General features: G+C 37.6%; 8 protein-coding genes and 1 long non-coding RNA gene across 13 annotated transcripts in view; 6 read left to right on the top strand and 3 right to left on the bottom strand.

Annotated features, from left to right (window-relative positions):
- Positions 1-31,667: 31,667 nt before the first annotated feature.
- Positions 31,668-48,625, bottom strand: nrap (nebulin-related anchoring protein). Its single transcript, XM_059532489.1, has 43 exons — positions 48,417-48,625; positions 48,113-48,207; positions 47,842-47,929; positions 46,302-46,406; positions 46,100-46,204; positions 45,875-45,979; positions 45,306-45,413; positions 45,127-45,231; positions 44,944-45,051; positions 44,751-44,858; positions 44,572-44,679; positions 43,527-43,643; positions 42,910-43,014; positions 42,672-42,779; positions 42,331-42,444; positions 42,076-42,174; positions 41,886-41,990; positions 41,671-41,778; positions 41,479-41,586; positions 41,168-41,365; positions 40,970-41,074; positions 40,697-40,795; positions 40,512-40,616; positions 40,295-40,402; positions 39,869-40,180; positions 39,656-39,760; positions 38,938-39,036; positions 38,698-38,802; positions 38,478-38,585; positions 38,285-38,398; positions 37,983-38,180; positions 37,774-37,878; positions 37,082-37,180; positions 36,890-36,994; positions 36,605-36,712; positions 36,133-36,444; positions 35,937-36,041; positions 35,721-35,819; positions 35,527-35,631; positions 34,869-34,976; positions 34,451-34,762; positions 34,074-34,226; positions 31,668-33,201 (listed from the first exon to the last, which is right to left on the bottom strand). Exons 1-43 carry the CDS (start codon positions 48,486-48,488, stop codon positions 32,854-32,856), a joined length of 5,586 nt encoding a protein of 1,861 aa, XP_059388472.1. The 5' UTR covers positions 48,489-48,625; the 3' UTR covers positions 31,668-32,853.
- A 1,231-nt stretch (positions 48,626-49,856) lies between these two features.
- On the top strand, positions 49,857-56,063 carry casp7 (caspase 7, apoptosis-related cysteine peptidase). 3 transcript variants are annotated; one of them, XM_059532486.1, is made up of 8 exons: positions 49,857-49,875; positions 50,025-50,141; positions 51,268-51,390; positions 52,796-52,944; positions 53,518-53,646; positions 54,310-54,485; positions 54,689-54,827; positions 55,697-56,063. In XM_059532486.1, exons 2-8 carry the CDS (start codon positions 50,110-50,112, stop codon positions 55,921-55,923), a joined length of 975 nt encoding a protein of 324 aa, XP_059388469.1. In that variant the 5' UTR covers positions 49,857-49,875; positions 50,025-50,109; the 3' UTR covers positions 55,924-56,063. The 3 variants fall into 3 exon arrangements, with proteins under 3 accessions (XP_059388469.1, XP_059388468.1, XP_059388470.1); XM_059532485.1 differs by lacking the exon at positions 49,857-49,875 and having other exon boundaries at positions 49,962-50,141; XM_059532487.1 differs by lacking the exons at positions 49,857-49,875; positions 50,025-50,141; positions 51,268-51,390 and adding an exon at positions 51,863-52,216.
- A 1,106-nt stretch (positions 56,064-57,169) lies between these two features.
- On the bottom strand, positions 57,170-71,924 carry si:ch211-28p3.4 (E3 ubiquitin-protein ligase TRIM21). Of its 2 annotated transcripts, XM_059532483.1 has the most exons (8): positions 71,820-71,924; positions 70,894-70,955; positions 60,109-60,391; positions 59,918-60,013; positions 59,569-59,802; positions 58,924-58,943; positions 58,481-58,623; positions 57,170-58,311 (listed from the first exon to the last, which is right to left on the bottom strand). In XM_059532483.1, exons 3-8 carry the CDS (start codon positions 60,130-60,132, stop codon positions 57,734-57,736), a joined length of 1,095 nt encoding a protein of 364 aa, XP_059388466.1. In that variant the 5' UTR covers positions 60,133-60,391; positions 70,894-70,955; positions 71,820-71,924; the 3' UTR covers positions 57,170-57,733. The 2 variants fall into 2 exon arrangements, with proteins under 2 accessions (XP_059388466.1, XP_059388467.1); XM_059532484.1 differs by lacking the exons at positions 70,894-70,955; positions 71,820-71,924 and having other exon boundaries at positions 60,109-61,184.
- Positions 65,318-72,507, top strand: LOC132121884 (pleckstrin homology domain-containing family S member 1-like). Its single transcript, XM_059531620.1, has 11 exons — positions 65,318-65,381; positions 65,464-65,558; positions 65,635-65,750; positions 69,598-69,750; positions 70,348-70,420; positions 70,629-70,796; positions 70,907-70,998; positions 71,089-71,145; positions 71,611-71,703; positions 71,849-71,981; positions 72,072-72,507. Exons 1-11 carry the CDS (start codon positions 65,375-65,377, stop codon positions 72,135-72,137), a joined length of 1,053 nt encoding a protein of 350 aa, XP_059387603.1. The 5' UTR covers positions 65,318-65,374; the 3' UTR covers positions 72,138-72,507.
- LOC132122341 (uncharacterized) lies at positions 68,637-69,291 on the top strand. Its single transcript, XR_009426360.1, has 3 exons — positions 68,637-68,744; positions 69,055-69,102; positions 69,202-69,291. It is a non-coding gene; the product is annotated as an uncharacterized LOC132122341 (long non-coding RNA).
- An 8,064-nt stretch (positions 72,508-80,571) lies between the features above and the next one.
- Positions 80,572-83,701, top strand: LOC132121883 (pleckstrin homology domain-containing family S member 1-like). Its single transcript, XM_059531619.1, has 11 exons — positions 80,572-80,813; positions 81,138-81,182; positions 81,288-81,382; positions 81,485-81,600; positions 81,678-81,830; positions 81,921-82,011; positions 82,267-82,434; positions 82,509-82,597; positions 82,715-82,768; positions 83,242-83,316; positions 83,605-83,701. Exons 2-11 carry the CDS (start codon positions 81,161-81,163, stop codon positions 83,699-83,701), a joined length of 960 nt encoding a protein of 319 aa, XP_059387602.1. The 5' UTR covers positions 80,572-80,813; positions 81,138-81,160.
- A 5,904-nt stretch (positions 83,702-89,605) lies between these two features.
- Positions 89,606-91,465, top strand: plekhs1.1 (pleckstrin homology domain containing S1, tandem duplicate 1). Its single transcript, XM_059531617.1, has 9 exons — positions 89,606-89,647; positions 89,825-89,922; positions 89,996-90,111; positions 90,196-90,348; positions 90,453-90,498; positions 90,694-90,777; positions 90,885-91,001; positions 91,100-91,170; positions 91,366-91,465. The coding sequence occupies exons 1-9, from the start codon at positions 89,626-89,628 to the stop codon at positions 91,463-91,465; spliced, it is 807 nt and encodes a 268-aa protein (XP_059387600.1). The 5' UTR covers positions 89,606-89,625.
- Positions 91,466-93,424: 1,959 nt separating this feature from the next.
- On the bottom strand, positions 93,425-101,393 carry dclre1a (DNA cross-link repair 1A (PSO2 homolog, S. cerevisiae)). 2 transcript variants are annotated; one of them, XM_059532480.1, is made up of 9 exons: positions 100,996-101,393; positions 99,198-100,553; positions 98,858-98,991; positions 98,326-98,444; positions 98,065-98,208; positions 97,804-97,949; positions 97,240-97,394; positions 95,992-96,136; positions 93,425-93,943 (listed from the first exon to the last, which is right to left on the bottom strand). In XM_059532480.1, the coding sequence occupies exons 1-9, from the start codon at positions 101,384-101,386 to the stop codon at positions 93,744-93,746; spliced, it is 2,790 nt and encodes a 929-aa protein (XP_059388463.1). In that variant the 5' UTR covers positions 101,387-101,393; the 3' UTR covers positions 93,425-93,743. The 2 variants fall into 2 exon arrangements, with proteins under 2 accessions (XP_059388463.1, XP_059388464.1); XM_059532481.1 differs by having other exon boundaries at positions 95,998-96,136.
- Positions 101,394-101,875: 482 nt separating this feature from the next.
- Positions 101,876-113,355, top strand: part of LOC132122337 (NHL repeat-containing protein 2-like) — a 16,837-nt gene continuing 5,357 nt past the window's right edge. The window contains exons 1-5 of the mRNA XM_059532482.1: positions 101,876-102,038; positions 102,417-102,569; positions 106,534-106,989; positions 107,778-107,899; positions 108,013-108,142. Coding sequence (XP_059388465.1) covers positions 101,876-102,038; positions 102,417-102,569; positions 106,534-106,989; positions 107,778-107,899; positions 108,013-108,142 — 1,024 coding nt within the window. The remainder of the gene's footprint in view (positions 102,039-102,416; positions 102,570-106,533; positions 106,990-107,777; positions 107,900-108,012; positions 108,143-113,355) is intronic.

Here is a 113,355-nt window from a genome sequence, read left to right as displayed (position 1 = left end):
AACAATACAGAAATAATATAGTACTATAATATAATGCATAATCCTTTCCATCCTGTAATTCTATAACCCAATATTAAATACCAAATACAGTATGTCCCATAAATATTCAGACAGACAGACAGACAGACAGACATATAGATAGATAGATAGATAGATAGATAGATAGATAGATAGATAGATAGATAGATAGATAGATAGATAGATAGATAGATAGATAGATACCTCCCAGCACAACGTGGCATTTACCATTTAAGATGTATGACTTTAATTTGACCTGTTCTCTCAAGAGCTTTACATTCCTTTGAAAATATGCTCCATCCCTTTCTGAAAACAGAAAGGAAGACATTCCATCAATTTTTTGTCTAGTGGAAACATCTTACGAAAACACATAAAGTGGAGATATACTACAGCAGATGAGACAGATGATGTACATGTTTACAGCATGCTCTAGGTGAAGCAAATCAGAGAGCTCTCGCAAAATCTGGCCTCAGCAGAGGGTTAAAAGCATGACATCATTGTATATTTCACTACTTTATGGTGGAAATGACATTATATCCTGTATACGTCCAAAATGAGAAAGTATCCCCATGAGTGCCACCCTCTTTAAAGTGCCTGATTAGAGTAAGCAGAATAATCATTCTTCCTTCCTTTGACTGAACCGATGTGTCCGTGGAGTCTAAATTACAGTTCCAGGTTTTTCAAACAAATTTGATGTTGTTTTGCCAAAATGTGTATTTTACAATCAGCTCTTGAGAAAGGTTCCTCATTAATTACATAATGCACACAGAACAGGAATGCCTGCCAAAGGACATGCATCACGTGATCATGAGCTTACCTTTTTATATGTGGCTATAAGTTAATAAGTCAGTTTTGCTCTTAAAGGCCAAATGCAGCATTAAAAACTTTTATAATAGCTTCTTTTTATGTATTACAGAACTATCACTTTGATGTAGAGAAAAGAGCATGTCATTGCAAATGGTTCCTGAACTGTTCAATAAACATATGATCAAAGTGTGAAAACATTGCTTTTTTTGTAGACTGTAAGCCTAGCAATCATAACCTGGAGAGAAGGACACTTTGACCACTAGACTGTCCCAGTGGGGTTACTGGGACGCTTACCAGACTGATTGTGATCCAATATGTTCCGAGTTCAAAGCAAATCTCAGGGAGAATCATCAATCAATCTTCTTTTTCTTTTTTGTTGTCTTTTGACCACCACTTTTACAGAAAATAAAAACTATGATACTTAGAAATAGAAACAATTTCTGGAAAAATTGTCTTTAAACAAATGGAATAAAAGCAAACTTATGGTAAACTAATGCACATAACAGATATCTCATAAGAATGGACAGGAGTTCTGGGGATTTTTTTTTCTATGTACTAAGTTTCTATATTTATTCTATGTTTTTTTATATATATGTATAGAATGGTTTTGCATCTACATATTTGCTTAATAGTCCTAAATAAACATGCTTTAACCATATTGCCCTTCATCAATCCAAAATGATGATGCACATTTTAGTAAATCTAGTCTCCACAGCAATCAAAGCATAACCCACACAAAATTTATAGCAAAGCCTCTGATCCGCTTCACGTCACAGAATCTAATGCCCACATTACATAATCTAATGCCTTCCCCTCTCCTCACCTCCCAAAGTATTCATATATCTGTCATTAAAACGGAACATTTAGCTAATGACTTCCAGACTGACATTGCACTCCATGAGCTAACAATGAGAGAATGCTAGATGAAGTCCTTAGAATTCCCATTTTGTCTCAGCCATTTTATGTCTTAGGCCCCAGAGAAATCTTTTTTTTATTGTTATAATATACTTTTTTTGTTTCTCTCACTTTGTTACCAATTTATTTTTTATGTTCCTTTCTGCTTGGGCAATTTACACAGTTTCCAATCTTGTAAAAGTCAGAAACGGGAATGCATGTGTGATTTAATTTTTGGGAATAATGCAAAGTGAAAGGCACCAAATGTCATGGGCTATGTGAGACAATACAATTACAAAATTTGCTCACGTTTCCCAGTTAATGATTAACCATAATGATTTTGTTACTTCTGAAGAAGAAAAAAGCAGGTTTTTCCCTCAAGGTATTATGCATTAAAGAAGTGCACTGCAGACTCATGCTAGAAATAACAGTTTGCCATATTTTCTTATGTGAAACTCTTAAAGTGGGAGAATGATTACATTTCAGAAAACAGTACAGGTTATGTATCAATATAAAATACTGAGATGTCCAATAAACAGATTGTTTCTACTGACTGTTCCCTGTTTATAATAGAAAGCACTGAATTATTTTTAAGTCTCCAGTTTCATAGTAGAAATCCCTTGTTCAAACTGTGTGACAGGCAACATCTATAAATCAGACTTATGGGTAATATTTCTTCGTCAGGAAAAGAGAGATGATGTCACTGGATCAGTCAGTAAGATAAATCTGGTTTTCTTGCTGAAGTGGAAAAGTGTGGCCTGTGGTGGTTCATTTATATTTAGACTTTTCTGAATTCTCCATTTGACTAGTAAAAGTGGCTTTAAAACACTGCCACTATGGTTAAGAAACCATGCTCTAAATTAACTCTAGATTTAAAAGGAAATTTAATTTAATCACTTGATTGATTTTCTGTGGACAGTGCCACAAGTGTAGTGTAAAAAATATAATTATGCAATCATTAGCTCCTAGGAGACATAGGTATCTGACTACTTACTAAAAGAAAGAAAAAAAGAAGTAAACTGAAATCAAGTAGTCATTGTGGCCATTCCTGCATGAAACACATTCAGAGTTTTTAGACAACCTTTTTTTTGGTGTTTGTGGTTTCCCCACATCATTTCAAGGTATTTAGGTCACTGAAATCAATTCATATTCCCTCTATTCAATTTCCTCTAGATCATTTGATAGGATTTTGTTTTTATTTTCGTCTATTTTTAAATAATCTCTCAGTAATTTTTTTCTTCTCACAGCCAATGACTATAAAGCTAAGAAACACCTTAATATCCTACCAAGCCAATATCCATTCTTGGAGAAGATATTCTAAAAATGGGTAACACTTTAGAATACTGTTCCATCATTAATAAAATAACTACACAAGAACACATGAGTAATGCAATATTAGCACTCTTACTATTAGTATCCAACAAGAAACTAATTAGTAAGTAATAGTGCTTATTTGAATGTGGTAGTTTACCATTAGCTATTTAGTTACCATTTAGTTACTAATTAGTTTTTTTGGGTAATGTTTCAGTTTTACTGTTATAAATAAGACTGTTTTTTTACATTTTTTACAACAGTGGGAGAGGCAGTCATTCCATTTTTCAAAAGTACTCGGAACAAAAGTGAGACTGACAGGCGAACCGCTGCATTATATTATTCCTTGTTTTGCTTTTTTTACCTCCTTACTGTGCATGCATTCCTGGCCTTGCCTTTGGGCTTCTAAAATACTTTCTCAAAAGTAATTTACTGGTTCAAGATTCAGCTGGTTTATAACACTTGCCCCTGGATGCTGGTGGCTTGTGTCTCAATTCTTGTGCAAACTCATGCACTCATTTCACATAAACAAAGAACATGTCTAACAACCTTTGATGAAGTCAGATATTTTTGTTTGTCAGAAATGTGGCCAGACATTTTTTCATGATAAGATCAGATTTCTGATGGTAAATGGGCTCAGTAGAAGTCATTCCGTTATCCCGGGGTTTCATTTGTCAAAGACCTCATGGAGGAATTTGAACCGGACGACCTTCAGCCAAACCTTTGATCCTTCCATACACACTTGATCTTACTTGCAATGACTGATTTAATTCAGATGAAATAAAACAAAGCTTTCCTCATGAATGACACAATATTCAACTTTCCTTGCATCCGCCCAGACCCAGAATGACCCCATTGAGCAAAAGTCTGTTTTTTTTTCTCTTTTCTTTCTGAGCTGTGGCCTTTTCCAATTGTGCTAAGCATTTATTCCTCTTCTTGGACATGGAATACATCCCTAACCTCACTCAGTGTTTGATGGGAATCCTACCCAAAACAATAACACAGGTTCATGAGAGAAATTCCCCAGGAATTGTTCCCTCCTCCCTGCAGGGACAATTTAAATTTGGTTAATTGGATCTAACCAAACCCAGATGCTACCTTTTCCTGGTAGAAGAACTCACAAATAAACCCAGCAGAGGACTGGTCTTCAAGATCCAAAATTGTTTTCTCTGTTCAGAGATTCGAAAAGCCAGGAGAATATAAACTGAGCTGCTCACGTGTACAACTCACCCCTTTCGTCTTCATTTACTCACCTTCATGTCATTCCAAAACCCATATGACATTATTTATTCTGTAGAACAAAAAAAAAGAAGACATTTCAATGTCCGTACAATGAAAGATAATGGGGTCCAAAACAACACTATAACCCACAAAAATGTAATTGTAAGGACAAAAAATGAAAATAAATAAAAAACCCTTCCTTCATGTTCCACAGAAAAACAAAATGCGGTTTATATAGACTACTTGTGTCAAGGCACTGGTCTGATCTGGATTTGTTTTTGTTGTGTTCTGGTCTGTCTGGAGCACATGGCTGTCAGTTGGTTTTTGTGTTTGACATGCTTTATTGTCTATTGTTACCCTGCCTCTCTTGTTACCTGATTATCTTGTTAGGGTTAACATCTGTTTTAGATCATTAAAGGTCACCCTTTATATGCCCCTCTTGTTTTTTGTCCTGTGCCAGTTTGAATCTCTGCTCTGCTGAGTTAACATGGCTTTTGTTGACTGTGAACCTGTTCTTAGTCTAGTCTAGCATAGTTTCCATTTGCATTTATTTGATACTTTTTGATATTAGGCATTTTCTAGTTCCATGTTTTTATGAGCTCCTGCCTTTTAGTTTTGTTTTTGTTTTTCCCCCTTTTTTGCTCCCCAGCTCCCCCACTAGTTCTGACTGCTGGACTCCCTACAGCCTGCCACCTCCCTCCCATCCCTTGCTACCCTGTGCTACCTTCTTCCCTGTCCTTCCTGTTCCATATATCTAATATCAGTCTTGTCCCACAGGTTTAGAAAATTTTCACTTCCACAGACCTGGCTGGAATCTCTCCTGGTTACCCTCTCGGACAGTGGCTTAGTTCCCGAGTTCCTGTCCCATGTTTGAAACTCAAATCTCTTATCCCTGAAACTGATTCCTCTTCCTTTACCACCCTGACAACCTATTTTCTAATTTGTTGGCATGTTCATAAGCTCTCCAGTTGTTTCTTCTGGCCTACATTCTGGCTTCCATGTGTGACTATGATGAGAAAAAAACACACAAATAGCACAATAACACTCCTTTTCTTGAGGTCTTTGAAACCAGCATAAGTGAAAAGCAGGTGAGAAGTTGGTTTACCAGGCTTTAACAGCTGATGTGTCACACCAAAAAGGGTTCCAGCACTGAGATTCAGGGAATCAAGCTCCATCTCCACATACAGATGTGAATTCAGCCTCACAGAGAGGTAGAGGAACATTCCTGTGGAGAGGCACTGGAGATGGTGAGTCATGGCTTTCACAGCCTGACGCACCCAAATGACTAGCCACGATATAGGCACGTTCAGTGGAAAATGGCTGTGTAGACTAAGAGAAAGAAATTATTTTCAATATGTTCTTGATCCTCCTGTCAGAGGTTATTGGTACAACAGATCATACATTTAAACTTGCATCAGGTGATTGATAGCATCAAGACTAAACATATAGTTAAACACAAGTTTTAATATTCCATTCGTTCTTTAGGGACCTCTTCTTCTTTAAGTACATGTCTGCTCAGGCCAAACATGAGATCAGTCTCCATTTCCCATAATCAGCACCAGCTTCCTGTGGTGATACCCAAATCTCTGCAAACCGGCATATTTTGAGTGACAGCTCACCCTCCAGGGCTCCACCACAAATAAAGGAAATCAGAGGCCCTGCTCCACGGCTTGTTCCACAAATGTGCCCCAGTGAAGCTCTTTAACACACTTAACCAAAAAGATGTGAAGGTTTGCATGAACACAATGGTGAGAGACATGCCTAAATCCCTAGCAGGATTCTTATTATCTAATGGTATATTACATTGTTGTGTTTTCTGAAACTAATTCTGTTATTCAGAAAAAGCTGCTAGGCTCTGCTGAATTCTGTGGTTTAAACATAATGTGTTAAATGAGGCTGAAAGTACTACAGTAAATGCTAATGGTAGCTGAGAGAAAAATCAAACTATGCTTAATTTTATAGTTTTATACAGGTGCATCTCAATAAATTAGAATTTTGTGGAAAAGTTCATTTATTTCAGAAATTTAAAATTCGTGTATCAAATAAATTCAATGCACACAGACTGAAGTAGTTTAAGTCTTTTGTTCTTTTAATTGTGATGATTTTGGTTCACATTTAACAAAAACCCACCAATTCACTATCTCAGAAAATTAGAATATGGTGACATGCCAATCAGCAAATCAACTCAAAACACCTGCAAAGGTTTCCTGAGCCTTCAAAATGGTCTCTCGGATTGATTCACTAGGCTACACAATCATGTGGAAGACTGCTGGTCTGACAGTTGTCCAGAAGACAATCATTGACACCCTCCACAAGGATGGTAAGCCACAAACATTCATTACCAAAGAAGCTGGCTGTTCACAGAGTGCTATATCCAAGCATGTTTACAGAAAGTTGAGTGGAAAAAAAAGTGTGGAAGAAAAAGATGTACAACCAACCAAGAAAACCACAGCCTTATAAAGATTGTCAAGCAAAATCGATTCAAGAATTTGAGTGAACTTCACAAGGAATGGACTGAGGCTGGCATCAAGGAATTTGGCTACAAATGTCATCTGCTGGTGTTGGTCCATTGTGTTTTTTGAAAAGTCACTGCACCTGTTTACCAAGAAATTTTGAAGCACTTCATACTTCCTTCTGCTGACCAGCTTTTTGAAGATGCTGATTCAATTTTCCAGCAGGATTTGGCACCTGCCCACACTGCCAAAAGCACCAAAAGTTGGTTAAATGACAATGGTGTTGGTGTGCTTGACTGGCCAGTAAACTCACCAGACCTGAACGCCATAGAGAATCCATGGGGTATTGTGCAGAGGAAAATGAGAAACAAGAGACCAAAAAATGTATATGAGCCGAAGGCAACTGTCAAAGGTACCTGGGCTTCCATACCACCTCAGCAGTGCTACAAACTGATCACCTCCATGCCACGCCGAATTGAGGCAGTAATTCAAGCAAAAGGAGCCCCTACCAAGTATTGAGTACATGTACAGTAAATTAACATACTTTCCAGAAGGCCAACAATTCACAAAAAAAATGTTTTTCTTCTTTTTTTATTATTATTATTATTGGTCTTATGAAGTATTCTAATTTCTTGAGACAGTGAATTGGTGGGTTTTTGTTAAATGTGACCCAAAGTCATCACAAAAAAAAAAAAAAAAAAAGACTTAAACTACTTCAGTCTGTGTGCACTGGGTTTCACAATTTGAGTTGAATTACTGAAATAAATTAACTTTTCCACAACATTCTAATTTATTGAAATGCACCTATATATAGATTAGTTTAATAACAATAACATTCATCTTAAATTACACTTTACATTATTTTGTGAAAGAGCAAAACCATGCCCCAAACCAGTTCACAAAACGTAAAACAAACCAAAGGTGCTGAGCCAAAACTTTCCCCAATATCTCCAATATTTTGGCCTCCCCAATAGGAAAAAATGCACAAAAAAGCATGTAAATTTGTCAAGATGTAAAAACTATTTAACAAAGAAAGAACAAAGAAAATGTATTATAATATATAATAACTTTAGCAAATCAAATTGTTTAATGTATATATATATATATATATATATATATATATATATATATATATATATATATATATACATATATATATATATATATATATATATGTATGTATGTATTCTCAACTAGATCAGTGAACATGCATGAACATAAATTTTGTGATTACATTTGATGTGGACCGTTATAATATGCGCAAATCTAATATGTTAATATTGATGTAAGCCTGCTAGTTTATATAATTGACAAAACTTGTGCAAAGTGTCATATTTGTTCAGAAATTATCTTTTAACATAATTTCTCTATTGCAAGCAGTTAACGATTCTTAACAAATCAGTCCACAATGCATAACTCTGTACCCTATTATCTGGATGTAAATGGAGGCCTAAAAATGTATGTGACCTTTGACTCTGATAAACTGTGAAAGTAAATGGAAAGATCCAGAAGTAGTTTTAGGTGCTTGTAAATTTATGATCATTCAACTTCAACAATGCTTTTGCAAAATGTGTCACAGAAATGAAGTACGACTTACATGCTACTAACGTAGTGCTTCGGGATACTGAGCCTTAACCAAAATATCTAATAAACGAACACTGAAGGACCAGCATAGAACTTTGTGAGTATCACACATTCCAATTTTTCAGAAATTTGCAGATCACATGGGCTTAGATGATACAGCCCAGGGGACAGGCCTGTAAAAAAAAATATATATATATATAAAAGAAAAAAGACTGAAGGTCTTTCCTTTTCTCATCGACGCAGTGTCTAGACTGTCTACTTTGCACTCCTAATTGAAACACGACTAGGACCTGTTGTTCTTTTTTGTGGACTGTTTAGGAGTATTAAGCCATCAACACTCTTGCAAATTTAGTATATTAGACCATCGAAGCCAGCTCAAACAGTTTCGAAAGTTTTAAGAATTTGTTCTTTGTTTCTGTTTCTCAAACTTGGCTGTGTTTGTAAATCATAAGTACAAACCATCTAAATTTATGAAGTGATTTGTATAAATACATACTGCCAAACTTATCAAAATTTTCAGCAATCTAAAGTTCTTTTGGGTATTGTTATCCTGCAAAAAACAGATTTACTGTACAAGCCTTGAAATATTATAAGCTAGAATATTCACAAATAATCAGCCTTGCAGGTCACATGCATATTTGACAGCTTTTAAAACAGACATTGCCAATACTTGATGCAGCCTACTGGCTGTCTGAAGAGTTCAGTCTTTGGGTCAAACTGCACATGTAATACTGGTTAAAACTAGCTCGGAGCACATCGTAAATCAGGGATGGTGAGAATCATCTTTTATAAGCATTTGTACATAAGAATGGGAAGCCAGATCTCACTTTACAATTCCAGTAAAAGCTAAGAAAATTCTTAGACAATGCAGGTGTCAGATCCAAGGACTGTTTGTTGTGTTTTCTTCCCTCATGTGCTCTGTTTGACCTAAGTGTGGCATGTGTTAGGCTGCAGTTTTTTTCTTATAATGGAATGACAGGCAGCTTTTAAGAAAACCGACTACGCCACTCTGACATCGCTCAGAGAATAATTGATACACCTTATCTTAAGGCACGCAAGTTAGTTGCATTAGGAAGGAGCAGAGACGTGAATATCAGGCACAATAATTCTTTATTAGCAATAAAAATCTCGTTTAAAATCAACTGGACGTGCCAGACAGAGCATGCCACCACAACTGATCATTTATGTGATCAGAGAAGGAGACATGATCGTTTTAACAAACACTCACAAGGACATACAGTAATACTGCACTCAGGAGCTTTAGCTGAGGACTCAAGAACAGGTAATACCTGGCTTCACACACACACTTTAGGGCAACTCACACCACTGCACACAAAATCCGTGCGTCTCACTGCACACCACACCCTGTGTTCAAACCATCACCAATCCACAGAAAAGGAGAAGGGGGATTCCTGGCTGGAGCCCCCAGCATCTAGCAAAAGAAACACACTCAAAACACACACACTTCCACAGTAAAGAAATAATTTCAGAATTAATATAGACAATAAATTACTGTACTAATAAACCCAAACACTCGCCTGGGACGATAGCTCCCATTAACAAATAATTTCCAAAATAAAGAAAGAAACGAAACAAAAAAAAATGTATAACATCATCATTCCAATCATAAAACACAAACCATAACTATCAATCAAGATGAACAGGCAAGGGAGAAATAGACTGTAGGACAACGGCGATTCCTCGCATTAAATAGGCCTTCTGAATCGAGTACAACAGATCTCAAACACCTAAAAAGGGGAACACAATGGTTAATACCCACGAAAGTGCTTAATGTCTCGACCCAATCAGGGAAAAGCTTACCAGACAATGACGTCAGTCAATCGCTCATAACGAGCCACTTTTAGATGGTTTGGTTTCGCTTTGATCCTGTCACGTAAACTGGCCTGGATATCTCTGAAACAAGCCGCTGATGAAATCAGTCAAGCACTAAACCGCCCACCAGGTTATTTGATCTCACTTTGATTCCGCAGTGTCGTATAAATGAGTTCACACATGCCTGCAACAAGCGTAGACAATCGCCATTGTAAAAAGCACGCAATGGCTAGCGTAACACCACACTCGAAATGCCCGCACGTGGGAATGAAAAGGGAACCACCGAGTCAACAGGAAGCAGCGTATCCTAACCGACTGAAAGAGGCTATTTATAGCCAATCGGAAATGACGTGTCCCAATACTTAAAAGGGAAATTGACGGCGAGAACCTCTAGCTTAATTTGCATAAGTGGGAAATTGACGGCGAGAACCTCTAGCTTAATTTGCTAGCTTAATTTGCATAAGTGGGCAACATAAAAAAAAGAGCATTCGGTCACATCTACCCCCGACATTTTCATCGTCGACCCGACGATGGATACTTTATTCACCCAGGATTTTTAATGCCAAGGTCGGAACAAGGCAACCACCGCACTGGATATCGGACTATCGCCTGCCCCTCCCTCGTGCCATGGTCTTCCTACAGCTCGGGGGAGGCGGTGGGGATTAGGATGGTGTCCTGCCATCAGCCTTCTTGTGCGCCTTACCCCCGTATCCTGCTCAAGAGGAGTAGGCTCTGGGGACCGCACTCTGGCCACCACCTCACCTGTGGTGGGTGCTATAACCTCTGCATTCTCTTCCTCCTCGGGGAGATTGTCTGTAACCGTGTGGTCCCCTCCGGAACCCCCTACTGGGACCTCGACCAGTGGCACTGACCTCTGCCCCCCTTGAGGAGCGTCGGGTACCACTACAAACCAGTCTCCGATCTCCTCCTCTTCCTCCGTAGATGCTATTGGTCCCCCCAAGTTACATTCAGGAGCGTTAAGCAAAGGACTCGCACCCACCCAAGGTTTTATTGCCGAGCGATGTACTCGCCTCACCTTACCCAGATTGTCCACTGGAGCAATAGAATATACCTGTTCACCCGCCTTCACGATCTGGTATACTACCGGGCCCCAGAGATCGTGTATTTTATGTCTACCCCTCACATTAAAAGCCCGAAGAAGCACCAACTGACCCTCCCGCAAAGGTTCCTCCCGGACATGCCCGTCATGCCGGACCTTGCGACGTTCCGCCGCCGTTCTTAGCTGCTCTCTCGCCCCCTCAAAAGCTACTTTGAGCCTATTCTGATGTTCCAGGACCCACCTCTGCACACAGCCAGCCTCTGGTTCCTGGACTCTCCCAAGCAGAAAATCAACTGGTAGGCGTGGCTCCTGACCAAACATCAAAAAATGCGGGGATTCCCCCGTACTCTGGTGAGGGGTACTATTATATGAAAATAGCACCTGAGGAAGGCACGACGGCCAGTCACCCTTCTGAGAGTCGGGCAGAGATCGCAACAAATCGTGTAAGGTCCTATTAAACCGCTCGCACTGTCCGTTACCAGCCGGGTGGTACGGAGTAGTGCGAGACTTCTCAACACCATACAAGTGGCAAAGCTGTTGGATGAGAACGGCCTCAAAGTTCCGACCCTGGTCTGAATGAATACGACTCGGAACACCGAGTCGACAAAACCATTCAGATACCAGAACCTGTGCCACCGTTTCAGCCCGCTGATCTCTGGTAGCCACCCCCCACGTGTATTTAGAAAATACATCCGTCATGACCATAATGTTCTCTATGCCAGACCGGGAGGGTTCCAGAACTGTAAAATCGATGGCCAGGACTTCGTTTGGCCGGGAAGCCAACAGGTGTCCCATAAAACTACTGTGTGCTGAGGGGAGGCCCTTTGCATGCTGGCACCTCTCACAATGCTGGCACCAACGGGCAATCTCAGAGGCCATATCCGGCCAATAACACCGTTGTCGAACCAGCTGGGTAGTCCGTTCCACACCCTGGTGCCCATGCTGCTGATGTAAATGCATCAGAACCTTGTCCTTCATAGCCATTGGCAATATGACCTGCAAGGATTCTTCCCCACCGTCTGAGCGTCTCACCCGACGATACATTACCCCATCCTGCTCCACCAAGCGGTCCCATTGCCGAAGCATGGTGACCACTGGTTTTACTAACTGCCTGCGTTCCCCCGATGTCGGGGGCGCTTGCCGTCGCCAGAACCGTAAAAGTTCTCCAATATGGGGGTCAGCCCTCTGACTGGAACGCATATCTCCCAAAGATGGGCCTGGGAACACTGTTACCTGGCTCACCTGGGCCACCGGTCCTGCCTGGGGTGCTTGAGCTATCTCTTCTGGGATAGCCAGCCCCGGAACTAGACTTTGAATGTCCTCCCTAGTGGGTGGATTCTGTCTAGACAAAGCATCTGCATTCCTATTGCAGCGACCCGACCTATACCTGATCTCAAAATCGAAAACAGCCAACTGGGCTGCCCAGCGCTGTTCGGTGGCCCCCAGCTTGGCTGTAAGAACGTAGCTGAGAGGGTTGTTGTCGGTGAATACCACACATCTATGGCCTAACAGGTACTCCCTAAATTTCTCCGCCATGGCCCACTTGAGCGCCAGAAACTCCAGCTTCATAGAGCTATAATTGTCCATATGGCGCTCAGTGGGCCGAAGCCCACGACTAGCATATGCTATCGGTCGTACCTTCCCTCCCTGCTCCTGGGACAATACTGCCCCCAAACCCCCATAGCTGGCATCAACCTCCAGGACGAAAGGCAAGGAGAAATCGGCATAGGCCAGCACCGGGGCCATAGACAGTCGCTGCTTCAACTCCTCAAAGCTCCGTTGACACTGTATAGACCAGGCATCGGCAAAGTCCTGCTCTGAACACCTCCGACGTTTTGGATTTGTCAGCCTTGCTACTAGCCCATGTAACGGGGCAGCTACTTTTGCAAACCCCTCCACGAACCGACGGTAGTAACTGGCAAATCCCAGGAAGGAACGCACCTCACCTGCAGTAGTGGGACAACGCCACTGGGTCACTGCCTCAATCTTACTTGGGTCTGTAGCGACCCCTTCAGACGAGACCACGTGACCCAAATACTTTACCTTCCTCTGGAAGAATGAACATTTTCCCAATTTAGCTTTTAATCCCTCCCGCTGCAGACGATTCAGGACCACCTCCATTCGAGAGAGATGTTGATCTACTGAGGCCGAAAACACAACTATATCATCGAGGTACAAAAGGAGAGACTGTCCCTGTTGATCACCAAACAGTCTTTGCATCAAACGCTGGAAGGTGCTAGGAGCGTTACACAGCCCAAAGGGCATCCTGTTCCATTCAAACAAGCCAAATGGAGTACAGAAGGCCGTTTTGTATCTATCCCCCTCCGTAACAGGCACCTGGTTGTACCCACTGGCGAGGTCCATGGTAGAAAACCATTGGGCACCCGTCAGTGAGTCCAAGGTCTCCTCGATACGAGGTAACGGAAAAGCATCCTTCCTGGTGCTCGCATTCAGACGGCGGTAGTCTACGCACAAGCGCAGACTACCATCCTTCTTTCTCACGAGCACGATAGGTGATGCATAGGGACTACTACTCTCCCTAATTATTTGTGCCTCAAGAAGCTGGTTTATGTGTGCTTTCACTACCTCATACTCGGACGGAGGTATCCGCCGATGTCGCTGCCTAATGGGAGTATGATCTACAAGGGGTATGTCATGAGAAATGAGACCTGGGCACCCAAGATCCCCCTCATAGGTGGAAAACACAGACTCATAATTCAACAGCAAGGCCCGAACTTTCGCCTGGTCTGCCATTGGCAGTACAGACAGATCAAGGGAATCAATCTGATCCCGCACCGGAGCAACTCGGGCCCGCCTGTACGCTTGCTGACACTGCCACTGGCTGAACTTCGCTAATCTCAGAAGGCAAACTCACCACATCCACATATCTTAACGCACCAATAGTAACTCGTGGATACAGAACGATATCCGTTGTACCGACATTTACTACCGGTATATATACTGTTCCTCGGACCACTCTCACCAAAGCAGGGGATGCTAACAAACCTGCTGGGAGACCTACCTCTGGAGGTTCAAATAAGACTGTCCCATTGGAATACTGGGTTGAACAGGTAGCAGCTACTAGCTTTAATGTCCCCCCGGGAATACGATTCACCTGGCGACCTCGTACCCTGACTTGACCCCTGACAGTTATGACAGGCTTAATGTCTGCCTGATGACAGTGTTGCAGTGCCTGTGAAATAAATGAAGGAGCCTGTGACACAGCCGGTAGCTCGAAGAGAGCAGAGCCATGCTGGCCAAAGAGCTCCTGGTAGCAACGGCCCAAAACATTCATCCCCAAGACCCCAGGGACTCGGCCGGCCAAACCACCAGGAGGGTCCCGGACCACCAAAACCCCACACCCCGAGAGCGACCGACCACAAAGTTCGATATCTAACTCCAGGTACCCTATATACGGAATCGACAAACCGTTCGCTGCTCGCAATTGCAACCACTGGCATGAAAGGAGTCGTTCTGGTCCCCAAGGTTTAAAATAAGTAGTAAAACAACTTTCTGTGACAGTCGTCACCATAGAGCCAGTGTCCACTAGACAAGACACAGGAACCCCTCCCATGTGGACGACGAGCTGCGGACAAGACGACACCAGACGAGCAAGTGAGTCTGGGCTAATCAGGTGACTTGAGCCCCTCCCTTCCCCGACCGAGCGGTGGCTCAACCGCTCGGTGGGTATTAGTTTTCCGGCGGCTGGCCGGATGGAGCTGGTCCCCCTCCCCGGGGTGGACCTGCCGGCATGGTAGGCTGAAACCGGGCAGCTCTACGCTCCCCCTCGCACTCCCTTGCGAAATGTCCCGGTTGATTACACCGCCTACAAATGATATGACTGAATCGCTGTACTCCACCCCCCTGTTGAGTTCTCTGAATGTGGGCTAAACTTTGAGTAAGTTGATTTAATTGTTGTTGTTGCATTTTCATCATTTCATCTTTAATTCACACAACTCAGATGACCCCCCTGGAATATTACCGCCAGGCTGCGACTGTCCATGCACCCCATATTGTATACAGTGTGCCGTTGGAACAGAATAGCTACGTCCCCTTGCGCCCCCGGGGGTCCCCTCTCGCTCCCAACGAATTGCCTCACTACGCACTTCAAGCAACGTACTATCGGGGCTACGTCGAACTAACTGTTTTAACTCACGTCTAAGTGTATTATCGCTAACATTTTCAACGAACTGATCTCGTAATAAGGCCCCAGTATTGGGCATTTCATGTGGCGCCTGTTCCTTAACCTTCTCCCATAAGCTCATCAGGGCCAGGGAGAATTCCACAAGGGTCTCCCCTTCCTGCTGTCGCCTAGAGAAAAACAGTTCCTGTAACGCTACATATGATCGCGTACAACCATACAATTCGCGCAATGCTGCGATGATTTGGTCTGGATCTCGCCGCTCTACCCCCGAACGATAACGAAGCTCTTCACGTGCCTCGCCCTCCAAATGATCGATCAAAAAGAAGGCTTGGTCAACAGTAGCCATATGACGTGCCCTCATACAAGCGCGTGCCTCCTCTAACCATTCATTAATATCAATGCCGGTCCTACCATTAAATTTTGGGCACTTATGATCCCTCGGAATAAACACAAATCGCTCGAGTGGGCCAATATCAGGAAGTGAAGAACTACCTGCTGAAGTCGGTGCCGCAATAGATGGATTACTAGCTGAAGCATTAGGGGCTGGGAGCACTGCTGATGTCCCCTGGCGCAACTGCTCATTATCAGTCCGCAGCTGGGCCACCAATGCCCGCAGCTCCTGCAATTCTTCCTCCATACCACCGGGTTACCTGAATGGGCTGAGACTAAATCCCCAAAAAAAAATAATGGCTACACCACCCGAGCACTACTGGCCGCACAGGGTCGCCGTTGTCCTATTCCTGTTCAACAAAGTAAAATGAAACAAAACAACAACACAAAATGAATATATAATTCACATCTCTGTCCCACACCAATGCTAATCCTGCCGACTACGCCACAATGTGGCATGTGTTAGGCTGCAGTTTTTTTCTTATAATGGAATGACAGGCAGCTTTTAAGAAAACCGACTACGCCACTCTGACATCGCTCAGAGAATAATTGATACACCTTATCTTAAGGCACGCAAGTTAGTTGCATTAGGAAGGAGCAGAGACGTGAATATCAGGCACAATAATTCTTTATTAGCAATAAAAATCTCGTTTAAAATCAACTGGACGTGCCAGACAGAGCATGCCACCACAACTGATCATTTATGTGATCAGAGAAGGAGACATGATCGTTTTAACAAACACTCACAAGGACATACAGTAATACTGCACTCAGGAGCTTTAGCTGAGGACTCAAGAACAGGTAATACCTGGCTTCACACACACACTTTAGGGCAACTCACACCACTGCACACAAAATCCGTGCGTCTCACTGCACACCACACCCTGTGTTCAAACCATCACCAATCCACAGAAAAGGAGAAGGGGGATTCCTGGCTGGAGCCCCCAGCATCTAGCAAAAGAAACACACTCAAAACACACACACTTCCACAGTAAAGAAATAATTTCAGAATTAATATAGACAATAAATTACTGTACTAATAAACCCAAACACTCGCCTGGGACGATAGCTCCCATTAACAAATAATTTCCAAAATAAAGAAAGAAACGAAACAAAAAAAAATGTATAACATCATCATTCCAATCATAAAACACAAACCATAACTATCAATCAAGATGAACAGGCAAGGGAGAAATAGACTGTAGGACAACGGCGATTCCTCGCATTAAATAGGCCTTCTGAATCGAGTACAACAGATCTCAAACACCTAAAAAGGGGAACACAATGGTTAATACCCACGAAAGTGCTTAATGTCTCGACCCAATCAGGGAAAAGCTTACCAGACAATGACGTCAGTCAATCGCTCATAACGAGCCACTTTTAGATGGTTTGGTTTCGCTTTGATCCTGTCACGTAAACTGGCCTGGATATCTCTGAAACAAGCCGCTGATGAAATCAGTCAAGCACTAAACCGCCCACCAGGTTATTTGATCTCACTTTGATTCCACAGTGTCGTATAAATGAGTTCACACATGCCTGCAACAAGCGTAGACAATCGCCATTGTAAAAAGCACGCAATGGCTAGCGTAACACCACACTCAAAATGCCCGCACGTGGGAATGAAAAGGGAACCACCGAGTCAACAGGAAGCAGCGTATCCTAACCGACTGAAAGAGGCTATTTATAGCCAATCGGAAATGACGTGTCCCAATACTTAAAAGGGAAATTGACGGCGAGAACCTCTAGCTTAATTTGCATAAGTGGGAAATTGACGGCGAGAACCTCTAGCTTAATTTGCTAGCTTAATTTGCATAAGTGGGCAACATAAAAAAAAGAGCATTCGGTCACATAAGCCCTATTCACACGGGATTAGTATTATCTTGGGACCTAGTATCATTTTGAAATTACCCCCCCACATCTGAATTTCGTGTGGTGGATTCGCATGGGATAAGCGAAGCCTGTGATTTTACTCCATTTTACTGAAATATCTCCCGGATGTCAAGGCTTTGAGAGTCCCGTTCTATGGTACGGTTAGATGGATTTAAAAAAAGAAACTAATATAATCTTGTGCGCTTTGTCATTTACATTTGACCAGGTTAAAATAATATCTCAAGCTTTATGCTTGATTTACTTGTAATACAATAACCTCAAAAACTTTTCAGCTTTCTCTTTCTGCAAATTTAATGGTGTAGCGATATGACAGCACCCAAAATACTCTCAAACATTACAACACAGCTCCTTTCTTCGCGAAAGATGGATAAAAAGGTGCTGCCAAATAAGACCTGGCAAATCCAGGCCAAACCACAGAGATGGCGATTCGCACGGGACTAATATTATCACAGGACCTCGGTGTTCGGTGACAAATGGGGGGAATTTTTACTTTACAAATCACAGACATGGCTGATTCGCACTTGATTAAAACCAAAGACAACCTCCGCAATTATTACAAATGACTGGAGGTCACCAGGTAATACTAATCCCGTGTGAATAGGGCTCTAGTTTCTGTCTGTCTGATTGTACAGTATCATTTGGTTTAGGTGTGTCTCATTAATTATCCTCATTTGCCAATGTATTTAGTTCTAGTCTGTTCCTGTGTTCCGTCGTCAAGTGTTAAAGTTAACGTTGTGCATGTGATTCCTGCTTGCCTTTTGTGGATACCCTCTGTGTGGATAATTAAAGACTGTTTACAGTGACCGACGAGCTATCACCTAATGGAGTGACAGAGCTGAGGATCGGCCCTGACGCCAAAGCCTGTGACCTCAGACCAGGTGTAAGAGCTGGCTACAGTGCTCGCTATGGGGGACAGCGGTATGGACAGTGAGACTGCGGAGGGAAGCTCTGTCCACTGCATCATTTCTGTGGTTGAGATGAGCTCATTGGACTGTAATTGGGATTTATATGCAGACATGGCCCCTCTTCTCCTACCTTCATCTGAACTCTCTGTCAGTCCTGGTTCAGCCATGGAGGCCATTTGTGAACCATATGCCTGCCCTGAACTAACTGTCTGCACTGAACTGTCTGCTTGTACAGAAACGACCACGGAGGTCGTTCCCCTATGGTTGGCACCCCTGGTGCTGGGAGTGGCCTTGTGGAGTGTGTGTGGGCAGCGCACACCATTGCTAAGCCCCCAAAACATCCTGAACTCCCGCCTAACCTCCCTCTCCCACCTCCTCTGTATCAGTCCTTGCCATCACTACCACCTGGCAGTTCCTCTGCTCACCCTCAGCCCACCATCTGTGCAGTGGGATCACCCCGGGTTTACCAGTCTCCATCGGCGTCGTGGCTGGATGATTCCTTGTCTCTGCCTTCATCCTCTGAGTCCTGAACTCTGCTTTGGCCCCCTTTGACCCAGCAGCTCCACCAAGGCTCCTAGCTCCCTCCTCACTTCCGTGGCCCATCAGTCCACCAACTCCGCTGGGCTCCCTCATCCTTCTGGCTCCACCTTGGTCGGTAATCGACCATCTGCCACCTTGGGACTCCACTCCTCCGGCTACACCACATCCCTCCAGCTCTGTCAGGCTACTCCCTCCCACTCCTCACCTCCGCCTTGGTCACAGGAGCCATCTGCTCTGCCTTGGACCTCCGGCTCCTCACTGTCACCCTGGCTCATCTGCTCTCCGTCTCATCCTCAGGCTCTGCCTCTGCCTCCACCTGCTCCGCCACCTTCGGTCAGCCCCCTGGAGTCGTCGACCCTTCCTCCACCATGGCTCCTCCCTCCGTCAGCTCCTCCATGGGCTGCAATCATGGCTGTGGCCTTGGTTCTTCCTGATCCCTCCAGGCTTCTCCCGGGCTCCGCTCCAATGGAACCACCACCAGTCTTGCCTGGCTGCCTTCCTGCCAACCCTTTGCCGTTCCCTTTCACCATCCCTTCTCCACTCCTTGTGTCCTCTTCCTAAGTCCCCCTCCATCCCTCCCTTTGTTGTTCCTGTAGCACGAGATCACGCCTTCTGGGAGAGGACAAACTGTCAGACCCAAGGACTGTTTGTTGTGATTTCTTCCCTTGTGTACTCTGTTTGACCTAGTTTCTGTCTCCGTCTGATTGTATCATTTGGTTCAGGTGTGTCTCGTTAATTATCCTCATTTGCCAATGTACTGTATTTTCCGGACTATAAGTCGCACTTTTTTCCCCCCGCGAGAGGGCGCTCTATGCTGCTCAGTGCTCCGGTAGCCTACACTGAAGACATAGAGCACCCCCTCGCGGCTGTAGACGGTAATGTTTTATCTTGGTTCTAAATAAATGCGACTTATAGTCCAGTGCGACTTGTATATGTTTTTTCCTCATCGTGGCTATTTTTGGAATGATGCGACTTATACTCAGGTGCTACTTATTGTCCGAAAAATATGGTATTATGTTCTAGTCTGGATAATTAAAGACTGTTTACATCATTCTTCTTTGTGTGCCTTCTGTACATCACAACCGTGACAGCAGGACTGAGGCATTAATTATTGAAAATGTATGAAAATTTTATTGTTTCTTTTTATCTCTGACGCTGTAATGTCCAAGGGGATAATCCTGGAAGAAGCATTGTGTGTTTAGCAGAATGGCATGCAGCTGTCAAAAAATGACATAGGAGAAAGTGTTGCATGTGATTGTCTGGACAAAAAAACTGTATAATTTACTGTAGTGCATGGTCTGTTTGTTCTCAGTCTTTTGATTTAAACATCAAGATGTCTGATCATAAAAAAAAACTTGGCAAGTAAAATTTTCTTAAGCTTTATCAAAACATTTCCATTTACCAATCAGTATGATCTGATTTGACTTTTTAAACATCTCTTCATTTACATTGGCTTTAGTTTTACATCTTTTCAACATTATCTTGACTGGTCAATCAGCTGAATTTCTTTAGCAATCAAACATTTAATCAAGAGCTGTGACCTAAACATATTTCACCCAAACACTTATAACAGTGATCCTAAAAATCTGGCTTGTGAGATCCACTTTCCTTCCGAGTTTAGCTCAGACCCTAATCAAACAAACCTACCTGTGATTTTCCAATGACCCTTAAGACACTGATTAGCAAGCTCAGGTGTGTTTGATTAGGGTTAGAGCTACACCCTGCAGGAAAGTGGATCTAGTGAGCCAGATTTGAGGATCACTGACTTATAACATCATCCAGTTATAATGGGCTAGTGTTTTGTTTTTGAGAGTGACAAACAATATATTTCATTTAAATAAATACATTTTAAATTAATTAAAGTTATTTTTAAAGATTAACTTTAACTGAGGGTTAGATGATGGAAAAATAATTTAATTATTTAAAAAATGGAAATTGGCACACATTTTATTGCATCATATGCATTTAAAAAAAAAATGTGTTCAGTGTAAAGCAATCCATAGTCCATAGCAGACAGTGCTAAGAGCTGGCACTGACATCTGTTTGTATTCCAGGAAGAGTTTAACATTTATTTGACTTGGCTTGCTTTTAAATTGAGCTTCCACACCAAGGGGGGGGGGGGGGGCAGCCATGCCGGCACATTCGCACACTCCAGGCAGTCCCTTCATGGTCAAAATTCTCATGCTCTCAGAGGCAACATCATCAGGCTTTTTCATGGTATTTCAGCAGAAAAACCTGTGTTTTATTCACAAAACCACAGAAGGGTTTCAGTTTTTGTAAACTTCCTCCTCAATGTCTTGACGCACTGAACAGACCTCCTGGCTTTCAAGAATGTGCCCTCAAATCAAACATAGCCGATTTCATTCAAAAATGATGTAAGCTTTGTGTGGTTAGAGGAGGAAGATTCAAGTCTCTAATTATGCTGTCTTAAGTACAGAACACTCCAAAACAGGACACAAGGATGGATTTTTTTTCCAGCTGTCTGACAGGCAGACAGGTTTAAGATGCGCAATGGAGATGCATGTTGAGCGCATGTAACTTTGCCCCAGATCCAGTGACTCAGGAAAAGCCCTGGAGAGAACTCCCAAAGCTGTGGTGAGGTCCACAAGCAGATTATGATTACTTTGACATGCTGGGAGTCCCAACCCCCTCTTGAAAAGCACTTTGTCCAGTACAGAAGAGGAAACAAGACAGCAAAACTCTGTCAGGCATTGCTGACTCAGGAGAAATTAAAGATTTTTTCTTCTACCTTGCTACCTGTAATTTTGGTTTTCTAATGGTCTACTTTATCAACTCAGCAAGTTCAAAACTTTATCCCAATATGAAGCATTATTCATAATTTAATGTTTATTTTAGCATCCAGTGATCTTGTTCGTATCTTATTTTGATGCGTTTTTGTGATTATTCCCTTTTCCTTCCCTTGGTTTGAAAGGGAATAAACCTGTCACTCAGTTACATAACTCTTACAGTATGAACATCATGTATTTCATTTTAGTTTGTGAACATGGGGGTCTACACGAACCTGTTTTAAAGCTTAACTCAGAATTAGGGTTAGGGCTAGGCCTTTAATTATACAAGGCAGTGAATTAGTGACAGAATACATCCAGATCACCCAAAAAAATATGATGGTGTCCATTATATTTACATATATAGAGAGACACATTTTCAGTTCTCATACAAAGACTGGAACAGACTTTTTAAAAATTACAAAACTCCCTCAAGGATGGACAACATGACTGAACAAGCTAAAATAAAGAGTCAGAGATGGATAATTGTTTATGCTAGAAAGGTTTAAAACTGATGAATTAATAAAGTAGCAAAAAAGTTGCAGGCACTGCTCACCAGCTTTCTGGTTTTTAAATGCACAACTGAATGGAGTACACATCTGCAAGACATTACAGTCTGCGGATATAAACAATAGGAAATGTTATCTTTCTAGTCTCAGTCTTTTAGTGTGGGAGCTTAACACAATAAATAAAAAAAAACATTAGAGTTGCTTTCCATTCTCCAGAACCTTTGGGTCAGATCATCACAAAGGATTGCTACTTATTCTGAACATGTGAGGTGATCACATAGGACTTTGTTCATCATGCCAAGCTCCGTCCAAGCAGCGCAGGAGACAGGCCTTGAGATATCATTAAGACCAAAGTCCTCGGTGGAAGCTGAGAGTTCCAGAAGCAGCCTTGGAAAGTTCCCACATTTCCTTTAAAGTATATCTTGCTTTTCTTAAATCACAACGTGATTAGTTGTCAATGAGAAGTGCCAGACTGTTGAAAGAACTCAGAATGGTTCAACACTAACATCATCCTCAGGTCGTATTTCATCAAAGAATTCTTAGCTGATTGAATGATCCAAAAACCAGCCAGCAACAGACACACTTTATCTTTGGGGTATAGACTACCTTTATTTTTTGGTGAAATGGAAAAACTGTTGACAGAAAACCTAAAGCTCCATTGATGTTCCTGATTTGTTGTGTCTCAATTGTGTTCTCTCAAGGGAAGGATAAATCTTGATGCTTGGATGATTTGAATTTTAGGAAGCTGGAGGAAAAATACAAGATGTCCCCATCCTGTTCTGCACCTGTGGAAGTGAAAGCTGTACGTCATGTTTTCCAGACAGAAATAAACTCATTTCTCTTTAGCCGACTTTAGATGCTACTTGCCAGAGGAACACACATGCACGTAATCACTCACACACTGTTCTGAAACATTTAGATGGTACAAACCAAATAAATTCCAGGCCATGTTTAGACTAGACAGTCACTTGCTTGAATCTGAATGATAAATAAATAAATAAAACACTGTTATGATGACCCAAACATATGTTAAATAAACTATATCAATATGTAAGCATTTTGGAATGCCAAAATGAAAGGTAGCTACGGTTGTTACTTAAAGAGAAATCAATCTGTTATGGGAGCTGAATGAAATCACCATTTACTGGCATCAGCACTTCGAGTCTGATTCTGCTGGGCCCCTCGAATCATCCAGAGCTGCCATTAACGCTGTTGCTGCCATAAAGTTTTCACTGCGCTTTTCCCTGCTTTCTCCCGGGCCAGTGTCTCCCTGTTTGCACACGGGAAGATTTATAGCTATTTGTTTTGTCCAACATTTTAAGATAAAAACATCTATGTATCTATCAATCACTACTGCTTCTGTGAAAGATTCCAGATGTTTTTTTTTCTTTTTTTTGGCCTTACTTTCAGGAGAAGAGAAATTTTCCATATGATATTTGGATAAAGAAAGAAGGGGGGCAAAGGAATGAGGGATACTGGAGTGTGAGAGAAAAGGACGAGAAATCATCCGCAGACGAAACCAGATGTTTTTTCTACCAGACAGAGCATCACCAGGATCACCACAGGTGTTTTCCATTTTGGCTTCCTTGAATACAGACTTATCCTACAATTAACACTAGGATAACATATCACAAACATACCGGGACACCCATCTGTCATTGCAAGCTCAGAAAAACTGAATGTTGCTAACAATACAGAACCAACGAAAGTACTGTAGGTAGCCTATTATTTGCAATGGCTGTAAATACTCCAGAGCAAACCTTCTTTCCTTACTCTTTCCATCAGTTCTGTCCACACGGTTTGCTTTTATCTTGTCAAATATAGTCCAATGGCCATTCTCCGGAATATCAATCCAATACAAAAGTAGCTGTGAATCTGTGGTCAGGAAACCCGTGTCTCAACAACTGCTATTTTAAGAGCTCTGATATGGAAACAGTGAGCAATAATGATTTTCCTCTTGAGCAATTGTGTTGTGAAATATCAAGACAACTGAAAAGCATTTGGTCCAATAAGAGCCCCCTTGATAACTCCAAATTAGTCTGTCAGTGTCTTGTGGAACTCTCGAGTCTCTCTATTGAAATCTTAGAGATAGTCTTTCTTGGTTTGGCAGTAAATAGTAAGATCTAGCCATATACACAAATAATTGTCGTAGTCCTCAGATAGCAAATTTCTATTCTTCATTTTCCAGTTTTAAGATGAAAGATTGTAAGAGAACAATGAATATCATTAACTAAAAATAGTGGCATACCTACGGAGCCCCGCACATGACATGCAAGAAAAAATAAATAAATTTTGCACACGATTTAATAATTCGTTCCCTCAATTTACTAAAACGTGCACACGATTACTATTGCGTTCCCTCGATTTACTATTGCGTTTGCTCGATTTGCTAAATCGTGCGCACGATTTAGCAAATCGAGGGAACGAATTAGTAAATCGTGCGCACAATTTATAAATCGAGTGAACGCAATAGTAAATCGAGGGAAAGCTATAGTAATCGTGTGCACGTTTTAGTACATTGAGGGAACGAATTAGTAAATCGTGCACACAATTTAGCCTTATATTTTTTCCTGCCTGTCATGTGCGGGGCTCCGTACATGCCAGCTGTGCATTTGAACAGAAAAAGTTCTTAGATAAACTTTACAGTGTAAACATAAACATTTGTTCATAAATTCAGGTTCACACAGAACAGGTTTGCATTTCATTTTTTTTTAAAAATATATATATATTTGACAGCTGCACCAAATTTCACTGTAGTCTTTCTCATTCTTCAGCTCTGTATCTCGTATAAGGGCAAATTTGTGTGAACGGTCCCTAATTTAAGTGGGTAGTGCTGTAAATAACTCCCAGCTGTCAACCATGCTGATATTATTTTCGTAAACTCCAAATAATGTTTTCTTCTAAATTAATGTCATTGCAAATGTGTTGAAGAATAACACCCAGGCAGTCAACGTACACTGAACAAAATTATAAGGGCAACACTTTTGTTTTTGCCCCCATTTTTAATGAGCTGAACTCAAAGATCTAAGACTTTTTCTATGTACAAAAAGGCCTATTTCTCTCAAACATAGTTCACAAATCTGTCTAAATCTGTGTTAGTGAGCACTTCTCCTTTGGCAAGATAATCCATCCACCTCACAGGTGTGGCATATCAAGATGCTGATTAGACAGTATAGCCCCTTTCACACTGTACGTTGGTCCTGGAAAATTGCCGGAACATTACCAGGTCGCCCTCTGTGTGAACGCAAACATGTTTGGGTTTGGATTGATTCCAGGATCGATCCCAGGTTGGGGACCTAGTAACATTGCCGGGTTCAGTCCAGTAAAGTTTAGTTCACATACAGTAAGTAGGGCCTGAACATATTGGTTGGGGGGAAAAAATGTTTGCAAGGCCCAGTAAATCGGAGATAAAGATGACGTTACGGTAAAAAGAACACTGACAGACATTTGAAACGTCAAACCCATTTTAAAAGGCTGTTTAAGTGAGCACTTGGTGCATAGTCAGTTTATTACCAGGGCAAATGAAAATGACCTACATATGCTTCAGGACTTTAAAACTTGCATATCAAAGCATTTGATTTGGCTTGGCTAGCTCTCACTATGAAGGGGATCACATCAGTCCAGAATCTGGATTTGTAATTATTGTCGTACCATGCATGGCTAAGGTGCTGGCATACCAGCCCAGGCTGAGGAGAAACTCTCTCGGTATCATTAATGAATAAAACAGAGACCGCAGCTCAGAAGAATGAAGCTAAACTGAACTGAATTCACAGAAATACAAATCCCTTGACTGATAGAATGCATGGAAATCAAAAACGCATTGCATGACATATGCCTACACATGCTAAACAGATACCTTTGTCATACTGCATACTTTCATGCTGCTCCAGAAGAACATTTGCAATTCAGATTACTGAATTATCATGTGAGGCACTGTGAGAAAATCCAATGAGTGGGATCAGCAGGATTTTCAGAGCCACTGCTTTGGGATATTTTTAAGTCTGTTCCATGACTCTCTGTCAGTCTTCCATATCTGCCTCAGTTAGACTACATGAAGTTGCCTGATCTATCCACCACAGTCACGCTGGCTATTTGGAAATAATCAGACTGAGCAAAACAACACTCTCATACGGAATATCAAGTCATCCTTGAATGGCTACAGGCAAAAGAAAAACAGGAAATATCATGATTTGAGACTTCTCAGATCAGATTTCCTGTTTGAGTAATGCAACGTGGGCAGTCCTGCTGTAACATATAGCTGGCTGCCTCGTGGTGCCAATTTATTGTGTGTAGTCTTTGGGGAAAATATGAGGGGGCTGTCAAAACACTTGAAAGCTTGTAAAAGGTCAAAGGCCATTACTGCTTTCATCCAATAGGAAAAACCTTCAAATTTAATCAAAGGGTTAAGGCTGTAAAAGTAGCACGTTGTCTGTAATAATTTACATTATTGCAGTTTATGCATGGAGTATTTCCTCTAGATTTATTGTTTTTTGCTTTTCCTTTAGCTCACTAGACCACATAAATGATCTGGTCCTACCATTTAAAATTCTCTTTCTAAATATACTGTATGCTTAGAGATAAACATATGTCTGTGTTTAAAGAAGAACTCCTCAGAATAACCCCTTATTGAAAGCGAGGGTGAGCTGGCTAATTGGCATTTTAAAGTTATGTGTAATAGCAGGGTGAGTTTGGGGCACTGACCACAGCTCTGTTTCAGAGGTACTAATCATAAACTAAGACTGAAGGGGAAAAGTAGAGCACTTTTATTAGCTGTAATAAAATATTTTCAAACAAATAGCCAAGAGCCACTTTTTCAGCCAAAGGTGTATCAGTTTTATAAGCAAATACGTCAAAACCAATTTTGTCCTCAGGATATTTCTATTAACAGATAATTGAAGGAAATCATGTTCATGATACTGCAACATATGCGCTTAGCATAACATGGTCGATATGTCAAGTGTCTGAGTATCAAATTGACATGTAAAGTGAGTATTTAAATACAAAGAAGTTTGTTCCACTTGAGATGTCTTGATAACATTGTGTGCTTGATGTTAAATCATGTTGTTGCTCGCACATAGTCTAAATATGAGCATGTTTTGGAGCCTTTTTAAAAAGCATTTGAATTTATCAAAGACACGTGGGGAACACTGTGAGGTATGAAAGGTTATGAGATGAGTAAATTGATGCAGTGTGTTCTAAGGTCCTGCTATCAGGCAATGTGTGTTCAGCTAAGGACGCCGTGTCAGGCTAATGAATATAATTCAGTCGTCTGACAGAGGCTACTGTCCAAGATGATTCTGCCGAGGAACATGCAAGGTAGCATGATGTTTCAAACATACTGCCAGTTGTGAAAGAATGCGCTGACACTGCAGCCCAAACCTAAAATCATTTTCCAGTACCATCTGTAGACAGAGGCCTTCTTCTCTGTAAATGTTTTCCTTTTCATCTCCTCTGTCTCTAGAGCTTATCCCAGGGTTGGGAGTATTAGCACCCAAATAGTCATACATTGTGGTTTACATTCATTTATGCTGCTCTGTGCTGTGCTTTTTGCTACTTTCCTGTTCCAGTCTGAATTGACAGTATGTGAGTTTGTAATGTTTTATTTAACATGAATTTTAAACTGATACATTTGCTTTGTTCACCGCAATTTCAGTAAATATGGAAACACAATTCATAATGCATTCTATCTGGCACAGGGAAAACATTTTCCAGTTTAGATCAATTTGTCCAGGAAAATAGATGACTTCTACAGATGGGATTCTGAATTGCTCCCAAAATAAACCTTAAACTTTGTGTCAGAACAAAAAGAAAGCGGTCATGACAGAAAAAGTATGTAAATGTCTGAAACACATAATATAGCGGCTTTATGGACTAAACATGAATGTATTGCGCAACAGGCAGAGTCAAATTACACTAGACTAGATAAGGGGCTCTGCATAATAAAATCATCTGGTCAGAGGAGTTCATATTACATGTAGTATATTTGTGAGCTAATCATTTTAATAAGGATACAAATTATGGCCAAGTTTTAATCTCAAGCTCTTCATGAATTTACAGCAGAGGTCTGTTTTACTGCACTGTGAGGGGATCATAAAAGCTAGCCGTTAAACAAAGGTTGTGTCAAAAGTTCGCTAGCAAAGTAATTTGGCAAATAATACGCTGGTTTTTAAATTGTCTGGTTAATTATTTGGTCATAAAACAAAGTATGTTCTCAATGACATCAACTGGAATTATAATTTTGATTACTCAAAATGTACAAAATTTTATTCTTGGATACATTTTTGTCAAAATAACCCATAAGCCAAGATCACATTAGCTAAAGCTTAGGTAAATTGCTGTCATGTCCTTTGAATGTTAATATCCATTATTACACGGCTTTGGTCTCTCACACCATCCAGCTCTCTGATACTTCCTTTTAAGCTATGGCCCTATTTTGCAAAATTTTGGCAAAATTGTACATTGTAATGGACTATTTTTTTCTTAGTAGAGGTTTTAATAAACAGTTATAAGCTAACTCAACTCAATATTTCATGTCAATGCATTAAACTTATTTGGTGCATAGTCATGTAATAAGTAGGAAAATGTGCAGTCAGCATGTCATTATCGCAAAATAAACCCCCTCATTTCATTATCCCCTACTTAATTAATATTTGCTGGTGAAGTTATACGTGACTTTATGTAGAACCTTGTACATAGCATTGAACACAGTATGGAAAAACTTACCAGTTTGGGATATCTGTTTTCCACAGCATTCTCTGCCAATTCTAATGCTTCTTATTACCTCATGAGAGAATGCAATTCACCAAACCAAGCTATAACTGGACCCCAGGGCGACTCGTAGATTTATTGAAGAAAGGCCTGGTTTTTGAGCCAAGAGAAATAACTCAGCAATTAGATTCTATTTTTTGGGGATTTTGGGAAGTGACCCCAGTAGGCAATGTGATGGGAATGAGTGGGATTACCTTGGAATGGTGAAACTTCATTCCACCTCCTACTTTGCAAGAAATAGTATCTTTAATAAAGCAGCTTTAACCAAATATGAGATTTATCAGCAAGTTTGCTGTGGAAAATGGCCGATAACTGATAACGCTCATGTGACTTGTTTGGTTTTATGGCTCCATGACGCCAGTTTCCATCTCTGCAGGATTCCACAGTGGTTCTGTGAACCTGCAATTCACAAACGGGGAGCTTGGGGATTGCGGTGAGGCAGGAGCGAAAACAGGCAGCCTTCAAATTAGCTTTAAATGTCATGTCATGGAACCATGATGCACTTTTGTGAAGTATGTTACACGTTTTATTTGTGCACATGATTAACGGCCATTAAAAAGGTTGGTTTTCCAATGGAACCGTGTCCAGTAAAAACTCATAAGAAAACCTCACTCTGCTGGGAATCCCAGAGGCCTGTCATAGAAACCGTTCTAGTGCATCCTGTTCTCATTTTCACACTTAGGTCACCCTGCCCTGGCACCCAGAGGCAAATCCCTGGCTCTTCCATGCTCTTATTTATTCTAACCCTCTTGCCAAAGACCACAGAAAAAAAAAATGTGAGAGAAAGAGAGATGTCAACAGACAAAAGGAAGCACTGGTGGATCAAGTATATAAGTTTAGTTACATCCAATTTGTGGTCTTTGATGTCTCCCATGACAGTTAAGGAGTGGTTTTGAAAATGTATTTACCATTTTACCGCACCAAATTTTTAACACAGAGAACTCATTGACTCCTGTAGTATTTTTTTTTCCATACTATGGATGTCAATGGCTACCAATTATTATTTGGATACCAACATTCTTCAAAATATCTCCTTTTTTGTTCAACAGAAGAAAAAAACTCATCCAGGTTTGGAACATGGACATGAGGGTGAGTAAACAATGAGAGAGATTTTATTTTTGTGAGAACTAGTTCAGTTCATTGCATGCATTCACTGCAAAATATTGTAGAATTTGACTGGATGAACAAAAGATCAAATTCAAATTCCTCTCTGTTATTAATGTCTAGTTATTTTGTTTGCCGAAATATGCATGGCTATATGGTTAGTAGCACTTTTTATATATTTAGCAAGGTTTTTTCCCCACAACCCTATCAGAACAGATCTGTGACCCATTTTTGGGTCGCGACCCATTAGTTTTGAAGCCTTTCTGTAAATATCACTGGTGTTGCATTACGATTTTAAAGCAGCGAGCATGTGTTCATTTTTCCATCTACGGATCTAATTCTGACAGTTTGTGCTGCAGCACAGAAGACTCAGGAATTTCCTTATTTTCCATGTGGAAAGGCAGACTCATGAAAGCCAATACTCCAGTGGAATACAACTCATTAAGTCGGGCTTTCTTCATACAAGCCATGTGGCACTCTTTAAACGGACAAGGTTCACGTCAAACTGGACAGAACTGACCGGCCACCATGTCAAGTTTTATGTGTGTCTGCTAGTGCCACACTCACTGGCTGTAGCAAATGCACAGTGTCCTGTATTTTCTTTTCAAAATGAGCTTAAAGGTACACTCAAAATTTACAACATGTGTAAACTATACTCAAAGGGCAGTGTTTCCTAAGATCTTTGGCACATTAATATTCTGTGCAAAAGCAAACTAACAACAGAGCCAAGTGTTTGAACTGGTTATATTATGAATTTAGCAATTGATCTCCATCACGAACGATCATAAACTTCTGTTTAAACTTGATCAGATCAAGGCCTTCATTTAAGAGGAACACCAGATACATCAGTGCACATTTGCCATTTTGAACTGTTCAAGGTAACGTCAAACTTTTTCAATCAGGTTTGCATTAGCAGAATTCATTCCAGCTCTGTGTACTGACTCATTCTAATCACACTTGGGCATTTGTACAGTAGTAAGCAGCAAAAGCAAAACAAATTCACTCTGAAAGGCCCAGTGAGAGCCATAAAGAAATTTGGGCGACAAGGGGGCTTATGGGACTGAGGCTGGACATGATGCCTGCACATACAGACGATTTTATTGCTACTTTGACCACAAACCCACTGACTCACAGGCCATTTTTGTCTCTATAGGAAATATGGTCACATTACTCAAAGCTTTGTCAGGCTCTACTCTTCCTCAGTAGTGAACATTAACTAAAGAAATGGCAACTTTTACTGTCATTCCTGCTTTTATATGCATGCAAAATGTGCATAAATTGCAAAAAATTGTCATAATTAGTCATCCTGTGTGTTTATCTTATCGCCGCTCTTGAAGAATAACTGTTAGAAATGTATTTAAAAACCCAGCTGTTCTAACCCTAAGAGATATACTGTATAAAAATTATCACTGTAATACAGCTTGAAGGTAAAATAAACATACATCATGCATTAACCAGAAAACTCTTTTTATTCTATATGCCAATATGCAGTGGAAATAACGAGACATATTTTTTCTGTTGAAAAGGTTTTTCCACCTAAATTCTCGTAACCAAAAGCCCAGTGCTCAGAACTCTGCTGTAAACTCGCATCAGCCTTCGCAAGTGTCCCTATGGGCTGACTATCACCAGTTCCTTCACAACAGTTGTTCAGCACCTCTGCTTTAGGCATTATGGGTCAACACTTGCATTGGAAAAGCAAGAAAATAAACATTTATTGATTTATTTCTTTAAACTGATTTTCATTATGTTCCAGCAATAGTGAAGCCCCGCTGAGCAGTTCCTCCTAACTGCTGGAAGGAATAATGTCATTTTACAGCTTTTAAAGTCATTCATCCATCCATCCACCTATCTATCTATCTATCTATCTATCTATCTATCTATCTATCTATCTATCTATCTATCTATCTATCTATGCCTGTCTGTCTGTCTGTCTGTCTGTCTGTCTGTCAAACATGTTTATTACAAGAAACTATTGACTTGACACAATAAAACTGTCTGTGACTGCCCTCTAGTGCTCAAGTTCTAGACATAATATAACTTTTATTATCATTTGTCATATTTCACATATTTACTTACAGTTCAGCTATTAAACTCTGCTAGCAGAGTCGCGGTTCTTTCTCACAAAGTGCAGCTTGATGTGCATACAATGTATCCAGTAGCTTCAATAAAACAGTTTCAGAACCACCAGAGGCAACTGTCGAATCCCCAGAGGGACAAATGAAATGTTATGAATGTAATCAGACATTTTAAAATTGATTCTGGCTTATCATGTTTCCAGCAAATAAAAAATATCCCATATCTACCGTAATAATAAAATAGCACATCTTCAAAATCACGCTCACCCCTATTCTTTACATACTCTTCTCCATACTCTGTCCATCTTCTTGTAACTATAAGCACATTCATTAAACCATAATAAAAAGTAAACCAACCACCCTTTACTGTCTGAACTTACTTTAACCACTTTCATGTTCACTTTTCACTTATAACCTTCTTCACATTCATTTTTCATGTCTTTCATCTAAATATCCTTCATTCGTGGATCAATCGAAAACACAGTCAAAGAACACCAGGATCTACATGATGTTCATGAATTAAATTTAAAAAACAAAAGTAAGGAAGACAGAAATGGCAGATTACATTGTTCCTGATTTCGCAGCAGCTTGATCTGTGATGGCCCGGTTTTCACTCATCTGACTTGCGGTGGATTCATCAGCATGAGACTGGCTCATAATGGATTGTTTCTTGGTGGACTGGTTGGTGATAGACTGACTTGTGGTTGAGTGGGAAGCAACAGACTGTGACGTGATGGATTTTGTGGTCTTGGCCTGCTTGAATGTGGTGTGAATTGTCTTCTTCCTCTTGACGTGGAGGATCTCCATAGCATCTGGATTGACTCCTGGCTGCTGGAACTCCTTTGTGGTCTCCGTCTGCTCGGTGTTGGATTGCTCTTGCTCCTGAAACTCCTGCTGTCTCTGGAGCATCTGAAATAGAAGAAAATAATGAAATGCATTATATTATAGGGGAAAGAAAATATGTTTAATTTTTAACCTTTTTTATCTCAATGAAAATGTTATAATTAGACTTTTACACTCGGATGTACAGCACAATATTGAAGAAAAGATCAGTCTGTACATTTCATTGTGACTATCAACACTACAAGTATCAATAAAAAATGTGTTTAATTAAACGTAATGTGCAGAATATCCAATATTTGTGTGTTTTTATTTTGTTAGTTTAGCTACATGCCAACACCAAACTCTACTGAAATCAGTTGTGATCAACAGTGCTATTTGTGTAACTTGTGGAGTTGCTGCCAAAGTAGAGCATTCCAAATGTTCCTGCTCGTCTCTTGTTGACTCATGTTGATTGTTTCATGTGGGTGTTACCGCAGCGGCAGCTGCAGCTCATTCCACCAGCCTACTTAATGCCCTGTCTTTCATCTCTTGTTTGTCAGATTGTTGTTTGAGATCCTCCGTGATTCTTGTCTGTGTCCCATCTGCTCAGCTACTCCTTGTGTCTTGTTCCTGTTCGGTCGTTGTTGGATTACCAGTCATATCACGGATCCCTCATCATCACCCACCCGTGCACTCAATCACCTTCTCACCAGTCTGTGCTGCCATCGAGGTCCCTGCGTCACCCACCATCAACCCAGCCTGGCCATACTTCTCTAATAAAGGATCATTTACTTGCAACTTGCTTCCTGTCCTTTATGCAATCGTGACAGTTCCATGGTGGTTAGTATGCTATCTGTAGGCTAACAAGGCAGCTAACTAGGTTATAGAACATAGCTAAAAAGTCATAATTACATGCATTGAGCTAATGTATAAGACTGCGATACAGAGTTATGTCTCACCATCAGCTGCTGATACTTGGCGATAGCCTCGTCAGTGGTTACTCCTTCAGCAAGGCCCAGTTCTGCTGCACGTCGGGCCATTTCTGCCTTAAGAGAGCCCGGTGGGGTCCAGCCCACACCTTTAATCCAGTTCAAATCGGATTTGTAGTTCACCTGCAACCACAGAGGTCAGGACCATTAAACCATGCTACATGAGGAAAAGAATCAGTAGCAACAAGCAAACCATTCCTTTTTTTGGGTGTACAGTATGTCACCAAGTCACTGCAATTTCATATTTTCACATGCAAATGGCAAAGTATTTGCCAGAGACATCAGCATACAGCGCTATCATTATAGTTTGTCATAAATAATTGAATAATCCCAAAACCAGTTCTCACATCGCTTTGCAGCTGGTATGCTTGTTTAGCATGTTTGACGTTGAGTTGATTAGGATCACAGGTATAATCATGAAGATGTTGGCGATAGTTGAGGTTGCTGAGCTGAGCCTGGCTCTTCTTAGCATGCAGGAACTCAGGCTGGTCGCCATGGATCTTAAACTGAGAGCGTGTCTCCTGGAACTGCTTCTTGTACTCGTTGTCACTCTGGAGCTTCCCTACAGCCAGTGAGTGTCTGATCTTGGGGTCATCCTCGACGCTGAGGAGGCCCACCTGCTGGCCTTTGCCTCTGACAAATTCCTCCTTGTAGCGGAACTGAGAAAGAACGGAACAACATATATTAAATTACCATTCTAAAGCTGGGTTTTACTTAAGAAAATAGTTCACAGTTTGGCAAGTAAACATTTTGATTCTGACTTACATCACTAGCGATTTCTCGAGAGGCCTTGGCTGTCTGGAAGGGAATGGCGTCTAACCTGAGGTCGTAACCTGCAGACATCACCTGCTCACCTGATTTTTTATACACTTTCTGCAAAATGAAAGGAAAAAGGGTACATAGACAATGTTAAATTATGTACACTACCATTGAAAAGTTTGGAATGTTTAATGGTTTTTTTTATGTTTTTGAAAGAAGTCTCTTAAAAATTTTTAAAAGATGTTTTCTATTTTAGTTTACTTTTTTATTTAGTTTATTGGCAAATTTTCAGCAGCCATTACTCTAGTCTTCAGTGCCACATGATCCTTAAAAAGCAGTCTAATATGCGGAGTTGGTTCTCAAATGCTCAAGAAACATTTATTATTATAAATGCCGAAAACACGTTTTTACTTCATAATATTTCTAAAGGATCATGTGACACAAGCCTGGAGTAATAGCTTCTGAAAATTCAGCTTTGCTTTCACAAAAAGAAATTATATATTTAAAATATATTGAAATATAAAACAGTTATTTTAAATTGTAATACTATTTCAAAGTATTACTGTTTTTTATTGTATTTTTCATTAAATAAATGTAGCCATAAGAGACTTCTGTAGAAACATTAAATACATCTTGCAAGAGTACCAATCAACAGCTGGCTTACATCGCTAATTTGCTGAGCGTTGATCTTTGCTCTGATGAAGTCAGGATGATCAGGAGGTAATGTGTACTTGTGCATAGAGTCAGAGTCTCCAGATTTATACATCCTCTGAAACAGGATAAAACTCTTGTTATTCACATCACCCAAAACAGCTACTGGCAACACACATTGGTATAAGAATGCTGAGTGAGGTTTACCTCACTACACTGCATGTAGCTGTTCTTTGCGTGGATGATATCGGGTGAATCAGCAACTTGAGTGAACTTCAGACTGTCAGGATGTTGACGATACTTTTTCTACAGAAGGCATTCGTTATTAGCCATAACTTTATGATTTTATTACAGTATGCTAGAAAAAGTACGACTATACATTTTTTTGGATTTCATGTTGAATTTACAGGAAGTGTGACTTACATCACTAATGAGTTCTCCAGCTTTCTTTGCAGACTCCAGCTGGGGTGCACCTACTGAGTCCCAGGCCACTCCCTTCATGAAGTTCAGATCTGATTTGTATACATTCTTTAAAAGATAAAGATGACAAGATTATGTTTAAAACCAAAACTCAAGATTAAGTTCAACCATCTTGTTAATCTTTCATAGTCTTTCTCACCTGGCTCTGCAGGTCATAAGCCTTTTTGGCCCATTGCACCTTTATATCATCAGGTAGAGCTGTGTAAGAGTGTATGTGAGTCTTGTAATCCTGGTCGCTGGCTAAAGCCTGAGCTTTCTTGGCATGAACCAGGTTCACCATGTCTAGAGGCAGCTGGTACTGGCCACTAACAGACGCAGCGTCTTTGCGATAATGCTGGTCACTCTGCAGACGGCCCATCTCTAAGCAGTGCATTAAATGCGAGTCTTCATGAACACCACGAGCTCCGATGTGCTTGCCTTTCTCCAATACATGGTTGTGCTTGTACTGGACCTACCAGGGAAAAGAGGTGAACATGTGAACTGGATGGAGGAACTGTTGGTCCCCACAAAGTTAACAGCATGATTGCTTATGAATATTAATGCTTGAGTTGATCACAGCTGTTTTTGACCATTGATGTTTATGTGTGTAAAATTAAAGAGGGTATTCTTACATCACTAGCAATGCTGGTGGAGGCTTTGGCAGCCTGGAAGGGGATATCCTTCATGGTGAGTTTATAACCCTGAGCTCTTAGTGTATGCCATGACTCCTTGTATTTTACCTGAAACAAAAGAGATCATTTTTAAACTTTTTCTCTAGCATCTTGCATGCAGGTTCATTTTAATAGCTTCTTCTTTAGAATACTTTTGAAATGAGGTATCAGGTTTAAAAAGGGGGATTTTTTATGATTGTAGCAATATCCATTAACACTAAAATAGACTTGGAAGGCTCATCTTACATCACTGAAGTTAGCAGCGTTAATCTTAGCCTGGGTGATTTCAGGTCTCTCGGCAGTAATGGTGTAGTTGTGCCTGAAGTTCTCTCCCTTTTCTTTGTACAGGCGCTAAATAACATCAGACAACAAGAGATTATAACCCCTGTTTGCTGGAAATCACAAAAAACAGAAACAATATTGCCAATGTTCTCCTACCTCATTAGTGATCTTGTTACTGGTCTTAGCATGCACAATATCTGGAGAATCCGTGACGGATGTGTGCTTGAATGAGTAGGGCAGCTGGCGATACTTTTTCTGTTAGGCAAAAGAAACATACAGTACAGTATAATAAATACATATATAATTCAAATGAAAAAAAAAATAAACACTAACATTCAAAAGATTGGAGGCTGTAAGATTTTTTAAAGCTTTTGAAAGTATCTTATGCTAATCAAGGCTGCATTTATTTTATCAAAAGTACTAAAACTGGAATATTGTGAAATATTATTGCAATTTAAAATAACTGTTTTCTATTTTAATATTTAGAAATGTAATTTATTCTTGTTATGGCAATGCTAAAATTTCAGCAGTCGTTACTCATGGTCTTCAGTGTCACATGATCCTTCAGAAAGAATTTGAATATGATGCGGGTGCTTAAGAAACATTTCTTATTATAATCAATGTTAAAAACACATTATGCCACATGCCATTTTTGTGAAAACCTTGATACATTTTCTTTCAGTAATCTCTGACTAATAGAAAGCTCAAAAGAACTGCATTTATTTTAAATTGAAATGTTTTGTAACAATGTAAAAGTCTTACCGAATCTTACTGAACCCAAACTTTTGAACAGTAATGCAGATGAAAATGCTGGATTAACGTATTAATATTTAGAAATGCATTCATACCTCGCTAATTAGATCTGTGGCTCGTTTAGATCCCTCAATCTGTAGGGCACCAGTGGCAATCCAGGCCGCACCCCGAAGGTAGTTCAGATCAGAGCGGTAGATTTTCTGTTGCAAAAATGAAATATGTTCAAGAGAATTCAACTTACAAGAGGCATTCTGTGAACAATGAGTATAAGCAATAGTAGTGCAAGTATTAATTAAGCCATTACCTCACTCTGCAGTTCATATGCTCTCTTGGCAGCCTGCACTTTGAGGTCATCAGGCAGTGTTGTATACTTGTGCAATGTAAGTCTATAGTCCTGATCGCTGACCAGAGACTGAGCCTTCTTAGCATGGAGCACATCCAACATATCCATTGGTAGATGGAACTGAGAGTGCACCTTAGAAGAGTCCATTTTGTATTTGAGCTAAGGAAATAGAAAGCTGATCAATCACTTGTGCACAACCTCTCAAACTCATTTATGTGGTACTCCAAATGCTGTTGCCTAGCTCAGTCTTCTGGAATACTCACATCACTCTGTATATTTGTGGCATGCACAGAGTGAGCAATGTTTATGTCATCCTGTAGTCCCTTTAGCCCAATCATCTTCCCTTTTGTCTTCTCAAACTGTGCCTTGTACTTTTGCTGGAGGCAAACATTTATACAGTTAGACAGACGGATAACCAAAATAAACTGGTTCATCTATTGTGTACAAAATACTCACATCACTGAGGATTTCTGAAGAAGATTTGGCTGCTTGGAATGGAATAGCATCCAAGCGCAACTTGTAGCCACCATCTCTGATCTTTCTCCAGGACTCTTTGTAGTGTGACTATATAGAAAATAATTCTACTTTTAGCAGTTTAATATGGAAATTCAATTCTTTGTCCATGTGTTTAATAGTTTCTGAAACATTAACAGCAGTGTTTGGAATGGATTCTCACCTCGCTGAGGTTCATGGCATTGATCTTAGCCTGCACATGCTCGGGAATATCTCCAATCAGTGTGTACTTGTGCATTTCATTTTCTCCTTTCTCTCTGTATAATCTCTGTCAACATGAAGATATCTCACATTCACAATCACATACATGAATAAATTCCAATCTCTTTTACTGGTTGTCATCAAAATCAGTGCATAGATTCATAGAAAGAATAATTAATGCATGTATAAAATGAAGACGTACATCAAGAACCAGTTTGCTACTGATTTTGGCCTGGACCATCTCTGGTGTATCCTCCACGCTGGTAAACTTCAGAGCACTTACATCCTGTCTGTATTTTTTCTGGAACAAACACAACACATGGCAAAGATTTATACCAACAGTCAGTGCTGGGAGATGTAGAGTGTGTTTTGAATTTATTATCTCTTGGGTGTATGGCCCCTAAGGTCTTTCATTTCAAGGACGACATGGTTCAATCATCTCACAATATCTTTAAACAGATGTGTAATTGAAATGCTAACCCCAGGCATGTGCTTCTCTGTTTTAGCTGAGTTTAAATAACAAAGCATGTGCTTATATTCTTTTAACAAGAAATGTCAGATTTCTGAAGGCATAATAGCCTAAAAATGATTTTTAGATGTAATGTAATTTAAAAAAAAAATTGTTTTCTGATGCTTGCTGAGGCAAGGGTTCTTAATAAACTATACAAAGTACTGATGAATTGAGGAAAAAGTTCTTTCCTATTCCTTCCCCCGCTAAATATAACCTATCACTTCTACTATTTGCTATGCAAACATAACATAACTTCTCTTCTAGTGGTTAAGTATGCATTTCATTTTCAGAGGGTCCTGCTGATGACCTAGAAATCTGGTGTTGTGAAGTTAGTTGATTTTAGAACTTGTTTGATGAAAAACTATGACATAAAGTGGGTATGGTTGGTCGTGTTCAGGTCGATCTGTACCTCGCTGGCTAAATCTGTAGCTTTTCTGGCCTGCTGTATATCAAGGGATCCGGTGGTTTCCCATCCCACCCCTTTCATCCAGTTTAGGTCGGAGCGATACTTTTTCTGTGAAGAAAACAACGTTTTGATGCATAATACCAAACAGTATGCATGTTTGTGTCTGTTTTACCTTTACAAGCCATTCATGCAATTGAATGCTGGGATAACTCTTACGTCACTCTGTAGGCCATAAGCTTTCTTGGCCCATTCCACCGTCATATCAGTGGGCAAGATGGTGTACTCGTGTAAGAAGGTTTTGTAATTTTTCTCAGTGGCCAGTTCCTGGGCTTTCTTGGCATCGGTGAGGTTCATCATATCGAGTGAGGCACTGTATTTGGTCTTGGTGTCCTCATACTCTTTCTTGTAGTTGAGGTCACTCTGGAGTTTGGTAGCCTTGGTTGAATGGGCCATCTGAGAATCATCTGAAACAGTCTTCACGCCAATCATCTTCCCTTTTGTCATCTCATATTCTTGCTTGTACTTCACCTAAATATATGGAATATCAGGAAAGTTAAATTAGATTATAAGTCAAAATACTTGAGTTTCCCTTGAGTGTCTATTTGTGAGTCTTGTGCATCAGTAGGGTGTTTGGTCACTCACATCACTGGCAAGATCTCTTGTTGTTTTGGCAGCGAGAATTGAAAGTGAGTCCAAGCCAAGTTCAAAACCCTTCTCCCTCTGCTCTTCCCATCTACTCTTATATGATTTCTGAAAATCACCAGTTTAAAGTGTTGATTGAAAACAGGCGGTGGGTTGTTAGTTAATGTGTAGGTTATTGGTGCAACATAAGCAACAGTTTCAAGTGATTCAGTTATACCTCACTGAGAAGCTCTGCATTAGCTTTGGCTTGCTTGAAGAGAGGCTCATCTTTGCTTATAGTGTACTGGTGCATCGTCTGTTCAGTGCCTGCTTTGTACGCCAGCTGAGTACAAGAAAAGGCCAATCAATCCCAGAAATATCCACAGAGAAGAGAAATATCCAATTGGATGGATCATATCTTACCCCACTCTGCAGCTCCTGGCTCTTCTTAGCATGTATGATGGAAGGAGTGTCTGCCACTTGTGTGAATTTCACATTGTCCACCTTCTGACGGTACTTTTTCTGTATAGAGGTGGAAAATGCACAGTTAGAGTAAATGTGTGAAATCCAGCATTGTGTTCCTGGTGAAGACCAAAGAAATCTTGGTGGTAAAGCTAGTTAAGAAGCCTAAGAAAATGCTGGTGACCAGATATGCAAGTCTAATCAGTAGGGATTCAGAATTGTGTAATGACCAACCTCACTGACTAGTTCTCCTGCTTTCTTGGCTTGTTCTACATCCAGGCAACCATCAGCCTCCCACCCGACTCCTTTCATCCAGTTCAGGTCTGATCGGTACTGGTTCTAAAAAAGCCAAATCATATATCCATATACAGTAGCATGCATAAAGCACAGCATGTGTATCATTCTACTCAGAACATGATTTCTTTTTCTTACATCACTCTGCAGTTGGTAGGCTTTCTTAGCTTGCTGCACTTTCATGTCATCAGGCAGGACGGTATAATCGTGTAACTTCTTCCTGTAGTCCAAATCACTGGCCAGGGCCTGAGCCTTCTTAGCATGACTCAGATTCACCATGTCTAGAGGCAGGTTGCACTTGGATTGAGTCACCTTAGAATCCTTTTTATAAGCAACCTATAGCAAAGAAATTTGATTGGATAATTTGTTTAGCCAAAAGATGCACGCTCATAATAACTGGAAAATATACTTTTGTTAAACTCAACCTGACTTTGGGTACTCAGGCTTACCTCACTACTAAGCTTGGCCACCTGAAGGGAGTGCATTGTTTTGGAGTCACTCACATCCATTCCAATGGCTTTTTCTTTGTTCTTTGCATATGCTTCCCTATACTTGATCTGTACAGCCCAATAAATCAAATCAATCCCAGAAAACAAATTTTAATGACGTTTACATTTAAACATTGAACATTTGATTCTTACATCACTAGCCAGGTCTCGAGAGGCTTTGGCAGCTTTGAATGTCAGTGTGTCCAGGCCGATATCACATGCTTTGGATTTGTTCTTCTCCCAGTTCTCTTTGTATTTGATCTGTGACGTGCAGGAAAACAACACTTAACAACACAGTCAACATCTGTGAACTATATATAAGGATGACAAACATGTGGCAAGGCTCTGGAATGTGAGTATAGGCTTACATCACTGGCGAGCTCTGCATTGACTTTGGCCTTTTTAAATTCTGGTGTATCTTGAGATAATGTGTACTGCGTCTTTGTCTTCTCATAGTTGGCTTTATAGTTCAGCTTGAATGAGAGGTTATATGAGAAGCTTAGACATATTACATTAAATTCACTTAAACACTCATTGACAAGGACAAATTATGCATACATTGCTGAGCTGGTGGGCATTGATTCTGGCTTGCACAATTTCAGGAGTGTCTGTAACCTGGCTGAATTTAAGCTTGTCGATATGCTGTCTGTAGTTTTTCTGTGTGGGAGAAAATAAGACATCCATTTAGATTAGCTTGCATGTTTACAAGCGTGAAGCTCATTTACAAGTCTGAGGCAGCACTTTACAAGCTATCAGGATGGCACAATTACTGATAGACAAGTTCTAAGCAGACATGAAGAATGATAGGCTTACATCTTTGAGCGGCTCCAGTTTCTTCTGTGACTGATAGGATGGAGTGATGGTGGCTGGATAGTTGTACTCACTCTGAACATGCTTCTCCTGCTCATATTCTGATTTGTAGGCTATCTGAAATCAAATGGTATTAAAGAATATGTAAACAACTCATGTATATTTAACTGAGTAACATATTTAAAATATCTTCGTATTTACTTATTTACTACAAAAGTTTCTTATTTCGAAATTGGACAGATGCTTCGTAGTTTACTTTTATTAATTCTGTTACCATATGAATTTATAAAAATGTAATATGAGCAACAAGATATATTATGTTCAGAAAATGGGTTTCGTCTTACATCACTGGCAAGCTTTCTGACATTCATGGCATGCATGGTCTTCTTATCGATGCCTCCACCCTCATAGTGCCCCTTCATGTGATTGGTGTAATTCTCCTTGTATTTATTCTGCAATCACAAACTGAGTGAATAAGCTTGCATATGACTGCACACAGGTGCCCAGCACAGCAACACATTAAATATAGAATATGCTTTCATTCTTTGTATATAGCAGTCGTATCACTGATGAGGAGCTCACATCACTGGTAAACTTGGCGATCTTTGACACATTCTTGAACTGTGGCGTCTCACAGTAGTTGATGCTGTGGCCTTTGGTGTTCTCAAGGTCCTTCTTGTATTCAACCTGTATAAGGGGAGGATGTCTCTGTCACATAGGCAATGAAGTTGTGGAATTTTAAGCCTCTGTCATTTGTGGTGAACTTCATGCACTGCATACAGAAAACCATATGCCCTTTTGACATTTGCTTGTAAATCAAGGAAGGATGAGGATGTGGTATGGCATCATAAGGCATACATTGTGACATGTAAGAGGGTGAAAATAGAACAATGATGTGGCCCCTGGGCTTGTGTGTTGTCTTTGTTTATGTCTGTGGGTGGCTGGGCTCAAGGGATGTGGAGAATGCAGGTGTGGAGATGTTATGTCTGACTAAGACGATGACAGATGAGTTCTCTGATCCTCTCTTTCTGTTTTTGCACGTGTGCATCCCAAAATGCACTCAGTAAGCCAAGTTACAAATCTTCATCTAATTAATCAATGCTGTTGCTAAATATGTTTAACGGGCAAAAGTGAATATGCCATCCATCTGTTCTTCTGCACCTGATGTAGGCAATGGACTAAGGGCATAAATCGCTCACCTCGCTCACAAGCTTGTTGATTTTGCGTGCACAGTTCAGAGTCAAGTTGTTGTCAGTGTTCAGAGTGTGGTATGCAGAAGATCCCTTCATCTTATTCAAATCCTTCTTATATTTCAGCTGCATGTTAAACATGGAGAGAGGGGGATGAGAAAGGTGATTAAACACAATACCAGAAAAAGCTCAATGCCTGATCTGTCAGTATGAATTCCTGTGACATATGAGAGAACATACACAATCAGTCATTTAGACAGTCAGTGTTTCTAAATATGTCCTTTTGATGCCTCTTGAGTGACAACATTGGACATTCTCAGTGGGAGTCATCGGAGAAAATGTACATACTGTATTTCACTGAGTGATGACAGGCCAAGGTGAGAAAACGTTAACTGGGATTATTTTGGTATTATTTATGTACTATTATAGTTTTTATTCATATTTTAAATTAGCTTGAATTTCTCTGTTTTAGTTTTCATTTTCATTTTAGTTTAATTTTTAGTACTTATATATTTCTTCTAATAATTATTTACTTTTTTCAATTAGCAAACATGCTATTAATTATTTTATTTCTAGTTAATGGTAATAAGTCTGACAGTGCTATTTTAATATCATTCAGATACTAATATAGTTTTTGGTAATATTTTGAATTACATTTTATTTTTATAGTTACTGCTTTCTTGTTCATTTTAATTAAAATTTTAGTCATTTTGTTTAGTGTTTTTCCATTTTTATCAGTTTTTGCAGTCTATAAATGTTTAGTATTTTTTATTAAATATTTTTTTTTATTTAAATTTTTGTTATTTTAGTACATCAAGTTAAACAAAACGAAAATGGAAATGTTGCATTGTTGATTAGCTGTTAAGTTTTTTTTATATTTTATTTAAATTATAATTTATTGTATTTCAAGTAACAAAAATGTTTAGTTTAAGTTTTAGTTAACTATGATAACCCTGAACCCTGATTGGGACAGAACTGGTGTAATTCCTACTGTGAAAAGTGAAAAATCTAGAACAACAGACGACTTAAGCAGTGAGGATGCGCTGATACTCACATCACTGGCTATGTCATGGGCTTTCTTGGCCATCTGGTATCCAGGGGTAATCATAGCAGGGAAGCTGCCCTTGCCCTTTTGCTGTTCATATTCCTCAGTATAGGCATGCTAAAGGAATTAGAGACATTCAGTATAACCATATGTGAGGACATATATGCGCAAAAGAACACATGTGTCACCTGACTGAAGTGCTCTGCATTCTCTCTGGCCAAAGTAATCTCTGCAGAACCAGCATCAGTGCTTGCCTTGCCCTTAATCTCCTGCTCGTATTTCTGTTGATATTTCACCTGTAACAAAAACAACACATTAGTATACAACTGGCATGCACATGCAGCTGGCATTCACAAGTGATTTACACATTTGGACACTTACTTTGCTGGCCATCTCGCCTGCTTTTTTAGCCACCTGGTATCCGGGAGTGAAGTGGGCAGGAAAACTGCCTTTGCCCTTCTGCTGTTCATATTCCTCAGCGTAGACATACTGTTTTTATAGAAGGAGATGCCAAATTAAGATATTATTCGGCCTTAAAGAAGTTTTATGATTCTATTCACTTACATCACTGACAATCTTCCCTTGATTTTTAGCTAGAAGTACATCAGGAGTATCCGCCACAGCGGTGTATTTTGACACTCGTTCTTCGTGGCCTTTTTTATACTCCACCTGAATAAAAAAAGAAAGGATTATTCAACTTTTTGAGAAAGAAACTGAACTCTTTGAACCTAAACTTTACTTACATTGCTAGCCAGTGTATTGGCTTTCTTTGCCATTTCGTATCCTGGCGTGATCATAGCTGGGAAACTGCCCTTTCCTTTAGACTGCTCGTATTCCTCTGTGTATTTCACCTTAGAATCAGCATATAACAAAACAGATGAGAAACAAATGTGTGAAATGACTAATCACATAAACAGGGGTAAGAGGAAGGCCTCCAGATGACTGTGTGACCATATGTCCTGGACAGTCCTAGCTGGGAATTTGTAACTGGCTAAAATGTCCGGGAATTGGCTTTTGGTTAAGATTGGTTGCTTGCAAACTACTGGTCAAACTACTTTTCAGTCATTACCTTCAGCAAGGATGAAAACAATAGGAAAACAAAGGCAAAAACCTGGACATTTTAAGCAATTTTTAAATAAAAATAGGACGTATGGCTTCCATATCTAGCTTCAGTGGCCAGTGTATGAAAAGTTTGAGAAAATTAACCACAAAATCTATCTGATTGTAATACAAGAAGACTTATAAAGATGATTGGAATTTTAAAACCATGTATGTCATTTCAGTCTCTAAGGTCACTTTTGGAAATCCTTACATCACTGGCCAATGAGACTCCAGTCTTGGCATGTAACATCTCAGGTGTGTCGGCTACAGAGGTAAACTGCGTCACACGTGCCTCATGGCCTCGTTTATATTCCACCTGCAGCCCAAATTACCACTCTTTGTAATTCATCATCATAATTTATCCAATTATAGGTGCAGCAAAAAAGCAATAGCCTCATTTTTTATTTTCCCATTGAGTCTGAATCTGATAACTCACATCGCTAATGGTCTTCTGTGCCTGGGTCACACGTACAATTTCCTGGCTGGTAACGCTGCCCGAATAAAATGACTGTTGGCCCACAAATTCAGTTTGGTAACCTTGCTGCTTTTAGAAAGATTAAAAAATGGCCATATGTTAAAAAAATAGCCCGCAGCTAAAACATAATGGATTTATGGTACTACTTTCTTTAACTACTCACCTGACTGGCAAGCTGGCTGGCCTTACGAGCTTGCTCGATTTCTTTTGATCTCATGTCATAGTTGAAAGTGGACATGAAGCGCTCCCCTTCTTCTCTATATTTATTCTAGAAACCAGAGAGATAGAAGAGAAATGTAAGTGTGCTTCCTATTAGCACAATAAATGTGCTAATGATTAATTCTGAAATCATCTTTCTGTAATTCCTGATGTATGAAGAATGATGGAATTTCACATACTGTAAAAAGTCATATTCAGAGACATGCAACATCAGTGATGCTAGTGAGTGCTGTTATTCCACACTGTCTTCATGTAATATTTCAGGGAAGAAATGAAATTAGACATGTGAAATGTAACTGTGGTGTTCTGCATTCTGTCTGTCTGCATGAAGGCCCCTCTAGAGCCCACTGACAGACAGGGGCAGCTGGGATCCCACAGAGAGAGATTCAGAGAAGCAGAGAGAGGGAAAGGAAGCAGGAAAGGAAGAGAGGTGGGCCATGTTCATGAGGTATAAATTTAAACAGCAAATACATAAAGAAGGCCAGAGTAGAGTATCATGTCACACCACAGAAATAACTGGAGAGATGCAATTCTCATTCCAAACCTGTAGAGTCACCAGGGCCTTTGAGCTCTCCTAAAAACAGACCTTATAATATATACTGACCCAGCTCATATAATATATAGTGGGTATTACCAGCAAAATAACCCATGTTCAGTTCTTTTTGATTGTAAATCAGTTAGCAATATCCAGACAGTAAATACATTGAACACCACTAGTTTAGTACCAGGCTGCCTAAAAAGTCTTACTGCAAAGATTCCTTGAATCTGGAAGATTTTGAAAAGAATGTATATAATTTCTTTATATAAAAAAAAATTCTGTACACTTTCAAATGAGTTTATGAGCTCAAATATTTAAACAAAACTATTTTTAAAGTCTCCATGAGTAAACTAACATGATACTTTGAACTAAGTAAGCAAGCAAGATAGATAAGTTAAACTCAGATCTTAAATATATATATATATATATATATATATATATATATATATATATATATATATATATATATATATATATATATTGAAACAGTTCATTTTGCTATAGTGATCAGCTGACTGTACATTATGCCTTACCCAATATTCATTATATTCTATAAAAAAAAATGTATTATATTATATATGTATTTATTTGGTAAGAAGCCATGTACTTAAAGTGGTGTAATGTACAGTCAACTGGACATTATCTCATAATAACTTACCCTGGAGGAGTTTATTTTCCAGTAAGGATCAGCAGACTGTACATTACACCTTTCTTAATATTCATTATATACTATATAAGAAAACACTTCAGATTAACAGCATTACCTTAGAACTTCACACTTGAACATACTACATCAAATAATTTTACAGAAAACCAAATTATGACTTGAATTTTTATACAGGTATTGTTTTTTATAGCCTCAGCCTAAGATGTACTTAGTTCATTTACTATAGTACTGTACTTTGTCAGATGTACAGTAAATCTGTAAAGTAAAAAAAAACCTCACCTCACTGGCTGCTTCAGATTGCTTCTTGGCATTGATGTTGACAGGGGTCTCATAAACACTTGTGAAAGTGTTGTTTTTTGGATTATGCCTATTAGATATAGTATAAAAGAAAAAATAAACATTTTGATGCATTTAATGGTCAAACTATGCAGTAAATTCAAATTATGCCTTTAGTAATAAAGCAATAGTAAATAATGCTGATTTATTAAAACACAAAGTCTTAATTTTTACAAAAAATTATATTCAAGCAAAAAATTACTCCAAAACTTACACTTGGCAGTACGGCCTTTTCTGATAGCTGACAAAATTATTGGCAGTCAGAACCATCTTACAGACCTCACAATGAAAACATGCTTTGTGCCAGTTCTGAAAGAGAATAGAGACACTTACATGCAGAATGAGAAAATGTGCATTTTAAAAATAACTGAATCAAATTCCTTCTCCTGAAATCTGTCTTTCTTACATCATAGAAAACATGGTTAAACTTAACCGAAAGATACATTGATGCTTTATGATTATCTATGTACTATCATGTTAATATGTAAGATATTTGAGACATGTGCCGTTATACTTACCTGACCAATAAGATTGAGCTTCTCCACTGGGTACACCACAAACCCACACCTGGCACACTTTTGAACATTCATAATTTTAGCAAATTAAGCCAGCAACTCCAGAGAAAAATAAAAACAACTTGTACAAATAGTCAGAACTGGAAAGCAAGGCGTCCCAGACGGTCCCTTGTCCCCACTTCTCTCTCAGTCTCTGTAAACTTAGATCTGTTCTCTGACTGAGACCCTGTCTAGTTCCACCCCTGTTTAGCTGTTGCCGGTCAGCTGACTGGTTGACCAGCTGTCAGTTACTTTAAAGGGGAGAGATGTCACTGAATTGTGATCATGGTGTTGTTCACTTTGAGTACATTAGTCAGAGCATTCAGACGTGCTCTAAATAGGTGAATGAAGTCACGGCTGGATCGTTACATGCTTTCTGAAATGCTTTACTTTCTACAGTATATGCTGTCATGACTTTCCATCATTTTCAAAATTAAGATTTTATTATTCACGCTGTTATAAACTACATAATGTTTAGATACAGTCATTCTCAAAATATGGTGGCAGTCATGTCCACTGATATTCAGTCATTCAGAATATTTAATTTAAAATAACAGTACAGAAAACCCTGTATAAAAGGCATCCTTCTATAATTTAATAAATTAAATATTAAATGTCTGACTCTACATCATTTTACACATTTCTAAACAATTATAGTTTTACATCATTTTTTGGTTTGTTCATTTTTCCTATGTTATACATTACTGCAAAGCAAAACAAGGTAAATAATGTAAAAAAGTATTAAAATAATGATAAAATAATAATGAAGTTTGTTCTTTTATCTCATCGTTTGTGTTATTATTATTATTTTTTTATTCTACAAAAAGTTCAAGATATAAAGTCAGAGGAAGACGAGGCTGTTCAAATAGCCACATGGTTATTATTTTTCCATCACATTAAATTGAAAAGTAAATTAAGACCTTTTTATTTCAATGGCAGTAATATGTTTATTTTAGTCTGGTTAATGATGTTGGTTTTAATGCAGTTGACAGCATTTTATTCATGTTTTTTTTTTTTTTTACAAATTTGCCGTATTTGTGAAATAAAATAAAATAAAATAAACAGTCAAGTTGCTCTATATATCTATGAATATCCTATCTATATCATATAATAGTCTTATAAGGCTAATAATGCCAAGATGTTAATAAAAATTTAGCCACTGCTGTTATGGAAAATAAGAATAATTTAACATAAGCCAGTAACAAACATTATATACACAATATAACAGTTAAAAAGATAACATATGAAAACATTGTTGTATTATCAACAATGTACATGAACACAAATGTACATAATAATAATAATATACCAAAAAGTACATTATTTAATTTTTGTATGGGCCTAACACACATTCTTCTTATTCCTTCTCTTATTATTATTTGCAATCAAATACATTTAAATAATACAGTTGGATAAATAAATGGTGTTTATTTCTGACTAATATCACGTTTCATATCAATATTCTACTCTATTCTACTCTATTGTATTCTATTCTAGTGTTGGATTAATGAACAGGTAGTTTGCGCATTGGTTTTCAACAGCTCTAAATTGACTCTGTTTCTTTAAATACAGGAGACACTCCGGCTGGAGGAAATGGAAGAGGAGTTGGAAAGTAGTTTCGTTTTCTCAGTCTAGTAACATTGGACTTGAAAGAACAATGAACAAACCAGAGGCTGATCCGACAAAAATGTAAGTTTTGATAGAAAAGATATAGTAATGTTGTGAAAACATCTATATTTGCTGAACTGAATCATCGTTTGGCTACTATAACTGTAAGTAACAAACCTTGCGTTGCATTGCTAACATTATTTAATCTTATACTATTATTAAAGTGTGCTAATTAAGAAAAACATGTAATACCTTACGAAACATTAACCATGGTTTTATTATTGTAAATGTGTAATAACCACGTTTTTTGGCGTTCTGATTATCATTTGTATTCAGATTTACTACAAATAACATGGTTAAACTACGGTTAGTGTAGCAAAACCATGGGTAATGTATGGTTACCATGGTTTAACTATTGAAACCATTGGTTTTATTTGTAGTAAAACCATGTTTAATTTTATTAAGGGAAGGGAAGTTGACCTACAGTAGGAAAGTTTAAGGGGGACCTTTACACTTCCTCCAAAAACACCTCAGCTGTAAACACACTGGATGTTAAATACCTTAAACTATATTAGCATCAATAATTGCTAATGTAATTGTGTATTTAATGTTACCACTGACAAGTTGTCTTCAGGCAAGTGGGGTAAGCGTTCAATCTCTCTTTCTTCCTGCTGTAGGCTACACTTCATGCCATAAACTGTAACTTTTCTTCATCAGTTCTAACAGCTTTTCTACATGAATACAGATATTGTATTTCTCCCCAAGCCATAAGAAAACGAAGCAATTAAATAAACACCCAGTAGAGACAACATCATAAAGTGAAAGTAAAAGTTAGTTTATGGAGGTAATTTACGCAGATCTGTTTTAAAGGAACTATATGAAAGTGGAAAGGGCGACTCTTTAAAAAAAAATTGCCTCGGAAACACAGGTACACAGCTATTTTCACTACTGTAAAATCACAGTGCAGTCTAATAATATGGGTTTTCCTACAAACTGTTCTTTCATTTGAATTCCATATTTTGATTCCAATAAGAGACACTAAGTAACCACAGTATCAGTGTCAGTAAGGAGAGGATGGGGTAGCATGTCAAGATAATTATCATTTAGAAAACAGATTTTTTTTTCCTCTCTGTCAAGAATTTCCAGTATGGTTACTCAGCTTTGTTTTCTCCTTACGCAACAGTAACAGTGTTAATTCTTGCTCCAGAATGGATAAAGAAACCCTCACCACTGAGAGTGAAGAGACGATGGAAGACCAAGAGAACTATGGAGAAGGAGACACAGTAGATGCAAAGCCTGACCGCAAAGGGAGATTTTTGCTTTTTGGCAGGTGAGACTATTTCTTAAAACTTAATTCATCTATCCATCAGTCTGTCCATTCATTTATGCAATGATATCAACCACAACTATTGACCCAACCTGTTATTCAGGTGAGAACAAAAAAAAAAATTTTCTTGTTACAATCATTCAGTGAATTATTTAGTAGTTTTTTAGTTAATTATTTATAATTTACAGTAGTAGTTGTTGTAAGTACAGCTTCAGCAGATGTTAAAATCCATGTCATACACTAGGTGGCGCCACAGTCCTCTTTTTAAATGACAAGGCCAACAAGCTGCAACGCTTGCATCACATGTAGGATATTTGAATGTGCTTGAATGTTTTTTGAGATGTCCAGAATACTTTTTCACATCTCTTCAGTATGAATCCACCTGCATATTTATAATCATACTAGTTTCTCTGCAATTAAAAACCAATTAAGTTATGTTAAGATATTGTACATTTGGTGACATTTTATTTGGAACTTTTGAGTGTGTGTGCTCTGCAACAGTCCTAATATGTAAGTGTGATAGTGTGTTTGTCAGTAGAGGTGTGCTCTTGTCCTGCGTGACCCTGGTTGAGGGGTTTGAATAGGCCTTTGGAAAGCTCTGGGGGGTGGTGTGTGTGCTGACTCAGGTAGTGTGCGCCGCCCCAGACCAGCGGAGCCACCACTCTTTATAGAGTATAGAGCATGTCGGGATCCTAGCACACATCAACATCAAACCACAAGGGAATAATCCACCCAAAAGAGCCTAAAATCTGGGAAAGATTCAGCAGATCTAGAGGGAAGAGCAACACGTTTCAATGCAGAGTGGCGTAGCATTTAAAGAAGAGCCCAGGTAGGAGAGCGCTCTGATGGGATAGGAGGTAGTAAGGGGTAGTTGGGGGGGTTGCTGCCCCACATCACATGGGACACCTGTGATTCGCTCCACTGTTTATGTGTGTGAGAGAGAGTGTATAGGCAGGAACCCATTGTTGTGGTTGGGTAACGTGATGACTAGGCTCTTCTGGAATACTGGCATATTGTACATCCAGTGGCCACTGTGGCCTACTAATCTGGACAGATCGTTTGGAACTTTCACAATGGGGATATGAGACTTCTGTGAGAATTTTCCCTCAGGCATGTGGAATATTATGTTTGGAACACCGTGAAGTTTTCGAGCAAGTGATATTATGATCAATAAGGGGATTTTAATTGTCTTCATGACACCGAATATCCCGGTTAGCTGCCATTTCTGATTCTCTGACTGGCATGGGTTGTATTTTGTTTGAGGTTTGATTGTTCTTCTACTTACAGATGAGCTTATTTATTATTTTGTCTCTTAGAACACACTATGTTCTTATAAATCTATTAGGGGATGTACATGATGGATGAAGGTCTCTAATAGATTGGTTGACTGTCTGTCTCTGTCTCTCAGTAAAAATAAGGATGGCAGTTTGCAGGAAAAAGAGCAATCTTCTGAAAGCCATTACAGGATTGTTTCACCAACATTCCAGTATAAGATGAGCCACCAGCGAGTTGGCAAGTGCATCATCATCAACAACAAGAACTTTGATGAAAAAACAGGTGAGTCTTCATCTCCATGTCATGCTATGTTGACGAATTAATACTGATTTAGCACACCCAGAACAAACGGTTGTATTTATTGTTACTTGTAGTTTATTAGGGAAATAATATAAAAAATTGTATTAAACAATGTTTGGTTATATATTATAAACCCAAACTATTTTTATCAGCTTCTACCTAGTAGTTTTGGTCTAATTGATTATTGGAATTAAAGAATTATTATATTGGAATATAAAAGAATATCCATCATTCATTTTAATGAAAACATTGTTTTAATGACTAAGAATTTGTGATCTGTATGCAGGATAAATCAGATTTGCTCATCTATGATGTAATAGTAAAAAACAACAACAAAACGTATAAAAATGTGTCAAAATAAGATATTTAGAACAAAATAAAACCTGTATATATGTGACTTATATTCACCATAGTTTCTGGAAAAACAACACAGACACTAATGTGACTGCTGTCATAAGTTTTATGAAAAATACAACTTGAATGTGGAGTCATTTAGAGTTATTAGGTTGATGCTTTGTCAAACTAAAGCTGCTCACTTTGTGGTCTGTGTTTAAGGGATGAATGTACGCTGTGGCACAGATCGCGATGCTGAAGAGCTGTCCAAGTGCTTTAAAAACTTGGGCTTTGAAGTTTTCATCTACGATGACCAGACCTGCAGGAACATGGAGCGGCTACTTAAACGAGGTGAGTGGCCAAAATATGTATCTGTACCCCAGATCATCAAAGTGTTTTGAAATTAGGCTCACAAAACTCTGCTGGGAAGTTTTATGAAACATATTAAATGAAAACACGCCAGTGTCATATATCAGTAAATGCCAGAAAAACAAAAATTCTAAAACGGTGTCATGGAACTTTTGTGGAATGTGGTTGGGCTGCCTGAGTTCTGGAAGATTGCATCATAACATGTTGTTTTGAAAGTTGTTCTGTTCTAAAACAAGTGAACTACCTAGCTGTCCACTGACTATATAGGCGTCTGCTTTTTACTGCAATATAACCACTTTCAGTGTATTTAAGACTCGACTTGTATAAGGCATTACGTGTGTTGCTCAGCTAACTGCATCACAAGCATACATTATTAGCATGAAAATACACAAATATTGGCTAACATTATTATTTTAATGGCACCAATAAAATCTTTTTAGCTATCCTTTTCAATATTGAATTAAATCAAATGTCTATTACTTACGTCTCTCTGTTGCCCTCTACTGTTAATTGCCCAAATTACTTGCATGTTATTAAAAGTGTAAAGTCTTTGCAAACCCAGTTTATCCACAACTAAGATAACTAAAATTGATGAAGAAAGTTATTTTTTTCTTCTCTCACTTATTTTGTCTGTACGTGTTTCAGTTTCAGAAGAGGACCACAGCGACAGCTCCTGCTTCGCCTGCATCTTGCTGAGCCACGGCGAGGAGGGCATGATTTATGGCACGGACGGAGCAATGCCCATCAGGAGCATGACCTCGCTCTTCAAAGGAGACATGTGCAAGAGCCTCGTGGGCAAGCCCAAGCTTTTTTTCATCCAGGTAAGAGGAGCAGGGCCACAGGAGGATTGGGGGAGGAGAGAGGATGATGAGGAAGAAGTGATGGAGGAGAAAATGGAGCACCTACATACAACGGTGTCTATTGTTTTAATGCTATTTCGGTCGCACCATACACTGAGTTGCCATGCCTTATTTGAAGTGCATTTTAAGTGGATATTGACATGGTCGTGTGTCTTTACTGGCAGGCTTGTCGGGGTTCCGAGTTTGATGATGGTGTACAAACAGACTCAGGACCGCCCAATGACACGATAGAGACAGATGCCAATCCAAGACACAAGATTCCGGTAGAGGCAGACTTCCTGTTTGCTTATTCAACTGTGCCAGGTATTTTCTTACTCTTAATTACAGAATGTGGAATGCAGGAAATTTAATCTCAAAGAGTCCCACGGAAAACACACTGTCATCGTCTAGAGCTGCATGCAATAAACATACAGCATTCCTTATAGTCCAATTCATGACTCAAGTTCTTAACAAGTTTTTTTTAAGTGAGTAAAAAACATACAGTAGCTTGAACAGTCTAGTCTCATTCATGTAGATATGACTTTTATGATTAATTGAAAAAGAATCACAAACTCAATGTATATATTACTTATAAATTACGGTTCAAAAGTTTAGGGTCAGTAAGCTTTTAGTTTTTTGCTTATTCTATCTTAACTCTGAAAATCTTACGTCTTTATACCGTATCCCAAAGTTCAGTTTTTTTCCCCAACATGGGATAAAGCCTTCTACACGATTTTAGCAATCCTATAAGATCATAAAGAAAATCTTACTGAAAAAAATCTTCTTTATACTATATACTATAATAACAGTTTTATAAAAAATCCAATTTAACTTTTTCAGTTGGTGTCTACTTAACAGTTTTTGTATTGTTATATTGATTATTGTATCCGTCAATTAGCAATTTAACTGCATGGTTTGGGCCCTATTATTAATTTTTTCTATTAATATTTTTGTAATGTACAGTACCAAGTTCACAGTTTCACTAGGTGAAGGAAAATGTATATCACATGCAAGCAAAATGGACATTAAAACTGAAATACCCAGATGAATCAGATTTTAATCCATTTAAATCCAATCAAGAGGTTGTGAATCAGAAAACCTGTATAGATATGCAGCCCTGAGTTAAAATATTGTGACATCACGTGACACACGGTTGTACAGTAATGAACATTCTTACACATTTGTTCTCATAGGTTACTACTCCTGGAGGAATCCGGGCCGAGGCTCCTGGTTTGTCCAGGCCCTCTGTAACATTCTTAATGAGTTTGGCAAGCAACTTGAGATCATGCAGATCCTCACTCGGGTCAACTACATGGTGGCCACCAACTTCGAGTCCTGGTCAGAGGACCCCCGTTATAGCGAGAAGAAACAGATACCTTGTGTGGTGTCCATGTTGACTAAAGAGCTCTACTTCAACTGATCTGAGCAGACCATCTTCACATGCTCTGCTCCATCTGCCTTTTCACAGCACGCACAAGGACATTTAATTTTTTTATCTTTTAACAGTAAATATTAACCACATTTTTTGTCATTGATCTGCCATAAGGAAGGAAACCTCAGTCTAATACTTGAGCAAAATATTTTTACATAAATGTAAGCAGCATTTTTAAGCGGTGCACATTTCGGGATAGCAGGCAGGAAAGACACATGACATGTACACTGACTGACTTCACTCGACCATGCGGTCACAACATTTGTGTGCGAATGCAACTTTTTATGTTACGCTGGACATATGGACACCAAAATGGTCTTCTTTTGTGCTGCTTCCTGTTCAGATCCACAACTTTTTCAGTGAATGTTCTTCAACTTTCTCAGAGTATTCCGGGGAATAGTGATGTCACTTTATCCCCTGGCAGTGTCAAATATCCATGTTGCTTTGCCAACTTTGAAAGTTCTCTGCCACTTTTACTTTACTAGATAAAAAATATCTGTAAAAAAAATAATAATAATAATTGAAAAAAGACATCTAATACCATACAAAACCTTTGCTATTGTTCTGTTATATTTATAGTACTAGCAATTCAAGCATAAATTCTAAGCACATAAATGGCCATCTGTAGCAAGTTTTGTTTGGTTTGGTTATTCCAGAATGCTCTTCAGAGGAGGTCAAAGAAAGGGCATGAATGGAAATGGAGTGGCAAATAGTGAAGTAATGCTGACACGTGCACGGTTTTAAAAGCTTTTCATTCGTGCTGATCGCTGGTTAGTTAGCGTTCACTGGAAAACTGAAATCAGATCAGCATTCATCCTGTGTATTTTGAGCACATTTTAGTAGCTTCATAAAGTATTTACTGATGTTTTGTACTGAATCTGTCTATAATCCACAGAGGCAGCTATTGTTTTACTGGTAACCATTTTAACCATTTATCACCCAACTGACCTAATGTGCTGTTTCAAGCTTAATGGAGGCTTCTGATGCTTTCAGAGCTAGTTGTCTTTGGTTTCATCCAACAGTTTTTCATTTTCCTTATGTTCTTTCTTATTGTTCGTCCAGATCACACACTTGAATCTGCCAGCCTGTGAACCATCTGACCACCTCAAATTAAAGAAAAGCTTTTCTTTATGCATGGATTACTAATGAAGTGCTCCAACTATACTGTAGGAAGTGCTAGCTCCACTTTTGTTTTTAAATTTAAATGCTTTACTGTGATAATAGAAATGTTTTTTTGCACAGATGCCCTGAAAAAATGGTTAAGATTGTGAAAACATTACATCGTATAAAGTGGGGCTGATTTTTGTTCAAATGACTTTAATTCAAATGAATGCCTTTGTAAGCCTTTTTTTAGTGTATTAAAAGACTTTATTGAAATCTGCCTTTTTTCAAAGCATTTACAGACTACTGTCAGAAGTTTAGGTTTGTTAAGATTTTAAATTGTTTTTGAAAACTACAATTTACAAAACGTTGATTTATTTGTAATTAATCCCTATGTTGGTAAAGCTTTCAGTAGATATTAGTGTCCAATGTCCCTTTTAGAAATCATTATAGTATGCTGATTTGATGCTGAAGGAATATTTCTTACTATTATTATCAATGTTGAAAAAAGTTGTGCTGCTTAATATTTCATGAAAACCATGGCATATTTATTCAGGACTAGAAAAGAAAACAGAATTCTTTTTTTACACAAGAAAAATCTTGTGTAACATTATGAATATCTTTTCTGTCACTTTTAATCAATTTAATGCATCCTTACTGAATAAATGAATTAGACCCCAACCCTCGTTGGTTTCCATTACAAGAATGGGGTGGATTTCGAAGCATCGCATATAAGCAGTGGTTTCCTGTTGGTCTCCTGGTTGTCGTGACCAGGACAGACAGCCTGGTAGAGTGAGTCTGTGAAGGTTCCTGCACAAAAACTGTACAGGGGCGTCATGGTGTCAGCCCCCAAAAAGCAAACCAAACCTCCTTCTGAGCTGGAGAATATGCCAATGCGCTGAAAAGTTATCCCATTTACATGGGTAAGCTTTTGGGGAACGCCATTGTGCCAGGCCGTGTAGTCACCATTGAAATATTCAATGCACCAGGACGTCGGGCCCCGGCCCAACCAGCAGTCCTCCTCTCGACCCTTCCTAGAGATGTTGGGGTATGTGAGCCCTAGTTCCCAGTATGTCTTACCAGTAACCTGAACCTCCCAGTAGTTGCGAACATCTGTGAAGCCCTTCCTGCTAATCACATTCAGGGTGTTGTCAAATCGAGAGGTGTTTTCAGAAACGTCCTGCCAGGTATCAGTGTAAGTGACTGAGTCACCCTCAGGGGAAATAATAAGCTTTGGGTGAGCAGAGTCAGGATCCAGAACAACTTTTTGTGCATCTGAGAAATGGAAAATGCCAAAGGCATCGTATAATTAGAAACTATATTTAGAAACGAATCCCTTGTGAGAGATATGAGGAAAACATTGCTAGGAAACGTAGGGATTTTCAAACATGCTTAGGTTGTACATGCTTAAAGCTATATGGTAATAATTTTTGTAGAGCCTCACAGCTTTGGAAGAGTTTCTTGGTGACAGGAACCTGAGAGCGTATGAACAGCAGCAGATTGATGGTTAAGCCGAGCAGCTGTTCATTCTTAAATTCATCCATCTGAATGAACTCAGGATCTGTCTTCTTCAGAGTCTCTATTATCCTATAAACAAGGAAGAATACAGTATGTGAAAAAAAAAACTAATTCGCGAAAGCAGGAGGGACTGTTGTGCGGAAACTTGAGATTGCATGCTTGATTAAATGCATGACGCAGTTTACTAAACAATTTTTCCCATCTCACAAATGAAAACATGCATTGTCATAACACGTAAAACACATAAATAAAAATAATACAGGGTAAAATGTTCCAGAAATTTTGGAGTATTACATACTTTTAATTTTACATGCTTAAATTTCTGTCATGGACCAGAAACCAAAATCCCAAAACTGCAACACTACTTACCTTTCCTCCATCTCTGACATCTGTAAGAAAAAGAGATGGAGAAGTCATGGTTGAAAAAGTGAACACTTCCACACTGCAAATACAATTTTATTAAATTGTGCAGCTGCATACAAGGGATTTGTTTTAACTGAGCTATGCAAAAAAAAATAAAAATTATTACAAAATTATTTTCAAGGTTAATATAGTTAACATGCTTAATAGAATAAATATATTTAACTTTACATTCAAAAACTATATACAGTACCCTGCCATCCAAACGTTTGGAGTCTCTCTATGCTCACCAAAGTTGCATTTATTGGATCAAAAATACACGTTCCTTCAGAAAATATGCTGATTTGCTGCTCAATTAATATTTTTATTATCAATGTTGAAAATTGGGGAGCTGGAAACAACAAATGTGTCGATTTCTTTTTTTAGAATTTTTTGATGAATACAAAGTTCAAATGAACAGTATTTATTTCAAACTGAAATAGTCTGTAACGATGTAGAAGTGTTCACTGTCACTTTTGATCAATTTAATGCATGATTGCTGAATAAAAAATAATTAAGCAACTTTGGGGTCCAAAGCATTCTATTACTACCTCTACTATACAGTATTACCATCTGAAAACTACTATAGGACACTGTTCTGGTCTAAAAATGCACCTTCTCTTGAACCTGACGTTGATCTTTCTCCATCTGTGCAGACAGTTCACCAAGCTGCTGATCGATTTCTTGCGTGAGGTGATAGCACTTCTCAATACTGTCCTCAACAGTTCTCTCCATGGCCTCTGTCTCAATATCCAGCTGGCTCAGTGTAATTCTTAGATCCTCGTCCAAAACCCTCTTCATGTCATCATATTTTTTCTTAAACTTCTCTTTTTGAGCTGCAGCCTTGCTCTGTGGAATAATAAATCATACTTAATCAGATACATTATATGGCAGGTCATCTGCCATATTTTAACCAATGCATTTATTATACTTTCAGATATTAATGCAAATTTCACCAACTTACAGTGAAGTCAGATTGTTTTGATGAAAGCTTCTTCATTCGGAAAACCAGAATGTCTCTTTGTCTTTTCAGGTGCTCCTGATATTTTGTTGCAGTGTCCTTGAATGCGATATTTCAAAGGTCAAAATCAAATCAAAAACCTTTATCTGTCACAAACGTCAATTATAACAAACAGAAATCCATTGAATCATTACCTGAGTTTTCTGAGCCGTCATCATTGACTCTATAGTTCCAGTTCTTCACTTAATATGATTTCTTCTCTTGTTCTTCCAGTCTTATTCTCCACTAGCAAATGACTAGCCTAAGCCCAAACTTTGAGCTTTATACTGTACAGTTAAGATGCCAAGGATGGAGGAGGGGTGACAGTCCATCTGTTGTTCCTGTGCCCTGGGAAGTATTCGAGTTGTACAACTAGGGTCCGTAAATCTGGCTGAAGGACTGAAGGAGCTGTACTGGGCTTGCTGTAGTCTGAGTACACTGTGCACAAAAAGAGAGAGGAAGCAGCACTTGTAGCCAAAGAAAGCCTCTATTTATATCACACTCTCACATGAAAGACTTTTAAAAGCTTTGTGGTCACAACACCTAGTATTTGTATGTTTAAATCAAGGTGACCAGTTTAACAGTTAAGGATAAACTTGACAGGGTTTACATCTACAGACCTGTCTGCATGTGCCACAACTGGGACGAATTCCAAATAGTTCAGAAACACTTATGGAGCAGGTAGCACCAATTATAGGCTTTAGCCATGACCCTGTTATCCCTTGTAATGACTAATACAAATTCTATGAATGGCGTGCGAGTGGGAATGCTTGGATTGAGGCCTGTGCCAAACCACCTGCCGCCTGTCTTTCTACAGCCCTACCATCCCCACACATCATGGGCAGCTTCCTGTCACAGTGCCACTGAGCAAGAATTATTCAGCCTCAAGCCATTTGATGAGAAGGCGTGTGTAGGAACTGACACAAGCTGGTGATGTCTCATTTATTGATACAGTGCATTTTAAACAGGACTGGAAATTACGGCGGAGGTAACCGCCTAGTTTCTTTGAAACCGACTCGGGGAATGTAGCAGGTTTGCTTTTCATTCTTGCATAAATAATCCAAATGAAACTGACACTTCTGTTCATTGATGTGTTAAACTGATTATAGACTGACATCTTGATAATAACATGCATGTCATGCTGTCATTAAGCTGAGACCTTACAATGACTTTACAATAAACAGGTTTTCAAAGGCAAACAAGCATCTTCATCTTCATCATATTGTATTGCTTTTTTCCATGTGCTATACAGGTGCATCTCAATAAATCAGAATGTTGTGGAAAAGTTCATTTCAGTAATCCAACTCAAATTGTGAAATGTGTGTATTAAATAAATTCAGTGCACACACACTGAAGTCTTTGGTTCTTTTAATTGTGATGATTTGGGCTCATATTTAACAAAAACCCACCAATTCACTATCTCAACAAATTAGAATATGGTGACATGCCAATCAGCAAATCAACTCAAAACACCTGCAAAGATTTCCTGGGCCTTCAAAATGGTATCTAGGTTTGATTCACTGGGCTACACAATCATGGGGAAGACTGCTGATCTGACAGTTGTCCAGAAGACAATCACTGACACCCTTCACAAGGATGGTAAGCCACAAACATTCATTGCCAAAGTGGCTATTCACAGAGTGCTGTATCCAAGCAAGTTAACAGAAAGTTGAGTGGAAGGAAAAAGTGTGCAGAAAAAGATGCGCAACCAACAGAGAAAACCGCAGCCTTATGAGGATTGTCAAGCAAAATCGATTCAAGAATTTGAGTGAACGTCACAAGGAATGGACTGAGGCTGGGGTCAAGGCATTAAGAGCCACAACACAACTGGCTATTCCTCATGTTAAGCCACTCCTGAACCACAGACAACGTCAGAGGCGTCTTACCTGGGCTAAGGAGAAGAAGAACTGGACTGTTGCCCAGTGGTCCAAAGTCCTTTTTTCAGATGAGAGCAAGTTTTGTATTTCATTTGGAAACCAAGGTCCTAGAGTCTGGAGGAAGGGTGGAGAAGCTCATAGCCCAAGTTGCTTGAAGTCCAGTGTTTTCACAGTCTGTGATTTTTTGGGGTGCAATGTCATCTGCTGGTGTTGGTCCATTGTGTTTTTTGAAAACCAAAGTCACTGCACCCTTTTACCCTTTTACCTTTTACCAAAAGTTGGTTAAATGACCATGGTGTTGGTGTGCTTGACTGGCCAGCAAACTCACCAGACCTGAACCCCATAGAGAATCTATAGAAGAGGAAAATGAGAAACAAGAGACCAAACAATGAAGATAAGCTGAAGGCCACTGTCAAAGAAACCTGGGCTTCCATACCACCTCACCAGTGCCACAAACTGATCACCTCCATGCCATGCCAAATTGAGGCAGTAATTAAAGTAAAAGGAGCCCCTACCAAGTATTGAGTACATGTACAGTAAATTAACATACTTTCCAGAAGGCCAGCAATTCAATAAAAATGTTTTATTATTCTTTTATTATTCTAATTTCTTGAGATAGTGAATTGGTGGATTTTTGTCAAATGTGAGCCAAAATCATCGCAATTAAAAGAACTAAAGACTTAAACTACTTCAGTCTGTGTGCATTGAATTTATTCAATACACAAGTTTCACAATTTGACTTGATTTACTGAAATAAATGAACTTTTCCACGACATTCTAATTTATTGAGATGCACCTGTATGTCTCGCATTTTCAAGGGCAAAACAGTCCTTAGCAGCTTTATTCCCAATATGCAGATTTCTGCATGTGAATGTAAATTGTGATTTTTCTTTTATTATGCGGTAAATCAAATCAAAGTATATAGTTTGTCATTTTTAATTTTTTAATTTTCTCCAATCCAGTGTAATAGAATAGAATAGAATACATCTTTATTGTCCACCGGGGTGGAAATTTTTCTTTGGCTCACCGCAACGTACAGGACAGATAAACATACAAACAATGTCTCAAGCATAATAAAGAAATATTCCTGGATGACTCAAAAAATCTCCTGGCTGTTTCTTAAAGATAAATTCTGTATTATCAGTAAAACTCAGGTGGTTATCAAGAACCGTACCTAGATATTTAAAAGTTTCCACAGTTTCAACTACTTGACCATTTAGTAAAACTGGCTCTGTTATTATGTCTTGTTTTTTGCAAAAAAGTAGCTCGTTTGTCTTTGCCACATTAATTTCTAGCTCGCTATCTTTGCACCATGCTTCAAGGGCCTTTACCTGTGCAAGATAAGAGGCTTCATCCAAGGGGTTCGTTTTTTGTAAGAGTCCTACTAAGGCTATATCATCTGCGTATTTTTTTCAATTTTAAAAGTGCTATTGTTTATATTAAAATCATTTGTAAATAAGGAAAAAAGCATAGGTGAAGGAACGCTGCCTTGTGGGCAACCTGTACTAATGGTATGACAAAAGGCCGTTTACACTTACCCTCTGAGGACGACAGGAGAGAAAATCTCTGATCCAGAAAATCAAGCTGTTATCTATATTAATATTAGCTAGTCTTTGCAGGAGAATGTGTAACTCCATAGAATTAAATGCTGCACTAAAATCTATAAATAAAACTCTAGCATGCCCTTTAGGGAGTGCAAGCTGTTTTGAAATAAAGTCTAAAAGGACCAGCACAGCATCATCTGTCCCTCTGTTACTTCTATAAGCGAACTGCAGCGGATCTATCATGCTGGTTACTTGGGAGGTCAAGAGATCTACCAGGACTCTCTCCATTGTTTTACATAATATGGAGGTGATGGCTATGGGTCGAAAATCTTCAGGCTTACTTGCACCAGGCTTGTTAGGTATCGGCCTTATGAAAGATAATTTCCAAGATGTGGGTACCCCTGCAACTAGAAGAAAGTTAAAAAGCCTTGAGAAAACACCTTTTAATTATGAGGCACAGTCTTTAAGTAAGCTGGCTTTTAGCCCATCTGGGCCAGTGGCCTTATTCGGCTTTAATTTAGTGAGGCTTTTAGCAACAGCATTCTGTGATAAATATAGGTGAACCTATGGGAAGATTTTAACAGATGTCATTACACTCATCCTTATCATCCACAGTATCAAACCTGCAGAAGAACGTGTTCATTTCTTCCACAAGACTTTGACTGCAAACTACAGAACTGTTGCTTTTATTGCAACTTTTTCCCATTAAAATTAATTTAATGTTAATAGTGTTAAATGACTTTTATATGGAGTCATTTGGAAAGTGTGTAAAATCTTCAATAAGACTTCGTTTCAGTTTAATATTTGTTAACATCTTTATTACCCCAAACAGTGAAACCATATCACCCTAATATTTCAGTGCAGAAATAAGCCATTTTCTGTGAATGTGCAAGACTTCCGGTTCATTTATTAATAGCGAAAAGAATAACAACATGCTGTAAATGGTAATACTATAGCACTACAAACCAGTGTGTTCATAATTTAGATAATATATTTTAATAATATGGTAAGACACTCCATTTTCTTGTATCAGGCAGTAAAACAAGCTGTTTTGTACAGCTAAAAATAGCTGGAAACAGACAATACAGGAACCCAGAGCCAAATAATTGTCTGTGCCCACTCTTATAGGAAAAATAAGGTAGACAACTCTATGAAAACATTGCTTCTTTTTGAGAATCCCGACTAGCATCACGCATCAACTTTGGCTCAACCAATGATGTGAGTTCAGGGTGGGGCTTTCTGTTTTTAAAATCAGTGGAAGATGGGTTGAGTTCAGTTCAGTGGTGGCAGAAATGACTTCACCTTCAATATCAGTTTGTAAGTATGTGGCAAAATGCAATCTGTGACAATAGTGTACAGTATGTTATATCACAGAGATAATATAGTCTCACATTATTTAAACAGTAAGTGCAAAAAGTGGGTTTAAACTTGACAAGAACTTCTTGACAAGTTTTTCTTGTTCGAGAACACGTCTCAAATCACCTCCTTCCTTGTGACATCACTTTTAAGGGTTTTCACCTAAAGTATAAACTTCCTCATCCATTTTAACCACATTTTGTGTTCTTACAGACAGGGAACATCTATAACAGGTACAGAAACTATATTTTTCAGTCAAATAATAATATTACAATCACAATTTTTTTATTAAAACAGCATGCTTCTTTGGTATAATTTTGATTTCTGCATCAGAAAGGTAAAATGAATGAAATTGTGCAGCCTGATTGACATTATATATGACAGCATCCTTGATAGCAAACTACATCTGAAGTCATCATTTAGTATATTTTATATACATACCATTTAAGTAAATATTTCAAGCAAAGCTACATTTGACATTTGGCTACATTCAGTAGCTTTGCACCCAGTATAATTGTACTATACCATTTAAAAAGCCTTTTGGCACTTGAAATCATTATGCTGAACATGCTGAATAAACCACAGCTTACTCTGTTCTCAGGCTCACACTAACAGCATCCCATTACTCACCTCAACTGAAAAAAATGGCAGGTGTGTTCTTTTAAAGCGCTTTGATCTGTGTTAATAAAACTAATGTGTTGCTTTGTTTTAAACAGATTCTTTATCTCTGCAGATAATAACTATGCATTTTACATACATGGAGCCGAGGAACAAGTGTGTTCTGGATACCTTTACAAATCTCCCCCGGAAAATCTATTCAAGTCTCAGGTATTTTAAAGGTGTTTTACCTTTAGTAAAACAGGACAGGTTACTATACAGGATACTTTTTTTGTTTTTGTTGCAGAAATCTTGGAAAAGGAGGTTTTTTGTTCTTCTAAAGTACACAGATAACATATGCCAACTTAAGTACTACAAAAATGAAGAGAAGAACAAAACACTGGGAGACATTGACTTGTCTAGGTATGTCCAACTTTTGCACTATTTATAACCAATTGGACTTCTGTCAAATGTCTAGGAAAGTCCCACAGTACCTTAGCAGCAATATATCTCTTCAACATTATAGTTTCTCTCGAAAAACGTTCCATTGTAATAAGTATTGTACAGTACGACTACAGAAGAATGAATCTTTTTTTTTTTTGTCAACCCTTTAGAGTCACATACATGTTCTTGAACCCCGAGATGCATACAATGTGGAAACGGATTCATAACAACTTCAGATGTCCTTCTTCGTGTGTAATGTTTATTAGAGTACCAGAAAGAGACTACTTCCTTATAGGAGAAAACAGGTTTGTCCTGAATGTGTTTGCTTTGTTAAGAGCAGTGATTTATTGTTTGTTTTTTGGTATAAATTGAGTGGGAATATTTTATAAATATGCAAAAAAAAAAAAAATTAGTAATGAATTACAGAAATGTAATTTAAAGTTTAAAATCAAGTCAAGATATGATTTAAGAATGTTTAAATATTCTCTGAAAGATGCAATATAACATATCTGTGCAGTTGGGAGATGGACAAATGGTCTACTGCTTTATTTGACATCTTAAACAATCGTGCACACAGACTGTTGGATCCCAAGGTAATGTTTAGACATTTCTGACTAGTAACTGTGTCTCATGCATTTTGTACTCATGTGTGCATACAAAATATTTCTTTAAGCTGAATCATCTGTCACACAGACATTTGGGTTAAAGAGACACATCAGTGAACCTCTGCAATCAGAAAATGACAATAAGCAGGTATGCTGGCACATGGAACGGGCTGCAAAAAATTGGTCTGGTTTATATTGCCAATTGGTATTACAGGTTTTATGATCTTTAATGATTCCTGTCTTTAGAATTCTATTTGTTGCCCAATGCAAAGTTCCCCAACTATTGTTGAGAATCTTTTTTTTTGTTTTTAACCTGAGGAGATTTGACTGTGATGTACAACGATAATTAGCTCTTATAATTGCTACATTTAACTTTTTTGTTAAATGACTAAACAGACTAAAACAAACTAAAACAATCTGACTGTTGTCTGGAGAGAGAGAGAGAAAAAAAAACAGGTTTGCTAAATTTAGAAACATTGCCTGTTGTTCTTATACTGGTTAATCCTTTGTTGTCTGTTTTTTTTTTTTTTTACTTCATTTGCATTTGTGCAATAATGTAACAAGACAAGAAAATAATATCATCATCAATATTGTGCCAATAACAGAAACCTGAGTGGGGTCAAACAAAATATGTTACACATGAGCTGCCATCATCTGTGACCCATGAACCCATCTACAGTTCTCCGATAAAACTGAAGAGTAGGTAGATACAACCAACCAACACAAGAGGAAGTACAAACTTATACACCCAAACATACTTATCTAATATTTTTACTCTTTTTTTTGTTTTTTACTCATGGCAGACTGAAATAACAACAGAAATAAATCATGAGAATTACGACACAGATGACCTTTCAGAATGAATAACAACTCAAGCTTCATCCTCAACTCCAGCTACTACTGTCACAACAGACCAACAGAATAAGGCAGCTCAAAACAAAAACAAAAAACAATCAGAATAATACAGACAATTTTGTGGCATATGTAAATATGTACAATGTATTATATATATTTAAAAATGACAACATTTTGGAACAAATGTATATTATTATAAACTGCTTTGATGTGAAAAGTAAAGAAAAGAAAATGTACATGTATGACCTGTTTTAATGTGCACATTAAAACTATACTGTATGTTCTTTCAATGTCATTATTTTGTCTTTTAATAACAGATTTCTGGTATTGGTTTTATTGACTTAAGTGTGTGTTCTCTAACACAGAGTTTCAGAACTAACGGACATCTTATATATCTTAAAATGACTGTTTTTAGTTTTTGTTTATTACACAAACAAATTAAGTGCATTACTTTTCTTTGTGTATTTTATATATGTGCCATTTTGATTAAAATCTTTGCTTCCAATATTTATTCCAATTTGTCTATTTTGTTGCATTCTATGCAAAGTACTGATAAGATAAATAAGTCCCAGGTCTGCAGTTTGCATTTATTTTTAGGCCAGGAACAAGTGCAACAATGAAAAATGTTCTCACATTTACAAACCCATTATGTATAGTGACACTAATCAATAGTTTTAGCAGAGAGTGAGTTTATCACACCATTCAAAACACCTCAGTGACACAATAAAAATCTAGATTTCGTTTTATGTTTTACTTAAAAATACCATCTCTTTATTACACAAATACCTATAATGCATATTAGATCATTAGTTGATGTTCTTTCAAATAATGTCAAGCCATTTTATTTGTTAACTGCTGTTTTAGCACATTTACTTAACTGCTGGAGATAATAAAAACCATACAAAAATAATGAAAACACCTTATCACTCCCAACACCAACTCAACCTGCCAAGAGCATGTTACATTAAAAAAAAAAAAAAAAACAAGGGTGGAGGAAAGACAACCACAGTATCTTTAGAGTATTTACTGAAATCCATCAGCCAAGATTTCCCCCTAAAATTCCCGGAAACATACAGAGAAAGTATTTTTTTTTTTTCTTCTTTGGCACAGTCACCTCTTGCATTCCTAAGTGAACCAAGTTTTTATAACTGCATATATAACCAAATAAATGACAATGAGTATAAGACAATGCATGTATATTATATGTTTACATATTTCAGTCGCAACTGTGTGTGCTTCAGAAGTTATATTTCTTTTTGTAGTACAATGTTTTTCACAATACCACGTTGCCATGAACACAATTGTCTGGTAATTTCCACAAACAAATGACAGAGCCAAAGGGGAGGGATTCCTACACCTGAGCTCACATATAACCAGAAGCTCCTCCTGTTACCAGCACAATGCTCTGGAAGAGACAAAAGACCTCTAGCTTCCTCCTAAACTGCCATCATAACATACACATCTTGAGAACTGAGTAACTTATCAGAGGATACCAATTTTATGTTGACACAAGGTAAAGCAATAATATTACAGAATATTGCTACTGATATGATGATTCTGCTTTGTGATGCTTTCAGCATGGAAATAAATCAAACTGATAATCTGAGAATAGGAATTTGCATTTAAAAATTCATAAAGACATCATGCAATGTTATTATATTACTTATTATATATTTAAAATATGGTGGAGGGTTAATTTTCATTACATTTTACTAGATCTTATTCAGACATTGCTTTTTATATATAAATCACTGTTGTTTACATCTGTTTATCAAATATATCAGTGGCTTAAAGTAAAACAATTTATTTCACATCTATTTTAGAATCAAAAAGCAACGACATCAGGATGTCCAACAACAAAAAGAAATCAAGTAAGTCTGGAAAACTCTTGAGAAAATAGGATAATCAAGGAATACAACTTCAAAACTCAAATCAATGTGTTTAATGTTGTTTTAATCATGTTTCTGCAGCAGCAACTGCAAAATTTTACAATAAACCAACGTTGGAGGAGGAATTGCACTCTGGTTACCTGTTCAAGTCCCCCGCTCAACAAACCCGGACTAAAAACATTGTACGTATCATTTTGCATTTAAACCTGATCAAAATATCTGCAGTCTGTCAAAGACAGTTCCTCAGTTTGTGAAATGTAACAGTTTTATATCTGTCACAGAAATCATGGAAGCGTCGTTTGTTTGTGCTCTCCAAGACGGAGGAAGACTCCTACAAGCTGTCATATTATGCAAATGAAAGAAAAGAGATAGAACTTTCAAAGTAAGGAAAAGTCTAAAAGTCATAAATACATTTATTTTGTATATAAATGCCTATAAAAGTATACACTATAATGAGAATATTCTTCTGTTTTAAAGGATCAGCCTGTTGTTTGTTGGCCCCGAGGCACATCAGAAGTGGGAATGGATCCAGAAAAACTTCAAATGTTCTCCATCCTCTGTGCTGTTCTTGAGGGTAGAAGACGACACACCAAAACATTCAAGAGACTACTTCCTCATTGGAAAAAACAGGTTTGCCACCTTTATTTTATATCATTTTTTTGTATTTCCATTACAATATAGCTCCATTAAAGTCAGTAAAATTCAGGCACAAAAAAAAGCCTTTATGAAAAAAGTCCATGTCTATTAGTTCTGAAGCCATGAATATGTTAGTAGTGTAGCATATACTGTAGTAGTAAATATACACATTTAAATTGAGGTCTATTGGCATGACTAAGCATTTAGCATATTTCCAAAGCATATATAAAGTTAAAATATCAAAATAGATAATACAGAAAATAAGTGTGAAACAAACAATGAGATACATGTGATCAAATTAACTTTTGGTGTTTATCTCATCACATTTATTTAGAGATTCATTTAAAATATTCACTGAGCTGTAAATGAAATACAATTAAATACAAAATTAAATTAAATTTAAATATTGATTTCATTTTTAACCAGTTTGACATTTTTTGAGTCTTTAAATTCTGCTTTTAAAGTTAGTTATATAATATGGAAATGTAATTCTAGAAATCTTCTAGTTTAAACTTTTAATTTTCATTTTACCTAACCCTAAACAAGTGATGCAGTTTTTCAGTAGTGTTAAATGTTTTCTTGTGTTTTCAGTGCTGATGTGGATGGTTGGCTCAACGCCTTAGTCAAGGTAATGAAGACCCAGAAATCAAGAAATACCCTTCAGGTAAACATTAAAATATCTCTCTCTTCACATGTATGCAAACTACCTCTCAAAGGTGGACACACTTACTGATTTTAATATTACCATTTCCTGAACAATGAATAACAAAAGAAAACATTGCAATTATGCAGTTGACAATTATTATTATATATACCACTTATTACAAGCATTGCCATTTAAGCATGCTCACATGCTTATTCTTTTCCCACAGGAGAATAGATTTAGATCAGCATCTGAACCTAGTTCAGAAGCAAAGGCTGAGGGTGAGCCTGATGACAGACGTTCAGCACATGAATCAATGCTAACTTACCCGTTAATGTACAGCCATTATGACTATCCTCGCAAGCTCAGCGAACCTCCACTACCAGTAGCGCTCAAGGTTTTACACATTTATACACAGTTTCTTCAATATACAGTGTGGACATAAATACTCTTAAACTTCCTACTGAAAATATTAATTAAAATAAAACTCAAACCTCTATCTGGCAGATTCCAGTTACTGAGGATGAAGATGATGAGGAGGAGATGCAGGATGAATCTGCAGAAGAGAGTAATACAGAATACATGACCATGGAATCATTGTAAGTGTTTAAGAGCACTTGAACTTGAATGTAAAATACATTAAAAAAATTAAAATTAAAACTAATTTTTTTTTGTTATTTTCTTATTAGGCAAAGTGCTTTGAAAGTTGAAAAACAGGATATGGACACTACATGCAGGCAGGAAAAGTAATTTCGAATTCTTGATTCACTGTTATGTACCTTATGCACTATTGTGTCAGTAGAGTGAGATATGATAAACTCACCGTTTGTTGCCTTTTGAAAGACTGTAATTTGTTCACTAAGTTCATTGCCCTCAGATGCTACACATAGATTTGATTCTATGTTTATTTAAAGACTAAAAAACAACTCCTATCTTAGAGATGCTGAACAGTGTGTTCTGTTGTTTTGAAATTTCCATTCTTGCTGAACAGGTCTGGTCACAGATGAATGTTAAGATTAAAGCTAACTTTTGGAATGGTTTTAACATCTTGGGAGATGCAAATCATCTCTGAAAAGAACAATTCACCTCTATTGTTCCTCAGCAAGATTTTGCAAGAGAAATCCGGTCATTTCAACAGAATTTTCAGAAGACTGTTTTTTTATGAAAAAAGTGGAATCTGAAATTTATCAATGCATTTTTCTATTCTGCAGTGAAGCACACACACATGTTGAGAAGGAGATCTGCGTTAGTCAAAATGATCTGAAAAACAGTCTGATCCTGACTCAGGAAGAAGGCAAACCATGGTATAACTCTCATTGATAATTAATTACAGTTACTGTTTGAATATCCTGTACCCTATCCTGACAAAAACATTAACATGAGTGCAAATTAACAACTTAGATTATATTATGTTTCTCACTGTTGTGCATTTATCCTTTTCCTCTCCAGTGTCTCTGACTGTCGGAAGATTCAGGCCTCGTGTCTCTTCCATAAGGGGGACCAAATCCTGGCCTTCAATGACCTGCTTATAGACACAGTAGAAGAGATACAAACATACGCAAGAAGACTAAGCAAGGACGAGGTAAGATGATGATTCTCAGTCAAAGAATGTTTCGTTTTTTTCTCACTACATTGAGAGAGCTATAAATAATGCTACTGGAATTACCTGCAGGTAAAACTCACTATTCGGCGGCTCATAGGATCCCAGCCTCTGCACTCTGAACCCTGTCTATCATAATGAGGACAAGAAACTAATCTCTTGTGAATTCATCAAGATATTAGAAATATGTCTGTGGGACATTAAATCTAATTCATTCAAGTCTAATCATACAGGTGGGAAACAAGGTGTAAATGAAGAACAGAAGAGCAGTCAGGATATCTGAAGTAACTTGTCCTCTTTTGACTGTACATTAATCAAGTAAATGTGTAAAACAATGTGAATGTTAAATTTATTGACCTTAAAATGTCACTGAATAAAAATAAATAAGTAAGATTTAGACAGTATATGTACATGAAACTATGAGTGGTAGTGGGTTTATTAGTTCACATCTGTTAATGTGAAACATGAGTCAAGTATTACTTTCTAAGAAGTATGAAGGTTAATTCACATTGAAAAATGCACAGTGCTAAACTGTTCATGTATTTTAACCTCTTTAAAGATGCACTTTTTAATAGTCTTAAATGTCTTAATAGTATGAGGTACTTTATATACCGTGTATATACAAGGTTTCTGTCATTGTGTATTTTGTTTTGCAAAGCATTTATCCAATGAAGTATTGTTTCTAGTCTTTATGCATTGATTAAATTGTTTCAGTCACTCTTTAGATTGATGATTGCTGGATAACTTTTAGCCTACATAATGTATATACATGTATTACACTGTAGAAAAGCATGCATAATGTATATACATGTATTACACTGTAGAAAAGCATGCATTTGCACACTGTTCCAATGTGAAGTATAATAAAACTTTTGAAACATTTTTTGCAATTAGTTTATGAATATTTTATAAATGTGCATACATTTTAAAGGTGCCATGTGCAATAATTGAGGTAAAATTATCCAAAAAAATTACCTACACGCATCAAAAGAATGAGAAGAAATAAGGGCGATGATGTCATAAAAAAAATGTCAAGTTATAGTGCTGCAGAGATATCAACCTTAATAAGCATTAGCATTACTAGCCCCGGCCCGACAGGTGTCGTAATACCAGTTTCGGCCATGGGAGGCGGTATGCGGGCAACATAACATATAAAAAAAAATAGTGAAGTGACATTCAGCCAAGTATGGTGACCCATACTCAGAATTTGTGCTCTGCATTTAACCCATCCGAAATGCACACACACAGAGCAGTGAACACACACACACACACACTGTGAGCACACACCCGGAGCAGTGGGCAGCCATTTATGCTGCGGCGCCCGGGGAGCAGTTGGGGGTTCGATGCCTTGCTCAAGGTCACCTAAGTCATGGTATTGAAGGTGGAGAGAGAACTGTACATGCACTCCCCCCACCCACAATTCCTGCCGGCCCGGGACTCGAACTCACAACCTTTCGATTGGGAGTCCGACTCTCTAACCATTAGGCCACGACTTCCTCCCGAAAACCACCAGCCAACCTGCAATACACGAATAACTCGCACGGCTTGTGGGCATTCTTGAACCTGATGTCAATCGTGTGGAAAGTACAGCCCACTACATTTCAGTTCAGGGAAGAGAGCGGAAGGATGACTGATGCCCTTGGCAAGAGACCACCACCCGCTACAGGGAAACAACCGCGCTCGGAATCACAAATCAAATCCGATAAGAAAAGGAGCCGAACCAGAGTAAACATCGGCACTGCTTTCAATCGCTGGAGACAACTGATGGACCTGAAAGAAATGAGGTTCAACACCGAACTTGCAACATTTCTTTTGGATTGGTAAGTTAGATGCTGTTAGTATTTCGCTAGAAGTTTGTTTTATATGTTTGTGTATTTTTTTTCGGGAAGTTATAACATAGAAATGTATCGAAGGCTGTTCGATAAACGTGCTAATGTTAGCGATGGCTAACCGTAGCTGCGTTTGATAATTAGCTAGCTATAACTTACCCATTTTTTAATATCATAACTAACCTGCTCTGTCTAGTCTGCTGGTCTCCGTGTCCTCTTTGCTTCGTGGTTTTTCTGTACGTGAGAAAATTGATGTGTGGCGTAAAAGCGTGTGAAAAGAGTCAATTGCGTGTGTCTCACGGTGAATGCTTGAGAGTTGGCAGCTCTGGTTACGTTGGTTGGCGCTAGCTTGGTCAACATCAGCTGTCTGATGTTGACCAATGATGTTGACAGAATGCTGTCTGTCAAATTAATTTAATTCAAATAATGTGTATATACTAGGGCTGCAACTAACGATTATTTTGATAATCGATTAATCTGTCGATTATTTTTACGATTAATCGGTTTATGTACTTATATTTTAGTTTTTTCCATTTTTTCCCCAAGTAAATTATTAATAAATGGTCTTTATCCTTCAGCATAGATTTTAGAGATTTTAACCATTTGCACTGTCATACCCTAATCAAAAATATACCTGGAGTTGTTTTATTGTGTTAGTAATCCTTTGTCAAACTCTTCTGCAATCAGAACACTGACCCATACTCTAGCAAATTTCACAAGGAGATTTAAAATAATGTTTTCACCATGGCAGTCCTTAGAGCTCCTAAAGTAGTTTAACATCCCGAACGAAGCTTATTAAGGAATCTTTCAGAACATATTTTCACGAAGAATAAGGATAAAACAGAATAAAATTGCAGTGCATTGTATTTTATTATTTACTGGGAAACAGCTTTATAGCTTTTGCTGTGAAATTGTAAACAATCCTTCGAATAAAGTGCCAGTGGCATGAAACCTGAATGGAACTCACAATTTAAAGTAAAATCCATCAGAAGGTTGTCCAGAAGAAAAAATTGGACAGTCACACACAAAAAACCTGCTGTGTGAAAAAGAGCAGTGAATACTTAGAAAAAAAGAGCATTTCAAAGTCATAATTAGGCTGCACGACTGAATTATGAACTGGTAAACGACAAACTGATCACAGAACATGTTTGTAAAGCTTTAAATGTTAACTGTTAAAAAACAATGTTATCAGCTTTTACGACTAAACATTTGCAAACAACATTGTACTGGAGAATCTGCACAAATAAAAGTCTTAGGGGCCGTTCACATATCGTGCCTAAAAACGCGTGGAAAACGCTAGGTGCACCGCTTTCTCCTCCTTTCCAAAGCGTTCGGACAGAAGCGCCCCTGAGGCGTCTGCCTTTGCTAAGCAACCATGACGTGCTCTCTCCTTGAAGACGCGGAAATTTCAGCAAAGGATAAATGGATTTGCAGCTCAAAAAAATCGCTTGCAGTAGCTCTGCTACTAGATTTATTTCAAAATGGAAATCCATATACAACTATGATCAGCTGTTCCTTTCATCTTGACTGAGCTTTTAACGTTGTTACGGGAAAGGATGAAGCTGATTGGTTAGTTCTTGTCACATGACCCGCGATGCGCTTGCAGCATTCTGAAAAGTTGAGATGTTTTTAACTCGATGCGGTGCGGTGTTGGAAATAACCAACTTGAGCGCGCAAAAGACGCGATATGTGAACGTCCCCTTAAACAGTTCAGTAGTGCAGAGTTTACAGGTTAATCTTCTTTTTTGAAGGCTCAAAGTAAAGTACTCCCACATCACGCTAAATGCTGCAGAGACGCTGTTCGGGAAGCACGTGACATAAAACGAGGCCAACTATTGGCTATTCGCTACTTCTCCTGCTGTACTGGCTGAGTAAAACCTCCGGTGGCTCATTACTGCCACACTTTGGTCACCGCAGATTTGAAATATGTACGAAATGAGCCGCTTACGGCAAATAAAAGTTATTTAGCAACGAATCGATGACTAAATTAGTTGACAACTATTTTAATAATCGATTTTTATCGATTAAATCGATTTGTTGTTTCAGCTCTAGTATATACAACTCAAAATGTAATATGAACAAAACGAATAGGAACATATTCACTGGTAAAGGTGAAGGGGAGTAGCTTGAAGATGTCATGTTTCAAAATCACTTGACATCACCCAACGTTCCTCTGGAGGCAAAACGTCCTCTTAGGCTTCGGCTATGGCTGTAGGGTTGTTGTGAAGGTATAGAGACTATGCCGTTTCTCGTTTGTTACTCTAGAGTAGACCAATTCACTTTATTGAGGCATACTGCCCCCATCTGGTATAGAATGTGGAGTATGACTTGATTTTTTTGCCAGACATGACAGATGGCACCTTTAAATATAATTAATTCTGTAATTAAATTTTTTTATCATACATTTTTTAAAAGTTTAGATCTGACTAGTCTCTGAAAGATTCATCACTGTGGAATCCCAAGGTAATGCTTTAAAATTTCTGATTTAAATTTTTGAGTGGATTTGTCTAATGCATTTCGTACACAAGTATGCATGGTATGAATTAGTTTCAAGCTAAAACATCTTAATAAACAGCTGTCACACAGACATTTGGGTCAAACAGACACATTGGTGAAACTCCCTCAATCATAAATAGACAATAAGCAGGTATGTTGGCACATGGCCATCTGCCTGAGGAAAAAAAAACCAGGTTTGCTAATGTTAGAAACGTTGTTTTGTATTGTAAAGGGATTTATTTACCCTTTGCTCTGTGAACAGTTCAAGCCACTTATTCTGATTCTTAACAGATGTAATTTGTAGATGTGCAATATCAAAATAATATCATCATATTTGGCCAAAACTAATTTGGGTCATACAAAACATGTTACACATGAGCTGCCATCTTCTGTGATCCATGAGCCATTGAAATGTATTTGAATGACTTGCACTAAAGTAAAGCAAAAATGAATAAAGCACTGCATTGGACACCTCAGTTGAAAATGATACTGAGATGAACTGCAAAAGTTGCATTCATTTACTGATTCACATCATTTGAACAATAAACTGATTAAAGCAGATGACCACAAGACAATGTTTTCACAGAAAATTTTGTAGAATATGAAAATATGTACTAAATATATATTTAAAAGGAATGGTGTTTTAAAACACATTTGTGTTCTTTGTAACTGCCTTCATGTGAAAAGAAGATAATGTAAATGCAATAATGTAAATTTAGGTTACATTGTATTTTGATAGTCCCCTTTAGACATTCTACTAACTAGAAGTAACTTTGCAACTACGTCAACTAATTCTCATTAATTTGCACCAGGTGTCTACAAACTGTCAGAATAGACTGTTAGGTTTAGGGTTAGTTTAGGGTTGACATGTACTTACAAAGATTTTTAAAGTATGTATGTTGTTGGCCCATCAAAATTGTTAGAAGATAATAAGCAGACAGACTATTAATTCTCCAATGATTGCTAGTTGACATGTAGTTCCAAAGTTACTTACTGGTATTAGAATGTCTAAAGTGGACATCAAAATAAAGTGTTCCAAAATTTAACAAATATTTTTTATTCTGTATGTATTACTGTATTACAAATGTTTGTGTATGATTTATACAGTATGTAGCTTTTTATTCTAAAGGTTTAGTCTTGGCTTATTCCAAATTTTGGAGTTCCAAATTATATACCTGTTTAATTGTACAATGTATCTGTTTAAATAATTGTCTGAATGTGTGCATTCTGTACAAAGTGCGAGATGAAAAAAAATCAGGTGAAAAGTTTGCATGGGTTTTTAGGTGTGGAACAAACAAAGTGCAACAGGGAAACACAGTCCTATAAATCTAGAATACTATTTAACCCTATAAATTCTAGATTATTATTTTTATTCAAAGCATTTACTAAAATTACTTAATATAGGCTTATGATGCATATTAGATCGTTAGTTAGTGTCCATTCAAAAATGTTGTGACATTCTTTTTCTATGACATTTATTTGTCATGATAATTATTTAGACTACCACACATGTATTTAACCCTTGGAGACACAAAACCAAATGCAGTCAATGATAAAACCTCCTAATCACTCCCAACCCCAACTCAATCTGCCAAGAGTATATTACACTTGCAAAAAAGCCAGGAAAAGGAAAGAAAGACAATTACAGTATCATTTGAATATTTACTTATTGAGTATGTACATATTTCAGTCGCAGCTTACTTCATATGCTTCAGAAGCAAAATTTCTCTTTGTAGTATCTGGTTTACCACAATACCATGAACACGTTTGTCTGGTAGTTTCCAGAAACAAATGACACGGTCAAAGGGGAGGGAGTCTAAACCTGAGCTTACATATTACCGTCTAAACTTGAGCTTACATATAACCAGAAACTCCTCCTTTTTCCAGCATAATGAATGCTTGGGAAGAGACAAAAGGCCTCTAGCTTCCTCCTAAACTGTCATCATAACATACATGTTGTGAGAACTGAATGACTTTTGACGTTGACGCAAGGTATGGGAATACTTTTACAGAATATGGCTTCTGAAATGATTCTGCTTGTGATGCTTGTAATATGCAAAGAAATATTGCTGAAGCTATTCAAGTGAATTTAAAACTTTCACAAAAACATCATGCAATTTTATTATATAGCATATTATTATATTATGGAGTGTTCATTTCCATTGCATTTTAATTGTTCTTCTGTTGACATTGCTTTTTTTTCTTTTACAAAATCACTGTTGTTTACATCTGTTTATCAGAGGCTTACATAAAAACAACTTAAACATTTCACATCTGTTTTAGAATTAAAGCAACAACTTCGAGATGTTCAACAACAAAGTCAACCGTAAAACTTATATTAAACTGTGTGTCCTCAATGTGTTTAATGTGGTTTTAATTATGTTTAATTATGAACCAGCGATGGTGGAGGAATTGTACACTGGATACCTGATCAAGTCCCCCGCTCTAACAGCCCTGACTAAAAACACTGTTCGTCTCATATTGCAGTTCATCCTAAAATCTAAATACCTGCAGTCTGTCAAAGAAAACTGGTTTGCTCCCATCATTAAGATCATATTTCTAATTGCCATCACTACACAGTTCCACGAAAGCCAGCATGACAAGTAAAATAAATGAATAAATAAAAATAACTAAATAAATAATTTTTTAAGGCTCCATGAAATCAAAATGTATGTTTTTTTACTTTTAGTCAATGTCTATTCGTTCTGAAACCATGTATATGTTAGTAGTGTAGCATTTAGTAGTTAGTAGTATATAGGAAATATACACATTATTTTGCCTTGTGAATCACCAAAGCTTTATCAGCATTATTCATTTAGTATATTTCCAAAGCATAATAAAAGGAAAAGACAGTGTAAGAACAATAAAATTAAAAGAAAAACTTAAAAGAAAAACGTACTGCTTACTAGCAAGAGGTGATATGATGCGATTTTAAAATTTCCTTTATCTTTGGAGTGTTACAAGCTCTTGGTGCATAAAGAAGATCTGTAAAGTCTCAAATCCAAAGAGATATTCTTTATAAAAGTTAAGACTTGTCCACGGCCTCCTAAAATGCCTCATTTAAACACGTCCCACGTGTCTACTTCACAATGTGGGAAGATTTGCATAACACCACCCAAACCTTCACGCAAAGAAAGAAGACGTAACTTTTATTTTCGCTGTAGTATTGTTGCTGCCATCACCACCATGTTGAGGATACGCTGTCTGTTCCATTGTGGAAAAAAAAACCACTTTGTTTGGCCTTCCAAAAGAGGATGTATCCGCCGGCCGTGTCCGTTCTCAAGCCTGCCAATGGTGCGCACTCAAACCCACCGTGTGTGACGCTGTGTGTTTTATTTTGAAAGCAACCAGATACTGGCCTTCAATGACCTGCTTATAGACACAGTAGAAGAGATACAAACATACGTAAGAAGACTAAGCAAGGACGAGGTAAGACGATGATTCACAGTTAAAGAATGTTTTTTTTTTTTTCTCACTACATTCAGAGAGCTATAAATAATTCTACTGGATTTACCTCTAGGTAAAACTCACTCTTCAGCGGCTCATAGGATCCCAGCCTCTGCACTCTAAACCCTATCTATTATAATGAGGACAAGAAAATAATCTCTTGTGAATTCATCAAGATATTAGAAATATGTCTGTGGAACATTAAACCTAATTCAAGTCTAATCATACAGGTGGAAAACAAGGTGTAAATGAAGAACAGAATAGCAGTCAGGTTATCTAAAGTAACTTGTCCTCTTTTGACTTTTACTTTATAAGTATGAAGGTTAATTCACACTGAAGATGTTTGATGATTTTTAAAGATGCACTTTTTTCTTCTTTTTTTTACAATGCTAACAGTATGAGGTACTTTATATACTGTGTATATACAGGTTGTCTGTCATTGTGTATTTGTTTTGCAAAGAATTTAACCAATGAAGTATTGTTTCTAGTCTTTATGCATTGATTCAAATGTTTCAGTCACTCTTTAGATTGATAATTATTGAATAACGTAGTCTACATAAATATCTACTTTAATTATGCAGTTAAAAAAGCTTGTATTTGCCCTTTGTGATGAGAAGTACTATTAAACTTTTTAAACATTTTTTTCAATTATTTTATGTTATAAAAATGCAAAAAAAAAATTTTTAATACGATAACAAATTTGAAATGGTGTGTAAGTCTATGAGTGTATATGTGCAGTAAGTCTATGAGTGTATAATTCAGTCACAGCTAACAGTATGAGCCTCAGAAGCTACATTTATTTTGGTAGTAGGATGTTTTCCACAATAACTTAATGGCATGAACTTGTTTGTCTGGTAAGTTCTCCAAAGGAATGACAAAGTCAAAGGGGAGGAACTTAAACATGAGCTCACATAAAATCAGAAACAACTCCTGCATAACACTCTGTAAGAGACAACGGACCTTTAGTTTCCTCCTTTACTGTCATCATATCATACATGTTGTGAGAACTCTTCAGAGGACTGAGATTTTACTGTGACACAAGGTAAACTAATAATACTATAGAATATGGCTACTGATTGGATGATTACGCTTTGTGATGCTTATAACAAATAGAGAAATAATGCTAATACTATTCATCTGAGAAAGAAAAAAAGTTTACACATTGTCTTTTCTGAAATATGGCAGAGGGTTCATTACCATTACATTGTAATTAATCGTGTGCTGCTGACAGTGACACTGCACTGAATATTAATTTACAAAAGCATACATCGCTGTTGTTTACTTCTGTTTATCTGATATATCTGATATATATCATTGGCTTACAGTAAAGAGAAAAAAAAATGTAAACATGTTACATCTATTTTAGAACTTAAAGCAAACAACATCAGGATGTCCAACAACAAGAAATCTCGTAAGTCTAAAACATCTTAGGAAAAATGGGATAATCTAGGAACTTAAACCCGAATTGGAAATGTGCAGCATTTAATGTTTTAAAGTTTTAATTATGTTTCTGCAGCAACGACTACAACATTTTATAGTGAACCAGCAGTGAAGGAACTGTACACTGGATACCTGGTCAAGTCCCCACCTCTGACCCTGACTAAAAACACTGTACGTCTCATATCGCAATTCAACCTGAAACTGAAACATCTGCGGTCTTCAAAGACAGTTCCTCGGTTCATGAAACTTAGCAGTTTTATATATCTTTTACAGAAATCATGGAAGAATCGTTTCTTTGTACTCTCCAAGATCGGTGAAAACACCTTACAGCTGTCATATCATGCAGACGAAAAGAGAGATAAACCCTTGGGAGTGATAGACATTTCTAAGTAAGGAAAAGACTGTCACATAAATAAATACATGAAGTATTTTCATGCTAAAATGAGAATGTCTTCCTGTTTCAAAGGATCAGCTTGCTGTTCACTAGCCCTGAGAGACATCAGAAGTGGGACTGGGTCAAGAAACAAGCAAAGGGCTCTCCATCTTCTGTGCTGTTCTTGAAGGTGGAAGACGAGACACTAAAACAATCCAGAGAATATTTCCTCATTGGAAAAGACCGGTTTGCCACCATTATTTTAACCATTATCTCCCATTGCCATCACAACCTAGTTTCACGAAAGAAGTGTTAAATGTTTTCTTGTGTTTTCAGTGCTGATGTGGATGGTTGGCTCAATGCATTAATCAAGGCGATGAAGACCCAGAAATCACAAAATAAACTACCACACACAGATGATAGTCAGGTAAACAAACCTTCTCTCTCTTCCTTTTTGTCTTTACATAGATGCTTAATAAACTCATTCATGTTTGAGCACACCTACTGATACTTACTATCATTTTATACATTTGAGAACATTTGGAAATACGGCGATTATGCAGTAACAAAAATTAATTATTTTTGATCAGAAGGTTTTAGCATCATAAACCAAACATTCAGTCAAGTGTACCAAAACTTTTGAGAGGTTGTGAATGCTCACATGCTTTACATTTTTCCACAGGACAAGAGATCTAGATCAATTACTCTTCCTGCAGACTTTTCAGAACCAAACGGTGAAGATCAGCCTGATAACAGACGGTCAGCATTTGAATTAACTTCTCTGCCACAAAACGATCATTATGACTATCCCCGCAAGCTCAGCGAACCTCCAATAACAGTAACACGCAAGGTTTTACACAGTTTCTTTCACATATGCATATGATAAAAAATACTATGCACAAATAAAACTCAAACCTTTATCAGATTCCATTTATTGAGGAAAAAGATGAGAAGGAAGGGAAGCAGGATGAACCTCCAGAGGACAACAGTGAATACATGACCATGGGATCAGTGTAAGTGTTTGAGAGCACTTTTCCCCTTAACTGGCCTTGTGGAATGCGCTCTGTAGATAAAATACAACTTTCAGAGATACGGTTTAATTTAAGTGTTCTGTGATCTTTTCTGATTAGGCAAAGGATGAAAGATGACCAACAGGAGGATGACAAAGCATGCAAAGAGAAAAAGTAATTCTGATTCACAGTTACAGTATTTATCATGAGATCACACTATTGTGTAAGATATGCAAGATACGATAAATATATGAATTATCATCAGCATGTTATTGTTTGCCACATTTTTTTTTTCAAATCAGATCATTTTCCTCCATGTCCCAGATGCAACATATATTGTATATACATATATTGTATACATATATATATATATATATATATATATATATATATATATATAAAGTCCGCAAATCAACACTATTTCTTAGCATCAATTAGCAGTCTATCTTGCTGTTTAAAGAGTTGCAACCTTTCTAGTCTTGCTCAACAGGTCTTTTTTTTTGGATGATTTATAAAACGAAAGCGAACACTTGGCAATGTTTTATCATACCTGGGAGATTCAGTCATCACAATGTTTAAACTCTAAACAAGGATATGTTCTGTGGTGGTTTGACCCTTGCTCAGTCTGATTAATTTTTTTCCCTTAGTGAAGTTCGCAGGCATTCTAATCAGTCTTTCGTTGTCTATTCTGAAAACTATGGCTCAACCGAGTCTAACAACAGGTGATTTTTATAAATTCAAACAGGACTGTAACCACCATATTCAGATTAGCTGGTTACCAGTATAGTGTCTGACACTTTAATGATATAATTATTAATAGTGGTCTGCGCTTATCTTAAATATGTAGTTACATTAGCAGGGTGCTTCTGCTTTAGAGAAAAATAAATATTGAGTGTATCAGTGTGTCAGTTGTTGAGTAATATTCTGTCCTTTCCTAATGAAAATCCTCAGATATATATTTAGCACTGTGGTTATGATAAATGTGGAATTTGCATGTTTCTGCTTTGTAGTGAATCGGAAACACATGTTGATGAGGAGATCTGCGGTAGTCAAAATGGTGTGACAAACAATCTGATCTTGGCACAAGGTGGCGGCAAACCATGGTAAATTATATGATAATTGTCATGATAATTAATGACATAGGCTCTTCTAGAATCAATGGTTATATAAGTAGAAATGAAATACTTACCATGCATTATATTTCATCTCTCATTATCCTCTTCTCCAGTATGTCTGAGTATCAACAGATTCAGTGTTTAAAGGGGAATCAGAGCCTGCCCCCAGACACAGTACAAGCGATTCAGAACTGCATAAAAACACTAACCAAGGATGAGGTAAGATGATAATTCACAGTAAAGAAATTGTCTTTATTTCCATCACTGTAATCAGAGACCTATAAATAAAGTTACTGAAATTACCTGCAGGCAAAACTCCTAATTCAGCGGCTTCCAGAGCTCACACTGAAACCTTCCCAACACACTGAGGACACAAAACAAAGTCTAATGCAAAATCTCTTATCACCATCAAAATAATAGAAATGTTGTACACGTCTAATTTAAGGGTCACAGGGTCTATGGGACATTAAAACTTATTAATTTACTGATACAGGTAGAAAATAAGGCAGAAGATGCAATCTGATTATCTAAAGTACCTTGTTCTGTTTTGCCTGTATAGTTAGTAATCATGTAAATATGTAAAAAAAAAAAAAAATACAAAAAAAATAAATAAATAAATACAAAATAATATATATATGTCTTATGTACATTAAGTTACATATGTGCCCTAGTAAAAAAAAGAAAAGTAATATTTAAAATACATTTATTTCATACGACGTATAGCATATTTACTGACAGTGTTTGAGACTTACTGATATAAAAAAAATGATGAAACTTTATTTGGAGTACTACTTGTGCACAATGCACATTTCTTAATATTAAGCCTAAAAATGTGTTTTAATGCCACTATTGATAAATAATATCAGACTTTAAATGCAAGATATTTAAGGTGTACCACTTTAGCACAATCAAATATACTTCAGTATATCTTTAAAATGGACTTCAACACTACTTCTGCACAACTAAAGTGCATTAAGCACAAAATCAGCTCTTCCAATTTCGCAGACTTTAAGTATACCAGTTTAGCCTACCAAAAACTGCAGGGTATTTTTATGAAGTATTTGTAGTATACTTAGCATGAAATAAATGTATTTCTAATACATTTTAGTATATTTCTTTTACACTAGGGTGATAGTGGGTACTGTATATATTTGTTTGTTTGAAGAACAAGCGTCAAGTATTACTTAACATCTAGGATGAGAGATAACCCATAGTGAAAAACAGTAGTAAGCCTATTTTATATATATATATATATATATATAGATTAATTATGTTTTAGAAAAGCATGCCTACTGCATATTGTTACACTGTGAAGTGTTATTAAACTTACCATTTAACAGTTTCTGTGTCTTTTTTATTTTGCTGTGTACATGCGATAATAAATCTTTGCATAAAAATTATATTAGTAGTTTATTTCTTAAAAAGAGCAACAAACGTTATTAGAAAGTTTTTAACACATTAAACTATCTATACAACTAACCATTTATATTCATTGGTTATACCTCATAACTCCCTCTATTGTTTAAACAGACTGTACAATATTCATTTCACAAACTCATGATGAATGGATGAACACAGATGTGGTTGTTCTCTCTAAGATGTTGTGGTTGCCTGTCTCTGTAGGTTTTTTTTACCTGTAGCTTCCTCCAAACAACCACATTTGCTCTGAATGAAACCAGTTTTTCTGTATTCTTTAACAAACACAACTGATTTTTCACAAGTGCATCTTAAAGCACTGAAATGCAATATGAACAATAAGATGTTGATCAGAAACCTCTGTACTCAGAAAACACAAGTTTATGAAAAGATAATTTAAATATCTCCTTGCTATTTTGTCCGATATATTAATTACTTTTGCTGGTGCTTTGCGGCAAGCTTTATGTACACGCAAATAAAGATGGAGCAGCTCTAAGGGGTGCTGGAAGGCTGTTCCACAATCTAGGGAGAGAAATATCTATCTCCTCTACGTTTCAGCCTTGTAGAGGGAACCAATAGTAGGTTATGATTACTAGATCTTAAATCTCTGGAAGGGTTGTAAGGGTGCAGCAATTCAGATAGGTAATGCTGAGCGAGATTGTGCAAACATTTATAAACAAATACGAGGATTTTAGATGACTGGAGAAATCAGGGTAGACAGGATTCTTCTAATTCCATCAAAGAAACTTGGAAGGCAAAAAAAATAAAAAACATTTTTGCAGTGAGATTAAATTCATACACCTGCAGATACATTTAGGATAACAAGAAGTACTGTATGACATAAGTAAAGATATTATCATGGGCTAATATATAATCTCATGTTAAAGTTAACCCCCCTGAGTATGATTTCCTAGCAAAGCAGTATTTTCATTCCATACTATGGAACAGTTTCAAATGCATTTCAGTGCCTTTCACAATGATCGGAGGAATCATGGGCTAAAAATGACTTCTAAATATAGCATCACCTACTTCCTGCATTATATAAAAACAAGTTAGTAAAATACACAAATCTTGATAAATAATGTATTGCTAATGCCAATACATTTTCAGCATATATTTTACATTTATTTGCATTTGGATTGTTCTTGGTTTGGTAAGATTTAAAAAAAAAAAAAGAAAAGAAAATGTTATTCAGCAAGGATGAAAAAGAAACAATAAGACCTTCTGATTTTAATAAAAAATTAGATTCATTTTCTATTCATCAAAGAATCCTGAAAATAACACCGTTTCCACAAATACATTAAGCACCAAATCAGCAAAACACAATGATGTCTGAATTTTCACGAGACACTTAAGATTTAAACTGAAATTTCAGCTTTGCTATCACAGGAATAATCACGTTTTAAAAATAATAAGAATGTAATAGAAAACAGATATTTTAAATTGTAACAATATTCTACAATATTACTGTTTTTACTCTATTTTGACCAAACAAATGCAGTCTTAGTGAGTGAGCATAAGAGATTTCTTTCAAAAACATTAAATATCCCAATCATACACTTTTGAATGGTAGTGCATGTAACTCCGGATTAATAAAAAAAAATGCACATCCTTAGATGAATGCAAAAAGGTGTTTCCTCATTCTTATGCATTGCTCCTGTCAGTGATGTCAGAATATTTTTGGAAACCACCCCTTGAACTAAGTTACCAACTGTCCACTAGCCTGTGAAATTATTACTCAACATTCTCACTATTACCAGTCATTTCTTTCACATATTTGCATCCTCCATATTTTCATTTACAGTATATCTTACTAATTATATTATACCCATAATTACACTTCATTGTCAAAAATGTCATGTCTACCCATTTTTTTTTTGATCACCTTATAACCAATCCAAGTTGCACTAATAATTGAGTTATAAACTGATTTTCCATTTCAATAAAGTATAAGAACAAAAGATATTCTTTTGAATATTTATTTTCCTGCATTAAATGTCTACATTCATACAGTCATTCAGGGTTGGCTGTTGGGCCTGTCTACCATTTAGATGCAAGTAATTTCAAGGCTTTGGGGCTGCAGCAGCAAAATGCCCCATCATCCCTGCTTTTGTATTGTTCGGGGTACAACCAAAAATAAGCGGACAACTCTATGAAATCAGAAATTGTACTTGCTGCAAGTCCATTTAATGACTAATAAACTAAAACCTTAAAAATCAATTCTAAAATGAACAGGAAGCCAGTGAAGAGAAGCCAATATAGGTGTATTTTTTTGCACTTGCATGTCCCTGTTAACAGACGAGCAGCAGCATTTGCGGCCATCCAAGCCCTAACCTCCTCAAGACAGTCCAACAATATAGAGTTTGCATCTTTCCATTTCAAAGGGAGATAAAGTTGTGTATCGTCTGCATAATGAAATGAGATGCCGCATTTCCTAAAAATGGACCCTAATGGAAGTAGATGCAAGGAAAATAAAATAGGACCAAGAATGGAACCCTGAGGGACACCATACGAGAGGGATGCAGACAATGACATAAAAAACCCCAAGACGGACTGAAAAACTTCTGTGAGATAAATAAGATCTAAACCAACTCAACACAGTTCCCCTAACTCCAACGCAATGCTCCAACCAAGAAATCAGGATGTTATGGTCTACAGTGTCAAATTCAGCTGTAAGATCCAGGAGCATGAGTACAGCATAATCACCTGAGTCAGTAGCTATTAATAGGTCATTACAATGCGGATGCTTTGATCGCATCCAATCAAATGCATATTCAACATACAGTATATGACCATTTAAGGTGCCAAAAAACTATGTCCTCCAGATGCATTTCTAAGAATTTAATGCAAATCATTTTCGAAGTTGCCAGGATGTCTAAGAAACTAAAATAACACTTCTGTCTCACACTTGTCTTGCACACACACACACACACACACACACACGGAATTTCCTGTTATCTCTCAGCTCATCAAAAATTCAAGCACACTAAAGCACCCAGAGACAGTCTAAAGAACACTCTTTAGTACAGTGAAGGAAATATTAATATTTCAGATCGAAAAAACATTTCGACACACTCTTTTATGGAGAAAAGATAACAGAGCTCACATCAGGTGTTATTGTTCTCTCTCCTGGTGATTTATAGAACTACACTGAGTTGTTGGAAATGAGTTACTTTCTCTTCCTGTCAGTCAATAAATTTATAGTTTGAATAGAATAGGTAAATATTTATTATAAGACTTGTTACAAATCTTACATTTCTTATCTCATTAAGAGTATATATACAGTGTATACACTGTTGTATGACAACAGTTTTGTCACTTTTTCACTGCAGGAATGTATTGGCAATTTTAGATCTTGTTAAACACATTCTGTTTTAAACACATTCCCCCAAAAAAAAAACACTCAAACAAAACAAACATGCAATCGACCCGTGCACACTGTACTTTTTAGGTAGATTGATCAAGTAATCTTTGATGTATTGTCCTAGTGCAAGCTGTTTCTTATGGTTTACTTATAAGATGTAAAATCAATGCACTCATCATCACTCATCTAAAACCCTTTGATGAATCTCAATTGTCTCAATAATCTAATGTCTATGAGCCTGAGGAGAGTATAATGGACTATTACTTAGCCTTTTAAATATACTCTCATATACAAATATTAACTGGCTTTAAAATGTACTCAAAGTTACAGAGGGCCACAATTACTTGAGTTACTAAATATAAATTATTCATTTACATTTAGGATATTATCAGAAATTATGAAACAGGTCATACATGGACCTTGCACACGGAAGTTCAAATGTGTTGAAATCTTACAAGAATCTAAAGTCGCAAGGTATTTGTGTAAATAACCACAGCCATCTAAGGCATCAAGGAAAAGAATCAACATGCATCACTTTTACCACGTTTTTAAGTCAATGCCAGTAAGGACCTGGTCGTTACTATGAACAATTATTCCATAAACCTAAAATATGTTTTTAATAAAGGGAGGACACACAACAAGAAACTCCACCTGCTTCAGTAAAAATAGAAGGCTTCCTTCAAAATCATGACATTCAAATTTGTGAAAACAGGACAGCAGTACAGAGGACACTGTTCTTACAGCGACACACCCAATAGTTAAGGTAATCCATTTATGATGTATTGCAGGTCAACTGATTCAATGACTAAACCGAACTGATTTATTTGAGCACATTATAAAATTACAGCTACACTACTGCTTATTATATATTTGGCAATATGCATCTTTCTTGCAGTTTAAAGAATTAGACTGAAAAGCACCCATTTCAAGTTTTTTAGTTAAAAGCTTTGCTTTGGTTTTTCAACTATCAATATTCCTAGATCGAATCATCATAATGACCGGAATCATGCAGAATTGTACATTTTAAGGAGATAAATCAAACAAAAGAAATGTCATTAATTACTCACCCTCATGTAATTTTAAACCTGCATGACATTTATTCTTCTGCGTTTTAGCAGAGATTCAACATCTTCCACATGAACAGCAGACGTAAATCAGGTATGTCTGAAATCTTTTAACAACAGTTTTAAACAACGCTGACTGGCTGGAACCAGAATAGCCAAAGATTGGATTCTAAAATAATAATTTGTCTAATTGAAATTGTTTAGAGAGAATGATTACAGATAGTGATAAGTGGTTCAATTCTGGTTACTTGTATTTACTCTTCTGCAACAGATTCAAATGCTTCATGTCACAACGAAGCAGCTGAGGAGGACGAAGTGTGCACAGGTTTTCTAATAAAGTCCCCTCCACCTAGACAGATAAAAAATATGGTATAACATTTGGATTCCACACAGAAATATCAGCAGTTTATATGTATCTAAGACGTTTTATCATTCATTGCAGAAATCATGGAAGAAACGCTTCTTTGTGCTTTCAAATACAAATGACAACTGCCATGAGCTGAAATACTACAAAACCACTAAGAGAGGCAAACCTATAAAATCTATACAAGCTTCCACGTAAGGCAAACGCTGCCGATTTCTCATCACGTAATCAAAAAAGGGTTAGTATTAGGTAGGGATTTAATTCTATTTTCTGTGTAGCATCAAAATGCTGCAAGTGCATCCTCAAGAAAATCCAGCTCTTGATTGGATCTGTAAAGCCTTCAAGTGCTCTCCGGACACTGTGCTCTCCATGGAAGCAGAAAATCCAGGAGACAAGGTCCCAAGAGAATTTTTCTTCATTGGCGACAGCAGGTTTGCTATGATTACCATTGCTGTACCATAATTCCCATACTTAGCAAAAAGCTGCATTAAAAAAAGCCCTTTTAGTGCTAATATATGGGATATGTTGTTTTCAGAAAGGATGTGGATAGCTGGTACAAAGCTTTATCCAGGGCTACGAAGGTGAGACATTCTACTTTTTGCCTATGAGCTTAATAGCTTTAATTCAGTCATAATTCTCTTTGGAAAAAAAATCATTAAACAATCAATTTAGTTTTTTATATATTCAATTGATTTATTAATTATATTATTAGTTCTAATTGTTAATCAAGGCAATTTCATGGGTCTTAAATAGTTCATTTTTCAAACTGTTTATAGAATAACAGAATTGAGCAACAAACTGAACCTCAGAGCACAACAGAATCCAACTCAAATGACCAAAGTCCCTCTGACACAAAAGAGGTACAGTAATTCACAAACAATTCTTTCACATGGTTCTGTGAGACTTTAATTCAGTGCTCATAATTTTGCCTGAACTATTTCTGAATTGTACCTTTCAATAACTGCAGAATGAAGTTGATAGAAAACCCCCACTGCCTCCAAAGAAGAGGCCAACATCTGAACATGTCCCCACCCAGAACAGTCAGTGTAGCCAATCTCCCAGAAGCAGCCGATCTCCAACACCGGTATGGCATAGTTAAACCCACAAACATACACTTTCACTTATAAAACCAAACTCTTGCATCATAATTCAATATAACCATACTGCATACCTTTGGTTCAGGTTGATGAAAATCTGCAAGAAGAGGAACCACTGGATGAGAAAGTGGAAAGTAATGAGGACAAGTCGTCAGGGTATGATAAACTCTCGTTATGTATTTCAATCTACTTTACCTCAATTGAACCTGTTAGTGCTTGTATACCCTTAAGTATCAAGTATACTTTTGCACAGTCATTTACAAATGTACTTTGTGTTCACACGAGTTTACCTCTAGATTTTTTTTAGATGCTAATTTTGAGCAAATGATAATTATTTGTTTTCCTCTCCAGGGAAAGCGTGACTGAAAACGGTCTGTTGGACTGTGTCACAAAAGCAATCAATGATGTGAAGACACTACAAACATCCACTGAGTCAGATGGACAAAGGTAAAACAAATGTTCAACAGACTATTGCTAATTTACTGCTATTTGTCACAATTTCTACGTTTGCCTATAGAGAATAAAAAGCTTTGTGTAAAGCCTTAAGGGAATTTTTTTATCTTAGCGGTCACAATGCATTAAAAATATCCAAGAGTGATCTTGCCCAACTAGTTATTGTTATTTATATTACAAAGGAGAGTCAGAACTAATTTTGCAATCTGATACCAGAGACTTTACACTACATTTTGTAGTGTCTTAAACAGTTTCTCAGTAAAAAAAAAATGAAAAAATCAATCAGCACCACAATAATGTCACAACGTATTGTCATCCTATATGGAACACAAGAACCATTGCTAATAGTAAAAACATTAAAAACTCTTGCATTGTGTTCTCCAATTTCACAAGCCAAAAAACCCAGTTTCGCTGTCTACACGATAACACTGCAACCTGAGTTTCTGAAAATCTTCCCCCTGGCAGGGGTTTTCAAAAAAGTTTGGTTTAGGTGCTGCGTTTGCATGTGGACAAACGGCCAAACCGTGCAGAAAAAGCTACGGTTTTAAAAATAACCGCCGCATTCATGTGGACAGGGCCTAAGCTCAACAGGTCAGTTCCAGGCAAGAGGTGATCAGTACATCTGTAGAAGATCAGTTCAGAAGAAAACAATATCCTAAACTGCAGAATTTAGTTGTCAAACAAGTAGGGTTATGATATTGTGGTTTTGGAATCTTAGTTACATTTTGAGTTACATGTTTTCCATTCCTCAGTGAGACGCACCTTATCGAGAAGGAAATCTGCACAAGTCATCATGATACAAACATCTTGGTTATTTTAGAGGACGGAAAACCATGGTACGATTCTCAGATAAATTATCCTTCATGGTTCATGTCCTTCTGGTTCATGCAAGTTTGTTTGGATTAATTTTTGCTATTATTTTCCATCTCTTTTAGTGTATCTAAATGTGGGGAGACTGAGATTGCTCCAATCCTTTGAATTCTGAACACTGCTGAGGACAAAAAGAAAAATGTCATACTGTGCTATGGTTCTTCTTTGGCTTTTTTTTTTAGGCCTTTCAATTCTCTTAAAATCAATGTGAATTTTATTTTTTATTTTTTTCCTCTATGGGGAATAGCACTGTGCTGGCATTCAGTAGTTAAACTGAATGAGTTAAAAGTGCTGTAATGTAGTATGACTTCTAGTCTCTCTTTTGGTGATTTCTGAAACGCTTCATTGGCATTTATGATTTGTTAGTGCAAGGTCGTAAACCCTGAAAGTACTGTTTTTCCACACAACCCTGAAGGACATACAGGCTGCCAACAGTAAAACAAGTACCTCTTGTTTCCTTGTGTTTACTGAGACTTCTAAGCTTTTGTCATTCTACAAAAATTAAAATCACAGGAATGAATTTCTATACTTGTCATTTTGCAATATTCTGTACACCATCAAGGTTAAGGCAATAGAAACATTAAAACAAGTTTTAATAGTAGCAGTACTTAAAAGTTTCCTGTAGCAGTAAATGAATGTTAGATAATATTAAGATAGTTTGAACAGATTTTTTTCTGATCATCTTAAAATACCTGTGAATGTGTACGGTACTGAAATTGCATTTAACTGCAGTATATTTTGTAGCCACATGGTGGCAGACTAACACAAACTGAAGTACATTAAAACTTGATCTTAGATTATTATAACCTGAATTCTGATTGCTCCTGTTCAGCATATTCACATCCAATTATGTTTGATTATATTACTTTAGCAAAGAATGTGTTTTTATAAACTGAATACTAAAACCTGTCAGGTTGGTAGGAAATCCAATTTTTTTTTTTTTTTTTTACATTTGAAATGATTTTAAGATAGTATAATGTAATAAATGCATGTAACAACACAAACTACTAAAGAACTGACACTGTTCAGCATGCAAATAACTTATGAAAAAATATCTTTTGCATAGATACATAAGAAATAAAACAAGTTTAAAGTCGATAAAATTTATTTCCTTTAAAAACACTTCAATATATAAAACCTAACCTTATCTAAAATAAGAGGGCATATGTGGTCCATTCTTGCATTAGCCACCAGCAAGGGGAGCCATTCATAAAAGGCAACACTATTAACAATAAAATAAAACAGCAGTTAAAAAGGCAGGCTGGAAGAATGACCAATTTCTTTTCCAAACGTGAGAGTCCAAATCTCTCTTCATTTGAAATGGTCCACTGAGTAATACTGGTCCGATCAATAAAGGCACCGTTTGTCTGTTTGGCCAAAGGTTGGCTTGTGGATGTCAGTTTAGTTTATTGCCTTGAGTTTCTCAGGGCACATGATGTTGAGCTGAGGTTTTTGGGTTCAGTCTGCCACTCACGGAAGAAGCCCTCCATGGCTTTCCTGCTCCTCCAGCTGCCCACATTCACCGTGGGAAGGATCTTTTTCGGCTGCAGCCACTGCACAAAACGCTTCAGCTCAAGAAAACTGCTGTGCTCACTGTAGGGAATACCTAGAACAGATAAGTATAGAGTAGGAAAGTATTTCTCTAAATCTCTAAGCTGCTGGAAAAACCTAATTATGTCCTGATCTACTTTCTCAAAAGACCAACCATGATTTCTGCTTTAGCACAAGTCACACTCTGGTAGAGAGATGCATTGGGTTTGGGCTCTCGTGGGACCCGAGGCAAATTTTGCAGGAGTAGGCGGTTTTACCTTTGCTGTGTGCGGTCAGAAAATTTTGCGGGAGACTCACGGGGAATGGTGGGATTTGGCGTGTAATAAATTGTGTCAACACATTAAGTTAAGACAATTAAAGCGGATGTTTACTTGACAAAAGCAAAGCAAGTCAAGTCAGACATCTGGAAAGTAGAAACAATTTTCAATTGTCATTGAAAAAACAAAAAGGGAAATAGTAAAACTGCTCAAATTGCGATAAACATCCAAAGTGTTCATTTACAACGTACATGAATCTGGCACCTCTACTGAGGCGACATACCTATTTTCTAAGTTCTGTGTGTTTATTTAATAAATTAAAGTTATTATTTATACTTATATAGTGCTTAGGCGTATTTACTTTTACCTGTTTGTTAACAGTTAAACGGCTTGTTTAGTTAATCGTTTGGTGCATGTGTATCATGCAGTATGTTTAAAAACTGAGGTTTCGCAAGTTGCGGTTTTGTTTTAATGATTAATGTTTTATAAATGCGAATAAAAAAATACCCATTGTGTTTGTCATGTGTAGTGCTTTGATTTAGCATTACTTCCATCTTGTTTCATGTTAACAGCCTGCTATTCTGGAGGTGAACTTGAACGAATATTTGATCTAAGTATTGTGTATATAGTGTACATTTTTCACAAGCTCTGAAAAAGTCCTTGGGAGTGGAACACGCAGGTCGCAGGAGCGGGTTTATGAAACACTCTAGCCTTTTGTATAATTATTTCACAAATTATATAGTGTGTTTGTGTTAAGTAACAAGCACAAATTAATTCCCCATTAATTCCAATGTTGGATGTCTCAGATTCCAGTGGAGCTTGTGAAATTAGATGCGTCTACTGCTTGAGGCAGCACCTGTTGATATTAAGAAATTAAAACCATGGGCTTGCAAAACCTGACATCTTGAGTTTTTCCTCTGGGTCAAAACACATCTGCTGATTCTGTTAATACAGAGCATGCTGTTCTTAGCCTGAAACGACATTCAGCATTTCTAACAACTGCAGGAAGGGAGAAAAAAAAATCAATATAATGTAATTACATTCCACATACGAAGCCATTAGGTATAATCTTGTCAGTTAGTGGAACAGAATGCAATCCTCTTTAAGATCGTATTAAGAAATGCATGGTGTGACAGATATCAATTAAAAAAAAAACATGTTTTCTGCATTTTTGCTTTATTGGTAGAGACCTACCATTAAGCAAAATGGAGAAAACCTATTCAAATGTCATAAAACTGTCTACCCTAGGTGCAAGCAAATGGAGCAATATGATAAGGTTTTATTGGCTTTTTCAAACATCTTACTTTGATTTTGATTTAAAAGGATGACAAAAATACAAACTCATTTTGCCTCAGGCTCTTAAAGTCACCAGACAAAATAGAGGGTGTTTTTCCCTCTTATAAAATCAAAACGCAAATACAACATTTCAGACACCACACAAATTGGTGTACATCTACTTCCCTTGATTAGGATTTGTTTGGACTTGCAATTTCAGTTTCAAGTGAAGCGACCCAATTTTCTAAAAATATTAGAAGTAAATGTAGCCCTATATATGCACTACTGGCTGATTTTGCAGAAAACCTTTCCTGTTAATGTCAGCATCCCAGACAGTCTCAGATATTTCAATTGTATTAAATGTTGTGAAATAGTGAATGTGGCAAGTAATAATTATTAAAGTGTTCCTGTAGCTCAATTGGTAGAGCATTGCCATATCGTAAGGTTGGGGGTTCGATTTCTCGGGAGCACATAATAGATAAAAATTGATAGCCTGAATGCACTGTAAGTCACTTTGGATAAAAGCGTCTACTAAATGCATAAATTAAATCCTTTATAAATCTAGAGTGACACATACCATAGATACTGATGTTCTCTTGAGTCTGAGGCTGGATGTCTTCCACCCTTACAGTTTGGTTGAAGGTCCACCCTGTGGGCTTTAACGCCACTAGCTGGTCATACTGCCTGGAGAACTTATTCAAGTGTGTCCGCAGGTTCTGTACAATTCAGAAAAAACTTTTGGTCAAGAAAAATCCTTCTGGTCATAAAGATTTAGGCTGATTAGCTTAAACTGTTGCTAATTTTTAGTAAATTTTTTAATAAATATGCTTGCACATGTAATAAGTGTAAACATAAATCTACTTATTGAGAAGTTTTGGGATGGTAATTTTTTTTTTTTTTTTAAAGAAATTAATACCTTTTTCTTTTTTTGAAAAGAATGCGTTCAATTGATCAAAAGTAACTGCTAAGACATTTATAACCTTACAAGAGATTTCCATTTCAAATAAAGGCTGTTCATTTTAACATTCTATTCGAAGTATCCCAGTTTCCACAAAAATATTAAGCAGCACAATTGTATTAAACATTGAAAAGATATATCAAAATAGACAAGTTGGTGCCTTGGTGTGCATAAGAGACTTTCAAAAGAAACTAAATCTTACTGACCAAACAAACTTTTGAATGGTATGTGTGACAAAAAAGGTAACTGAATTCAAATGATGCCACAATGCAATCAGCTTCTTTCTTTCAATTTACATAATGACATTTCAATGTGGTTGCAAAAGAAAATGTGGTGGAATCCACAATCAACATTGCCCTGAAATTTTTCCTCGTTCCTGTCAGGGCCATTTAAACTCCTTTCTCATTGGGAACAACTCTGAATCAACCTCTACATTGGCATGGGTGAGAAAAGTTGCTTATTATGGTTCAAGGCACATCATATAACTAATCTTTATTATCTGCAACTGTCTCATTAGAATTTACTTTCAGTCAGACTCAATCACTGCTACCGCTGCCAGAACTGCCGCGCAGGCATTTGGTCTCTATAATTAGAATCATATTACAATTTATTTTCCTCCCGCATTAGCATAAACGCACTGTCAAGGAAAATTAAAGATAATACTGAACGCTGCATGAATTTCAAACTATAAACTGAATAAGTAAACACAGCTTCATTGATTGTGTTTAGCATGATCAGCTATTTTTACACACTTATGAACTCAACAGCAAAATTTGCAGATGACAAAAATTGCACTGCATAATTTATAACTTACAGATATGACAAATAAGCTGCAGAAGTTTTAAATGTTGTTCAACTCACTTTGAAATTGAGCTGCATCATGGGAAGTACATGCACCTGGGCCGCCCGCCAGTCTGTAGTGATGCGCTGGCCTATCTCCTCTGACTCCAGACAGCACATGGTGTTATACTTATCCTTGGACAAACACACCTTAGAGCCCAACACTTCTGATACAGCTAGAGGAACAGGTGGGACAGGTTAAAACAAAAAAATATATATTTCTCTATATAGACAAGAAGGAACTAATGAAAATTGGTCTATTGGGATTTGAAAAGTAGCAGCAATCCATATGAATTATTAATAGCTTTAAAAGTAAATGGGTGCAGGACATTAATCATGGATGTATTTATTAAAATGAACAGGAAGCCAGACAAACTGGAACAAGAACATAATTTCAAAGTCAAGTTAGGACAACATCTGCAAACCTCTTTTTTAAACCGTTTTATGTTATATGAGCCTCATTCACGGGTGAGTATGACGGTCACGGATAATAGAAAAGTGAACAATCTATCCTTTCAGGAGCAAATGAAGTAGCACAAGGTCTACAAGAGGTCTGGACAAAGCAGGACAAGATTGCTCACTGACCTAGAAAAACTTTCTCTTTCCCAACTGCGTAGGTGCCACAAACCACAAGTGTACGAGGGTTCAGTGTGACCTGTTCAAAAGCTGTGTTTACGGCAAAGGTGATGACTTCCTGTTGAGTGGGAAACGTATACTCAGGACTGCAATACCTATGGAGAAAGTAAGTTTTATTTGTTTTTAATCTCAACTGTATAACCCATCTCAGTTTATGCAAATAAAGATTAACGCAGCACCAAAAAGTAGCTTTATTTGTAGGGAACTCACGTGGTGTCCAGATAGAGGGTCTGTATCCTGAGACCCTGCAGCTCTGGGTAGCGCTCCATTGACGGATCAGCCCGGAAGTCACCTGTGTGGAGTACCGTCTGGCCATCTGGCAGAACAAATAGCAACATGGCTGCCCCAGGACAGCTGGGGGGAAAAAACGGTCATAGTAATTAAGGCCTTGTCATTCTGTATGAACATATGAATCCTTGATTAAGTAATAAAATTGGCTTCAAATGTTCATTAGTTAGTGGATACACTCACTGATTTGCATCCAGGAGAGTGACCTTCACTCCTTGCACCATACACTCTGTGTTCATTGGGAGAACATGAACATACTGCTCACCCACCTTCAGCTTGCTCTTCACCAGGTTTCCAGTTATCTGCCATGATTAACACCAGTTAGTCATGAAATCCAAGATTCAGTCAAGAACAAATCCTCCCTGACACCATCGAGGAAAGAAGAAAATTTTGCTCCAAAATGGTATGACCTACTAAAACACTTTGAAATATTGTTTTTTTTTTTGAGTGTATGTATACAAAAGTCAATGGTCTTCAAAGATGTTTGGCTCCCAATGCTCTTTTGTATTTAAAAGAGGAAATAAATTAAGGTTTGTAAGAACATGAGGGTGATTAAATAATGACAGCATTTTTATTTTTGAGTTAACCATCCCTTTAGTTTCTTGGGAGGGAACTGTGAAGGTTAGACAATTTCTATATGGTATATTCAACTATTAAGAGTAAGGAAAATCCTGCTTTCATTATTCCTAAAGTGCAATGAGGTTGGGATACATACTTTGTTACAGTAGATGGGTAAAACTGAGTCTTTTTTCAAGCCACCGTAGTGGTCCGAGTGGAAGTGAGTGAGAAAGTAAGCTGTGACACCTTCAACAACCCCATACTGAAAAGCATCCACAGCAAAACCAGTTCCTAAACAGAGAAAAAGCATATTATATTCTTCAAAGCACATTCAACTAAAACAAGCTAAGCAATAAGAATTATTATGAAAGTAAATTAATAAAGACACATCTAGTACAATAAAGCTCTGGCACTAGCTATTAAGACCAAACGTGTAAATTCTTATGCAATCTTAAAAACTGTAGGTCTAAACAAAAGCATTAAAGCGCTCCACAAACCAGGAATTTTCTTGTAGAATGGACACCGCTTGGGTTCCTGGGGACCTCCATCTGTTGCTCGTCCTCTGTTCCATCTTTTCTGCCTCCCTCCTCGCTTTCCTTCTGTTTGCGTGGGCCGAGTCGTACCATTTTCTTCAGCAGGCGAGACACTGGACACTTCAGATGAAGCTTTGCTCTTCCTACGCCGTCTACCCTGGAGCTTAGCGTCTTCCCCCTGAGCTTCTGAAATCCTTGCTCTCCTAGACCCTTGCTGATCGGTCTCTCTGACCGTTGCCTTCACTTCCTCCTCAGCCTTTTTTTCTTTCAATGGCTTCAAGCCAAAAAACACCCCAATGTCTGTTTGCTTTAATCCAGAGGGACCTGCCTTAGTCTGAGTTCTCCTAGGAGCCATAGATGGTGTTTTCTGAGTTAGGGCTGTTTGGGTGGAAGACAACTCTTGGTTTATGAAACTGTTGGTATGTACAGGATTAGATATGCGCTCCCGAAGACACTCTAATACCAAACTTTGAGGCGACTGCTGGGAGTTTGGATTTGTTGCGGATTCTTTTCCTATTGATCGAGGTCCATGCTGAAATGTTCCATCAGAAACACCTGTGGAGCTGGAAGTAGTCAGGTGATCATTGGGTGCTAACGATGTGTGCAGTTTCTCACAGGTGTCTAATGAGTTTTTGTGTGGTCCATGTTCCATGCTCCCTGTCTCATATTGGTCCAGCATATTATACAATAGATCATCATCTTCGTCGCTGAACAGTTTAAGAGAATCATCATCATCAAGCTCATTTTCATTTTCCTGCAGTGCAGTACTCTGAGTGTCTATATTAGTTTTTTGAGTTCTGTGCTCCTGATCCACATTTGGAAGTTCAGAGAGTGGGGAGTAGGAGATAAAATCATCATCATTACATTCAAAGAACTCGGCTTTAACTTTATTAGTCTGTGTCTGAACAGCATTGTCAAAACTATGTGCTTTAACTGGAGTTGAATTCTTCATTCTAGATTCCTGTGAGGAATTCTGAGATTGAGAGCTTCTGACGGAGGGAGACCAACCTTTCTTTTTCTTGATATCTTCAGTATTAGGGGAGCGCAAAAGCAGCAGAGCGTTACTCTGGGTGGGAGTTCCCATTGGTCCATCACCAGGAGATGAACTTTGGTTGGGTGAAGCAGATACATTCACAGTGCTGTCCACTAAGCTCTCTGTACCAGATGCAGGTGCAACATTATTAACGGACTTCAAGCTGAAGTTTGAGATGGCTTGGGTTGTGCAGTCATTTAGCGCTCGACTCTGAGCGAGTAGAGAGTGGCTGTATCTCTTGTAGTGATTGGGAATGAAGGACGTACAATGAAGACCATCTGGACATTCTGTAACATTAGAGACAGAGAAATATTTTTTTTTTTCTTAATGGATATACAATAAAATTCTTGGAAATATTCCACATTAAAGAGATAAGAGCATGTAACTAATGATGGGTTCCTCAAACCTTATAATCAGTTAATTTTCTAGTTGTGCATACTACATTCAGTAAATATTAAAGTAAAAGACATGATTCATTAAAAAAAAAATTCATTAGCCAATTTATTTATTTTAATAGTTTCATAACGGTGTTCAAAAATCTCATTTTCTAGCTGTCTATATTTAACAGTGGCGTATAAATAACATGTGAAATAAATCTATAGAAAATGTACATTTACATTTTCAGCTATTTAAAAAACAAACCTGTAATGGAAATGATGTTGTTGAATCTGGTGTGTTAGACAACAGAATGACTGTTGACTTCTCATATGAATTCATGAAAAACATTACCTTTACAGTTGTCACTGGGGTTATCTAAGCATTCTGCAACATGCCATTGTTGAGACTGAACCACCAAGAGGGAAAATGGCATTTGGCAGACAGGACAGAAGCCTCCTGACTGAGGGTCTTTTTCCTGGACATCCTGAGAAAGTGTCACATGATTCACGTCCAGGGATCCTGAGTTCACAGTTTTAACAGGACCATTATTGCCATTCTGGTCTAAACCAGTGTGTGTTTCATTAATGTTTACTTCTGTTTCTTGCACTGATGTCCCAGGATTGCTATCTTTTCTCCTCTTTGTCCCATCTTCTCTTGTTGTCTGTGATTTGCAGCTTCGTTTTTTGGTTTTCTTAAGAGGCTTATAATCCCAGATTTCACTCTCAGAGCCGTTCTGTGACATTTGTAAACATGAACAGATTCTACTGGTTTGTTCTGAACGAAGCTGTTTTGTAACATCACATTCATGTTCTCTTAAAGACAAAAAACGCGACCGCAGCACAAATACGACCGTATCATTAAGAAACTCACCCCGAGAGCAAAAATCCTTAAGAAAGACGTATTCTGTAAAAGTATTTTAATAAAAACCGTTCTTATTAGATAATCCCGTTGAGGATCTTTCATCATTACTGTCTCTTACCGCCAATGTTGAAAGCGTATATTCTCACATTGGTGTTCGCATATTCCATAATACAAATCGTATCGAGTCATTTCTTATTAGACATATAACATGTATTTATAGATTTAATACAAACAGCATTTTTAATAATATGGCTAACGTGTTAACTACTTGCGAGTAGTTTATTTAGTCTTGAATACTGTTGCAATTTTCTATCGAAAGTGCCGAACGTAACGTAAAGTCGGTATTCTATTCAGCTGTTGTGGGAGAGTCATGGCGTCTTACAGTAAACTGTCAGATCTTTTCCCCATTCAGAGCCAGCTAGACTATGCTTTAGAGGACGCGACGAATCAAGAAGAGAAGGCAAATCTCGTACATCAGTATTTACACAAAATAGACGAAAAGGACGATTTAATTATACCGGATTTTGAAGAAGGTAAGAGTGTAAATGAACTCAGTGGGTGTGATAATGTCATAGATTGATTCGTTGTTTAGATAAACGACTAACATTTTGGAATTACAAATGACTTCTTTCTGCTTTTTACTATATTGTTTTACTGAATCAACAGTGAGTGTTACACACTGTAGTGTTGGTTCTGCAAGGTTATAATAAGGTAAGGTAAATCCGTTCAGATTTCTATCTGCCTTGCCAGATTTTTTAAAGGCACCACCACCAAAATAAATGCTGAATCATTTGAAGCAACATATTTTATATGCCTCAGGAGAATTTATTTATTTGTTTAGTTTTTTCCATTTAATGAAAATTTTCATAATAAAAATTAGTTAAACACTAAATTCTATTGTTATTTTGCAGGGCTGGAATGGTTGAACACAGACGGGCCTCTGTCACTCAGGAAGGAACTGTCGGGCAAAGTGGTGGTGCTTGACTTCTTCACCTACTGCTGTATAAACTGCATGCACCTACTTCCTGATCTACACCAGTTGGAGCAAAGTTACACCATAGAAGGTATGAGTGATACACGTTTAGATAGAGACTGTATGTGGACCAGTAAAAGTGTAAAATTATACCATATTATATCATTAAGTAAACAAAAGCATTGTACAGAATGTAGCCATGCTCAGTAGGCAATCCAGATAAATGTTTCTTGACTGTGTTGATTAGAAATCCTATAGTAAATCATTCCCAGGGTTCACTGGGGCAGAAGTGAGATCCTGTTGAGCATGATAACAACTTCTAGTCCAGCAGCACATTCTCATTATCTCTTAACCATATTGGATAGGAGACTTTAAATATCCAGACAAACCATGTCGAGGTCAGAGAGTTTAACATAGATATACCATTATACTGGTCTGTGGCTTATTATAGCAGCTCTGCATCCAGTGTTATCAGCTCCAGCTGTCAGTAACCCATCGGTGGCCACTTCTGTGGGATCATCTGAGGCAACTGGCCAGGCAGCCGTCAGCCCACTCACCAGCACATCTCACACATACCTCATCTCTGGCACTTCTTTTGGTACATTCTGTTACCACTGCTCTGTTACAGAAGCAGAAAATGCCTCCCCACCCCTCTTCATTGTTAGGGTTTACTGTTGATTATATCACAGAAGAGTCCTTTAATTATTACACAGAAATGTAGTTTTTACTCTTGCCATTCAAGTCACGTACTCTCTTGGTTCTAGGAGGACATCATTAAAAAAAAAAAAAAATGTTCAGATTTGTTGTTGCCCAGCCAGTATTTTCAATGACACCACCACAAAAATGCAGATTTACTTTCTGCAACATATTTTATGTGTGTCAAGAGAATATATTTATATTTTTAATTGCATTTAAAGTTTTATTTGCATTTTTTTTTTTTTGCTAGAAATTGTATAGTAAATATAATTTACATTTGTTTTAAACATTGTTGACTTGTTTTATGCTTCTAGTACTATCACTACTTATTGTCTTTATTATTGTTTAGATTACACACAAACGCACATACACACTATAATTTTTTTGTTTTTGAAAGATTTTCACTAGCAAATATTATTAAAAATAATTCTTATAATAAAGTAATTATATATTATTTTAACAAAAATGGTAGTGACAACACCGCTCTAGTTTGATTGGGCAAAGAACAGTCTGACCTGAGCTCACTCATACTGAAACTGAAATCCTTGTTGTTGAGACCTGCATTATAATTTACACTCATACTTCACTTTCATACTTCTCATCATAAGCAGAAGTGTTGGTTCTCTCATGCGTTTACTCCCCTGAGGGGAAATCAGCTGGGGAGAATGGAGAAAAAGTATGGAAAAACATTGATCACATTTTGATTATGCCAAGTGTATTTCAAATGCATTTATAGGCAGAGGGGAAGCACGCTAAAAGCATACTGAAATGGGACACTGATCCCCTGTGCGTGTGCTTCCCATCTCCGCTGCTGAGCCCATGAATTTGAATCTTCTGATGAATGGCTGAAACCAGAATTTAAAAACCATTCTTCTTCTGCTTCAATCATCAGTGCCTGTGTCGCTTACCCCAGGGACACAGAATGGAGGAATGTCACTTTCAGTGACGAGGCGGAGAAGTTCTGCTGACATTTTTGTTAAATTAGACAAAGTCAAGCGAAGTGAATACAGACTGTAGCTCAGTGCAGGAGACTGGAACAAACAGAGAAACGCAGCGCATTGGTTATAATGGGATGCCTGGGGCTGCATGAGCTTTCAATCCCCTGTGTTTTCCTTGATTGGTCTTGACATTTTGCATGCAGTAGCCCATGTAAGGATGTGTACGTCTGGGATTCTTGTATTTTTATTTCTTTAAAGCGGGCCTATATTTTCTATACTTGTTTTGTAGCATTTAGTTTTTTGTATATTTATAATTCTAGTCAAGGATTCTTGCATGAAAACAGTGGATTCATTTACTTTAACCTGTTTTGACACCCCCTCCGAGCCTTAAGGCCCTAAATTTGCGTCCACACAAATGTGAGATAATGTCCTCTTTATTGTAAGCATATGCTCTCGTTGTCATTGGTTGCATTTAAATGATGGAGAGCTTTATGTCAGGTGGATTCTCTTGAGCTGTCAAATGTTTTTATCATTCATCAGCTGGAAAAAAATTCTGAAAGGGAATCCAACCATATTGTTTCTCTTCATTGTAGACTACCATATTCTTATAGAAATATAATTAATTTTGGTTCTAGTCCAGATACTACATAAAGGCTACGTTCACACTGCAGGCTGAAACGACCCAATTCCAATTTTTTTGCCCCTATGCGACCTGTATCTGATCTTTTCATGACAGTCTGAACGACACAGATCCGATCTTTTCAAATGTGACCCAGGCCACTTGGGTATGTGGTCCTGAATTCGATACGTATCCGATCTTTTGAAATGCGACCTCCGTCTGAACGGCCAGGCCACATGTATCCGACCCGTACGTCATTGATACGCTACAAACGTCATACGTCTGTGTTGAAGTAGGCGGGAACGAGAAGAAAAACTGATGAATTCTGTATTAGTGAAGCCACTCACATCAGTATCCCACCACTCCTGGCTGCGACTCCGCACCCACACGTTTCTCTGTACCGACGTTGCTAACACTGCTCCACAAAACGCCATGGCCAAAAACCTTGATCTCCTCCTTTTTAATTTTCTTCTTAAAAGGAGAAGATTGTAATTGTGCTGGCTCCGTTGGGAAAATAACTTTAATATTGCAAAAAGAGCTCCGCTGTTGACTACACTGTTGTTGACATCCATGTTTAACGTTAGCTACTTCCGCAAACAACGAGTGACGTCGTTGAGCGTTGAGTACTCTTCTGCGCATGCGGGTCACTTCTGGGTCATTTCTTGTTCATCTTTACCTCCTTCATTGTGGGCAGACAAATTACTTGTCAGTCAAAACGTTTCTGGTTCCATCTATTAGAGCAAAATGTTGAACAGCAAGTTTTTGCTAATTTACCTTTTAAGGCTTCTATGTAAATGACCTGTGTTATGAATGGCTAACTTCTTTGCATGTCTACTCGGTAACAAAACCCCTCCTGAATGGTTTTGTCAATGTTGGTATGATGGGTTCTGTTTAGAATCCGTTGGATTTTGGAGTTTCACAATGGTTACAGTATGTCAAGTTCATTGAAGTCTTTTATTGCAAGTAAAATGTTATTTTTCATGTCTTCTTTACAGACATTTTTGTCCATGACAGACTTTGCTGTTATTTCATTGAACGTTTTTAAAAAGGAAGGATCTGTGACTCATGAAGAGTATGGTTTAGTACTGTTGAAAACATTCAAGGCGCTGACACACGGACAAAAGATGGTTCTTTGGGATTTTCAGTTTTCAAGGACTTGGATAAAACATTTCAGAAGCATACACCAACGCAACATGCTTCCACGCATTGTTAGAAGAGATAAGAATGAACAGCTTTGTGTAACCTAAATGGATTTTTTTTTTTTTGTCCACAAATCTTAATTAGGCAAAAAATACATTTAAATAATTAAATTAAAACCACGTTCCTTTTATCATTCCCTTTTGTTTTAGGTTCAGACCTTGATAGATTAAACATTTATTATTTCATAAACGTTCCTTATAAAGGACCTTTTAGAATAACTTTGAAACCTAAATGTACCTTGAGGCATTTTAATAAAAGTTCTACAAAGGCCATCAGGTTTTGGTAGGTAAAAACTCAAATTTTTCATCCCCATTACAAATGGTGTTCAAAGAGACTATCAAGTGCGAGCTGATAAAGTAGTCCTTTTATTTGTTTTTATTTTAATGTCATCATTTGAGTTATAATTGGTCTTTTGGTAATCTTAGAAGTCTAAAACAAGAGAAGGTTATTTTAAGCTTGTCAAAGCCAGGTGGTAGTGTATGTGCAACAAACAATTTGGGATGCAGATTTAAGTCTGGCTACTTGTTTTCCAGTCCCGTACCACCTCTTCAGTGTCAAACCCTCTACATATCTTGCATTTCTCTTCTTTTTCATCTCTGCAGATGGTCTGGTTGTCATAGGTGTGCACTCTGCTAAATTCCCCAATGAGAAAGTCCTACAGAACGTACGCAGTGCAGTGTTGAGATACAACATCACCCATCCCGTAGTGAACGACAGCGATGCCAGTCTGTGGCAGGAGCTGGAAGTGTCCTGCTGGCCCACGCTAGTGGTGCTGGGACCCAGGGGAAATCTGCTTTTCTCCCTGGTGGGTGAAGGCCATCGAAAACAGCTCTTCCTTTTCACTGCGGCCGCCCTCAATCACTACAGAGAACAAGGGCTGCTCAAGGACCATGATGTGGGAATCAAACTGTATAGAGACTCCCTGCCCCCCTCCATCCTCTCTTTCCCTGGGAAAATAGCCATGGACCCCAGCAGCAAGCAGTTGGCTATTGCCGACACAGGACACCACAGGGTACTGGTGGTCTCCCATACTGGGCAGCTGCTGCACACAATAGGGGGTAAGACCTGTTAATATGTACTTAGGGATGTAACAATTAACTGTGAGCCAGTTGTAAATCGGTTAAAATATGTGACGATTCAAATAGAGTTGAGATGCAAAACAAATAGCGATTCAATTAGGGGTAGGAGTTTATATGAATGTATGTCTGAGGGGAAATTTTAATGTTTTAAAATTTCTCTTTAGTTTTTTATATTTAAATTCTATTTAAATTTGGTTATTTAGCAGATGCTTTTATCCAAAGCAACTTACAAATGAGGACAATAGATGCAATCAAATTTTAAATTACGATAAATTATGCTGGTTTTAATGTATTTTTCATCAAATATAAAATCATTACAAATGGCTATTTAAGTATTGTTCGTCTTTTAATATATAAATTGTTTATTTGCTGTGTAATTTAATTAAAAATTAGTCATTTGATTTAAGGTCACATTTATGTAATTTGATTATTAAACAAAATTGCTTGAATGAATACAGAAAATGTATATCTATTTTTTAATTATTATTATTACACCTAATTCGGAAAGCAAAACTGTGAGTGCATTTCTTTGCTGGGGAAAAAAAGCATGTTCTTTGTAGCTGTTTGGCTGTTACAACCTGAAATAAGGGGCAAGTTGAATCTGTCCTTGAAATGCAGTTCTGTTCCCTTAAATGCAGGATGGTTCCAAAGAATTAGGGTTGCCAACTGCCCTATATTTTAAGTATAGAAAGGCTGCTAATTTTCTTTTAGGTGAATGTTTTGAGCTATTTTGGTCTACATTTAAAAGTTTATCGTTGCCTTCATAGGTCCCTCAAGTGGGAGACGAGATGGAAATTTGTCTGAAGCACAGTTCAGCTCCCCACAAGGGGTGTTAATAAAGGGAGACACGGTCTTCGTGGCTGACACTGACAACCACCTTGTTAGAAAGGTAAATCCGCAGAATTAGGTCAAGCTTGTTCTCCTGCTGGCAACTCTAACCCAAATTCACTCTGATTGGTGCTTGAAAAACCGCTTGTCTCTGTCTTGTTTTTTCTTCTCAAGATCAACCTTTCAGAAGGAAAAGTCTCGACCTTAGCTGGCATTGGTGTTCAAGGCACAGATAAAGAAGGCGGAGCACCGGGACCACAACAGCCAATAAGCTCTCCCTGGGACATTGCCCTTGGCAACGCAGGTACTTTAAGTGGTCATCCGCCTCCAGTATACTTTGCTCCTTCCTTTAGAATTAGAACCACTCTGTCTTTTTTCCTACCTTGCTCATAAAATGTAATATCTTGTGAATCTGCGTTTCATTATTCTGCCGGGAGCGTTTTATACATCCCTTTTTCTGCCTCTCTCATCTTCGCTCTATCTGTCTTGTCCATCTTGGAATCTTTAATCAGGTTGTTCTCAGAAGTCTTCGCTCTGTAGATACCACACTCGCCTTTGTGCAAAAAGATCTTTGTTCTGCTAAAACTGCCTCTTGTTGTTTGGAAGTAGCCCTGGAGTAAATTGCCAGTCGGTCAGTTGCTAACCAGAGACACAGAGCTGAATGTTGTGGTGTTGCCTGAGTTAAACCCACAACACCAAAGTAAAAGAAGGTGATATGATCAGAAAGCACTCATGTGGCTGTGGTTTCTGATAAATGGTGCCTCTAACAAACTGTTTTTTCGAAGATTGCCTCTTTTTGTTTTGCAGTAATATCTTTATTCACAGCGGCCCTGGACCAGATGTCCCACAGGTCTGAGAAAATTAAATTTAACATGCTTCAAAAACATAATTAAAATTCCTACTTTATATTTTAAGGCATTATTAAATCACTCCACATTATTCAGTCATATCGTTCCATTAAACAGCTGAAGAAATGGATGTGGCCAGCATTAGCCAAGAGAGAGGTTTAAAGTGGTCTGTGTGGTCTGATTTAGTCAGCGTGTGTTTGGAGCACATTCATTGATGCTCCCCGCTGTGCATTAGGTCTGTTCCCTGAACAGACCATTGCTTTCTTGCAGTTCATCCTATGAAGAAAATAAAACATCGCTGTTTCCTGTTCCTTTATGCATCTGCTGTTTTGTCCCTGATGTCGTTTTACTTTTCCTCTTCCATTTCTTTTCCATTTCTTTTCTTCTTCCTTTCCATTTCTTTTTCATCCTTTGATGTGTTTAATGCAACAGTCTTTTTGAATGTTTGATTTAAAGTGGTGATAAAATCTGTATTTTCTGTTCTGAAATAAAAGCTTCCTCCAGGTTAAAAGTCCATTTATTAACTAAGCCACAGAAGCTGCTCATTCCAGATTGTTTGATTTCTGAAGTCAGAAAGGTCATCTACTTACACATTAACAATGCGTATTCGATGTTCAGAAATGATAAAAAAGGGTTAGGATATATAGCATTTTTCCTAAACACTCCAGTAGATGAAATTTGTTATTATTTTTGCAAGAATTAGGGGGGCGCCAGAGTTCACAGGGGGGCGCGGGAGCGGATATGCTTTGAGGTGAATAAAGATGCATAAAATGTTCCACTAATAATTTTGTATAAAAAATATTTTTTCAAAGTTAAAAAAAAAAATGCTTACAATGTCAAGATAAGGCAGTCAAAAATGATCTCTTATATAAAATAATTATTAAAATTTTGCGCGCATACCGTCACTTGCTCAATATGCTTGTTGTCATAGTAACGGCAAAAACAAAAGGAAAATGGCAGAGAAACGTAAATGCGGTGATTCTTCATCAGAGGCGAAGATGGTTTTATTGAAGGCCAAGATAAGTCTCGGCCAGAATGGTGCTCAATTGATGCTTTAATGCACAAGCTGGAGTACAGGGCTGGAAAAATGTCACAGGGGCATTTACAACACTTTCCACTGCTGCTTCAACATTCTGGGGGTACCGTGAGTGCATCTTTCCGCGCCGAGTTTGCCGTCACATGACTGCGCTACAGGAGGAAATAAAGTCCCGCTTTGCGGAATGCGGATGTTGACGCATTATCCAAGGAGTCGTGGGTTATGGTTCCCTCACATACAGGCTTGAAGATGTGGAATACCTTGGCTGTGAAGATGAGCTCGCTGAACTACAAACTGCAACAGACTGGAAGTCCACAGCGATTTTAGACTGGCTGTCACTGGCATTACACCTGACATTCCATCACTAGTGAAAGGCACAGAGGAAAGGCATGCAAGCCCAAGGTGGACATTAGCATTATGTGTTTATGCTGATGTTATGAGAAACAACTGCGTTTTACTAGTTGTGTAAAAATGAAAATAGGCTAAAAGGAAACATTTGAAGTTGAAAGGAACATTTCCTGTGTATTCATGTAATAAAATGTCATTAAAAATCATTAAATGTCAATTAAACTAAACTACATTTAGTTACTATATACAGTGTGTGTGTGCTTATGTGCATAGCAATAATATATATATATATACAGTGTTGGGAAGGTTACTTTGGAAATGTAATAGGTTACAGATTACAAGTTACCCTGTTTAAAATGTAATAGTAGTGTAACTTTTTCAATTACTTTATTAAAGTAATGTAACTAATTACTTTTGAGTACTTTTTGATTACTTTCTAAATTTGTGAAAATTAAAGAATAATAAATAAAAGCATATACATCAACTTAAATACAGTTATCTAATAAGCATGTGACGTATTCTGTGTAATAAACCCCTGAAATATTGGTGTTTTTTTGAAACTGCTGTCTCTGTATATGATGATAGTTTTCTCAAAATAAGTAAAATGCTCATTAAGTGACACAAAGCAGTTCTAGAAATTATGTTTATGTGCTCGTGTACTCCTATATTGTGGCAGCAGGGGTTGAAAACACTGCGAGCTTCAGTAGGCCTATGTGTAGTAAATCAAACCATGTCTTTGCCATTAATTTACAGGAGGGGCAGACTGGGAAAAAAATTCAGACTGGAAAATCCAAACTCACACAAACAAATTCATGGACAAAACTATTTTTTTGTATGGACCTGACATAAAAAAGGTTTAAATCTTTAATTTGGGGACATGCCAAATAATTAAAAGTTCTCTCCTGAACTGCACCTTTATTTCCATTTTCCTCTTCAGTCTCTTTATTTTGCTCTGTTATCCATCTCTCTCATGACTTTAATACTCAAGATTGAACAAAACTATACTTTACAATACAATACTCTACAATACTACAATTACTTTATAGAAAAATCCTAATACTGTACACGAGTCATGTTTTCCCTTACAAAAAATTACCATGCTTTTATTAGCCTATATAAAAGTAAAATAACCTTGTTTTTTTTGCAAATGGATTTGTATTTATTTTTAAATAAATACATTTGTAAAATAATTTTACATTTTTGGTTATCACAGTTAAACAATAGTAGGCTAACCATTTTCTCTGGATTTATAGTTAAATATTAAAATGTTAATTTTCGTAAGGGTTGTGTTGTTGTCTGTCGTAGCTCCCCCTAAACCTATAAAAAAAATCTGATTTTTTTTTCAGCTAAATTACTACTGTAACATTACAACAGATAATAATGATGTCCTTTATATAGTATTTTGAGTGATGACTGATGAGCAACGTGCTGCTGCTTGGTTAAATAAATAAAAAAACAAAGACAAAAAAGCATCTTTACAGATGAAACTGACCTGAAACCCTGAACAGTAGTTCTGCTTCTCTGCTCCAGCAGTTCTCGTTCTCTCGTTCTCTCTCTCTCTCTCTCTCTCTCTCTCTCTCTCTCTCTCTCTCTCTCTCTCTCTAGTACATTCGGCAGGCAATTATACAATAATGATATTAAATAGTGGGGCAAAATCGTCTGCCAGGCCACCGGGAATTGTCCCGGTTCTCCCGGTGTCCAGTCCGCGCCTGATTTCCACAGAAACGCAGAATGTGCAAGTCATATATTGCATTTTTGGGGCTTTATATTCACAGACACTAGTCGATGTCATGTTTTGATTCAAGTGTACTGACCTACTTTTGATTTAGTCATCCAAAATGTGGCATATTCCGTCCGCGTTAGGCATTCTGTTATTTATGACTGGATTCTACGAAGCAGACTGTGTTTCCGCATCCCGGAAATTATTAGGGCGGTATGTCTCAGAATAGTCAGTGCAATTTGGGAAATAAATCAGTTAAATCTGTATGTGGATGTGTGTAAATATTCAAATGTAATCCCCTTTGTAATCGTAAAAAATTTCATAAGTAACTGTAATTTAATTACTCATTTTTTCTTAGTAACTGTAACTAATTACAGTTACAATAATTTTGTAATTAAATTACGTAACGCCGTTACATGTAACTAGTTACTCCCCAACACTGTATATATATATATATATATATATATATATATATATACATGGGGGCAAGGAAAAAGGTTGGGAACCACTGTTTTATACCATAATGTTAATAGATAGTTTAAGGAAAATAATTATATATATATATATTGGGGATGTCACAATAGATACAAAATTATAGTTTGGTTATAGTTTTTTTTTAATTATTATTAAACAGTGGTTTACTGAACAGATTGTCTTGATCTTTAATAAAATCTGAATTTACGTAAGGATAAAAAAATCTATGTATGTTGTAATCTGTAGCTCTTTACTCACACATTACTATAATATTAATGTTACAAATAACAGATACAAAACTATTAAATTCAGTTTCTGTTTATTTTATATCATAATAAACACTCAAAAGACATGTGTACAAACTTGTAAATTGAATATTAGGCAGTTTTTGCATTAACTTCTAAATCTAATTATAAAGTTATGTTTCTACTTCAGCTTAAGTAAAATATAATGAATATACTGTATAAGCAAATAGAGGGCATACATTTAGCGTAACCGTGTCTTTCCACGGTTAAAACACTGAGATGCACACAAGATCTTTCAACATACTTTCAGATTTTTATTTCATGCTGTAACTAGTAGTAAACAATATTAAAGAGGAAGAGATGATTGCATTCTCACACACAGACTTTGTTTCTTATCGAAAGTAACGAAACACAAAGAGTATCAGAATTATTTATTGGTGGTTAAAAGGCTACAATGCTGTATCTGTTGTGTACACATGTAGGCCTACTTCTATGTACTGAACTGAAAGACATCTACTGAAAATTTGCTTTACGAATGCATTTACCATTACACCCCTTATATATGTGTGTATATACAAATACATAAGGGGTGTTACAGTACATGTATTCATACAGGCAGTTTTATAAATGTGTGTGTGACTTATTTTTAAGAAAACTGGATGCTCAAGTAGGAGGAGGTGCTAGGATCAAAATTGTTCTTGAAATTCATTTCTCTGTATATGACAAATTAGTACCTACTGTAATATTTGCCTTTTCTACTTCATCATTCATAATATTTCCTTAACCATCTGTCTGGTTTGTATTTCCCTTTTTTTCACTTGTTTTCCACCTTGAAGTTTAATTGTA

This window comes from Carassius carassius, chromosome 40, assembly GCF_963082965.1.
Source record: "Carassius carassius chromosome 40, fCarCar2.1, whole genome shotgun sequence".
Taxonomy (NCBI): Eukaryota; Metazoa; Chordata; class Actinopteri; order Cypriniformes; family Cyprinidae; genus Carassius; species Carassius carassius.
Note: the sequence above shows the minus strand (reverse complement) of the source record. Positions and strands in the feature narration are given on the sequence as shown.

What these genes read in the sequence shown, in the direction of transcription:
- si:ch211-28p3.4 (XM_059532483.1), bottom strand. Translation starts at nt 60,132, where the DNA reads ATGATGACGGCTCAGAAAACTCAG. An exon ending in AACGTCAGGTTCAAGAGAAG is followed by an intron (nt 58,944 to 59,568) that starts GTGCATTTTTAG and finishes TTTTTCTTACAG; the next exon opens with ATGTCAGAGATGGAGGAAAG. An exon ending in CAAGAAACTCTTCCAAAGCT is followed by an intron (nt 58,312 to 58,480) that starts GTGAGGCTCTAC and finishes TCCATTTCTCAG; the next exon opens with ATGCACAAAAAGTTGTTCTG.
- casp7 (XM_059532486.1), top strand. Translation starts at nt 50,110, where the DNA reads ATGAACAAACCAGAGGCTGATCCGACAAAAAT. An exon ending in GAACTTTGATGAAAAAACAG is followed by an intron (nt 52,945 to 53,517) that starts GTGAGTCTTCAT and finishes TCTGTGTTTAAG; the next exon opens with GGATGAATGTACGCTGTGGC. An exon ending in GGAGCGGCTACTTAAACGAG is followed by an intron (nt 53,647 to 54,309) that starts GTGAGTGGCCAA and finishes TACGTGTTTCAG; the next exon opens with TTTCAGAAGAGGACCACAGC.
- LOC132121884 (XM_059531620.1), top strand. An exon ending in AATCAAGAAATACCCTTCAG is followed by an intron (nt 70,421 to 70,628) that starts GTAAACATTAAA and finishes CTTTTCCCACAG; the next exon opens with GAGAATAGATTTAGATCAGC. An exon ending in CAGGAAGAAGGCAAACCATG is followed by an intron (nt 71,704 to 71,848) that starts GTATAACTCTCA and finishes TTTCCTCTCCAG; the next exon opens with TGTCTCTGACTGTCGGAAGA.
- LOC132121883 (XM_059531619.1), top strand. Translation starts at nt 81,161, where the DNA reads ATGTCCAACAACAAGAAATCTC. An exon ending in TACATGACCATGGGATCAGT is followed by an intron (nt 82,598 to 82,714) that starts GTAAGTGTTTGA and finishes TTTTCTGATTAG; the next exon opens with GCAAAGGATGAAAGATGACC. An exon ending in TCAACCGAGTCTAACAACAG is followed by an intron (nt 83,317 to 83,604) that starts GTGATTTTTATA and finishes TCTGCTTTGTAG; the next exon opens with TGAATCGGAAACACATGTTG.
- dclre1a (XM_059532480.1), bottom strand. Translation starts at nt 101,386, where the DNA reads ATGTCACAGAACGGCTCTGAGAGTGAAATCTGGGATTATAAGCCTCTT. An exon ending in ACCCTCTATCTGGACACCAC is followed by an intron (nt 97,950 to 98,064) that starts GTGAGTTCCCTA and finishes CTTTCTCCATAG; the next exon opens with GTATTGCAGTCCTGAGTATA. An exon ending in TGATGCAGCTCAATTTCAAA is followed by an intron (nt 96,137 to 97,239) that starts GTGAGTTGAACA and finishes TGAATTGTACAG; the next exon opens with AACCTGCGGACACACTTGAA.
- nrap (XM_059532489.1), bottom strand. Translation starts at nt 48,488, where the DNA reads ATGAATGTTCAAAAGTGTGCCAGGTGTGGGTTTGTGGTGTACCCAGTG. An exon ending in AATCTGAAGCAGCCAGTGAG is followed by an intron (nt 46,407 to 47,841) that starts GTGAGGTTTTTT and finishes TCTGGTTTCTAG; the next exon opens with AATAAATATAGAGAAGAAGG. An exon ending in CTACAGATTTAGCCAGCGAG is followed by an intron (nt 39,037 to 39,655) that starts GTACAGATCGAC and finishes TGTTTGTTCCAG; the next exon opens with AAAAAATACAGACAGGATGT.
- plekhs1.1 (XM_059531617.1), top strand. Translation starts at nt 89,626, where the DNA reads ATGAACAGCAGACGTAAATCAG. An exon ending in TTCTTCATTGGCGACAGCAG is followed by an intron (nt 90,349 to 90,452) that starts GTTTGCTATGAT and finishes TGTTGTTTTCAG; the next exon opens with AAAGGATGTGGATAGCTGGT. An exon ending in AATGAGGACAAGTCGTCAGG is followed by an intron (nt 91,171 to 91,365) that starts GTATGATAAACT and finishes TTTCCTCTCCAG; the next exon opens with GGAAAGCGTGACTGAAAACG.